The 110,379-nt window shown below is 37.7% G+C and overlaps 3 protein-coding genes and 1 long non-coding RNA gene across 7 annotated transcripts; 2 read left to right on the top strand and 2 right to left on the bottom strand.

Annotated features, from left to right (window-relative positions):
• Positions 1-2,746: 2,746 nt before the first annotated feature.
• Positions 2,747-20,204, bottom strand: LOC134542073 (RNA polymerase II-associated factor 1 homolog). Its single transcript, XM_063385982.1, has 10 exons — positions 19,978-20,204; positions 19,773-19,865; positions 18,317-18,505; positions 15,571-15,706; positions 14,165-14,308; positions 13,648-13,751; positions 13,319-13,561; positions 12,097-12,335; positions 6,596-6,817; positions 2,747-2,969 (listed from the first exon to the last, which is right to left on the bottom strand). Exons 1-10 carry the CDS (start codon positions 20,043-20,045, stop codon positions 2,860-2,862), a joined length of 1,548 nt encoding a protein of 515 aa, XP_063242052.1. The 5' UTR covers positions 20,046-20,204; the 3' UTR covers positions 2,747-2,859.
• A 271-nt stretch (positions 20,205-20,475) lies between these two features.
• Positions 20,476-29,289, top strand: LOC134542043 (ashwin-like). 2 transcript variants are annotated; one of them, XM_063385890.1, is made up of 4 exons: positions 20,476-20,620; positions 24,134-24,309; positions 27,871-28,270; positions 28,671-29,289. In XM_063385890.1, the coding sequence occupies exons 1-4, from the start codon at positions 20,510-20,512 to the stop codon at positions 28,743-28,745; spliced, it is 762 nt and encodes a 253-aa protein (XP_063241960.1). In that variant the 5' UTR covers positions 20,476-20,509; the 3' UTR covers positions 28,746-29,289. The 2 variants fall into 2 exon arrangements, with proteins under 2 accessions (XP_063241960.1, XP_063241961.1); XM_063385891.1 differs by having other exon boundaries at positions 27,874-28,270.
• Positions 29,290-35,914: 6,625 nt separating this feature from the next.
• On the bottom strand, positions 35,915-62,537 carry LOC134542449 (uncharacterized). 2 transcript variants are annotated; one of them, XR_010076800.1, is made up of 4 exons: positions 62,123-62,537; positions 42,293-48,383; positions 40,584-40,790; positions 35,915-39,376 (listed from the first exon to the last, which is right to left on the bottom strand). It is a non-coding gene; the product is annotated as an uncharacterized LOC134542449 (long non-coding RNA). The 2 variants fall into 2 exon arrangements; XR_010076799.1 differs by lacking the exon at positions 62,123-62,537 and having other exon boundaries at positions 42,293-50,189.
• A 9,689-nt stretch (positions 62,538-72,226) lies between these two features.
• LOC134542340 (ribosome production factor 2 homolog) lies at positions 72,227-98,271 on the top strand. Of its 2 annotated transcripts, XM_063386497.1 has the most exons (6): positions 72,227-72,507; positions 88,799-88,931; positions 89,026-89,185; positions 90,310-90,589; positions 97,790-97,934; positions 98,016-98,271. In XM_063386497.1, the coding sequence occupies exons 1-6, from the start codon at positions 72,485-72,487 to the stop codon at positions 98,229-98,231; spliced, it is 957 nt and encodes a 318-aa protein (XP_063242567.1). In that variant the 5' UTR covers positions 72,227-72,484; the 3' UTR covers positions 98,232-98,271. The 2 variants fall into 2 exon arrangements, with proteins under 2 accessions (XP_063242567.1, XP_063242566.1); XM_063386496.1 differs by having other exon boundaries at positions 72,378-72,507; positions 97,790-98,271.
• Positions 98,272-110,379: the final 12,108 nt, after the last annotated feature.

Genomic DNA, 110,379 nt, shown 5'->3' on the forward strand with positions numbered 1-110,379 from the left:
TAAAGATAGAGGCTGCAATGCACTCCGAAACGCCGAAATAACTTCCAATGTGACGCGGCTAGAACCCAAAGGCAAAGAAATGACCGTGAAAGTGCGCGATATTTATTTTAAAGTGTTGTTTGATAATGTTAATATTTTTAACAGTTAAAATTGCCATTCTGTAATGGTTTTATAATTTACCGTTTCATGTTTATCTCTCAACAAATAAAATAAAGGGTAATAAGTTTACAAAATAAGTATAATTGATTTATTTTTATTTGGTTTAATGCAAAAGTGTCTAGTATTTTAATAAAAGTTAATGACATTTTTTTTTTACAAACATTCGTTAACACAGATAATTTGCACAACTATAGATTGCGTTATTGTTAGGTATGTAAAGTGTATGGTTTGAATATTATACACAAATTTTTTTTCACTAGTTATGGATTTTATTAAAAAAGTTTAGTCAACAAAATTTTATATCTATTTATATGCATTTTTTACTTTCACAACTGTGTAGGCGATTTTTAAGTATGTCTGTAAGAGAAGTGTTGTACCCGTTTCTATTATAAAAAGTCTGCAAATGTATTAAATCTAAATAATATGTTATGAAACAATGTTTTGACAATTTTTTTAATTTTGAATATAATTTTTAAATTTTATGTGATAATTTTCCATTTATCACTTCATCATGCATTACAGATACCTTATGGAAAGCTTTGAATGATTCACAGATTTATTTTTTGTGCGGCGGTAACTAAAGATGATACAGAAAATTACAATCTGGCGCAGGGAATAGAAACATTGGGACCATCCCCCCCCCCCCCCCTTTTCTACTTCATGGTCATCCTCAACCACTTTACCCAAGCCATTGTAAGACCTTGTCAAAACCCCCTGCATCCCTGACCACCCGCTGATTTTACAGCTCATCCTCGCCTGCCTTGCTCCCCACTGACTTTCTCAACCTTCCTCCCACCACGTCACGTACGAAGACTACCGAAAAGGCAGAGCAGAAGTATTTTCCCTATGATGAATCCTCTTAAGCCCAAGTGCCATGATGTAAGGTTCCTGACAGGCTCCATTTGTTAGAAGATTTCAACAGAACTATTTCCTGAGCCTCCATGACACTATGAAGGTAGTATTTATGTAATAGCCTGTGCCACAATACTTCACTCAAAGCATCTTCAATAGAGATTTCGATTTCATTTATTGTGGTAATAAGTACCACTTTTATTTATATGAAAACATATTTATGTACACACACATTTTTCTGTATTTTAGATGAAAACATATCTTTTTAATCACACGTGATTAGTAATTGTGTTCCTGAAGTCACTAAAAGCTAGAAATAATTTTTGTGTATTGGGTGATAATTGAAAATAGTAGTTATTAATTAGGGGGAATTATTGTAAACTTAAAGTGCATTTCCAAATGATAACTTTTAGATTCTAGTGGAACAAATCCCATGCAAATAATACAGGACAAAATTAAATGTGTATCATTTCATGGCGTAGCATGTGTTTTCTGACACTGGTGTTTTGAAGGTGACTATCCAGATGTGTCCGTTGCACAACGAGGACAGGATATGTTTATAACATCGGGAGAGGACAAAAAAGTATGACATTTATTTTCACATTTCACTTTCAATTTTAATTGGGTAGAATGTATTTTATTTATATCTGGAGTCTGTTAATTTAATTTCAACTGGAAAATAAAATATATAAAAAGTCTACGTACGATTAGTTCCAATACCAATACCATGATGTTATAAAAAAACATGTTTGCAACATTCTGTGTACAAAAAAAAAAAAAGCATTGGTTTTGTCATAAGTAAATTTTTATGTAATCAACCATTACTGCAAGGGTTTGAAAGACAAAAAATATTATATTTATTTAGTAGATATTTAATATATAGTATGTTATTTATAGAAAAATTTCTTTACATTTGGCTGAAACAATTATTGATTAAATGAACTATTATTGTAACTATCAGGTATTCAAATAAAATTAAATCAATACTTCTTTACTATCAAATTCATAAAATATTTTAAACTACATATATTAATATTATCTTAAACCTTGGACAAAGGGATAATAAATAGTGATTGAATGTCAAAAACATTTATAACTACATTAATAGGCATGATATGAAATTTTTTGTATGCTATTCAATGCTGGAAGCATTGAATTAAAAACGTTTGAAGATTGCCGTAGCATGAAATAAGAGAAAATTTATTTAATCATTTTGGAACATTGGACAACATATGGAATGTCATGTACATTACCTAAGTCCTTAAATTGTTCCAAAAGTTTCCAAAACAAATAGGTAGTAATTAAAAATCTACCTACGCTTGTAGGCTGTGCCAAAAGGGATATTTTTTACTCTCTTGTCTCCATATTAAATGCTGCCCAAAAACATATTCGACTAACATATGGTAAACAGGTGCAAATTTAATTTATAGTTAATTTCCATTACTGAAGAGTTAAACTTTTCTTACAGGCCTGAAAAAAAAAATTATATATATATATATATTTTATATATATAGTATACGTAAACTCCATGAAATCGCCACTAAGTTTGTTCTACGGTTCTTCTAACACGCCCTACTGTAAATGAATCCTGTATGCTTAGTGTACATACATACTCTTAAAATATTTATTTGTTGTTTCTTTACCGAATGTAGAATTAATTTAGGCTGAGCTACAGCTGGAGTGTGTTCACCCACCTGGTACCTGGTTGCACCATCACTAAAAAAAACAAGGTTAATGTCATCAAAAAAAAAAATATTTTATTTAAAAAAATAGAAGAGAACACGATAAACTCAGTTTACAAAATCGCAACACGATGTAGGTACTGAAAAGTGCAAGAAGCGGGATGGCTCACTTGTCGCTGTCGCTGGCACTGCCGCTCGCGCTCGCGCTGGACGAGCTGCGGGAGCGAGACGACCGCGAGGTCCTGGAGGGAGCTCCCCCTCCGTCCTCGCTGCCCGCTGGGCACACACGTTAGTTTTACAGAAACATATTGTCGGGACAATTTTATAATTGTTCATTCTAGCACAAAAACATGCAAATCATTTTTTTTTTTACTTTTTTTAAAATACAAACAGAACCAAATAAAAAATCAATTTTGTCTTTCCTTACCGCATTATGGCTAACTTAACATTTAAGAGGGTAAGAAGTAAGAACCAATGCTTACCCTCTACTGACTGATAAGAGCAAAACATTGTACCTCCACTCTACAGAAAATAAACCTTTTGTGTAACTAAATCAACCTATCTTAAATTATGTAAATAATACGTTGGTAATACTAAAAAGGGACATTTTTGGGAAGAATATGTGTGGTTATATATTTCCAGCAATTTTTCACCCACTCCCAGGGTAGATTACGAGAATCAGGACCTTACAGCATGCCATACTCCAGGCAAAAAAAAAAAAAAACTTACTTCTGATGGGAGTAAACGTCATTGTTTTTACTATTAAAATTGTATTTAATTTAAATTTTTTTTTTTTTTTTTAACATTTTTATATTTCTGTGCAACAATATTTTCTCTTTTCACGTGACACATCATTTTAAAATGTACACGTAAAAAAAAATAACACCACGCTGGTAATTATTGATATTGGTTTTGTCAACATACTAATGCAAAAGATTGAAATTCGAAACGGAGAACATTTGCTATTTCCAGCGCACAGCAACTAGATAAAGATTTAAAGATCTCTACCTGTCACATCCAACCAGCTGACGGTGCTGAAAGACCTGCGCTCCAATCATTGCTTCTGCCAAATTCTTACCTATCTCTCAATGTAGGTAAAATAATTTTTTTCCAAGTGGGTGTGGGAAGGGAGACCACTTCCTTTGCAGTTCAAACTGTGATATTGCAAGCTTATACTACGTATATATTGGATGTAGAACTTTACAATGGGTGAAGAAATATCTTGACTAAACTTAAATTGAATAAATGAGAACATGTTTATTGAATAAAAATTGCTATTTTTTTTTTATTTTTTTTTTAGTTTGCTTGAATTTTTAACTTTTCCTTTGTTGTAGGAAACAAAACGTGTGTTGGTATGAACTAATTGGTAACTGTTTTTTGAGTAATCCAGAGTGTCTGCAAAAGTATTGTATAGAGTATCAGCAGTATCACTGGCAAAAAAAAAAGGCAGTAAAATCACCTTGATTTGAAGTGACACAGACTCTAAATTTCCGCAGAACTGATTGATTGGGCAGAAACTGACCAAAATTTGTTACATAAAGTAACAGATGATAATGACCCGTTTTACCCATTACTGGGTAAACGCCCACGATGGCCCAGGCAATGCCACGATGATGACAGCTGTAACATCCCTAAGCTTGCAGAGGAAGGCTGATTCTTCGGTGGTCTACCATTGCCTTCTACGGAATGAACGTGGAAGTGAAAGTGAAAGGGACATCACAAACATCCAGTCCTAACCCAGGGAGAAGGTTTGAAAAAACTCCCCAGGCTGGGAATCGAACCTGGGCCCCTTGGCCCACCAGCCAGACACGCCAGCCACTAGACCAAGTGGGCGGACACAAAGAATAATTACAGGAGATATACCATGGGTGTTTGGGTATAACCCAAAAAAAAAGGCCTAATCATTGCAGTGAAAGTCTAATGGCCGTTTTCACCAACGCCTCCTAAACACGCCCTCAGCAAAGGACTGCTTAAGTTTAGGCATTCCTTAAAGTCAATTCTCACGAAATTGGTTTTCACCATCGTCACATTCACTTATGTAGGGGTTGCTTAGTTAGGGACTTGCTTGCCATAGAGCGAGGGTTCGTACAGATATAAGTAGTAATAGTTTTCAGGTTGGTACTTCGAACTTGTTGTCACGTGATATACATAAGCCAATTAAATATTTTTACTAAACAGTAAACAAATATCTGAATGTTTATTAATTTCGCGGTAATTGGATGGTACGATGTTAGTGTATTTTCACGGAAAGTAGTAGCTATATGGTCGTTGCAAAGTAGTGTGAAAATGTTTGAAACAAAGAGAATGAAAACGCAAAACTTTTCTTCTGATGAGAAAATGGTGTTGAGCCTAGTTGAGAGGCATAAAAATATAATAGAAAATAAGAGGACGGATGCTGTTTCGAGCAAAGAAAAGGACGCAGCATGGGAGTATTTATTCGCTATTGTAATTTTGTCTAAGTTTAAACTAAGTTTTAATAGCAGATGAAAAAAAAAAAAAATATCAGTTTATTTCCTTTAGGACATGCAAAATTCCTTGTCATAAATGTTCTTTTAAGACTTTTCAAAAGAAAAACCTTTAATTACTTCCTTATTAAATGAGTTCTTAAATAAAAGTGGAGTATGTGAACATTCTCGAATGTATTTATAATAAAGGATTTCACATTAAGTACACCTTAAAAATGTTCCACAACTTCAGCAATAACATTTATATCAAAAATAAAATGTACATCTTCGGCTAGTTCTTCGTATTCCTCCACGGCATCCATTTTATTTTTCTTGTTTTGTGACAGTAAGTGCCACTTAAATAGTTAGGGGCCCAATTTCCACCACTTAAACTAAGGGATGCTTAAGATTACTTAAGAGTTCCTTAACTGTTGGTGAAACGATTCAATGTGCTAGGCAGCCCTTACACATGCCTTAAGCAGCCCTTAAAAGTTAGGGGACATTGGTGAAACCGGCCATAAGTTTACCAAGACCAGAAAACGCATGACAAATTCGTTTGAATGTGCAGATAATGTTCGCGGGTGTCGTCCCCCCCCCCCCCCCCAACCCAATTTACTTTGGTATCATGCATCACCAATTTGCTGCTATGGGGCAGAAAGTCAACTAGTAATATTAACATTACAAAAGTATCTTTTAGCATTTGTGCAAAAACGTGCAGAAGAAAAGGCCTGCAGGGAGAGGTCTTATTAACACCCTTAATAAAGAAGATATATCAGGAATGCTTCCAAAAGTGGAAACACAGTCGCAGCGGAGTGTTGAGTTTCAAGCAGAGTCTTTAAAAGTTCCCAATCACACCTTGAAGCGAAGGGCTGTTTATTTGTCCTTGCCAGACATGACGACATCTGCCCGTCTGTCTGGCTCACTGCTAGCTTCCGTACATGAGATGGACAACTTTTGGTGTGAACCAACATTTCACTGCACAGTAGAATTATAAATACTGTTGCATTTATGAATCAGCTAAACAGTAAATATTTTTATGAACATGTTGCTTTGAAACACTTGCATTTTTTTAAAATTATTTATTTAAATAACCAACTCTAAAGCATGTAAAATCAAATACTCACATTTGGAGAACAGCAAAGCTTTAATGTAAGCATTTTGAATTAACAAGGTTTTACTGTATCTGACCATTATTACTTGGTACAAATCCTGTATTTTATCACGGTGTGCTGAGGAAAATGCATACTATCATTCTGTTTATCATTATAATTACCGTTATTCTGAGAAATGTGGAGTTTTTTTCCCTTGTATTTGGAAGGATACAATTAAAAAACCGTACTTGAGATCTGGGAGTCTTCTCTCTATAGGGGTCTGTCTACAGAGGTGAGGTAACTCAGCTTACCATGTCCACGGCAACATCACGAGTTGGCTGCCTTGCCCGTCACACTTCTCACTCACCTTCCGAGCCACTGTCGGCCGCGCTGCTGCTGCTCCTGTCCTCCTCCTCCTCCTCCTCCTCCTCCTGCGCCTCGTCTGCTCCCGCCTTCCCCTCCCCCTCGTCCGCCGTATCCTCCTCTGCTTCCTCCACCACATCTTCCTCTGCTGCTGTCTCCTCGTCCTTGTCCACCGCCTCCTGCTCATCCTCCGCCAGCGCCCCTCCGTCCTCCGCCCGCTCGTTGTCTGTGGGACGAGCAGAACACACACTGAACACTCACCACGTGGGACAGTGGATTCCGCTTTGCAACAAGGTACAGTAGACTCCTGACAAGTGATTATCCTGGTGCGGGGTATCCAGTTTTCAGATTAACCGTTCATATTTCACTTCCATAAACCATAAAAACAAAAATAATTTTTGACTATTTATTTCTGTGCACACACAATGGCAGCGGCACTTGGGTAGCATTAAATAAAATGCAATGAATTAATAATGTAACAAATTAATAAAGTGACAAATCAAGAAACAATAATTTGGTTTGCCTCCTTAGCTATTCACTTCCTTCATTGCGTAATTATTTCCGACGATGTTCAAGTGTTCAGCAAACATTTATATTCCGCCATCCTGCATGGCAATAGTAGCTCTGCAGAGAAAAGCCAGAAGCTTTCAGGGCTAGTTTACCTTGCACCACTAGGATGCCCTATAGGCAAATGTGCTAGTAGCAAATCACAGCAGACACACATTCAGTAAACAACAGAGTCGGGAATTACGTTTACAGGTTAAATAATCTTTCTAATAATAGAAAACATCAAGTTTATGCTTTTTAAATTCTTATTAGAACTGAAAAATATCTCCTATATCAATAACATTACCAATATTATTTTGTAACTCAAAAACTTTGGTAGTGCCTACATAGGAAAAAAAAATGTTATGCCCAAGAACTATTATGTAAACAATGCAGTGCATGAAGTTTTAAATTTAATTTTAGGTTGTTTAATCTCTTAATATTATTCAAAATTTCCTTCAATGTACTTCAAATGTACGTATTATTACTGTAAATTAATTTTATCGTGAGTAGTGTATTAATTGAAATGGTAGTCAGCAAGCAACCACACTTGACTATTTGGAAAACAAATTATTTTGATTAAAATACTCTCTTATGGCAAAAATATATGTAACTAGCACTGTTTTGATTAGTGCTCTGTTTTACTAGAATGAATTAGGACGTTACTTTGAAGGAGAACTGTTACAGTGTTTTGTCTAGTTGGTCGGGATAAAAAACTTCAATAAGTTTTTTTTTACATTGCTTTAACTATATTTTTCGGTTATGCATGGAACCCTTGCTAGTCATGACCCCAGAATATCGGGAATCTACTGTATGTATTTTTATTTGATCCCTGAATCTTATCTTAAGTTTACCTATCTATACAATTTTCACTTACATAAAGTCAGACTGCATTCCTTCTTCCACGGCATTCAGTCAATTTGCTGGTTAAGTCAATCTGGATTATGCCAAGCAAGAAACAGTTTGGATGTTGCTGCAGAAATTTCCCAAGAGAATTCTTTGTTTCCCCAACCTTAGCAATAGGTTACTAGATGACTTAAGAACCTAATCTGCCATTAAAGTTTGATCACACCTTGATTACAGCACCCACTATTGCCAGATTGATGCTATCTGGCTTGCAAACTTTAACTACTGATAATTATAATACATTTAAGTATTTAATTTATTAATTTTATTATTTGTATATATTTTTAATATAGTATTGTCATTTGATAATATTATTCAGTTTTATTCTTCCTGAATGAAGAAAAAAAAAAAAAGATCAAGTCTAAACAAAACAATAAATTTTACAGGAAAAACTGTCTGTAGCAGTTGATCACTATTACGGTTCTGAAGCTTACAAAAAATGTGGAAAAATTGGAGAGTAAAAAAAAAAGGGGGGGGGGGGGGGAAATTTGTGTTTTTTCCTTTGATGTAAAAAATAGGGAAAATTTGATTTTTTTTTCATTGAGGTGAGAAACTATAGAAATTGGAAAAAAATTAAAACATGCAGTATCATTACTCTCAAAACAGAATTTATAAAAAAAAATATGGAAACAAAATTACTAGGGACCTGAAAAAATCGCGATCGCGATAAACCCGAAAAATAACGCGAATTTTGATGTTTTGAAGCTAAAATGCGATTTTCTCATTTTTTCCGTCTTTGTCACGAATTTCAACACAAAAGCATGAATGTTACGTTTCTTCTCCCCAATACCAAGAACCATCACGGTATCTTCACATGCTGGGCCGAGGGTTAGAACAGCTTAGTTGAAAAACTACACGCTTTGCCTTTAAAATGCGTTACTTGTGCCAGTTTTGGCCACTGTTATTTTTCTTTATGGCTTTTGAAATGTTTACAGAGGGCTGGAAGAGCTTAGTTGAGAAACTACACGTTTTGCGTCTAATGGCGTCTAATGTGCGTTACTTATGTCAGTTTTGACCTCTTCTTGTTTTTCTTTGTGGCTTTTGAAATGTCGGCAGAGTGCTGGGTGAGTAAGCTTGGTTGAAAAACAACACGCTTTGCGTCTAAACTGTGTTACTTATGCCTGTTTTGACGCTGTTGGTTTTACTGCCTTGGAAATGTCTCCGTGAAGCTGTAGCAAGAGGGGACAGGGGGGTGACAGGTGACGACACTTTGGACTTTCCCTGAAAAGGATTTATGATTGGGGGGAGGGAGGGAGGGAGGGAGACAGCGCTAATGGAACTCGCCACAGGATGCCTCAGCCTTCCTCCTTGCTTTGTTACTGCCGTGAAAGGCCGCCCCCTCCCCTTGTCAAACATCTATCTTTCCTCCACTGCCCCCTCCCCTTGCCTAACATCTATCTTTCCTCCGGCGCTCCACATCCTCTGTTTATATGTTAGCGCTCAGAACGTCTTTTATGCTGCAGGCGACCAAACTATTTTTTTTATAGCTGCCTGCTTGTTGTTTTAATATACCCTTGTAAACATTGCCGTTATCAACATTTCCAGGCTTAAATGTTAATTGCTCCACATAAGAAATGCCAAAAAATGTGGTTAGTGCAAGGCAACGAGCTGATGAGTTCAAAAGTGATGGTATTTATGCATCCGATGCTGTTACACTAATGTGTAAATACTGTAACTGCAGAGTTACATTTGAGAGAAAAGATTCTGTGGCAAAGCACATAAAAAGTGACAAACATGTGAATGCCAAGCAAAAATTCTCTAGTGGTCCTTCCGATAGGAAATTGCAGACATCTGTTGTTGAAAATTTCAACAGTGTCAAACGGCGAAAGATAGACATTGAAAACTTGGCACTGAAGACAACTGAGGCGTTCGCGAAAGCAAATATACCCCTGGAAAAATTGGAAGATCCAAACATAAAGTTGTGGTTGAATGAATTCATTGAAGGTGAGAAGTTTTTAAATTTACTTTATTATGTAGTTCCAGTTATAATGTGGTTATAAAATCCATAATTAGAATGATGCATTTCTTATTCAAACCTGTGTTTATTATGTAGTTCAAGAAATCATAGAATAACTTGATTTTAGTATGTCAATTAATTATATTTTAGATTGTAGTGCATAAAACATAGCTGTATATGCTATACAAAATGTATTTTATAAAAAGTATCATCTGTAAATAAAATAATTATCTGACTTTTCTTTTGGTTTTAGGTGGTGGAGATTTACCATGTGTAAAAACTCTAAGGGAGAAATATACACCTCAGTTGGCAGAACAACACTTCAACAAAGTCAAAGATGTTGCATCAGAAAATCCTTTGTATATACTATGTGATGAAACCACTGACAGCAAGGGAAGGTGTGTTTTTGTAATACTGTTTCAAGTTAATACAGCAATATTTGATACTGCAAAACTTCTAGTTGCTTCCGTTAGTTTCTTGCAGAAGGCAGACGCTACAACTTGTGCTCAGGCTATAACAGACTGTATTAGCAAGTATGGTGTTAAGTACCAGAATATCATGGGACTCGTAACTGATTCTGCCAGATACATGACCAAATGTGTCACAAGTCTGCAAGTGTTGTTTGGTGATCATGTTGCTCACATCCAGTGCTGGGCTCACAAACTCTCCCTTGTCGGAAACGTGCTTAGTAGTGAACTTACTGAAGTAAACTCTGCTGTGGTGAATGTGAAGTCTGCATTCCTAAACACCAGGAAAAGAAAGCACCTGTTCCTCAAGTACTTGGAAGAAAAAACATCACAGCCTGCTTCGCCATTTCCAGTGCCTGTCATAACTCGCTGGAATTCCTGGTTCAAGTCTGTGTTTTATCTGGCTGAGAACTTTGTTCACATAATTGCATTTTTCAGGGGGTATGAGCTTCAGGAGGTGGGTAATGCTGGTATCAGGTACTTGTCTTCATTATCTGACAAGGATGTTAACATTATTTTAGCTCAGTGTGTGTTCATCAGACATCATGCAGCTGATCTCGTGAACCTTCTGACCAAACTTGAAGGTTCAAAGTATCCAACAGGTCATACTCTGTATGGTGATGTTGAGTGTATCCGTAAAGATTTTGAGTGTGTATCAAAGGGTGTGTTTTGTTCTGCTTTTGAAAATGCTACCCGTAACTTAAATACTAGTGACCAAGCTCGTGCTAGGCACGAATGCCAAAAGGCTACAGCTTTGAGCATGGACAAAATGCAAATGTTGTTGAACAATGACCCTTCTGCGGCAGTATTTAAGGCTTTAAATAAGTGTTTCAACCCAAAGAACATCATCCTTAACAAGACAGAAGATGTTATTTCAGTAATGAAATCCATTCCTGAACTCAGTAATTTTCAGAACACTGAACTTTTCAAGGGTTACGAAGCCCTGAAAGAAGATGTGCAAGAGATTTGCAAGACTGAAAATCATGTAGATATGTTGAAAGTGCTGACTTCTCAAAGTATAAATTACCATAATTTTGCATTAGCAGCCCTCCGTGCTGTTTACAGACCGACAAACAATGTTGACAGTGAACGTTTACTTAGTCACTACAACTTAGTTGTCACAGACAGAAGGCAAAACCTGAAAGAAAGAAATGTTGAAGTGTTCACTATGCTGTCATTTGATGACTGAATTCCTGATTTATAATTTGAATATTTATGAACATTTACTTTTTTTTAAAAATAGGATAAAACAATTACTTACAAAACAAAATTTCTGTAAAGTTATTTATAAACATTAGTTTACGGGTTGACCTTTAAATACCGTCAAATAAAAATGAAAAAAATAAAAATAATAACCTCACTTTTTGTTGCGAATTTTGTAAAAAATAACACCGCTTTAAAGAAAAAATAACCTCCCTTTTTTCAGGTCTTTAATAATTACTCATCCACCCTTAATGTACTTTTAAGTGGTTTCTATAAACAGACACCTCTCGGCTATCCAAACACTTAGATATTTCTGAAGTTCTGCACACCTCGTGTGTGCCTACATGTGGTGATGAGGCCCAATCAGTACTGAGGTTAGACACCATCCATTACAACACTGAGCCATACACGGATTGTGCACTGCACCTGACTTGTCCTCCTCTTCCTGCTCGTCTGCTTCTTCTTGCTCCTCCTGCTCCTCTTGCTCTTCTTGCTCCTCCTGTTCCTCCTGCTCCTCTTCCTCGTCCTCGCCAGGTGGCTCCAGCATGCGCTCGCGGTACCGCTGCATGCGGTACTCCGTGGCATTCAGAGGGCGGTGCTTCACCACCAGGCGCGTGTTGTTGGGTGGCTGGCCCATCTTCTGCCGCCGCTTGCTGAGCCGCACCCTGCAACCAAACACCTCTGCACTCACAGCTGCCCTTGGAAAAGGTTTGGATGCTGAAGAATCTTGGTGTCGGCACTTATATGCAACATTACAACAATACAAAAAACACCCCATTCTGGTTGAGTAGGTAACTAACTCAAGTTAAACCAAAAGAATATTAGAAATCTGAGAGAATTTTTAAAATATTTGACATTTGTGTCTGAAAGAGAATTCACACATCTGACAACTTTGTATTCCTGATAATTAAATCAGTAAACTGTAATTTCCTAAAGAATAATGGATTTCAATATTTAAAAAAATTATATTGGAAACAAAGTTTTTGGGTAACTTCACCATGAGAAATAATTAAGAATGGAGAAAATGATGGGACTGAAACAATTGATTGTATTTGATGGGCAATCACATTGTGCGAAAATGTCTTAATTAAGTTTTATGTAAATAGAAACCAGATTTTTCATCGCAGTTGAGACATGAATAGCGGGAAGAAAGTAATTTCCTCAATGCAATTAAATAAAAAGTATTGCATTACATTTAATAACACATCAGAGGTACCTAAGGAAAATGTTGTTAATTGCGGGATAACGTAAATACTAAGAACACAAATAAGGGGTTTACTGTATAATCTGTTGAATCAAAAGAACAATTTACAAATTTTACAGGTTTAAGAAAATAAATTTCCCATTTTTTTTCTTTCTTTTTACACCTCTCTGTTATGTTTTTATATATATACTTTCTTTTTTTATTATACTGTATTTTGGATAAATTTTTCTTGGATGACCATGAAATGTGAAGGAAAAAAGAGTTTCATTCCAAGTGTACGTTAAAATTACATACGAAAAATATTTAATATTTATGAATAATTTGATTTTCATTCAAAGTTTGCTTGAATTAAAAATATATATAATTAGCAGAAGTCTTCAGAATACAGAATATAATTTATTTTTGCTACATTGAAAACCACGCGCAGCTGAGAAGGGCAGTCACCTGGTCTCCAGCTCATTGTAGAAGACACCATCCTGCCGCATGACCAGGAAGTAGTTCTCCTCGTAGCCCTTGGACGCCTTGTTCTTCACATTCCAGTTGTACTCGCGGGCCATCTTGTAGTCGTACTCCTCGTCGTCCACGTACGGCACCGAGTTGGTGGTGTCGAGGCGGCGCTTCTCCAGAGTGTCCTCCGTGGGCAGGAAGTAGGCCACGAACTGCTCCCCGCTCTCGTCCATCACACCCCTGCCGGCACACACCAGCGCCGGCGGTCAGCCACCGGCCCCCGCCTCTCCGCGCCCCCACACCGCACCGCACCACACCACACCCACCGGATCATTGCCTGGGACATCTCCTCTATCTGCACGGGCACGGGGCGGCCTGACGGAGCCGGGTCCGAGTCGAATATCACCTGCGCGCACGGATACTTCCACACCTGCAACACCACGGCCAACCCAGTCCTCACAACACGCTCTTCGCCTTCGTCAATGGTGAAATAACGGACAGCCGTTACCACAGTAAGACTACAAGAGAGATGGCTGCTAGGGCAGATTCAGCGGGATAATGCCGCGGTGGTTCCCCACTGCCTCCCGCCACATAGAGGTGAAGGGACAACACAACACCTAGTCTTGATACTGAACACGAAATTTTGCACTGGTGAAATATCACAGACCTGGACGGGAACAGAACCCAGGCCCTTTGGCTCACCGGCCGGATGCACTGACAAATGACCCAACAGATCAGACAAATTGGAACTAATCAACAAATATGGTAAATAAAATGTACTCAGCCAAAGTTATTAATGTTACAGTTTACAGAGAGGGAATCGTAGCAAGAGGAGGTACGTACCTTGAAGTCTGGATACACAGGCTGGATCTCTACTGGAAAAACATTCGGCTTGCTGTAGTGCTTCTCTACTGGCAGCTTTGCATCCTGGAAGGTCTTCTCAATGGCCTTAATCTGACTCTCACGGTCCATGTACAGTGTCTCCTCCTACAAAATAAAAAAACATTATCTACAAAACTGCCTGCAGGCTGGACTCCAAACACCTACCTGCTGAAACCATTGATGTTTCATTACTAAACAATGACATAAAAACAAACAAAAATCTGATTAGCTAATTTTTTCATTAATCATTTTTATGCCTACACATCAACAATATAGTTTTAATAAAATCAACCCTAATTGTTAACATAAAATGCGTAATTACATAAAACAGGTAATAATCTTTTAAACTGTAAAATTAAAACCACAGTATATTCAGGCACATCAAGACCTGGTTTATAAAAATTTTTTTGAAAGTAATTTTTTACAGCTTATGTACATATTTCATTACCAAGTTATTTTACCATAAATGATTATTATTCATAAATTAATCATCTTGTAGTTATAACCCGATAGGTTTTTGTATTTCTCTGCTAAGATCAAAATTGTTTCCAAAATCTGAGATATTCAGTCTTGCTCTGGTTTTCATTTTGCATGCAATTGCTCAACTCCAGATGCTAAACTGGCAGATAGAACAAAAAAATGTATATCAACTCTTGTCCAAAAGTTTTTAAAGCTACAGTGAAGAGTGAAAAAAGTTACAGCAAACTTTTTGAATTCAAGAATAAAAAAATAAATGCCAACATATTGAAGTCGGATTTTACTAACATTATTCATGGTGTGCACAATTTATATAGCTACAAATTATATGTACCAAAATTTAAATGTTTCAGTGGACTTGAAACTATTAGAGTTTTTAAAATTCCCTGACATCAGTAGCAATACACTATCAGTATTTTCTGAGATAAAAATAAGGCACACACTATTTTTAATTTATTTACTATTTACTCTGTACCATTCATAATTTAAGCGTAAGATATAATGTTCAACAGTTAGTCACTAGATTGCACATACTTTGAGACTGTACACAATGTCATTTTTAAACAAAAAAAATTGCCAAATTTCTACACTTTTATACAACTTCGACTAATACTATTTGTGCATTACTATTTTTGCTATGGTAGCACAGATCATATATATTAAAGGTTACATTTAAATTGAGTAAATGAGCTGCCAATTTTTAAAGCAATTTTAAGCTCCCATAATTTTTTTTTTACTGCATATGTTTATGGATAATAAACAATTTAGTTACATAAGCTATGAGGACCAAAGTAAAATTTATGTTGGTTTTTTTTTTTTTAATTACAAACTAAAATGACTTGTGTAAGATGTTCCCTCACAGCCACTGGCACTCCTGGTGCGACACTAACCTTGAGGGTCTTCTTGATGCTGTAGCCGACCTTGGCCTCCACTTTGTCCATGCTCTGGGGCTGGAAGCGTGTCTGCTCGGTGGATATGTACTCCGTCCGGCGCAGCCAGGACACGCTTCGTGCATGATGACGCGACCTGCACACAACACACACCGTCTGTGAGGAACAAACAATAATTACAAGACATTAAGGGCGGTTTCTCAAGACTTTCGGCGAGGCAGCGAACAAGCACTGCCTCGTCGGGACACAGCAGTAACCTAACTCATGGGCCGTATCCCAGAACGAGTCCATACCCAATACCAGTATAAGAGAAAAGCAACGCGAGGCTAGAAACTAGTTCCAACACATTCTAGCAGACGTTTGGCAACCATCTTTACAACTGTTACTGCAAAAATCCTATGGATAGCAGCAGCGTCACACAAATTAAATGGTGTTATTTTAACTTTCTCTTGTACTTTTTAAGTTGCAATTATTTCTTGTTATGACCATTAAAGTGTACAAAATGTATTACGGGATAATTCCGCTACCATAAAGTTTCATTTGGCACACCAATAACTTGGTACATCCCCCCGATATTCCCAAAATGGAATATATACTAGTTAATGGCACCAGAAGCGAGTCTGCCATCTGGACTAAATCAACGGAAAAGTGAGCTCTGCACATGCGCGGAATTTGGGCAACAGATAAGGTCACAAATAGGACACTAAAATCCGTTCCCCAAAAATAAGGGACGGGCCATGCACTATAATACGGTTAGGGTACAGGTGTAGCGTATTCAACCCTTATTTTGGTCTCTTGGAATACCAGTCTGAATCACCTTCACACACTTTACAAGCAAATAGTAAAAAATTTTGCTAAACACAAGGGTGTAAAAAAGACATTCAAACAAATCCGCACTAAATGAGATCACAGAAAGCTTCTTTAATCGGGCATTTCTTACTTCTGCACCGGTCAAGCTGCTCATGTTCAGGCTTCTCCAAGCGGACTTCCGTTGTTGACCTTGGCTGAAAGGTCGCATTACTGCACTCCCGGTTTTTCTAGTTTGCTCAGAGTTTGTTATAGTCAATTTTAATTTCGGTATAGTGTTTCCTGTTTTCCAGTGAGTTACATTTCACATGTCAACACTCATGATTCATACCCTCTTGTGCAAACAAGCATTAAGAAGTCTTTAAGGACCCCTGTGCATCACCACTATCACAACTATCATATGATACCCCAATAAACTAACAATGTTAAATAGTTACTGCACAAAAAATAATTTTGTTTATTAGATCAATTCTTATGGGCAAGCATTGTCCAGATTATCTCTGGTACAGATTTATAACCCAAGACTTGTGTCCATCTGAAATTTATAGCCCTGACATTTAATTTAATCACTAATTACATTTATTTTTTAAGTTCAGGGTAAGACAGTAAAACACACATTTTTATTTTAAAGTTGAGATGCTAGTTATAAAATGAGTTCAAAATGTTTCTTAGACATAAAATCATATCATGTGGCCCAAAATTCGCTAATAACTGCGCATGAACACAGCATAGTTTGCCGCCACGTCAGAAACAAAAGAACATTGAAATACCTACTCGCATTTATCCATTACTCGCACATCAGTCTTTATAAAGGAGTTTGTAAGGATTAATAGTGAAATTTAAAGACTTTTAAGGGTCCTTAATGAATTACAGACAAATTGAGAACTTTTTAAGGATATAAAGAATGTGTATGAACCCTGACAATTGGTTTAAAACTTAAAAATAAATTGATCATGGCACAGTCGTAGTCCAAACATGCCGCATTTAAGACTTTTCACAGTTAAGTGAAACAAATTCATGTGCTACAAGTACATGATGGATATAATAAATACGGCACTGAACAGGGTGTAATGGGTTAGGTTGAAAATCAGTCACTAGGTTTCACCACTCAACTCACAGTGATATGTTACAGGCAATCAACTGTTGTTTTCCTGCCAATTATAATCTTCGAGTAATATTTTAAACATCTGGAAACTATTCACAAGATTTGCAGATGGCTACTATCTTGAATTTTTCTGTCAATAGAATTTTATTTTAAAACATTCAGTACAGCCCCATCTGATTGAAAATAATAAATAACTTTAAAAAATATGGAGAAGTCTTGCACAAAAATCAGACATTTGAGATGAAAAACATTTTTATACTAATAAATATATATAAATATATATATATATATATATATATATATATATATATATATTTTAACAAGTATTAGCAATTATTAAGCTGGTGTTCACCGTTTGTAATTGTTATGTAGATATGTGATGTACACATCACCCATGAATTTATACAAAGTAGGTACTGTTTGTGTAAGTAACCTGGATTGTCTCATTATTATTTTTTTTTTTTTTGCGAAATCTCTAGCTAACCCAGTTTTTTGGCTATCCCAACTGACCAGACTAAACAAGGTTCAGCTAAGCACATAATTTCTTTCATGATGCAAGACTATCAATGACTTATTATTTTGTAAATGTATTGTAAAAATGGGGTGAAAAGAAACAGCAGGGAAAAATAGTTAAACCGTCTTTTCGAAGAATTGTCGTGTGTGATGTTTTTAATTTAAATTTTTTTTATTTTGTAAGTTATTTACAAACATTATTTTAGAGTGAATTTCACAGAATAATTAGTACTCGAAGATTGTTTGAGCGGGCTGTTGCGCGGTACGTGTATTTGGCGAGGCTAGCAGCAGAGTGCAGCGTGACGTGATAGCGACCAGCACCTCTTGGAGTCCTGCGGCGTGAGCACGTCCTCCTCCAGCAGCTTCTCGTCAGCCGGGTCCAGCGCAGCCCCCGGCTCGCACGTGTACGTGTCTCTGTTTATCAGGTCGATGGTGACCCCCATGTCGGGCTCCGTCAGCACCTCGTACCTGTAGTTGCGCTCCAGCGACGTGGGGTTGTACTGGATGAACCTGCGCATGCCGTGGCCCCCTCAGCATGATCTGCCCTGCCCGGCCCGACAGCACACGCACATTCCCAGGGCTACTACACGTCCAAGTCCTCGTACGAACAACTACATTTGGAACACAGACGTGCTCTAACTACCGAATCTGTACATAAACATGCAATGTTAAACTCAGTGTTTACAGTAAAACGGCTAAACACTAACAAAAGTTATACAATATAAATTATGGCATAAGTAGAGTGAATAAAAGCAAAATATGCTGTTTATAGGCAATAATAATCACACGCCATCTAACCATGAAAATACTAGTATTCAATTATTATTTTTTTGAGACTTCCAAAAGAGTGTTCTGTAAACAGTGACACACAAGAAATCTGTCTGATGTTCTTCTTTTATAAATTATCAACAAGACATAATTTAAATGTGTAATTTTATTTCCATCATTCAAGCTATTTGTATTGTTTCTTCTATGTCTCTAACATTATATCAGAAATAAGATAGGCCTGAAAATGCTTCCTTGAGGTACCCGAATACATATTTATTGTTTGGATGTCAGAATTGACAGTCTGAACCCAATCATTCACACTACACTGAATGGAGGCAATATGCTTCCTATCATTAGGATATTATGACTGAAGTCATTTGTTTGCATTATTTACTAGTCCCAGTTTAACAATGTCAAAACCTTTAGATAAACTAGGAAAATTCTGGTAATTGTTCCTTATTACATATCCAGTTTGTATCAAATTTTATAATTCATGTTTTCAAAATCAAATATATTTTGGTTATGATACAGTTTTGCATCACACACACATTCAACTGCATACTTATTAATATAATTTTTTTTTACATTAAAATACAATCATACATATTACACACAACAATAAATTGCTCGCAATGAAAATGTTCCTTGAAGTGTTAAACATTTTCACAAAATTCAATTTATTTTGGTAAATGTACAGCTTTTCATCACAAACAGATCCAATTCCTTACTGTACTTTTACCATTTTATGTTAAAATTTAACCAGATACATAATAAGAAACAATTATCCTTAAATTTGGATTCTTATTTTGAAAATTTTACTCAATAAATGTCAATATTACAGGTGTGTTTGTAATAACAGGTACGGCGAGTGGGGAGGGCCCGACTTGCCAGGCCTTGGGGCAGCCCCTGGATCTCTCTTACCGAATCTATTCACAGCTAGATTCTAACAAATATCATTAACAAGTATTAATAAACCACAACAAATATAAAAATGTAAAAAAAAACGTACCTAATTGAATCGAATGGATAAGTTATAAACTTAGGATCAAATGGGATATCCGGTAGCGTGTTGCAGTACTTTACCCTACACACAAGTTCGGATCTGGAAAAAAAAAATTCAAAGGAAACTGGTTATTAGTAACTTAGACCCTGAAGCAGTAAAAAATGTTATTTCAGATTACAACTATAATCACAGGTTCACAAAATATACCAACCTTCTTTCACCAGGCCTTACTGGTCGCTTGTCTTGAGCGGTTAGATTTGTTTGTATAGTCGGTGGCATGATTCAGTCTCTCACTTACTGACTGCACTAAAAATAAAGAACTTCAAACAAATATGCTGGCTTTAATTTCTCCCATTCCCTATAATAACTCTCAATCTAAACACTCAACTCCATTGACGTAAACAATCATATGAATTTTTAACCATAGTACACATAAACATAAACAAATACAGCATACGGCACTATTGAAAGAGGATAAAACACTTCAGAAAATATTCGTTCCTACAGAATATCGAAATATGTCATGTGTTTGAATATAAATAAGTATTTTTATTGTATTCATTATATTTTTATGTAGTGTCATTTTTAATTTTTATATGGCTCATAACTTTTACATATCACACTCATTTTACAAAATGTATGTATAAGTTAAAGTTAACTTTTCCTTCGATTACAATAGCTCCTCATTTATGTTTAGCCATAGGTTGAGCTTACTTTGTTTAATTTTTCTATGATGTTATTGAATGCACATGGTGGCAATGGCAGAAGAAAATGAAAAAGGATTGAATGAGATTTTTTTACTACTTCAACCACATCTGTTAAATGACTCTACTTTAATCAATATTTTAAAAGATGTGAGTTGCTTATATTATATAGTAAATATTTAAATGGTGAATATCATGAAAAACTTGTGAAGAATTTAACCTTACCAAAACTACGGAATTAAAATATTTATAAAATTGTGTGATAGCTATAAGTAATATTTTCTCACCTAGCTAACCAATACCAATGCTGCAGTTCGACTGGCGCCCAAAATAAAGCGTTTTACTGCGTTATCCGCAAAGGTTGGAATCATTGCCGTAGTTTCACCTTTCCATTTTGGTTACGTGACGTATATGTTTAATACTATTAAACCCTTGTTACAATTGTGCGTTCTGATGTGTTGTGAAGCTTCCTACGATTACTTCTGACCACGAATATATTCGGTGGATTACGTAAATACAATGAATAATGTTTGGCGGCCAGTGAGAAATACCGGGAATGGGAATAGTATATCCTAAGTCTATAACAGTCGTAATGACGTCGCCAACACGGTGGTGCCTACGTCATTACCACCCCTTACGGGTAAATGTGGGAATATGGGGGTTTCGGCAGGAAACATTCTCAAGTGTGTTTAACAAAAAAGTTTTAAAATGAATTAACTCTTGGTTATCATATTACATACCACAACCTTATCTTTTCTAGTCAAGAACACAAAACCAAATGTATTTTACAGACGTGTCATATTTTATATTTTAATCTCTAGTATATTTTACAATACTATTAGTATTTAATTCTTTATTAATCTTTGACTACAATTTAAACACTCCTGTCATTGTAAAGTATACTACAGCCCGACCTATTCTAGTATAGAGCAATACCAAAGATACTTACAGTATTTTATTATGTACTACAATCCCACTTGGTTTTGTTAATTTTGCAATATACCACTTAAATATAATTTTTTCATATTGAGCAATAATTTTAATTTCCCTAGCATAGGCCTACTAAAGTATACTATACAGTATTGTATAATAAAGCACAATACTTTTAATATATACCTTCAGTATTGTATTATGTAGGTACTACAATCTTGTTTGAATTAGTATATTATGCTATACCACTTTCATATGATTTAAAATGACTTGTGGTGGCATTAAAGGAGTGATCATTAGGATAGTAAGCAAATGATTAAAGTACAAGTGTTAATCAAGGAATTTGACAATTTAAGTCCAAGATAGGCAAATTCTCTTTAATACTTTAAAAGATAAATGTATCTTTCCCAAAGTTACTCTAAAATCTTTATTGAAAAGGAATTTTTTTTTTAATCAAAGCTTGATTTTCAGTTTAAAAAAAAGTGATCAAATTGGGCACCACCTTAAACTTCCTACTCTGAAAATTTACAAATCATAAAATGCAGTAACATGTGAAGTTAGCGTATTGCTTTTCTCTTTGGAAACACTTACTTCAATTTGAGTGTCCATTTTGTGGTTATGTATTGCTTTCACTTCTTTTCTCTAAACCTATATTTGTTCTAAAAAAAAAAAAAAAAAAAGAGGGTTCTCTCTCTTTTGTAATTCTATATTTTCCTGAAAATTTCCTATTTTGCCACGCAAACCACATTTAGTTTCCCTCCAGCAGCCATGTCCAGTTTTCACCTCTTATTGTCTATTCCAATAAAATATAGGTACCTAAATATCCTTCCACACAACTCAACAAAAAAAACAGCTTTACACTTAGTCAGACACAATTTTTGGGGATTTGCCCTTCTTTAACCCATATAAAACAGGTTCCTTGCAAATATTTTTTTTATACCCCAAATTACTTTCTTGTTATTGCACTGAAACACTCTGCTAGCAAAGTACATATTGTCAATTTGAACTGCCCATGTATTACCTTTTGAAAGGAAACTGGTTCATGTTTTCAAAAAAAAAAAATTAATTACTTACTCTGTGGTAAAGTGAAGCCCCAAAACTTTTGAATGATTACTAAACTAATGTTCTGGAAAAAAATTCTACTATATATCACTCATCTTTTTATAAAGTATAAGTAAATATGCAATTAAATTAAATTCTCCTGCACACGACCGGAACAGGCCTTTCTCCAGATTGTCCCCTTGACTGAATTCCAGGAAATTTTTACAGTGCAAACAAGTTAGAAGGCTGTCTAAAACTAGAACCTGTCTATTTTGGCATTATACCTTGCAGAAATTCCTAAGTTCCTCTTTAAAGGTGTTTTCATTAATGGGGTTTTTCTAGGGCCAACAAAAATTTAGGTATGCTTTTAGAGTCACTGGTCTGAAAATCTGGAACTGCTTATTCTTTATTGCTTATATTTTACTGAGTCCGCTAGCCCGACTTTTACCTCGGCGCTGAAAACAGAAGTTAGATACTTTACTTCTATCACCTAAGGCAGCTCGTTACCTTTTAATATGCACTGTCAATCTTGGCTAGTGTATCAAGGTCCTCCTGGTCAAGATACTGTACACCAGCAGCCTTCATATTTACCTACCATTAACCATCTTATTAAGTGTGTGTGTGTATCCCCAAGCTGTTACCCTGATAGTAACCAGTTGGTACCTAGACATATTTTACTCTGATCCTCAGCAGAGTTTCACAGCTTGTGAGTAGACGCCACAAACCGAACATCCAGCTGGGAGATTGAAAATCCTCAAACTGTAAGCACATTTCCTGTGACCCCACATTATTAACTCGTCCATGTGGTGTACTAGAGAGCAGTTAGAAGGTATTTCATCAATTCTGGAAGCAGTAAATTGTATTTCTACAACAATTAGTACCAAATCACCATTAATATTTCCTTGAACAAATTCCCTTATTTGTTTGATTGGTATTAATTACTGCTATTTTACTATTATTATCATTACCTGTATTAGGAGGGTATATTATACTATATGCGATTAACCGACCATTAATAGTAATATAAATACATTATTTTTTGATCCATCAGGAGGTGGAAGATAGCTATAGTTTTTTGCCATTTATAAATTATTAACAAGCTAAACAGGTTGTTTACAATCAAAAAATTGAAGTTGATAATAGTAAATTTTTACATTCTATTACAAACATATGTTATGAGGGATTACCTTATGTTGTAGTAAATTTTTTAAACTTGGAAATTTAATTTTGGTATTAGTCATCTACAAAAAGTCTTTTGGTGACAGAGCCTAGTTACAGTGAGTTTTAATTTTAACTCTTATGTATCAATGTGGTGGTCGTAAATTCGAAGCAACGGAGTAACTTATTTTGGCATAGCATTTTGTAGATAGCAAAGTGATTGGAGACTGTAACACACAACAGCGCAGACCAAGGGGTATTGGGAAAGGAATCAGCTGTAGTGTATAGTGAGGAATCAGCCCAACATGTGCCTAGAGTGATTTAGGGAAACCAAATAAAACCTGAATCAGGATGGCCATTCTGGGATTCTTACCCGGGTCCTCTGTGGTCCCGGTTACCACATGAGCATGGTTTCAGCAAATGTGCCTTCTAATGCCCATGTGGTGATGTAGTGAAATTGTGGTGGTGTGTGACTGTGGGAGTCAGTCGTGGTGGGGTCGGAGAGTTGTAGTGCTGCGGTAAAATGTGTTGCAGAGATGTGTGCGACGGCAGGGCCTGGCCTCACTGAGGCGCGACCAGCTCCTGGAACTGTTCTACCACGTGGCGGTACCTCTGCCCCAGCGCAAGTACCGTGACAACCGCCGGGGTCGCATCCTCACCAGGATCAGGGAGAGGCTAGAGCGGACCCGGCAGGTGGACTCCAGCCCCAGGTACTGTTGTATGTTCATGGAACAGCCTTTATCAGGGTTGGGAAAAAGCCACTATTTTTAAATAAAGTCCAGGCCAGTGGTCAAAACTGGTTTTAACTGGTCAAAATTGGTTTTAACCGGTCAAAATTGGCCAAAACCGAACCTTTTATTTTTATGCAATTTTTTTTTTATCTTTGAGGGTGTGTTGTATGCAGAATCTATAATGGTTATTAGTCAGCACTAACCTTTTATACACAAAATTACAAAATCATTCCCTAAAAGTTACTTTTCTTAAACAGAAAAACTTAAAAACTGTTATAAGTAAAATACAATTTGATTATTTCAATGATTTTCTTCAAAACATTTCCTGGCATTTTCTTCACTAATAGCATTCTCTGACTCTTAAGTTTCCTTTATTTTACAGAGCTAGTGCTAATGCTGTTTGTCTCGCTGTCAACAAGTTAGATAACCTATAAATTTAGTAATCTTGTGTAATACTGTTACAATTGATACATTAAGAAAGAAACTTCTATGTGAATAAGAATATAATGAATTCTGTTAAGGGTACTCTAAAACCTGATGGTATTGGGGGAAGGAAAAAGACAGTATTTGGTCATTTTTTGAGTGTGTAACATTAGAAGACAATGGGAAAAAGTTACTAAAACAGAAGTGCAAGAACTGTGCATGTCTTGTTAGCTCAAAAGCTCTCAGAATGAAGAATCATTGATTGACTTGCTATGGAAAATGTACTACTACTAGTTTTGAAAGTCAAGATGATGAATCTGAGTTTGAAAGAATGTGCAACAATGATACTTCCATGAACTCTGGGATGGACTTGGACTTAGACTCAGGTGCAAGTAAGAGTAAAAAATTAAAAAAAGATAACTCTACAACACAGACATCCCTAACCACAAGAACAACACCAACACACAAATATCAGCTACAGATAACCAATTTCACAGTAAAAACGACACCTACCATGAAAAGCGCACTTGATGAGTCTGTAGCTCGCTTTTTTTATGCCTGCAATATACCATTCAGTGTTGTAGAAAATCCTGCCTTTGTAGAGTTGACACAAAAGCTACGTCCAGGTTATGCTCCATCAAACCGAAAAAAAGAAAAAGCAGGAACTCTTCTTGATTCCACATATGATGACTTAAATAAAATCACTGCCAAATATTATCTGGTAAGACTGTTACATTAATGCATGTTGGATGGAGTAATATGTATACACAATGACCCCATTATTGCAAATGTTGTCTCTACAGTCAGTACAGTAAAGTCAGTACTACTCTACAGTTGTATCTGTTGATGCTGGTAAAAACTCTAAAACCAGCTGCCTGCGCCTAGCAAAATATGCAATTGAAGAAGCAGAAAAGAAGTACGGGTGTAAAGTAGCTAGTTTTGTTTCTGATAATGAAGCAAAAATGAAACTAAAGAGGACAGATCTTGAAACTGAATTTAAAGATGATTGTTTCATTTCATATGGTTGTATGTCACACTACTTAAATCTGGCGGGTGAGGAAATATTCAAAAAAGTCAATCAACTTGTGAAACACATCATAGAGGTGCAAAAATACTTCAGAAATCACCATCGTCCAGCTGCTTGGTTGAAAGATGGTGAAAATTCATGCAAGCCCCAGCTTCCAGGTGAAACTCGCTGGAACAAGCCAACTGGCTTGCTTGGAAAGATATGTTAGAAACAGACCATGCATGTTAAGTATTGTTGAAGATCACGAGAATGAAATTGATGAGAACATCACAAGCATTGTCAACAACTTGGCAATCTACAAAGAGGCACGGTCATTGATCTCCCTACTCAAGCCAGTTGCCACAGCTTTGGATAAATGTCAAGCTGAAGAGTGCAGTATTTTAGTTGGATTAGTAGTTTTCTTAACACTCTGCAACGACCCAGCTTTGAAACCTTATAAAGAGATCTTGCAAAGTGCTTCAAAGAAGCAGTAACTCCGGCCCACTACTTAGCACACCTCATGCATCCAAAGCGTGAAGATTTGCCTCAACTAACTTCAGTACAAGAGGAAGAAGCCAGGATATTTGCTTCATCGTTTGACCCAGGTTTCATTGATCATATTATTTCTTTCGAAGCTGAAGCTGAACCTTACCCAAAGTCCTTTTTTACTCAGAGTGCAAGATCAATGAATCCAGCAGTATGGTGGAAATCATTAAGTAAAAATAAAAACCTTGATGATAAATTCCCCTCCTTCATATCCCACCTCTATGAATGCCCAACCAGCTCTGCTTCGATTGAGAGAGTTTTTTCAAACTTTTTTTTTTTCAAAACAAGTTACGAAACAGATTGGGTCTGACAACCGCTAGCGAGTTGATATTGTGTTTCAAAGGACTGACTCAACTCCACAAAAGCAAAAACACTGTGAATGATGAAGCATTTGATATTGTTTGGTAGAGATGGATACTTTTAAGCTTATTTTCTGTTTGTAGGAAAACATCATATACCAAGGAACATTAGATTCATCCACCTTTAATCTTTATGTTTATGGTGTTATTTTTTCTTAAATAATGTAGTATATTTCTTTCATAGTTGTAAAACAGAACAGTGCAATTGCCAATTAATATTTTGTTAATTTTTGTAACTCATAGTGTATGTATAACATTAACACACTATGAAGTGAAGTGGCCTAATTGTGTTGATAATCTTTTGTTGTGTCTTGGTTCCTACTGTTTTTTTTGCAAAGAAAGCAAAAACTTTGTGAACAATCTATTCATGTTTTCGCGAAAATAAAGGGAATTTTTGATATCCTTCTGAATGTATTTTATAACTAATTTTTAATGTGTACTCCAATTTTCATGTTTTACAGTTTATTTATTCTAAGCATCCTGCATATGGTTACATTTTATGTAGTAGTTGATGTAGGAATGTAAGGTATGTTGAAAAGTTCTTAGGTGTAGGAGATTGGGAGTTCACAAGAAGTAAATGCTAACCAAAGTGGTCAAAACTGAATAAAGTCCAGGACGGCCAAAATTGGAAGAAAAAAAAACACCTTTTAGCCGACCGGTGGTCAAAACCTTGCCAACCTTGGCCTTCACTACAACAATCAGAGGTTGAGAGAGTGGGATATACGCTGACACGTAATGAATACGTGCATTCCCACCATATATATGTTTGGTTCACTGTGAAACATTTTGGAAGGTGTGCATTCACCTCTAATGTCAAGTTATTAGATTTTCATGTCATGCTGTTTGTAGTTAATTTTCATTCCAGATATATTCTATATAGTATACTGTTGTTTGTGAAAATGCAGGTAAATACCCATGATCAAAATTTTTGCATATTCTACTACATCATGATCACTTATTAGAAGTTAATTTTCTGTTTTACAGCCAGTTAAATCATTCAACTTTGCATCTATAGTCCTATTTGCAACATATATATTTCTAGCATGTAGAATCATCAGAAACAAAAAAACAAAATTAGTTTGACGTTTTAAACCAAGCTTTAATAAAAATGAAACCATTGATTTTGTTGGTGTCATATTGAAGTGGTTTCTTCTTCTTCGTCTTCCACAAACATATAGGTATGTGATTTGTTTCCCATGTGTGCAGCAGCACAGTGCAGATCGGCTTCCGGGAAGGGTCGTCGTCTTGTCGAAGCCCCGCGACCGCAGCCGCGGAGAGACTAAAGCCTCCCCCGAGTGGCGCTAGCCTTGAGCGAAGGAAAATAAGACTGAGCACCGATTCGTCAGGTGGCCAGAGCAAGCGCCTCAAGACACAGAATTGGTTGCAAACTAACGGAGATAGCCTAGACCGGGTTATCATCAAGAACAGGACGAAGGAGAAAGGGGCGGATGCGAAGCCGACGAGCTCTTGCGGCCTGACTGAGAAGATGGCGGAGGTGCAGCTGACGAGTTCTGGAGCACCAGATGAGACAGAGGTTCCGAAGAAGATCAAGCTGAAGAGGACCTTCAGCAACAGCAGCAGTAGTGGCGTCATCAGCAGCTCCCAGGTGAGTCATGATGCTACCTGGGATATTCACCCGGAAGGGAGGGGGTGCTGAGAAACTGGCTTTGCAGCAACAACATTATTTATTCGTACTGTTGTGAGGGAGAAACTGTATGAAGTGACGCTGTGTTGCTTGTGTGACCCATTCCTCCTGAATACAAGCTGGACATTCTTGTGAGAATGATGTAAGTTGAATAATTATGTTTTCATTATAGCTTAAGTTATCACACACTTTGTTTATTCAACATTAGCTGTTTTCAAAATGTTATAATTGTCATTTGAGAATAATATACAAGTGTAAATGAGAATTTGGTTCTGCAATCAGGAATTGAATAAGTTTTAATATGTGTAGTATTGTAGCTTGTTTTTAGCAAGTTTACCATTGGCTTGTGATCCTGTTTCAGGTGTCAAGCACAAGTGTGGATACTGAGAAAGAGGTTAGTAGGAAGAAGTTGAAAAGAAAGATAACGTGGCCGTAACGGGGCGTGCCGACTTATGGACTCCAAACACGCCTCTGTAAACTGGCTGCGAATAGTTGCTCGTACTGGTCTCGAAGCAGAAATGACAACAGCTTTGCCGTACAAAGTGAGTTCCTGCAATGCATACTGCGATGTTACGAGTGTCAGCTCTTCAGAGCTCTGTCATAGTTGTTGCTTACGGTTTTCCGTTGACCTCGTCCAAAATTTGGTTTTGACTGCTTGATATATTATTTTTAATGATTGTTTTCATCAAAAATGTATTTACATTAACAATATTGAAAGAAAAATTTTTTCTCTAGTAGAGTGTACCAGATCAAATGTTTTATTAGTCTGCAACATTAGTGAAATGAGCAAATGAAAATATCATTATTCAGAAAATTTATCACTGTTTAGTTGCAATTACATAGTTTTATATTAAAATACTATCGCACTCCGGACCACCTCAGCTAGAAATTAATTGGACCATGAATAAATATGTAAGTTCCAAAAGAAATTTTACCGCCAACAGTTGGATATTTGAATAAGTCTCTCGGACACAAACTGATATTAACTGTGTTTTATTTTGCTTTACCAAAAATTCACATTAGCACAATGGCCACCAATTTCTGACCACTGGAACAAATACAAATATGTTTTAAAGTTACAAACAAGACAGACATAACCACTTCACAGACTCCAACACAAACGTGTCAACTGTTCGCAAGTACTTAAGGATGAATATTAACAGACAGTTCATAATTGTGCATCGTGGTTACACATGAACTCAAGGTACAAACTAAAGGACTCAGTCCTTGGAACAAAGATGTTCACCTGACCCTTGTTATGGGCTAATGCTGATGACTGTGGTCAAAAAATTCAAGTTAAAAGTTTGAAACAATACAAAGGTTAATTATAACAGGTAGAGCCCAGACCACAGCCATGACAGGCTTTTCTTCGTGAGCCTCTGTCTTATATCCCCCATACGCCAATGTTGCACGGAAATTGTTTCACACATCCTGCTAGGGAGCTAGGGTATGATTCATTATCTAAAACTATAACAGATTCCTCTGGAGTGTTTGGTGAAAGTTGTTCAGCAAACCACTTTTCTGACCCATCTGCGGTCATGTGGTGTCTTTCCATACCTTTTCCACACTGAGCCCCACATTGACCCACAACTCATCTGTATAAATATAACTGGCTTTCCGAAATCCCTTAACCTTTTTACTTCTCTCAAGTAGAAATGCCATATAATCATGTCACCACATCTATAAATGCTGTTCTTGTTTCCCCTTTTTAAATACTTGAACTTGTTGCCATGAAGGAATCTATGCAGAGTGGTATGAGAGAAATCTGGCAGTTATTCATCACTAATCACTTGCTAGGATAACATTTAAACCAGGGGTGCCCACAAGGGGGGGGGTAACGACGCAGACTGCGTCATTAAAATTTCAGGGGGGGGGGGGGGGTTAAAAGACGAGAAAAATGTATATATTATTTACATAATTATAGCTTCTAATGTGAAAATACGTTTCTGGTGCTTTGATAATTGAAAGGGATCTTGTAAATCAAATTGAAAACCCCGCACTTTCCTCAACAAAAGCAGTTTGTCATCTGTCGGTTCAGGATGGAAATATTACCTGATATGACCAAAATTATTATTAGAAAATCAGTTTTAATTAATGCAAAATGTGATAAAATATAATACTAAAAAGTATAATATTATAAAATCATTGAGTGAATCATTGAGAAAATGGCATAAAAAAAATTTGGGGGGGGGGGGGGGTTGTGCATCATTAGGTTATGGGGGGGGGGGGGTGGGCACCTCTGTTTAAACAAACCGTAAACTATTCTGAACAATGCCTTTGTAACTTTGTTTACCAGAATTTTTCTGCTTAGCTTTCGTTTTTGGTTTTATTTTACCGGGCACACTTAGGGTACCATGCCCCTGCAGTTCTGTCCTAAAGGCGTAAATGGTTCGTTCGGAACAGCTATTTACTTTGGAAGCTTCCTTATTTGCATTGTTCTCACTCAATTTTTTGAGCAATACTCCTATACTTTCAACATAAGCTTGCACTCTAACCCTTGTAGCCTACCAATGTAGTTTCTTTTCATCCATAGTTTATATTTATGTAATTTACATAAATGCAGAAAATAAAATCACTCACGGGAATAAATAATCCATTCCAAATTGTAAGTATAACAAGTCACCTGACACAATGCATTGCTTGGTCACGAGTAACTGCACTAACTGGCAGGCTGGTTTTTAGAAGTGCCTTTCAAAGGAAATAGATGACTGAGGAAGCCATTACCTTTGAATTTACTCTCAGGACAAAACCTCACTTCTCAAAACACACGCCATGTTTCCTCTTACGGCAACAGTTTGGGAGTGAGCCTCTATTGTAGCGCGCTCTTGCACTGATAAGACACATCTTCACAGCTATAGACACAAGAACTGTAGGAGCAATTGAGATGGTTTTGCTTTTAAAAACAAAATCCATTCATTGTAAACATCTTTCATGCTTTTGACCTTCATCTAACTTTAATAACAAAATACTTTGCTGCTGCTGATCAACTTTTGGATGTGTCAGAATAGAATACATATTTAGGTTAATTTTGTTTCGTATGATACAGTTTTAAATACTTCAAAACAATTCCAAGTAAAGAAGTTATGTTTTTTTTATTATTTCAGCCCCTTAAAATGTTATCAGTATGTGAAATATATTCTGGCTGATGCATATTTCGATGCTCTACAATATGCAAACAGGCTTTATTCAAAAAATAAAAATTTATATTTGTATGATGTATGGCATCAGCGAACACAGAAATAAGAACAATGCTTATGGCAGTCTGCATGTATTAGAAAAAGAAAGAAAGCACCCATTTATTTCCACACTGCAATCTAACAGTGGGATGCCCTATAGCAGTTATCACTATTATTATAAATTCAATTATATGCTATGCTCAAACAGAGCTAAAATTTTTGATATTAAATTATATAAAAATATTTGTTGACAAAAACTGTTGAAACCAAGATGGTGTCTTTGAGTTAAGTCTCCTTAGAATTAAAAATTTAATATTATCAGATGATGTTTTCGATGGAGTACAACCAGAAAATTTATTTCCACAATTCTCATGCCAAATTTTCGTATAAAATTTTTTTTTTTCAGATACTTTTAAAAAAAATTTCATTACATTATAAAGGTGTGTCTAAAACTGTTGTGCTCTTTGGCGTGTATCTGGCAACAGAGGATGCCGAAACAAGGACCACCCTAATGGCAGAAATCGTGCATTGGAAAGAGAGTAAAGTAAATGTCTACTGTATTAAAGTGCACTCTAAAAACTAAGGATGAGACACACTATATGCAGTACATGATGCAAAATAGTTTTGGTATGACTTTTCACACATTTTAAAACCCCTCAGATCCCTTTCTGGTACTTTTCGCTTACAAATGCACTAGTCACTAGTAAATGTAGCTTGTTACAACAGACATGTTGATATCATATTAGTGACCCAAGCAGGCTTGATAAGCTCTGTTTGCTGAGTTTAGTTCATGGCTCTGCATGACTCTTCTAGCTGTCAAGGCATCGTCCTAGTAAGATTTTTGAGGCAAGCGCGCAAGCCGACACATGTCTGAGGTGCCTAGTAGGCGGAGCCGAAATGCAGCAGCTGCGAGCAGGGTGAGGGGAGGAAAACGTTGCGCAGGAGAAGATGCGCGTAGAATCGTTCTACTGGCTGCGTTCATCGAGGCTGTTCATGTACAATGGATTTCTAAACCGACCAGCCTCCAGCGCAAGAGCGCACGGCGCCTCGCATACACTTTCATTCCGAATTCGTTGTTTATATATGTACTAAAATACTTGAAAACACTTTTTAAAAATATGTAACTGATTTTTTTTTTTTTTTCCTATTTTAATATTTCTTGCATGTTAGAAAAATTGCGATAGAAAATTTAAGCATTCGTGGGGCTTTTCATCTCGTCGACAGTGAGGTTATTACAGAGATTACAACTCGGTTCGATTGTAGAAACTAGGAGAGGAGCCAGCTATTGTATTTGTCTTTGTTAAGGAACACTTGCATCATTCGCCTGGAGTGATTTCGGAAAACCGTGGAAAATCGAAATCAGGATGCTCAGAGCCGGGGATCGAACTCAACCATTTGTGTTAGCTTGAATAAGAAGTTGGCTAAAAAGCTAAGTAGGTGCTCCAATAATTAATGTGTGTGTGTGTGTGTGTGTGTGTGCGTGCGTGTGTATATATATAAATGAACTCCTATTTCACCTGGTCATGCTATAACTTGAGAACGGCTTTACCGATTTCATTCATTTTTTTTTTTTTTTTTAATGTTTTCCTAATACTTCGTAGAAGATTCTTACATTAAAAAAAAATCAAGAAAAGAAAACTTAACGACCACCTTTATTATAAACAGTGAGTTGTGTCCATTTCTCTATGCAACTTCATATCCTTCTCTTTGCGAAACCCATCCGTTAAGTTAAGCTTGCGGCTGCTAACGACCCAAAGGCACTAATAACAGTTTCGTTTAGAAATTTGTCAATAGATGGCGTTGCCTTTAATTTGTAACGCACTTTTGTTTGGTGCATCACGTCTTCCCTATGGGTTACCTGATGCCTTCCCACAAAATGAAGTTGAAGATTGGCATCCTGGTTTTGCTGTTGCGTAGCCTTGATGCGCCGAGACTGTGAAATCAATGGGACTTTAAAATCAACATTTCCCGTTTTTCAAGTTTATGTCTTACAGACTTGAAACTTGGTATTTATGTTCCTTATATTATGATGTGTTTAGCCTGGACAACACCGGGTACGTCAGCTTTGATTTTGCGTATTGTTAATTAATTATGGTTTTCATAAAGAATAAAACTTATGCCTTCATAGTAACAAGTATATGTGGAATTAATGTATTAATATTGCTTTGTCCATGTAATATTTTATACTGAGTCAAGTATTTTATTCTCTATGTTTCATCTCCGGAAGCATTGAACCAACATACTTGAAATTTGGTACGTGTATTCCTTTTGCTAAGTGACTACCCGCTAAGAACAGATCTTACGAAAATCAGCTCCCAAAGGAAGGTTGCGGGGGCGTTAAAAATCAAAATTCCTTTTTTTTCTTTCAAGTATCTATGTGCCCTACATAATTGAAACTCGCAGGGATGTTCCTTATATTACAAAGACATCAACCAGAAACGTGGTTTTCCAAAAAAGGGATTGTGGCGGCTTAATATATATTCTTTCTTTCTTATACAAATCTACCGTTTTACTCCGATCTCGATGATATTTTGACACTTGACATTTGAAAAACGAGGAAGGTCAATGTCTACGTGAGATTTCGGAAAAACATCCCCATCCTCCATTCCCACACCCCTTAATGCCAAATTTCAGTACATAATATGTACTGTCTCATGAGATTTTGAAAATAATTATCCCCATCGCCCTACAAGAAGTCTCTTCACGATGTGTTTAGCCTGGGCAACGCTGGGCACTTCAGTTGCAAATATAAATATTTCATCAGGTAGGACCTGGAGTTTAACTGTACACTGTGTGTAATAATTTCATATCACTTCTCATTTTACTAATGTGAGTAGTAAATTAGGCCTGTTAACTAACACATTGTTGTTTATTACATATGACCGTCTGTTTCCGTCGAGACTTCGATGCATAAGTACCGATCACATTAATGTAGGCTACTTGCACACTGAGTGATCATTGGTTCTTTTCCCACTCCTATGTAGTTTCTCAGTAAACTTACCGGGAGAAAGTTGAAATCACATTAATAGAACTCGTTCGGCGCACAAATGTATGGCCTCCGTAACTGTTTCTATTTATGTCAAATTTTTTGTTGTCCAAATCGGCAGCTATAAAAAATACAAACAAATAAGCTGAATGAATAAAAGCAGTGATTCAAGTGGTTTTAGAGAGGAAATAGAAAAAAAAATGTAAAAAGAGCAGAACATAATCATCTTCTGTCAAGTCTTCAGGAGGAAATAATTTACTCTAGATAGTATTGCGCCAGAATCAGTGGTGCAAAATTTGGGCGCTACAAACAGTTTCCCTATTTTCTATATCGCATAGGCCGTACTAAAAATGTTCCCCGCAATTTTTTTTTTTTTTTTTTTTTTTTTTTTTCAGGAAAAAAGTTGTCAGGGTATTTTGAGTCTGTGTGTGTATCAAATTTCATCAAATTTGGTACACATACTAGTTAGGTCACCTGATCTCTATGTACTTAATTCAAATTAAGTTAATATATTCCGAAATGACGGCCAATTCTAAATTTTTTCTGCTGCAGTACCAAATTACAGAAACCATTTTTTCAGCATGTCATAAAACTTGTACCACACATAGTTATTAGTAAAGTGTCTTGATTAGTATACATTTTGATCATTTCGAGTTTATTATTTTAAAATGTTATTTGAACATGGTATCTTAGGAGCTATTTCCCCAAATTTCATCTAACACGGTACACATGTAGACTATTAGTTAGTAATAAACCTACCTAGCCTTTTTTGTAGTTTGTTTATACCATAAATAAAATAATAAATATTCAACTAATCTAGATAATCTGACTATGTTTCTAAGTCCACAATACCCAATTAAAGGCCACTTGACTATTAATTACCTGTAGTTTATTGTATTTTTTGAAGTGACTTTCAAAACCCTATTTTTGGAAAAAAAATATTGTAAAACTTTTTTTTGTAACAGCTTTATTTATGTTTAAGATATGAATAATCACAACAACACAGTCTGCAATAAAATGGAACGAAAAACACATCGTTGAGTTGTATTTTGGTCAGTATTCTGTTTTTGGAGCAATGATTGTACTTACTTGATGCTTTGTTTTAAAAGATACGTACTTGTATACTAAGTTACGTACAAACAATCTGTACACAAATGAATGTTTAGTGATATAAATATTCCAAGCAAAGAAGTGCAATATTTTGTTTTAATTTTATATGCTTTTGAGGATCATATACAAAAATATCTTAATATTAATTACATGTATTAAATTAGCGTCCGTTTCATTTTAAACGTAGGTTATTAACAAGATTTTTAATTGAAACTGTGTAATATTATAAATATCAAAAAGGAGCTGAGAAAAAAAAAATGGCTTGCGAACACTAGTCTCAGGAAATTGAGGCAAATTAAAAAAAATAGTACTTATTTTAAAATAATATGCAAATTAACTCTCTGCACTGTTTATTTCCAATGAACATACCCACAAAAAGAAAGCAGCTTTACAAATATATGCACAAGTAGAAAATTTGAATCACTAGTCTGCTAACAAAGCAGTATTTACATTTGTTTACAAACCTTTGATTTGTAATGTGCTCAGGAAAAGAATAAACATTTAAGATATGAAGGTGAAGGACACACAAGTAAAGGTGTGGATCCATACGTACAGAACCTTACAAATTAGAACATGTATTTCAATACCCATAATTTCAAATAAAAACACAGTTCTTCCAACATCTAAATCTTGCCATCAGATGGACCTACTGATTAAAAACATTTACAAAACTTATTTTAAAAATATGCTGATTGTACATCGAAATCAAAATTACAGTCTTGGTTGCCTGCGTTAAAGAAATTATGTTTAAACGGACAGGTTTTTTTTGTCAGTATGTATACATAAAATCTAATTTTCGTTGGCACATTCACGTTAACTTCACAGCGCCGTTATATTTAATCTCACACGCACACACACACACACACATATATATATATATATATATATGGCCACACGCACACAGACACAGACACACCAAAATCTGTATCAACATTAACTGTTAGTATGTGTCGTATATCAATATAAAATATAATTACACTAAAATAAATGCAGATCAATGTTTTATAAATTGTACATGGGTTCTTACAAATATGAAGAAATGAGCATCGGGAGCATGTGCAAATTGTAGTTTGTTGTCATACTGAGCAAATTTTTATTTTTAGGGTTACCTATTAGTACTTTCATAGTAATCACTAAAATTGTAATTGCCGGCAAGCATTGACAATATGTCTTTAAAAATGTTTTATTTAAATATGAGTTTTACTGGTATTGTGATGATCAGAACTGGTTATTGATTTATTCCTTCCGATTTTTAGCATTTTGTGCCTCTGTTATGTATGCTGGTTCCCTTATCGACATATTCTGCGAATGTCTTGGGTAAATGATTTCAGGAGGTAAGCAGTGGTTGAAGAAAGTGACAAGTTTAGTAAGCATTTTGTTTTTCCAGAACTCTTTGTCTCTCTGTATATTCAGAGTTACCATACCTTGCGGAGTCCACACAACAAAAAGGCAAATTTGTCTATGTGAAATATGTAGGAGACTTTGTACTTGATACATATAGTTATGGGATGATTTTAGTTGAAGAGTAACATTATTTATTTCTAAAAAATTAATCTTCTTTTCTTTAACAGCATCCATTGGTAGCATTTAGTTTAGCCGATGAGGGACACTTGACTTCAAGTATTTCGTCGTCGCCTATTAGGCCATCAGGTGATGCCCCTAAAAATGGAAACTCTTCGTCAACAATAAGGCCACATCGCCTTACCACAATTCCAGGATTTTCACTTTCAAATTGAGCAATTGCTACCGGTTCTTTTTCAGTGCCCCAGCATGTGCTTGAATTTCCTTTGAAGACCTGATGCCTTATTTCTTTAACAACGTCGGTACAAGACGTTGCTGCTTTCATTTTTCATATCCTCCCGAACATGGATGATGTCAACCGTTTACTACGTTCAACTTTTCATTCATGACAAGAGCTTTGCTCTCTTGTTCTTTTCTCTATGTTTTCTTTCTTTTTGGGTTTCATTGTCTGTAAACAAATTTCCTTGGCGTTCTCAAACTCAGGTTGAGTCATATCAGGTATGAGCACAGCAGCTTGTAGCCCATAATCGCTGTCTGCACTGCTTTATTTCGATTTTCTTTTTTCTTTCTGTTTGGGAAGCTCAAACAACGTATTTTTTGGTATCCTGCTCTATTTTTGCATCTGTCAATGAAATTCTTTGTGTGGATTCCAGGACTCTTCTTGAGAGCAGATTTGTGAATAACTCGGTACAACTCTCCGCTGGAATTCACAGATACTGCTGCTGCTTCACATCGTGTTTTGTAAGAATTGGCTAAGGCAAAATTTATACGTTTTCCTCCATTAAACTGTGCTACAACCGAATTGAAGTTTTCTGCTACATTGTTGTCGACATCCAAAATAAGACTAGTAGCGTTTTTTGCCACTCTCTGAATGTGTGTCATCAACTCTTGCATCAATCCTGTTCTTTTCATCTCATCTACCAGGTTTACTTCCCCATGTTTTGGTGACCCATCACAGAAGTATTTCCTTTCTCTGCACTTGGAATGATCCCCGAGAACATGATATGGACTATTTAGAATATCCTTTCTCAGTTCTTCAACAGACAAATGAGGATCATTCTCACTCTGTTTTTTTCTAAACTTAATGGCACAAATTACAGCTGCCCTTAATTGTACAATTCAACTTTGGAGAGCTGAACATAGCTCATTATTCAAAATTTTTGTGTTGCTACATGTATCTCGAACTTTGATTACATAGTTCCTACAAATGTGGTTGCGGCATTCTATTTTCCCTACTTGTCTCATTGGCCCATAAGGCATAGCATCAACTAATTTTGCGTGCACACTACTATCGCCATCTGCGATCAAACGACTGTAAATGATACCATACATGCTTAAGTTTTGGGAAAATCCTTCTACAATCACATCTTGCTCCATTGACGTGGATGTTCCTGATCAGTTCTTCACACATTTGTGTTCTGGAATAATACTTGTACCTTTAGCTGAAGAACGTTCACATACAGTGCATTATTTATTCCTTACACCGATGAACAAAATCTTTTTCTTCTTGAAGCCGACGATACAGCACAAGAAAAGAAAACACTAAAGTTATAGAATTAAGATACGAACTATATTAAATCACTATTTATATTGAGCTGTAAGTATTGTCTATAAACTTGTTACATGACTAAAGTAATATAATTACAACTTACCACAATTGCTAGTGAATTATATTTGCTTTTGTAAGATCGCTTAGACCAAGCTGCGTCTGCAACAACGGCTATCATTGGACGACCTTCCTCATCAATGTTGCCAGCTAGTATAGCGATCTCTGCTTCTTCTTGCGCCGCTTCATCCATAAGCTCCCACGCTTATTTCTGAATAGTATCAGAAATACGGTCATGGTTTGACTTCCAAGTATGTTGTGAAATACAGGGCATGTTTAATGCACCACATAACTCTTCGAATTGTTAGTAGCCTCCTCCAACAGATATTGTCCCTGACACTGCAGCTGCATTGACACTCATCATTCCTGTCTTTTCTTCAGTGCATTCAGTTCGTAAAGTTTTATTAATGCTACAAAATTTACATCTGAAAGTGGTGACACTACTGAACCCAAAACGTCGTTCACTGATTACATCCATGTCACTGAATGTACAATCAAATGGTTCGTGTCGGCTAATTGATTTTATTCTGTCAATAACATACTGAATATCAACTATTCTTCTACCTTCTAATTTGATATCTGTAGCTGTTGGTAAGTCGTGTTCTGTATTTTCACTCACGTAAGCATTGCATTGGGAGTCACTTAAATTTTGTTCTGCGTTTGAAGATCTGAAATAATTATACAGACAAATAAGTTATCAAAATAATAAGTTACTTGACTGCTATGCTAATTGGCATGAGTCTGCTTGCTTTCTGTAATTGGAGTCATTTTATAAGTTGAAGATTACAATCGCTATTAAATCACATCTACGATACTTTTTACGTAAATACACCACATTTCATAAGAAATGGTTTATTCCGTATCGTGTCATTTAATGTAAAAAAAAAACACAATCCCTCCAACAATTGCAACACTATGAGTGATTTAAGGCCTACATAAACATTAGGCAACATTTAATTATTTTTTTTTCAAAACAAATACTATTGGTTTATTGTTCCATAACCATTTGACAGAATTATGCCATTCATTAAGGCAAAAATTCAAACAAATTGCAAAGTAATTACTTTCCTTAACTGTATTAAAATTACTGTATCAATAATTTAGTGGGAAGATTATACGTAACAATTGTATGTAGGCGCCCCTATTTATGTGTGTGTGTGTGTGTGTGTGTGTGTGTGTGTGCGCGCGCGAGTGTGTGTGGATGTATGTGTAGTGAAATATCTTATCTTGAACATATATTTTTTGAGGCAAAATGGGCTTTACATCTCACAGACTGCGACCAGGAGGCCATAAGAACTGGTGACACAAAACTTAACACAATGATAGGAAATGAGTAGTGTTGTCATCACCTTTGCTAAAGAACCATCCTACAAAACATTCATTCACCTAGAGGAATTTGGAAACCAAAATCGAGATGGCCGGAGTCCGGGATCGAACCCAAGTCCTACCGAATGCAAGACTAACTTCTTATTGTCACGTCACCTTCGCCCGATATTTTCAAACTGTTACTAACCATAACAACCATAAAAAACTAATATAATAATGTTTGCATTACTATTACTTATGTTTCCATTGAATCAGTTTGTGTTGGAGTCCCCCTTACCGAATCCTTCTGACTCATTATGCAGCTATTGTGTCTGTTCATTGATTTTTGTATTGTGGTTGATGAACTCATATTTAGTGCATCAGCATCAAAATCCATTGGTGAGACGTTCTCAACCGTTGACTGAACACCACAGTTACATTCATCTTCTAAATACCTAGTAAAGTATATAACAAATGACAAACATATTTTTAAAATGCCTCAGATACCATGACTCCCACTTTTAGTGACCGGTTTAACTATCTGAACCTAAAAAAATACCAGACACTTACGTTTCATCATCTGATAAACAGTTGCCAGCATCTTTTTCGGGATTTCTTAAGAGACTGTCAACGTATGTCCGATAAGCCTCCCATGTATTGACTTCATCCTGTCTTGGACTGGAAGAAGTCTCTTTGCTTTCTGGAGAAAGTGGACTTAACTCTGCAATAGTGTACGTCATCTCTTGGCTTTCCCGTGATTCACCTTTTTTTCCATGTCTGGAAAAGGACCAAAAATACGTATTTAGTGACAGTTTGAATTCAATTACGTGCAGCTAGAGAACGACATTACTCATGCACTAGTGATGTGAATTTTACTTATAAGTGCTGAAGTACATTCACATTAGTGGAATGCTAATTCTTTTTCCTCTCTCGAACCTTCTGACATTGCAGTACGTCGTAACGCAGGGAAAGGCAGAATCAGCATAGTTTGGCTGCCTGACATAAGTTTAGGCTGCGATGATAAGACACATCCAGCTTAGGAGTCTTCGAGTGTGGCCCTGTTTTAACAGAGGCCCCAACTGCACTCTAACGTAGCTTAATTTATTAGTGTGTATGCTTATTTATTCCAGTGACGCTGCCGATCAAATTCACGAAAGACTGGAACTTTTGAATCAACTATCATAAATAATTAAATTACTATCGCATGTGTTGATTGATTAATTGGGTAACTGAGACAAATGATTTTCAAGTATTTATATAGCTGGAGTCCAACAGAGTAAAATTAGTAACTAAATTATACAATAACTATTTGCATGTCAAAGAAGTGAGTGTCAGGAAGTCTCAAACCTTAAATTTCTCATACAAATTTAATTTATTCCTGCCTAGTAATTTTTCAATATAATATCTTTCATTATTTGCTTTCAAAATTAAATTAATTTCCATGTACGTTTTATTTCTCTCATGATGTGGTATTTTGTTTTTGCTGTCTAGTTATTTTTCTAAGCCTTGTAAGATTACAGCTAATTCCGGTAAATGTGACACTTTTGTACTGAGGTGATATTTCTCTGGCCATAATTTCATGAACACTGCTACTTTCCCCTAGCCCTCACATTTGCTCATACAAATACTAATAAGCTAAAATATGTTGTGTTTACCGCCACTGTTGTGACACGAACATCAAACTCCGTAATATTACCGCTGTGAACTTTAACTACTTGGGTGATACATAATATATTCAGTACTTATACATTAAATAATGGTGCCATTGTTGACAAAACTATTTCTGTAATATTTGTACAAATCCACGTAACATCATAATTTACACTAAAGTTTGTGAATTTTACACTTACCATTTGAAAGTTATGACACAGCTTACTGAAAAACAAAGTTATGCTCATGAAAATTGTTTAGTAGGTTTATATGGAATGAATAATTATGCTAAGTTACACAAACTGCATTAATGAGATGGTTCTAGTGACTCCTTCAAAAATATGTACGAGTTTCGCTACATCAAATTCACAAAGCATTTGAAATTAAAAACTTAAGCAAGCTTTTTATTAATGATGTTTTTATCCTGATATACTTAGTGCTTGCTTAATTTAAAGTTTCGAAATAATTTGTCTGTTTAGCTACTCATACAGATCTATTTCAAGCGTATTTAGTATAGTTACAAATAAAACTAAATACTTTGTAAGTATAGTTGCTATAAATTTTAAATTTTAGATATAATGGAATATATTTAATTTTTGATTTCCACTGCATTAAATCATTGTGCTTACCGGTTTCTAGCAGAATCCAGAAGGGCAGCCGGAGCTTGTCTTTTCCTTCTCCTGGCACCGAGTAGCATTCGCTTCTTTTTCCCATAGCGCCAGCCTTTGCTTGTAGAAAACATAGTGCAACGAACTCAATTAACACACCAAAGCACATCAACACCCATACTTTAAACACTGGCTGGGGTTTCCTGCCTCTTTCACCAAAACCTGTTTCCCGCCAACTTCGTTGCCTTCCCGCACCCCCGCTGGGCCAACCCCTCCCCCTCGGTGGAGATTCCTGCCGAGCCCCCTCCCTTCTATCCCCTCCACTCTCAGACCTCAGTGTTGTCGCCTTCAGAAGCAGAAGCAGCACCGTCCGACCTTGCGTAGAAGTGAGGTTTGCCGGAATCATGGCTTAGCTTAGAGCAGGCCTCAAAAAACCCAAAGTGACAACTATGCAATTTTATTTGATATTTGTGTTGTCGAAGTATGTATCTATGTTCGTGTAGTCTCCAAAACCTAATAAATTTATAGGATATAGTTCAAAAATTGTGTTTTTTTTGCTAATGTTATGATGATTGAACTGTGAATTACTAAACTAAATTACAATTTTTACGAACACAGATGCCTATAGAAACATCAATACATCTTTCTTGTGAATTATTTTTTCGAAATTACCCTGACAACTTTTCTCATATAAGCAGGACATGCTTTACCATAGCCGTCAGTTTATTGTCTCTATTTCTTATTAGGACGGCCCCTTAAGCTGTGGAAATGGGCCTGCAGATTATAGGAGAGTGTATTGTGCAGCTGCATGCTGAAATATGTAAGAAAACTGTCAACACCATTTACTATTGTTTCTACAGAAGTTTTTTTTTTTTGTAATATAGATTATTTTTACATATTGTAATCATCTCATGTGCAATTTTATACATGTTTAAACATTAAAATGATAAAATAAGTGATCAAATTTATTAAATTAACAAATTTATAGATTTGAGTCATTATCTACCTTACCTATTTTGGTTTTGTAATATATAGATCTGGTGTTTGCCAATAGCACAATATTTGTGACTTGTTAGATTTATTTTAGGATACGTCAAAATTCTAAACCAACCATTTTCTGAGTGGGGTTTTTACATAGTACTATTTGTAACACATTTTGTGACAGCTAATATTTTGGTATCAATTTATAGCTTAGCCAACTACTAGTCACAATTATTGTTGGCTGATATTTCTTAATCTGCCTACTACTGGTGTAGTAACATTTTATTTAGTTGGTTTTTATTGTTTGTATGGAAAAAGCACTTCTGTTTGCTAAACTCAATTGTGGCCACTGGTTCACCTTGCCATACAACACTGAGTACCAGGGCAATCGAGAGATAGTAGGGCCTAAGGACAAAAATTTTTTATCAGTATGGTACAAGTCTTAACCTTACCTTTTCTTCTGTTTCGTCTTCTTTTTCAAATAACATGAGTGTCACTGTGAGCAGACCCCCTCCTTCCTCTTCCTCCTCCTCCTTCTCCTCCTCTTCTTCCTCCTCCTTCTCCTTCTCCTCTTCCTCTTCCTCATATTCCTATATTCTTCCTCCTCCTTCTTCTTCTTCTCCTCCTCCTTCTCCTCCTCCTCCTCTTCTTCCTCCGCCTTCTCCCTCCTCCTTCTCCCTCCTCCTCTTCTTTCTCCTCCTCCTTCTCCTCCTATTCTTCCTCATCTTCCTACTCTTCTTCCTCCTCCTTCTCCTCTTCCTCCTCTTCCTCCTCCTCCTCCTTTTCCTCCTCTTCCTCCTCTTCCTCCTCCTCCAGAAAAAAACCCTCTCTCTGCCCATCACAGAGCAATGAAAATTAGTTTAACTTGTTGACAAGAGGTTTAGTATAAAATCATCATCCAAATTGTATTTTATTATATTTATTAGTCTCATTTTTTTACATGTGCCAAAGTTTTAAGGTGCTAACAGCTTGGTCTTACATAACCACAATGGGGTAATTTATTTTATAAATAAAAAATAAAATTAAATAGAATAATCTCATGATAATTAATTTAAAAACAAACTTTCTAAGCACTTGGGAAATACAACAAATATAAACACGGGTGAATACTGTCTTAGAAGATGCTCTTTGCTTCCATGACATTTCGCCATTGATGCGCGAGACTACTAAATTAAGAAAGAAAAACCTACTTTTTTTGTTCAGTAAGGCTCATATATCCTGGTCTAATTTCTTACTGGAAAAAATGAATTAGTTATATATAAAAAAATTGCTAAGAACAAAAAAAAATATTTACAAAAAACATTTTTAAATTACAGTGAAGCATTAGAACTTAAAAATGTTGTAAGTTAATTGTATGTTTAAAACACATACTTACTTATGCATGGGAAAAATCACATCCACTATCAATTTCAAGGTAATTTCATATATATATATATATATATTTTTTTTAATACTTCAAAACAGATCTTTTGTAAGCAGAGTATGAAGTTTGTTGCTTTATTGTTGTTATAATTTTTATATAAATTATTTTTATGTAATGACAACATTGTGATTTTTCTGTAAGTTTCCTACTTCAACAGTTTAATCACGACCTCGGCTTAAGAACCAGAAAATCACAACAGTGTTAAGCAAGTAGCAAGAAAAGAAGACCAGTCATCTACTCTATGTACTATAACAATCAAAGAACGTGTTAAGTAGTTGTCATGATTACGCTGAACGAGTTTGATTGATACGAGTGAATTCAGTGGCACTAGCGGTAATAGCACTAGTGGTAATAGCTCCGAGCTCTGAACTGAGGGCAGAATACCTGTCTGTAGGCCACCAGGCACACCACAATTTAAAAAAATCTTGATGTCGACAGTTGTTTAGTTGTCAATCAAATTCACCCTGCATCTGATGTGATGCCTTATAGTTATAATTTTTTTACACACACACAAACACGTACACAAACCTATTTACAAGTTAGACAATAACATGGCTGTCTCCACATGAAAAGTTCTCGCTGAAGAACACAGTATAATACAAATATTTTAATAATAATAATTAAATGTTGATAACTAAGCAATCTTAGCCTACTAACACACCATCTTAAGTCGTAGTGTTACTCAAACGTTTGAGACAAAATGTCAGTTTCAGAGCCCTTAGCAACCCGTCTGTCTCCTGCAGTCACCAAGCCAGTACTGATGCTCTAAGCTGCCAACCTTACCTGCTCCCGTTCTAAGACTGTATGCTGACATTAATAGTTGAGCATCACATCAAAGTTACTCAAGACTAAGGCACACCTGTTAAAGGAATAATATTCACACAAACTTAAATACATAACATCTTACTTGCCAAAAACATGACATAATTGCTAAATTCCTAATAACTAAATACACTGAGTCAGGGCAGGTACTGTTTGCTTCTTTTGCTCGAACGAAACACGAGCTGGTCGGTGACATACCATAATAATAGTCTCGAAATATAATGAGGGCAATGAAGTTGCACCTCAATTGCCCCTTCCCAAAGGCCATTATGGAATTCGACCACCCTACCTACAACACACTTCACTGACCATCTCTCGTTGCACATCAAAGTACTGACCCTCTCCTTCATCCCAATCACCTCATAACCCAATTCACATTCGCTGTTTGTGGGTCGATGAGGACCTCAACATTCGGACCCTCTGGAAGCACTCGGTGATGAGGGATTTACGTGGCAAGGTTGAGCCAGACTTCACGCAGGTCGTCTATGCTAAGGTGTGTCATGCCTCCGGTTGTCTCCCTTATTTTCACAGCTCCAGAAGAATTACTACCTTCAGATCTGTCTGCAACAGAGAATCATGAGGAGTGTTATCAGGGTGAATGGGCCCATTATCTAGCACGCTGGTGCTGCATCTTGGGACCAGCGAGCATGAGACCCACGAAGTAGTCCTTTAGCCTCTCCGGTGGATGCCATTTGTGGCTTGGTCTCACCAATCCAGGGTTCAGAACCCTATTGATTTCCCCAACCCCTAGCTTTGGGTCTTAATTGTATTAGGGGCTGATCTTCCACCGTCAAATTACTTGGTTGCATCTCATCTCATTCAGTGGTAGCTCAGTGATTAATGCACTTCTACACAACAGTGACATGCAGGTGTGCTTCTCCTACATCTGGATCAGTGGGGGGGTTCCTCATTGTCTGTCCCACTGTGTCTTGTTTACAATTAATCAACACAAAATTATTTTTGTGAACTTTGGCAACACTGCACAATTAAGGAATAACAATTTTTCTGCACCTTGCTTTGTGCATGTGTGACTGACTCGCTACTTTGTAACTCATCCTTAGCCATCAGGAGCTGCATGCTGTGCCGGTAGCGTAAAGCACGCCATGCTGGCGGTGATGAGTAATGGTATCCAGGTATCCTGAGGAACTATTTCAGAGGCTCTGGTAGTGTCATGGGGCTATACCCGAGAACATCATGAGGGAAATGATTCTTGGTCGTAATTACTGACTTGATAACTCGTTGGGTGGAGGTCTTTGCAATGTACTCAAATCTCAGTACAGAGAACATGATGCACCCGATTCAAAACTGAGAAGTAAGCAGTTAGCATCATTGCTAACTAACATCCAGATGTTCGCAGCTGAAGCGTTTTTGACTATCAAGAGTGTATGCACTCGAGTAGCGAGGCCGACGGACCTCTCTTCTCTTTGCCTCCAATGTGACGCGTCACTAACGCACCCACACACACACATGGTTGCCGGTAAACAAAGGAGTTGGAAGGGGATGTCTCTCTCTGTCCCAATGTTACATAACACCAGGATGGAGACTTGCCACCTGCCAGTGGGTGGGAAAGGGTGGGAGTTTGGCAGTTAAGAAGGTCGCTGCGTGATCAGGTCATGTTATTGCATTGTGTAATCTTGTGTTGTTGTGATGGTATTACACTGTGCTGAGGTTGTGTTGTATGGCTCTCATTATGGCACCCAATTCCATGTGTCTCTTATTTCCACCGCGCTTAGGAGCAGCATGCCTTGATGCTGGTCATCAGACCCCAGCGAGATAGCAGCACGCTGCACCTGTCGTCTGGGGCACCGGGCAGTCTCCTAGCTCATGTCACGTATCGATCCTGTGTTCCAGAAAGTCCGGAACCAAAAATTCACGCCTTTGGACCTGGAAGGGAGGGATCGGAATAATATGGGTTATTTGGATATAAAGGAAACTAATAATGGAAAAGTGGAATTAGGGATCAAGTAATGAATTAAGGAAAAAGCTGTGTACCGCTAGGAAGTGGAAATTTTGAGGGATGGGTACTTAATGATATGGCAACAAAGGGCTTTCTGTGGCGGACACATGCATGAAATTGGAACAAGTCCAGAATGCTGGCACTCTGGAACACTTTACACAACACGGCACACAATTATCTGGCTGTAGGCCACTAAGCACGTCATAATTAATACAAGATTGCAGTTGTTTGTCACACAAATACATCCTGTGCCTGATGCAGTGGCCCATAGCTCTAAATATAAATTTACACTCAAATATATACATCTACATCGATGTCCACATGAACAAGTTCTCGCTGAATCATGGAATAAATTACAAATCTGTGTAACAACAACTGAACGAGCTCACTCACACACCATCAGGTGTCAAGGTTACTCAAGCGTTCGAGATGGCAAGCGAGTCGCGGACTCGGAGAGACGTGTCCTTCTCGTCTGGTCGCCAAGACCATACCGACTCCAAGGGATAACCCAATTAAGTTTTATTAATTACTAATATTTACAAAACTAATAAATAATTGTACTTAAAAAAATGTCTGATCACGAATCACACTTAAAAATGTTTATTCGCAAGTCACTCAATGTCTGTCAAGTACCACAGTTCGCACTCCTCTCTGGAGCTAAGCTCGACAGTGATTCACCCCTTACCTTGTGCCTGTCCTCAGACACACAGCCTGGCGCCACTCAGTCGCACTCTGACGGTCCCGTCCTTGTCGCGCCGCTCTCGAGGGAGGGTCTCTTACCCTCTTCGCCGATGTTGCACATACTTTATCTCGCAGAGCTCTCCAAACTCTTGGAACTCCTGCGGAGGCCGGCGTCGTCGCTTATATAACCGTGGCATCCTTCTCGAAGCGGCTGTGACATCTCCCGTCATTCCGGGCCAACTCGACGCCTGAAACACCCAGAACAGGAACACTTATTCACACCACTCCTCACGGTGGCCTCTGTAAACCCGGGATTCCCAGCCGCTAAAGGTGACAATAGCCCGTGGCGGGACGGTGCGCGGGCAGCAGAGGGGGGTGGGTAACGAGGACCTTTGTAATCCGACCAGGCACACGTGGCATGCCTTATGTCAATGGACAGCGCGTGACATCAGTGGCCATGCGGGGTCGCCAGCGAGTTCCGAACCTGGCGCACATTGCGGTCCTGTCTGCGTTCATAACAGCACTTACCTGTTGGGTTTTAAAATATTGTTTGCAGGGAGTCACTTTTTTTTTTTTAAGTCAATAGTCTACAATTGTACGTAGGCTGTGTTGACACTCAAGTTACAGCATGTTTAACTGCCTTGCAGGGTAATTGCTGATTTTTTGTTTGAATGCCTGAGGTGCAGTTTGGGGTGGCGTATGTTTCGCAGGGTTGACTGTCTTGCACGCGAAATACACTGGGCACGTAATACACCAACATATTGAAAGGGTGCTGTATCTGATATGAGACTGAGAAACTACTTAATTATGTTGCCTTGGAGATAACAGATTTGTTGTGAGGTTAATATCTTTTCACTTGTAGTTGTTTTATGATCACTTATCAGTACTTAATTACTTTATTTGATATTGATAGCTTTCTCCCATAAATTGTCTCTGTCTTTACTTTTATATTTTTAGGTGTTAAGTCTGACACTTTTTTTTTTAAAGTTTCATATCATTGTTATTTAATTTTTTTTTCTTTTAATAAATAACAGGTTAATGAATTTTTATGTGCCATTAGGTTGTTTGACTAGTTGTGTGTATGTATGTATTTCATAATTGTGAAATGTGGTAAGAAGTACTAAATTATTGGTATCAGTCATAAGGAAGACTGCCTATTGTGTATGTTTCTGTGAGATTATGTGTGCTGACTTTGGTCACAGGATATCTTCCTGTAAGATGTGTTGCTGGATGTGATAGCACAGTGATGGGCAGGATATAGGTATAGTTGACTTGTTTATATCCTCCGTCATATGGTATTATTATGTATTTTTATTTGAATGTGCCAATAAATCATCATTCTGCAAGGGTGTCTTTCTTTGTTCGTTAATACACTGGCATTTTTCCTGACAATTTTATTTGTAAGTGAAAAACATTTTTGGTATTTGTTTTCCATATCATTATACATAGAACCTTAATTTCTTCAACTAAGTGGTACCTGCCTTATCATTGTTAAGTCCAGAATTAACGTGGCTGTAAGAAAGTCAAACAGCATAAGAGTTATTCACAATATTAATGCAGTGTAGAATCCATTGTTTTGGTGCCTGAGCATGCACACTCACAACCAAGGTTGTCGGGTTTCCTCAGTACTCTGCTTCCAGATGCGTAAGAATCACAGTGTAACCATTTTAGTTAGGCTCATTCTCAGTGCCACAACAACCACCACCACATTTCTTACCAGTGAATAATTTGCCACATTTCTTGCCATGTGGAACTCTGGCGATTTTCAAGTTCACTGCCAAATCCCGGCATTAGTTGTAAACTGCAGTGCATGTACAAGTGCTTAGGCAGCAATAACTGTGAGTGCAATGAAAATTACCTCTTTTTTATTCCAGTACCCAGGGTGTGTTCTTACCGGGTCACTGCCACTGCCTTAGAAAGCTGACACATGGTTGCATAACTCCCTGGGGGTTGAACCCATTCTATCTCGTGCTCGTCGTGAGTTAGCGCACTGCTCATAACTCGTCTTGTGCTAGCTCCTTCAATCGCAGCAGCATTCTTTTTTTTAATCAACTTTTTTCAACACCACCTCATCCCACCCCCAACCCACCCACACCCCCTTCCCTCTTTAAATTCCTAAAAAATCTATCAAACTCTATCATATCCACCAACAAAAGGTAATAATTTGAAAGCAAAGAGTAAGTGAGCAAAGTGGTTTGTATCCCTCCCTCTTCCCCCCCTCTACATTGTCATTCCCGAAATGAAATTCTGTGTACGCTCCTGGTTATAAGTTCTACTTAATAAACACTAAATGAAGCTTCTTTTTTTTCTTGCAGAAACAAATTTTATTGCAATGTCAGTGTAAAAAAAGTGCATAGTTGATTAAAAATAGATATATTGGCAGAGTAGGTGACATAACGACAGAGGAAACTTTTGTGCAAATAAGTTCACTTTCATGATTACCACTTGAAAAAATTTTACTAAAACTTGTAAATTCCTCTGTTTAATTATTTAACAATCACATTATTAAACTTAATATAACTTTTTTTAGTCATTTAAAATTTAATACGTGTGTGAAAAATATTTGGATGTGATCAAATACAATGCCAGTACCACAAATCTTTAATATCTCCTATTATGTTTGTCAGATCCCTTAAGGACTCTGCCTACCCGGGCACACATACGGTGTGCAGAGCTTCAGGAAAATCAACGCGATTTGAAAACTATTCAAGATATCCAAGTAGAGTCTGCTTACGAAAATCATTTAAGAGTTTGTTGAGGGCCGAAAAGTACTTTTGATTTCGGAATAAGTTTTTAAACTGTATTTTTAGAAGAATTAAAATGGCTAAAACGCATGTTTTCAGAGTAATCTTTAAGTGTAAAACAACCAGTACAGATTCTTGAAAGCACTTAAGGGAATTGTATTACACCTTTATCTTGATTTCTCCACAACATAATGTTATGGTCACTGCTCAAATTTCAAAGCTATCCTGTGACTGCGAGAAGACTGCACGCCAGTTCAGAGCCTTGCGCTTAGAGGCTATACCGCGCTAGAAATACCAGTGAGCGTCGCTCTTATCATCCCACCTCACTAAACACTTACACCCCTGACAAGGCGGGCCCCTTAAGGCCCTGTCAAACTAAACTTTTGCATCCAACGCATTCCAATAAAGTAGTCCAATGCTAGAGAGATGAGTGAAAACATCACTAATGCCGGCATGTTTTACAATTTGGGTTGTTTGAGTTTACATCAAATATTTTCTACATAGGAGAGGTTCTAAAAAATGTTGTGATTTTTAATGGACTCATGCAATCTGAATCGTGCTCAGAAAAAATGGAACAGACTCGTGTTTCAATCTCACAAATTTATAAAAAGGTGTGACACATAGGAGAATTTAAAGGTGATAAAGGTTAAATAATTAAAATAATGTTTAAATGAGTTTCATAGGTTAAGTATGTTATCTAGAAAACTTTTAAAAATCACAGAAAACTTTTATAATTGTGTAATGAGTAACGTGATTTGAATTTACAATCTTTTACAAGTTGTCATGGGCCTGTTTCCTGGCAGTGCGGGAATGAGAAAGATGTCGCTCAGGGGCAGTGGATGATACTGAAGCCTGCCACCAGCTACATGGAAGCAGCCTCCACAGGGAGGCAGGATATGGATTGTTCGGTCCCTGTGGCCCACTGAGCACATGACCATGTCAGGAGAGACGATGGTGACTGGAAGCTGGTAGGTGCTGCTAGCTGGTCTTCGGGTCTGGTCCCATGGACACACTCCTACTTCAGCCAGGACACTCACATTCAAGTATCCAGGATAAATAAAAAGGAAAAAAAAACACAGGAAAACAGTACTCACGGTTCTGTTGTATGAGAAGATGTAAATTGTGGCATGCAGGCTAGGATCGCGCTTCCTACGATGACACACATGCATTTTAACTTGGCCCTTACCTCCAGTTCCTTAACAGAAAGAATTACGAACTAATGGTGTGAACAATCAGTAAAAACAGAAAAGAAACAAAGATGTCAGGAAGACAGTAGCCTGGGCTGCTGGTCTGGAGACATGGACTCAAGTACGCCACAGCGCGCACTAAATTACAATATTAATACGGCCAGTCTGTCTCAATAGCCTAGAAAAAAGACATAACAGACACCATAAACTCCATCCATCTTCTTTTTTACTGTTTTTAAAGAAAATAGGAAAAATAATAAAAACTGAAGTCTGACCTCAGCAGTGTTGCCAGCAGGTGCGTTCCGCAAGTGCCGTGTACTGCGGGTAGTATAGACAGTGCTGGGACCCAGACTTTAATTAACGGCCAAGTATGGGGTACAGTGTCAAAAACGTGTGTGCGTATAAAATGTGTGTTTACTTGTATATATAACTTAGGTACCTAATACATTTATTTTTTTCTTTTAGTGTACTAAAATATATCAAAATGAATGCTATACACAAACATGTGACTCTTAGACTGCAACCTTCAATTTGACAAATGAAGACTGCGAGATGTGTACCCGGTGGCATTGGGGTAACCTTGTTTCTTCTCGGTTTTTTTGTAATCCTATTAATATTGTATATTATACTCATTCAATGTCTCTATGCATTCCCATGTTCAGTTTGTAAGTTTTGTCACACTAAGATTTTCTAGAGGCATATGACCTCCAGTAACTACTGGTTTAATTCTGTGTGTCAAGTTATAGCCTATCAAAGTAAGATGGCACGTGTCACACGGCCTAGGGGACACGTTATTGTAACGCACTTAAGGTTTTGTTCTGACGCTCCATGTACCTGCATTCATGATGCGATTGCACTCTTGTAATATTGTAATTTGTAATGTGTGAATGTGGTTTTACATAGACCATACCAGGTTCATAAAATATTGTTCAAAATTCTTAATGATAAACCGTTTTGCTAATTATAGTCTTTGTACCTGCCACTTTTTTTATATCTTGTATGTCCCATGATCAAAAAAAATTGTAAATGTGTTTTGTTATGATAAACTGTTGCTCCAATTATATATGCAGATTTGCAGATTCAAACTTCTCTGTATCAAAGTAAAAAATTTTGGGTCCCTCTGTCGTGTTTGCCATCAAATACTTGTATTTCACTTTTTTAAATGTGCAGTGTTGTAGCCTACTAAGTTTCTTGAATACCCAGGATGCTTGAGAATGAAATAAAACACCATTGTTTCACAATAGTAAAAAGAAAGAACAAATTGTTAATCTTCGATGCCATGTTTGTTCCAACAATTTTTTTTTGCATATAAATCGTTCATTTTACAAAGTATATTCTAGGATAGTTTTACTACTATATAATCTCATTTGGCACACTACTCTAAATGTGTCTAAATACATACATCGATGTTAACTTTTATATATATATGTATATATGTATGCGTGAGAGCGCGCACACACACGGGTTCACAATTTTGACGACTTTCTAGTTCATTAGGTACAGCAAAAAAGTGAATGCGCATTGAACCATTGGAGAAGTTTGGAAAATGTATTCCAGGATAGTTTCTACTAAAAAAATTTACTTTGGCACTCCAGTACGATTTGATTAATACATCCCCAATATTCAAGATAGTTTATATATACAGGTCTATGTTGCCACATGTGGGTTCGCCATCTTAATGACATAGGCTCGTGACTATAGCAGTTCTGCGTGTAAGAGTATTGGACTTTCAACCTGTGAAATATCCATTGTGTAATGTGCCCTTATTTCATTGCATTTTATGTGCATACTAATATATCACCCTCAACGCGCCGAAAGAAGTATAACTTCTAAAGTGATGGCGATGATAATTCCGATCTAGAGGGAATGTCACAGGTTAGTTCAACTGTGATTCATTTACATGTGATGCTTTTGGTTCTCATCTTATTCTGCTATCCCTGAGAAATCAATAGTACTATCTTTTTAAACTAAATTCTAGTTAGGTTTTCAAAAGGTAAAAATATTTACTGCTTTCCATAAATTTAATACCTTCTCGTATGCTCATTATTTTTTAAAAGAATTCTATGTAAATTTTGTGTCTGAGTTTTATAATTTTATTTTCAACAAAAGAACACATGAATTTGCTCATTACCGAGGTTAGATGTTTACTCATCACTGGTGATTACTGAAAGATTCTCTCACTTTATTTTTAATTTTGAGTAAGTGTTGTAGCAAAATGGAACTAGCTTAGTCCAATAACAAACTTTAAGAGGTGACAAATATTAAAAAATATTTGAGGTTTTCTGCCCAAATTATTTGATAAAGACAATTGTAATTTTTTTTATATCAATGTATCTCAAACTTTGTTGGCAAATGTATTTGGAGATAATATTTGACAATGTGACAGAGCCTCAAATCAATGAGACCTCCAAGATTATAGTGGGTTGCTAAACACTTGGGGACCCTCTGGTGCTCGCTTTAAAATAAAGTTTCATTTTAAGGTTTCAATTTTTGGTGTTTTGCAAAACAAAATACTTAACTGTGACACGGGTCTGTCTCCTGCAGTATGCTGGTGTGTGGTGGACGTCTCTCGAGAGTGTTTAATGTTGTTTCTAAGCGCCAGCTCTCTCAGCAAGTGGGAGGTGAGTTGTAGGCCGTCCGGCCCATGTGGCTTACCAAGGGACGACACCCATGCTGGAGAAAACTGTAATACATCCTAGCTTGAACCCTCAGAATCACTTGTTGCAGGCATATGGAAATGCTCATAGCTAGGCTAGACACACACTGGACACTTGCTGGGACAGAATAACGGTCAGGGTTAACCAGTACTCATACACCATGTTGAAGTCACGTCCAGTTTTAATGCAACGTCCACATGTACTCACAAGTACAACTACACAGTACTCCACACATTCCTCAGTAAAACATAAATTTGTATATTTACGATGGTACTTGCTCGCAGCCCGGAACATGCTGGCCAGCACGAGTCTGTGCGGGATGTTACTAGAAACACCAGAGTTGGCCGGTCCCATATAATGTTGCTTGTTGGTGTGCCTAACAAAAAGAGGAGTAACTCAGAAAGTGCACTGCAAGATCTCGATGTAGCCCCAGTTATAACAACAGACAAAAGTTTTAAGAAGAATTTGGATGACTGGATTCAAATATCAGTTGATGCAAGATATAGTTTGGGAGCTCCATGAGACAGCATCTGACCTCGCCGGTGTGTTACGCTGCTGAACTACCAGACTGCTCGCAAGGACGACAAACGCACCCCTTCCGCTCCGCTAGACGGGAAGTAGCTTCAACAATTACACTTATTTAGATATTAGATGCTGGTAGTCTGTTTCTAGATTGCAGTCAAAGTTATATTATTGATATACAACACTTGTGGCAGCTGTATTTTAACAGTGGTTGATGACACATAGCCCAGGGCTGTATATGTCACATGCCTTCCCACCCCATTGGCCAAGCCCTGCTCAAGACTGGGTAGCAGGATCGGGGTGCCCCCTTACACGGAGGCCGTAGCCTATACATCTGTCTGCATGCTACATCCAGTTGTTGCTCCTGTGTACTGAAGAGGCTAGGGGCTGGGAACATGTTGAACATGTATAGTCTCACCTGTAGTGTCAAGCACACATCGTCCTCTGGATCATTTGTCACATCTGGTTGATGCATTCCTGTGTCTCCCATGGTGTTGTGGGAGTACCTGTCAGGCAAGTAACCACATCCTGAACTGGATCGGGCTTCTTGGGCTGGGAGTCACGCCTAACATGTTTTGTATGGTGTGCGGTGTCACGGGCGGTTCCTCTCCTCCGAGTTGTCGCTCCTTCAGTGCTAGTTCCTCCGGAATCACCGTGAATTAGATGTATCTATGAATTTTACGCTGCCCTTGGCCAACCATCCGAACTATGTACATGCTGCGATTCAGCTTATGCCGTATGACATGTAGTCCCATCCATAGTGGGCCCAGCACTATGCAGTAGTTTCGCTATGCATTAATGATGAGGGAGGGGGGGGGGGGGGGGGTTGTTCGCACGAACACATGCTCACCAGCAGGTGGCCAGGTTGTTTGAGGCATAATTTGTTGTTCAAACTACTGCTGGTCGCAGGCAGAAGCCATCTCTGCATCGCACCTTCTCCACTTTTCTTCCAGATCCGTCACACCATGCACCATCCACTCGACAGGCAGGTTGTGACTTTGGGCCAACTGTGCCAGGGTCATGCCGATGGCTGCATTTATCTGTCTGGAGATGCAAAAGAAGGCTTCGGCTAGCTTTTCTTCCCTTTTTGTGTTATTATTTTGGAGTATGAGATGCATTTGGACCTTCAGTTTGTCATCTGCAAGGCTGTCCCATGGGTGAACTTAGGAAAGTTTTTGCCCGATGAGTTCTCAATGAGAGTTCCTGGTCACGTGTCGAGAGACGGAAATTACGAAATGAAGAACAAAAGATACAGAAAGACGTTTTAATGCAGAAAATACACTTTACATGGTCCTACTGCAGCATTCAAACCTGTTGTGTTTCGGTGCTGGAGCATGGCCCTGCATACTTATAGAACATTAGTGTTACAGTTAGGAATCGGGCCTCAAAATTAGCAGTTTTAAGTGTCGCAGAGTGGAGGTCCGCGAGAGATGGTATGTGATTACAGATTAATTGAAACAAGTTTGTAACATAGTACACGAGCACTTTTACAGGGGAAAGCACTTTAGAATGACAAAATACACACCACTTAACATACAAAATGCTAGAAGAGCATTTGGACCGAGTCCCAAAGAAGGTGCACGGGCAACGGATGTCTGCTACGTTCGTTTAAATATGGATTAATACGGTGACGATGATGAATAGGATACGAAGCGTATCGATGGTTAAGCATGGTCGAAGGCCCCACATTCGCATTCCTCACGTGGTGATGCAGCCTACAGCAAAAGTTCCACGAAATAATTAATTGAATTACATTATGTTAGGAAAGCGTCTTCACGTTTCGTCGTGGACGGCCTAGTGCAGGCGAAAGTCAACGGTTCACAAATACAGCTTCCTGCACTGGGTCGTCGACTACTAGAGTAGTGAAACTAAAATACGCGAATATGCAGTTGCGAAAGAAAAGGTATATTTAAAGCTGCACCGAGGTGAGGCCGGCCATGCGGCCGATGAAAGGGGATTAGGATGCACGTACAATATTGCAACTCAGACGAACAAAGTGGTACCTCGTGTCACGCACGCAGACGCAAAATGCCACTGACAGCCGGCCAAGCGATGACTGACGTGCATCCTGAAGCTGCTGCGCAGGATGTAGCATTTCCCGCGCGAAGCACGCAAAGCGCGGAAACTTTTAGGACCGAGTTTTGTGGCCTAATTGCACACTGAATAAACTTTGATTACTTTATAATACACGTGATAAGATTATTATTAATAATTAATAATTTAAAATAATATAACAAAGTTTGGGAGCTACATGTAGCGTATTGATATCCACCTAGCACGCCGGAGAAACGCATGGACACAGGCGCATAGGCGAATATCTATATATCGACCTCGGGGTCGTTGTTCTCGCTGTTTAGCGTTGCACCAGACTGCTCCGTGGTGCAGCTTTGTAACAGCTTGTTTGAGAAACAATAGCATAAGCATGTTTCATAGTCTCTGAACGTATATTAAGTTAACGAATAAGACACTATTTGCTAAGACAAATGCAGACATGTCTCAAGCAATTGCTTGTTCAGGTCGCAGTGTAGAAAATGGCTGATTCTCGTGACCGTCGTATTTTTAAACTCATATAAATCCTGTATGAAGTGCTGAAACAATTTTATTTTAAATGAGGTTAGTGTTTGTTTGTGTCTGAAGGTTATATTTTCAAATTCCAAACAAACTCGTTCATTTACAATGGAGTGGAAGACAAACAGTTTAATGTACGGTGATAATGTAAATATCTCCATCAGAAAAATTAAACCTACTGTCGTGACGCACAAAATCCATTTTAAAACTGTACAACTACTAAAGGTCTCAATGCTTGTGGCGCCAGATTAATATGTGCAGCAACTAGCTTAACTGTTGTTGCTATTTATTATACTTGTCTTGTATTGACACATAGATTTATATATATGCATTTATGCTTGTGTGTAGGGATACAGTTGATAATAGGTATATTATAATATTTACAAAACACAATGGTAATTTTAATCATTTATTAATGGAAGAATTATCTCAGGTTTTTAGCAAAAGGAAAAATATTATTTCTTTCAAAATTTTAATAATTTTTGGCACTGCAGAACACATATTGACGCCACTCTCGCTGCCTGTTTAAGTTTTTTGAGTAATTGAGGAGTGTTTGTGGGAAACGGTATAAGTGCCAAATAGTAAGTTTCTCAGGAAATGAAAAAAAACGTGTCAAAAGTAATTTTATATACCAAATGCTGCAGTACATATATTTTCGGGATTATTCCTGTGACAAAAACTATTACAAAAAAATTTAAACATGTTAAGCAAATGACAAATGAAAAAACAAGCGAAAGTTTTTTTTATAATAATTGTCAAAATTCTGTAGTTTATGTATTTCCAAGATCATTCCTGTGGAAAATAATAACGGAAAAAAAATTAATCACGTTACAATATTATGATGCCTACATTATTATGGTGTATTCTCACTTTTTGAAAGAAAAAAAAAGCATATGATTTACTGTAAAAAGTGTCATATCACTGACAGATTTTTCTGTAAAAGGAATGGCACTTCACATCCATAAAATCGAGCATTGATAGAAGGTCTTTCTTTTTTTCAGCACTTATGTGATTTGATGGCTTGCATCCAGGAAGTTTCTTCAAAGTTTTCACTTGTTGCAGGTTATGCGACTTCTTGAATACCGAACACTCACTCCATTCTTCAAGTTCATTGAAGCTTTTCTTGACCAGAATATAAGTGTGGTTGTCAACACAAACTCTTATCCAAGATAGTTTAGGCAGCTGGAGTTTGGTTGTATTGAGAAACCGATCCACAACCATGTCAAAATCAAAAAAGTCCTCTTCTTTCATAGCGAGGACTGTGAAGGGATTGGTAACCCTAGCAGACCTGACAACTTCTTGCACTTCTTCAGGAACCATGGGTGTACATTTTCTTTTTCGTTTTTCTATCACCCCAAAATCCCTATCACAAGGCATATAGCTGTGGCCTGAAACGAGGTATTTGATATCTATTGATTTAAAATATCCTTTTGCAACTAGGTATAAAACAGCCATAAGTAACATCCTGTTCTTATTCTGAGCGACGCAGTTATCGTACCATAGCTCTATTTTATTCTTTGCTGTGATTTCACCTTTCAACACTTTAAAAAAACATGATGCAATTTCGTTGCCTCCACGACCTGCTATTGCCTCGTGCCACATACACATGTAACTTTTATTGTTATCACCTAAGTGTACACAAAGGTTGTAGTTAGAAAGCTGCCTCGAGTAAAACATGTTACTATGCGTAAGAGTGGGACAGAAAATAACCTGCTGGAGGTCCATTGATAAGCAGCATACATCACTTGCAGGGAGCTGTGATTCATTCATGCACTTAGTTAGCAACCCAAGGGCCTTCTGGGCCTTCTTTTGGTGCACGGTCAGCTGTGTTCGTATGGAGAATTGTCCAGTTTGTGTTTCATTGGCCTTGATTTTAGATTGCAGCATATCACATACTCTGCACGTGTCCGTTTTTGGCAATCCAAAATATAGATTTGGGAAATATTTGCGAAATACGGGCTGGTAAAATCTATATTCTACTTTGGATTCAGGGTGTGTATCTTTGAATGCAATATGCATTCTGTGAAAATTTAAGTCACTACTCAGATATTCCCTACCACTTTTTTTTCCTTCCATAGTGGCTTTCTTGGCGTGGAAATGATTGTATGTGTTCCTGCACAAGATTCCAGTCTTCATCTGTGTACTTTTGTTTGTGTTTGTGTGATGACGGTCTTTTACCTCTGCTATCGGAATATGCTACATGACCTAGCTTTTTTTTATCGTTGAGTGTCTGAAGTCTTCGGTTGGTGAGAGAGAAAATGTCTTTAAATGTTTTAGCACATACCTGCACAAGGCCTGTTTTCGTGGGAACAGTGTATGTCATGGTGCACTGCCGCTTGCTATCAGCCGGATCTTTATATTTTCCGTGTCGCCTTCGTTGAACGGGAATGACATCTATATGGTTCATCAGATACGTGCCTTGTTTTTCATCGGAGAGCTTGTACATTTCTAGGAATAAAAATTCCTTCCATTCCTTCGTCAGTTCACGGCATTTGTATTTACACTTGCAGCTTGCCTAAAACGAAACAACAATAGTTTGTTTTCTCACATGAAAACTTAGGTTTACAAACATTTTGAAATAAAATCAAGTTTGCCACAATCATGTTTTACATTTTGAACAACTTCTGAAAATGCATGTTGGTTTATGATTGCTAGTGTTGTAGACAGAAACATGTTTAGAGCATGTAATTTTAGGTTATGAATGCAATACATACCTCAGCTGCAGCTGGCATCTTTGCAGGTTTTTCCTTTTCTTTTGAAGTTGTGTAAGGCTTCCCATGGGTCCTCAATTCTTTATTTTCCGCCACTTTCTTTCTAACAGACTTTAATACCGAACTGTTATCCATTTCTTACAAGCATGCATCCAAACATGCCATGAAACGAAACACAATATGGCTACTTACATCAGATGGCACTTGTATCATTCTCCATGACAACAGCTGTGGAGCTACACCACGCGCATTCTATCGACGCTTGTTTGAACTGAATATGTATGATTAGCACTTATACATCTTCCTATGGTATTAGTAACAGGACATACAATTATTTCAATGATAAACCTCAAAATGTTACTTTTTGGCACTTATACCGTTTCCCACAAACACTCCTCAATTATAAATCTGAAAATGATCTCAGGGGGCAAAAACGGGGTTTCGGCCCCGTGGCTGCAGGCAGGAGGGCGTCGCGGTTTGAAAACTACCCGGGCTGTTTAGGCCACCCAGGACGCCTTGGAAATAAACAGTAAACTGATTGAAAAGACACTGCACTTTATTAAGACCATTACACCTGCTTGTCCAACGCTTGGCCGCGTCTGTTGTCTGAACGTCGCTGCACGAGTGATTCTATATGTTGACGATGCGCGCGAACAGGATTATCGCGGAGCTGATAGACTGCAACGATTTATGCAGGGAATGACATTCAAATGTAACACAGCACTATAATTAAATGTTCGTAAAGGTATTTGCAATCTAACCTACTACAAGATGCGAATGCTTCGAAATGTACGTAAGCCCGGCTAGATGAGAACATACATGAGACACAGTTACTTATTATAGTTCCACAAAGTTATTACTCGGTTAGATTGCAAGACGTAAATTACACAGTCAAATAAGCTAAATTGTAAACACGTAGATTAGAGAGTTAGTACATGACACACGAGGCTTGCTAGGAGCTCTTGACGAATAATGATTCGCTGGCTTCAAAGCCTGGAAACTGCGTATGACTCGAGTCCGCTGTCCGAATGCTCAGGATGTGAAAATTATGTAGTACCGTCAGTTGGGGTAATATTGGCCCTTTGAGGGTAGTGATGGGTCGTTCGTTAACGATTCGTTCAAAAAGAACGAATCTTTGAGAGAACGAAATCTTGCGATTCGTTCGCGATGTAAAGAACCGGCTCTTTGAGAGCCGGTACCTTGAAAGATTCGGTAGAACGAAAATGCGGAGAGAACGAGAGAACCAACCGGCTCTTTGAGAGCCGGTACCTTGAAAGATTCGGAAGAACGAAAACGCGGAGAGAACGAGAGAACGAGATGAGAGAACCGGCCACGCGCCCGGTCTGATTCGTTCGTGAAATGATTCATGACGTCAGGAGTCTGAAGAATTAGTAATCACAGCGTGAGCATGTTCATAAGAGCAAACGATAACTGATCAAATAAAATAGGGTAACATGAAAAGTATCTATACCTGAAAATGTCAACTGTTAAGTAGTGGTTTAAAATTGCGTTTTCACATTCACATACACAAATTTGGGGGGGGGAAAAAACATGAATTAAAAATAACAGGGAAAGTAACTACAAATGTTCACACTTACCATTTAGGTGTTAATTAATGTACCTACTTCATTTTTCTCTCTTCATACTGAATCGCAGTAGTAGTATTCAATTTTTGTCTTTTTTTTTCTAAATGTGTTGGTCTACATGTAAACACTTTACTCTCTCTAGAGTGTAAATAGCCTGTATATTAATATTTGTAACTTAAAAAGTAATACAATATAAATAATCTTGTTTCATATACGCAACTGTGATTCACTGGCTACGAAAAGCAATGTTCAAGTACTAGCTATAATAGTGCGATTACAAATTAAAGTTAAGAAAGATCACTTTCGTACCTAACATTCTTAGATTTAATGCTCCCGTATTATATAGAATCACTGCATGAAGCATTTGCAGCGATCAACAGTCAATAATTTTATAACAGTCAGTATACAACTAGACGTTTGAAATTTCATTTACCCATGCAGAGTAGATAAAGATAACCACCCACGCGATCCAGCCTCCTCTTGTTATCGGGTCACGCGATAACGAGGGGAGGCTGGAAGCAAACACGTAGCCAATACTCTAAAGGATGAACGAGTTACGACACCTGATAAAAGAGCCAGATCCTATTCACAGAAAAGAACGAAATGACCGAGATGAACGAATCGTTCTGAACGAATCTTTCACGGAACTGATCCGAAAGTACCGGTTCGGTCAAAAGAACCGTTCTGCCCATCACTATTTGAGGGTAACTTTGGCCTAAGACAAAATCAACGTTAAATAGAGGTGGGTCGAAAAGTATCAACCTGATACTTTGTCACTGATACGCGCCTGTATCAGGAACGGCAAACGAGTACACTTGAAAAGTATCAGAGACTTTAGTATCAGTTCAGAATTCAGCTGGAACAACACCACGGCCAATGAATACAGTACCCGATCGCAGATGACGGTCACTTGGGCGGAGCTTGTGAAAGGGGAGGGAGCAGGAACGACGAATAAGGGATAAAGAAGGGAAAGAATGTAGGGGAGGAAGCGCAGGGGAAGGCGTTGAAGCCTTGAAGGAGAGGCGCAAAGCGATATTGTTACAAGCAGGGCTGCCACTCATGGGTTTTTCCACCCAGATCTGGGTTTTTCCAATGGTGTTTGGGTTTCTGGGTTTTTAAATAATGAATTCCAACAATTCTAGGTTTTTTATAATTTTAATTATTTTTATACCTAAAACAATAATAAAGGTAGTAGCTACTGTATCTGTTGCAATATCTGTTTGATAAATGCAAACAAGTATATGTGTTTCACACACAAAAATACATATAAACACAAAACTAGTTTTCAAGAAGCTAAGTCGAATATTAAATTAGACACATTCTTCAAAGAGGCTTGCAGAACACAAAACCAATGCAACAATTAACCTTCAAACCAATCTTGTAGAATCAGACTCTGAATAAAGACTAACATACATGATGCAGTTTTATAAAAACAATTACCGGTTTAAAGGATGCAGTGATGGTGTTTGTTTTGTCATGTATATATTTGTAGGTTTTTTTATGATATGTACTGGTCCAAGAATTACTTATACAGCCATTTTGCTGCAGTGTAATTTTCTTGTATTGGTTGTATTTAACCGTTTTCAGTCTTGTAAGGTAATTAATTGTTTTATATTAAAACCAGTTATGTTTATATTTTTGAATTAGTACGCAAACATTTTCAACGATAGCATTTTAGACGCATCTGGGTTTTTTACCCATGTGTCTGGGTTTTTTTGTAAGTTATCTAGGTTTTTCATGAATATCAGAGTGGCAGCCCTGGTTACAAGTCGTTTTGTTTATTCTCCTACTTCAAAGTACGCTCAGTGCGCAGTGCGTGCACCGTCTCGTTCAATAATAAAACTAATGAAAATTTAATATTAAAAAGTACATTAATACAAGATATAATATTTATATTTGTGCACCTAACAGCTATGAAAATGCAAATAAATTCTCAGTTGACACTAATAACAGATGTAATCAACATATGTACTTTCTTTTTTCGAAAACAATTAGTAACTAGTGTTTTTATACATTAAAAATGCAAGATTTTATCAAAAATAAAAAATAAAAAACAGATAGGTACATTAGTGAGCATACTATATCAATGTTTACTTTTCAAATGTTTCTTCAGATTAGTCGATGATTTATAACTCAGTTTTTGTTTACACAAATTACTTAGCAAACTCATTATTTTCCGTGAAAAAATTCCACACAAATGAAGTCTTTTTCGTGCACTTATCAATTCCTTATTTCACTATAATGATACTAACTACAAAGCATGACAGCCCGCAACATGGTGATACACGGCCAGGACGAACTGCAGTGAATGTTGAACTGATTGATACTGGTTGTATCAGGCGGTCATGAGAGTATCAGAGGTAGAGAATTACCGGGCGTGATAAATAATGTATCAGATTCTCCTTCCGGTCGCACGGTCTGCGTACGCGGAGCTCTGTTGCCTCCTGGGACCGTCTGATACAGAAGTATCAGAGCCTTGTACCTAGGTACATTACTGTATCAGTATCAGGTTGGGACTGATACCGAGGATTGCTGTCCCAACCCACCTCTTACGTTAAACCATATTACAACTCTTCAAAATATTTATTAGATGTCCGCGGTCTCATAAGGAGTCGCTAGCAGATAGGTGCAAGAGAATGAGAGAGAGATGGAGGGATAGAAGAGTCGCTAGCTGATGAAAGGAAAATGAGGAATTCTACCACTTTTAACTGAGGTATTATTTATTCTCTCAGATTGACTGGGTTAGAGGAAAGCTATCTAGACTTGTTAGCCTGCATAATTTAGACAAGTTTCTTCTAGAACCATTTGTGTTAAAGTCTTACATATTTCTATCTCTTTTGCATGATGATGATCTTTTGCACTTTACAATATTATTTCCACATCTACAAAACATACTTCCAATATACACTTAATAATCTACCTAAATATTTACAATAATAACATATATAAAATAACTATGATACATTGTCTCTTTATATTTACACTGCCATCTGGTGACGAGTGGTAGCACTATCAAGGCCATGGCTGGAGTGTTGCGCCGCGGACAGGATTGTGACCCGGGTTTTTTGTTTAATAAAGAGGAGGTACGACGTCAGTGTTATACGAGTGTCAAATTAAATTCACGTAATTAATATTTCAATATTTAAGTTTCTCAGTGCCTTTCTTGAAGTTAGGCCACAAAATAAATTCCTTATGGGCGTGATACGTGTTTCGTATTGAGTTGGAGTAACAAACACAGTCATATATTACTCACGTATTTATGCACTCCTAGAATCTTTATCCTTTTGGATAAAAACCTATTTATATACAATGACATCTAAACAATCCGTTTCGTTCATCCTTTTGTGCGGATGCCTATTTCTAAATAGCTATTCTTCAAGATAGTTTTCGACGGAGTCAGATACGTGTTCATTCATTGATAGGTCATTACATTCCCTATTAAAACCTTCTTAATTTAAGTAGTTTAACAATGCGTGCCACATTTAAAAAACGGCTCCTGATTGGCCGAGAACTAATCATAGTTACAAATCTTTAAAATGAAATACATCAATTCCGCGCGCAACAATAGCGCGGAACACAAAATCTTATGTTACATTTAATATAAAGACATTTAGTTATAAAATTTCACATTAATAAACAAGGTGTCAAATTAGCAATTTAACGTTACAAGTTCAATTGTACCTATAGGGGTCCTTGCAATTGCTAGTTCTCAAAATATGTTTCTTTCAGTCATAGAGCTTCAATTACTTAGATATACATTAACAAATCCAAAGAGTTTTCAAATGTTAAAAATACATGCAGGACGAAGCAAAATAAATTAAAATAAATTATTAACTTAATCTGGGCTGTAAAAGTACCCAGTCGCAGTACAAAATAATAAAAAATATATGGCACTAAACTAGTGATCATACATAATCGCCCTAACAAATTCCTTGGAGCTTTGGTAATGTAAAGGTTAGAGAGTTGGAATTCGGACAAAGAAGTAAAGGCAAAACTGAAGCTGCGGTTCATAACTCGTCACTGACAGAACCTTTTTTTTATTATAGGTTATTGAATACAAATGTAGCTTTACGAAAATTTGTATTAATAATTATTTTATTATATTGTCATCATCCGAGGTCTCGAGGAAGCGAAACAATTTTATGGGGTTACAAAAGTTTCCAAATAATACCTGCTCATGTACACTGTTGTTACATGGTAAGCATAATTCTTCTCTCAGAGAATTACCTGTTGCTTGTTGTGTTAGCTGGAACACTGGGGTGGATACCACCACATACTTCAGGTAGTTCTTCACCACCCACATTATTAACATTTGTCGCCATTAACATGCACTGTGGAGCAGAATTGCGAATGCAGTCGTCATCCTAATCAATATAAACATCTTTCTTTTGGTTTTTCGTAAGACAAAGCATCCGCCCAAGGCTGCATTCTGTTGTCAATTGCCTGGTGATGACGTAAAATTCTTACATGCAGGCTGCGCGAAGGGTGTGTTCCGACAGCGTGATCCGGTAATGACGGTGTGAGGACTAGGCTTGATCGCCACAAGATGTACGACGTAAAATGTCCCTCGCCCATCCCCTCAACAATAAGGGGAAGCGATCTGTACCCCACAGCATGGTCGCACCCCAAGCACTGGCAGCACTCAGCAGGAAGGACCCAGGGGCGCCTGGGTTGGCCACAGCTGGTGGGTGCAAGCTCTGCCCTCAGGTCCTGCAGTGTGAGCTCAAGGGTGGTTTCACCATCTTCGGCCCCCATTGGTGTGGATAGCTGGAAGTTTGTCATGCTGGACGTTGACGTGTCCCGGCAACAGCGTCCAGTGCTGGAGTGGTGTGAGGTGGGGGTGAAAGACCCCCTGGGCGTAGTGCGCTCACACATCGCCGAACAGCTCCTGCAGGCGAGTAGTGCCCAATGCTGAGAGGGGCTATGGAGGGGAGGGGTTAGGTAAGGCACGAGGAAGGGGTATCAGTCGGAGCCCTAGAGCGAGCTCCCGAAGGCGCTCCAAGGGGGGTAGAGATGTAGGAATCCTAGAGCAGGCTTCCAAGGGCCGCTCCAGGGGAAGGGAGTCTAAAGCGAGTGCCCGAAGGCCGCTCCAGAGGGAGGAGGGAAGAGATTCTAGAGCGAGCTCCCAAAGGCCGCTCAAGAGGAAGGAAGATAGTGAGGGGGAGGGGAGGGGAGAGGAGAGAGCAGAAAGCAATAAGCCAAATTCCAAATTCTTGCTTTATTTCCCCCAGATTTCTCTGGGGTAGAATTTATACCTAGCTTAAATACTTCTCCACACAATGGTTACTGATACAAGCGATACACATTATACAACAGGTCATCAGTTGTCCCCCCAGTAACCCGCAATCAAGAACACTATTTAGTTATTACGAACACATAACACTGACAAGCATCTTACATGGTACATTAATTATAAAACATATACGCACTGTAATAAATGTGAATAATGCTTGATGCCATTTAGGTTTGGATTGCGGTACCACTCGTCGCCTATACCCCAAGGCTTGCGTAGAGAAGCATGTTGGATACTGCTTTTTTTGCGAGGCAGCCATGTTGGTTTCAGAGGGAGGAGCATGTAGCACTCTTACCAGGACGCCGAGGCCAAAGCAGGACATGACAACGTTGTCTTCAGCTTATAGGGTCACCTCTCGCGCTCTGTGATACTGGGCTGAGGTGTGAGTGCCATGTTGTCAATGGATTGAGGTTTGTAGGGGTGTCTCGCCCCCTTTGGCCCACTTGGGGTCTTGAACGTATCAGGACATTGCATTCCGTTACATAGTCCCACAGTCGCGTCGGGCAGCAGCATTTTTTCTTGGCCTACCGGTAACCTCCTCGTTTGGCTCGTCCATTCGGACACGGAAGACAGTTACTTTTTAAAGTTTTCTTTCACCACATTGTTTACAACATAAAGGCTCTTTCGTAACATTCCTAATTAGTTGCAAACAATAGTTCTGAATCAAAAAAAAAATTGTTTTTATGTAGGAAATATTGTTCGTTCTAATAATAAAATAAAGTTAACATGTTTTATAATTAGATAGAATGTTTAACCTGTTAATATAAATTTTAGTTCTTTGTCAACGTCATTCATGACAGCCAATGCAGCAATAATCAGTTATTAATTAAAGCCTCAGGATAATATGTCATCAGTAATTTTTGTTCTTGGAATCACAGTTTCAAGTGTAGTTTAAATTTAATTTATATATATATATATATATATATATATATATATATATAATTGAAATTAAACTACACTTTAATACCTATGATGTATTTTTCTGTAAGTGTCACTTAACCAAAATACACGGCAAGGTAAAATTATACTGATCTAAAATTACTGTTCAGGCAATTATAATCACTTATCTGAAATGAGCTCCAAATTAATTTAGTTGTATTTACCGAAATATTCCAATTGAATTGACGCCGACCGCCAATGCTCCTCTATGTCACATAGACCGCTATGCCTCATCAACGTCTCGCAAAAGCGTGTGCACCGAACGCGCTCGTGCGCACAGCAAAGTGTAGTTCGTGCGACGAGGCGAACGCCATGCAACGAGTGCTGCGCCGGCGGAAGGATCCGGCCGGGTGTGGCATATCCCTCCGCCGCACTACAACAAATTAATTTATGTATATTTTTCCACAGGTTTTTATTAAACATTATTTTTCATCAATTAATATTTCAGTCCTTGCAAAATCATGTTTCACTGTGCGATTTGTCCCGAACCTGGCCGGTTCAGTTTCCCGCGAAATTCACACGTTTCCGCAGGAGGGCTGGCGGGGGAGGTGGGTCGCACGCGGTGACACCAGCAGTGTCCTAGAGGAGCTCCAACAGGCCGGCAGCCTGCGCGCAACGCGGAACCATCAACCTTTGCTTTCACCGACATGTAGTTTTCAATAGTGTAATTTCTTCTTAAACTTTTACGTACAGTTCCGCGGTCGTTCTCAATCTACCATGAGGTATTTCACTTAATTAAATCAGTGCTCCAAGATGAGTGTTCTACTTAATACGTAAGTACTGTGGGGAGTCTACGAGAGTTTGCGTCGGCGCTTCACGCCTAACTTAGCTTACCAGCTACTTAGTTTTGGCCCACACGGGGCAGCCAGAAGGCGACACGTGCCACCTAATGTACTTACGAATCAGTCCCTGGGACTCATCTAGGTATTACGTAGAGTCGCCGGAGACACAGGCCTACGTGCCACTAGCCCAGTTTATTAGTGTTATGTAGTAGTGAACTGTGTGCTGGTCAAAGTGTAATCTGTCATGTTAGAATTTAGGTATCACCGTGGCACGGTGTCGTACCACCAAATGTACTAACGAATCAGTCCCTGGTACACATCTAGGTATCACGTAGAGTCACCGGAAACACAGGCCTACATGCCACTAGCCCAGTTTATTAAGTGTTAGGTAATAGTGAAGTGTATTGTTCGTCAAGATATCGTTCGACATGTCAGAGGGTAATTTTGTAACTGTCGCATCCCGTGTACAAGTCCACCCCTCACGCACATTAAAATCGTGAGCCGCCACTGAGGAAGTGAGCTGCGCGTGTGACTAGTCGCGTCGGGAAAACCGTTACGGCCAGAACGGGCAGCAACCTGTATAGGGCTGTGCCATAATAAATTCGCCAAATATCTTCCAGAAACTTTGTGTTATTCTTCAGGCGTCCCGAGTGGCCATAACAGCTCGGGGGGCCCTACTACGTTAACCCCTACCTCTAGCCACAAGGCCGAACCCTCCCTGAGTTCTCGAACCCAAGCAAAAATCTTGTAAAAATCATAGGAGGCAGCGGGGATGGCGTCTGAATAATACAATATTAAAGGGAAAAAATTTAAGATAAATAATTAAATGTTAAGCAAATTACAACTAATTAATTAATTTTATCCAAGATTAATTAATGCTTTATATTTAAATAATTTGAGAATTTAGAAAACATTTCAATTTCCAAACAGTAATTATTAGCCTCGGTAAACAAAAATAGCTCATTTAAAATAGCACTAAGTCTAATTAAACAAAAATTTGTCAGGACTTCTGAGGGAAAATGCTAAGTTTATCAGGAATAGTTGTGCAATGTATTGACGTCGTCCGACCGACGACCATCCCTAAGCCCGACCTGCACCCGCCAGTATACTCTCCCGCTAACGGAACGCACCCCTGGCCGTGGCCCACCCGAGTCGAGCGAGCCACCGAGCCGAACGGCCAAACCAGACATTATTATTATAAAGCACACTAAATCCGAGTGGACTAGAGACGAACCACACCCATTCCGCCTCAAACAATTAATTACGAATTTTGCGACCTTAAAGTCTCTTCCAGAAGCAGTCATTTAGTTTTTAACGTAATGAGGTCAAGCTTGGCGCGGCAGGGGCCGACGCGCCACCGGACGCCATGCCAGTTCCGCAGTTCTACTCGACTCGCGGACCGGGACGGACCTACGTCCCACGGAGAGACCACAACCATTGTCTTCATCGCAAGTAACGTCCGGTAAATATAGTCATTTAGCATAAACCAAACCTTTTTCTATTCACCTCTCCGTGCGTGCCCGGTCTGTTTTTTACGGTTCAGGACCTAATCCAACCGCGTAAACGTAAAGACGCCCCGCACCACACCTGGTGCGCAGGGTCGTTCTTCAGCATACGGCACGGGCCGTCTCCCGCAAACCACAGAACTTTCTTAAGGCCACGCGCCTTCGCGCGGACCACAAACCCGCAAGGGAAACTTCGCCAAGTTTAGTGGCGGTGCGTGTACCACCCAGTGGGCACGGCACCCGCGTAGAAACAATCGCTTACGGGACTGGCCGACTCCAGTCACCCACAAACTCTGTGTGCCACGTCAATTGTGCGCGCCTAATTTTCATTAAGTGTACTTTGTCAACGTAACTTAGCGCCACGTCATCTGTGCGCGCCTAATTTTCATTAAGTGTACTTTGTCAACGTAACTTTGCGCCATGTCATCTGTGCGCGCCTAACTTTCATTAAGTGTACTTTGTCAACGTAACTTTGCGCCACGTCATCTGTGCGCGCCTAATTTTCATTAAGTGTACTTTGTTAATGTAACTTTGCGCCACGTCATCTGTGCGCGCCTCTCTTGCATCAAGTGTACTTGGCCTGCATACTGTTACCCGAGAAACCAGTGCCACGAAACATTGAACATGTACCGGCCTGCACCCAGCAACGGACAAGTAGCCCTCAGGGGCATGTCTGTACTCAGTAATTGTATGGTGTGACGTCAATCCCTTGAATAAAGGCACGTCGCTACTACGGCAATCCCACGCATTCTTCTTTAACGTAAATTCCCAGGCAAGACCGCCGACGGTTCTAGCGGACCACGCTGGGGCAACGAACCACGAACCCTCATGGTTAGACACCGAGCTAGCCTGGCGCCCTCCCGGAACATAAAACGTTAGTCAGACCAGCCACCCCGCTAGAACTCGCGCCCGGACTCGAACACGAGACCGCGGACGACGGCAGTATGAAGTTAATCAAAGTTAAATTTAAATTACGAATTATACAAACTTTAACAGAAATCAATGATAATATGTAGAATTTAGGATACAACTAACCTATTTCGCAATATTAATATATTACTAACTAAACACACACACATGCCTAAGCAACAACACATCATCACCATACCTACAATTGTAGAAATATCCAGTTAATACAAAATCTTCAAAATATTAATTTCTGTAGTCTTTCATAGCAGTAAACTGTAGCTGATGAACTTGAAGAATGATGATTCAGTCCTGTAGTAGAATTCGTTAGAATTATTTTAAAAACAGCGAATCTTCATCTAGCTAATCGTCTATTTATGTTTTTTATAAATGTCAAATTTACATTCTTCAATCTTGCTCCGTATATATATATCCCTTTAAATTCGGTGAAGGACTTGAATTAATAAATATATTATCACTTTAAAAATGACAGTCTTTTTCAGCCTTCTAAATTCAATATTTGTTTCAAAACTCAATGTTTTTAATAAAAACTTTCTTTTATTTGTCCCTGCCCTTGTTTTAAAACTAACATTTAATTACAAAGAGTATTTTACATACAAGTTTACACAGTGATTTTATGCACATTCATAGAGTAATGCCCGTAATTTAAAACAAAAAGAATATAACTGGTATTATAAAAAAAATATACTACTTAAAATGTCTATTATTAACATTCAATACAATTTTATTATAGTTGATTTATTTATTTATTTATTTGGAGAAAATTAATTATAAACCAAACATGCAAATTGTATTACATTCACGGTGCAGCATCAAAAACTTTCCTTGTTGTCAATTTAATAAATTTGTCTGAATCTTTGGTTTAATGAAATGTTTTCTTATGTGGTTTTTTTTAGAGTAGAGGTTAAGTTTTAATTATATCAGCGTTATGCCTGTGCTGCAGAGAATTGTGTAAGTTAATTTATTTTAGAATTCGTGAATGCATTTTGTTTAAATTTAAGCCAATGAAGTATGCTAGGTTCACTACTCTTTCCTTAATTATACTCGTGCTGTACACGTGTAGTATGGTCCTTTCATTGGTACGTTAAATATTTCATTTAAAAAACGAATTTCACAATTTAGAAGTTGAATGCTGATTAGGAATTTATATATGATTTAATCCAACTGTCCTAAAGATACTAACTTAATATTTGCTGCAAGTAGTTAAGTCACATAAGTCTTCATCTTTAGAAAATGCACCTTAAGCCCGGGCTAAATTCGCAATAGCACACAAACAGCACAGACGCAAAGAAGTTCAACATACACTGTTAGATATGAGCTGCCACATTGGCAAATATCATGCGCACAGAAAAATAGCACAGGATCGGCGCACAGAAAGTTCATTAACTTTTAACTTTTAGGTTATTTTCTGTGCGTGACCCTGGTGGTAGCCAATCAGAAAACAGTTTAAGTACTATTCTAGTGGGCTTATAAAAGAACAAATAAACAGTTATATGTATTTTTGAATGCTCATTGTGTTTTGTATGTAAACTTTGAAGTATTTAAAATATTTCTGGGTTTAACAAAAACCGTACCACAATAACAACACACGAATCTAAACAAACATAACATAAACAAATGTAACTTATGCAAACTTCAGTGATCAAAATTTATAACGAAAGTTACACATTTAAAAAAACTTTTTTGAATGCGTCAGGTATTCTTTTGTGTTGTGTTATGCGTGAATGTAGCATCAAGCTCTGTGCCATCTCTGTGTGTGTGTGTGCTATCTGTGTGCTGTTTGCGTGCTATTGCGATTGTAGCCCGGCCTTTAGCGATGATGTTTGTCTGTATAACGAATTTCGTGGCAATACTCAGACAGAGAGGCATTTAAAAATGGACAGAAAAAAACGAAAACATGGTTTTTATCTACTACACACGTCCCTAAATTTACTCTGAAGGGATGGTTTCATTCCTATTAGTTAGTGAAAGTATAAAATTTGTTATATCTTACATTACAATACCTGTGCTTTTACATTCATAGCTTACCCGCAAAAAATAGGAGAATGTGTTATCCATATACTTGAGACGTTCCTGAACAAACCCAGTAAGGAAGGTTTCTTAATTCTTAGTGGTTTGTGAAAAAGTAACAGTTTACAACTTACATTACAATACGTATGTATTTACGTAATTGCCGAAATTCCCATTGGTGTTTTTTAATTTTAGTTTATTTTTTGTTTAGAGAACTTTAGTTAATGTAGGTGTTGTAATAATTAAATTTGTTTAAATAACGACTATTAATATTGTAAAGAATATTTAATTCCTCTACTTAATGTTTATTGATTTATTAGAATAAGTAATTGTATTAGGTACGAAAAGTTTGTTTTATTACATTTCATTTAAAGTACATTCTATCTTGAGGCACGTTGTGATGGACGTGTCTAATGGGAGGCAAAAATTTTAATAGAATTATTAATGTTGTTCATTTCCTGTGAGGAACAAGTGCTGTGCACTGAAGTAGCTGACACATTGAGTTTTGCAGTCTTTCCAAGGAATTCTTTGATTACAGCTGTCGTAAATTCTGTGTTTTATATGGCGTGTGTTTCATGTATCCCAGTTTATCCCTGGATCCTGTTGGCTTGATCGTGTGGTACCATATGATGCTTGCTGTTTTAGTTCAGTACGTCAGAAGATCCTAATGGCATGATCATGTTGGCTTGATCCTGTAGTAGCTGTAGGTTGAAAAAAATCCTTTTTATTTGACTTAATGATCATAATTCATTAGGTATATGACAATATATTTTTTTGTACAACATCTTCCAACCTAAAACAGCAAGCGTGCGTGCGTGGTGTGTGAATGTGTGTGTGCTTGCGTGGTGTGTGTGTCTATATATATATGTGTGTGTGTATATTAGTGTATTGAAAATATCTCCTATATTGTAGACATACGCATAATCCTTGGAAAGCGTGTTACACTTGGTTTTGATTTTTGTGGCAGATTTTTATCAATTTTTGAACATTATTACAGTTCGTTATATACAAAAATAAAAAGATGTTAAGCGCCAATTGTAGTTTTTGTTTTATTTTTCAAAGTAGAATGCTGCACTGATAAATTCAATCACTTTCAAAACTACATTTTTTTTTTTTGAGAAGCCAACGAACGTGCCCTCCTGGTGCAGCGATCGACAGACGACTGACGAGATCATGTCACTGTGTCCTTCACGCAGGGAGGGCAGTCAAATGACCTCGCCAACCAATCACACACACGCTTCATTCACACTACAAATCACAAGCCAATCAGAATACGTGACATACATTGAAAACAGTTTTCTATACACAGAGCCAGGGACTTTACATTCCTGTTCTCTCTCCCACACCGTGAGACAGCAGTTATCACTTAGTTCCCACGACCAGTGGGGAATCCCATCTTTTGTCTCTCTCTTACTGGGGAATCACTGTTTCGTTCTCACTCGCACGTACAGGCCTCTTATGCCTCTCTCTTTTTACACATCATCCCAGACACAGTCCCTTGTTCTAGAACTATTATGCAACACGTTAATGAAAATTAAAAACAGCAATCATTATACAAATTTCTTTACATAATTAAACTTATTTGAAAAACCTGAAAAAGTAGGCCAAACAGGCAAAAATCCAGTACGACTTATTTGTGAACAATAACATAAAAAATAGTAATGAATTAAAATGTCTGTTAAAATATAAAGTACATTCTTAAAACATACAGCAAGTGCAAATATCAACCCTAAAATACATAAAAACGGTAAAATATTCTTAGCAAGACTTTTTAAGAAATGTTTACATGCATGAAAACAGTTTAAAAGAAAAATATTTAGCTGGGAGGGCAGGGGTCTTACAACATTACAACATGTATACTTACTTAGGTTTTTTGTGCAAGATAACTCAAAAATTCTTCCCAATGAGTGAGTGTTGAAGTTATATAGGCTATTTGGTTTGGTTATTGTTTGAGCACCAATTAACCTAGTTATTTGTTATGAAACAATGGTGTTTGTCACCATACCTCCAATTAACCCAATCGGAGGACATTGTAGGGTCATTCCATACCAAATCAACCAAAAAAAAAAATATTTTTGACACCCATCGTCTCAGATTTTGACGAAACTTGGCATGGTTGTTCAATTTATCTCTCTATCTCTAGTGGTTTAGATTTTACAGCCCCTTAAAGTTTATGGATTATTGGCATTTTAATCATCTGGCCGCCGTTAACTAGATGTGTTGTCCGATGAAAAAAAATTGATATTTTTTTTATTTACTAACCATTTTGTCTGAAAAAAATTTTATGTTTGGATCAATGTAGCAGGAATAATATAAAAAATGAACAAAACTACTAAGTGTTTATTTGGAACCATAAAAAAATCTCAAAGTGTAATTTTTATGATTATCGAAACAAAATGTAGAGTTTTACGGAAAATGGTAAATCTCATAAAGGGAAAAGAATAATCATGAAATCTCTGTGTTATTTTTGTTCTAAAAGATTTATTCTACCACATTAAACAGTAAGATTCGTGGTTTTTTTTACTCCTTTGATAATTTTTTTCACTTCAAAACACAAAAATTAGTTAATTATTTAATTTTGATTAAAAAGCTGCTTTGCCCGCTATTTGCCTGCCTGTGTTTCTGAATTATATACAGATGATTAAAATACCACATTTTTCTTTTGGTATCCCACACACTTTTTCATAAAATAAATTATCTTACTTGCTGCTTCCTGTTTCCCACATTGTCAAAGCCCTGCATTCGTGCCATGACACCATCCTGTTCCTTTTCCACTCGCAAATACATAAACTACTGCCAGTGTAGTTTACCTATTTTTTTGTGTTTGTGCCTGGTTGCGGACTTCACACACCCCTTCCCCCGTCTTCTGTGCTCACCCTCTTCCAGATCCAGATGCAAGATCTTCCCAGGAGATAAGCCATAAGGCCAGCAACTGATACAATCCGTGCATAGAGAGAGAACAAGGCGGGCTGTGTGTGACCTTCTGCATGTCCGAACATGCCTTCCCATCACAGCAGCATTATTTAATATACAGGGTGTCTACTGACCCTGGAAAACCTGGAAATATCAGGGAATTTTGGTATCAGGGAAATATCAGGGAATTTTTTTAAAAATCAGGGAATTTTTTTAAAAATCAGGGAATTTTTGTTTGGTAGGTTGTAGTTGGCAATATACGTTTTTTGTTTATTGATCAGCTTGCATTGACGTGGCATCATGTGTATCCCCTCCCATTTTTATTTTTGAATGGCAAATAACGAACAGTTCCCACGTCAAAATTCTTTTATTTACCATCGGATTCGGAAGTGGCATCAAATCACGTGATACAATCTGGTTCAAGATGGTCTGTTATCCTGCTGTGCTTCCCACGTTCAGATTATACTGATAAGTGCATTTAATTTTAAGTATTTATGGATGCCCTCAACGTAAACTGGACATTTTTGTTTCTCATTGGAGACAAAATTACAAATTTTGTAAATATATCCATAATGACCAACAAACATATGTTACCCTTTTTTGATCGTGTTAGGGGTCCATAAATGTCAATATGTATGGTATGCCAAGGGGCAACTGGCGGGTCTGCCGCATACAAGCCCACATTAGCATTACGTGGTGGTTTTGATACTTGACAATCTATGCAAGAACGTACGAATTTACGGACGTCATCTCGTAAATCCGGCCAAAATAGATATTTACAAATACGTTGATATGTTTTCTCAATGCCCAAATGACAACCTATGACCGACGAGTGAAAGTATGTAAGAACCATGGGACGTAAAACGCTAGGCACAACTGCTCGTCGTAATTTACCATTTATTCCTGTATAGTACAGTATACCTTGCTCTACAATGTACGGAATTGGTTTCTTTAACTTCAACTCTTTTACAATATCACAACACGATAGGTCTTGTTGTTGACATTGTTTTATATTAAAATAGGATTCTGGAATAAATTTGAAGGCCAGTGCGTGTTCTGTTTGTAATTGATTGTCAATGTCGTTCTGTTCAAACTCATCCGGGTTGTACATGCGGGAGAGTGAGTCAGCTATCAAATTTTCCTTACCGGGCACGTGATGTATAACAAATCTAAAACGTGAAAGACGTAAAATCCACCTACCTAATTTTCCCAGCTGGTGTGGATGATTAAATAACCAGCTCAATGCTTGGTTATCTGTGTACAGATCAAATTCACGTGAATCTAAATAGCTCTCAAATTTTTCTACGGCAAACAAACAGGCAAGGGCCTCCTTTTCGTATACACCCAGTCGGCGTTCGGATTCATATAGGCAACGACTAGCATACGCTATAGGGCGGATTGTTTTTCCTTCTTTGTGTCCGAGTACGGCGCCCAGGGCCAAACTAGACGCATCAACCTGTACAGCAAATCTGTCTTCAAAATTAGGAAGAATAAGAATTGGGGGTGTGGTCATTGCTCTCTTTAAGTTTTGAAAAGCCTTTTCCTGATCTGGCCCCCAATTAAAAACTACATCCTTTTTACGAAGTACGTTCAGGGGGGCGCATTTTGTAGCAAAATCTTCAATAAAACGTGAATAATATCCTATCATGCCCAGAAATCGCTGTACCCCTTTTAGATTAATAGGTCGAGGAAATTGAACAACTGCAGCTATTTTTTCTGGATCAATTGTAAGTCGCCCCTGAAAATACATATCACAGACACTTTTGGTGAAGATTCACCATCGTTGCTAGAAATTGGTAGCTGTGGGCTTCATACGGTCCATGGTGCTTTCAAAACTGGAATTTCTGTTACACAATGGGACGTTTTTAGTTTTTTGAGGCACAGTTACTATTTGTTTAAGCACATATCTGCAAGGAGGGAAGATTACATTAGAATAACTGGATCAGAGCTTTTTCCCAAGAAATTTTGTGCAATCAGATGGAATACTGCAGTACTGAGCGTGCCATGAAAACGTTACCCCACCTAAAGAAATTTGTTAGTGAAGTTTCTATTTCATCTCTCTCTTTCAGTGTAGTTAAATGTGCTCTTGAAGATAATCTTCTAAAAGTAAAATTGAAATTCTTCCATTTTTTGGCATCAGAGCTGGAATTGTTTCTCACAATGTTCCAAAGTGAAGCACCCATGGCACCTTTTCTCTATGATTCACTGGTTTTATTAGCTTTGGCAGGAAAATTTTGAAACCAGAAGTACTGAAGAGCTTTAGGGAGAAACGCAGTGTATCTCGATTGGATGTAGATAACCAGGAAAATCTATTGACTGCTAACAATATCAAGTTGGGTTATGCAGTACGCCATGCCATCAAGAAAGAGAAAGTACCAGAAAAGTCTGTCCTGTTACAGAAAAATGATAGGACTTGTCTAAAGGTTATGGTAAAAAAACTTCAAGACAAAAGTCCCCTGAAGTACAATCTTACCAAGGGAATTTCCTGCTTATGTCCGTCTGTGGCTTTAAATTCGGGTGTGAGGAAACAGCATGTGAAGTACAGTTTAGAATATTGTCTTCAAAACAGGTGGCTATCAGGACAAGAAGCTGATAACATTGAGTGATCATATCAGTTGGTATGTTCCTTGCAAGATTCTGCAGCACTGTTGTCGTCTTTTTCTCGAGAAGACTTGATCACTTGTGGATGCTCATTCTTAAGGCATATACAGTAGCTTCCAAAACAGGCCTTCTAAAGTTTGTGAGGATGGTGTTGGTACTTTCCCATGGAAATGCATCATTGGAAAGAGGATTTTCAGTGAATTCTAATCAGCTGACTGAAAACTTGCAGGAAGAAATACTGATCGCACAAAGACAGATGAATGACTTTGTTCAACATTCTGGAGGTGTAGAGCAGTATGTAAGAAATGCTAGTTGTAGGCGTAAGGAAGCCCTGCAAACAAAACAAAAAGAAAAGGAAGCTACAGACAAGAAGAAGGCAGAAAAAAGAAGAGTAGAAGAGGAGATCAAGGCATTGCGGTTGAAGAAGGCTCGAATGTTGGATTTGGCTCGTTCTGAAGTAAGTGCAATAGACGCAAAAGTTGAGTCACTGCGAAATTGATGGGAGCTTCCTTTTACTAATTTTTTTTGCAAAAGGAAGTGTGTGAAATATTTGTAGCAGCATGTTTTATTTGCCATCAATTGAGTCACTTTGGCCACGTTTGGAAGAAGGTAATTTTTTTACTAATTTAAGTAAGTTGAAATACTTTTAAACCCGTCAATGTAATATCATGCAATTTTTTTCAGTTTCTTGGAATGTCGTAATTGTGTTAAAGAAAACCTGGAAAAATTCAGTTTTAGACCTGGAAAACCTGGAAAAATCAGGGAATTTAATTTACTAGATCTGGTAGACACCCTGAATATAGCTTCCATGTCAGTCCGTCACAGGCAGTTGCCATGAAAGAAGTAAGATTGGTGCTTATACATAACAGTCAATTAAGCATTTCAGTAAATGAGTGTTATTGATAGTATTTATGTGTTTTTATTAAACTAAGTGAGTACCAAAGTGCATTGTTGTTATGTTTTGTTGAACAATGGAGAAAAAGTGCAGTGTTGGAGAAACTACTGAAAGTAATTGCCATCTGTTACACTATGTCAAGGACAAGTCTATACAAGGTATTGAAAAACTTTCTGAAGAAAGATTTGAATCTTTTTACATTATGATGTGAATCCAACAAGTTAACAACTGTTTGCCTTCACCATAAAAGTGTGTTGGTATTGAAAAACTTTCTGAAGAAGATTTGAATCTTTTGACATTATGATGTGAATCCAACAAGTTAACAACTGTTTGCCTTCACCATAAAAGTGTGTTTTTAAAGAAGTATGAATTTTTACAAAAGGTGAGTTGTGATCCTTTCAAAAGACATAAAACTGTTATTAAAAAAGTTTTTTGTGTTTTAACTGTACAACAGAGTAGAATCATCTTATCAAAAGGGTACAAGGTTAAACCTGGTCAGAAACTTTGTGCCTTTTGCAGGAATAAACTTTTAAAAGATAAAGAAGCTGACAAGGTTGAAAGTAATGATGAGCATGAGAATGGACAAACAAAGGATATAGGACTAACATTTAGAGATGAACTAAACCAACTTCAAAAAATTACTGTAATTGACGAGCTAAATTCTTCCTTTCATGAAATTGGATGTTCACCAATGAAATTACATGCACTTGGTCATCATAGCAAATCAAGTTATGCTAAAGAAAAGCTACAAAAAGTTCATGAAAAAGTAAAATCAAAAATTAAACTGTTCTTGAAGTTGATCTACCAGAAGAAAAATACTTGTTGGAAAAAAGTATGTTGCAGAACAGTGAAGACATGGATAAACTAGTGAACACTATTAAAAAGGAAATTATAGGTGCATCAAGAAAAAAACACATTCAAATGTTGACAATACCAGCTTCTCTGTTGTGGTCAAGAAAAAAATAAAAGAAACTTTTAACACATCTGATTATTCTGTTCGTAAGGCTCAACATGTGTTGAAAGACAAGGTTTTTTTTAGGCGAACCAGACCCTAAGCAAGGGAAACAGCTAAGCCTTGAAACTATTGATTTAGTGAAACAATTTTATCAGGGTGATGAACATTGTAGAATTCTGCCAGGGATGAAGGATGTCGTGAGTATAGGAAAAAAGGTTTATGAGGGAAAGCGTTTGATTTTGTGTAATCTTTCTGAGCTATACTCAAGTTTTAAATGAGAGCATCCTCATTTGAAAATGGGTTTTTCAAAATTCTGTTTCTTGAGACATAAATGGTGCATTTTAGCTGCTTCTAGTGGCACACACTTAGTATGCTTGTGCACAATACACCAGAATGTTATTTTATTGATTCATAAGCCGGTATAGAGGAAGATTACAAAGAACTGATATTGCTCATGATTTGTGAAGGAGCAACAAGAGATTGTATGTTAAGGCATTGTGACAAATGTTCATCAAAAGATAACCTTGTCCATTTTTTACAGACAAAGTTTGAAGAATATGACAATGAAGACGTTATTGAGTTCAGTCAGTGGGTTTCCACAGATCGAACTGAAATGATAAGGTGTTCCAGCTCTGTTGTTGAATTTATAGAAATATTAGTTGTAAAACTCAACAAATTAATACCTACCTCATTCTTACATTGCCGAAACACAAGCATCTACTTTTAAAATTTTAAAAGAAACAGCTCTTTCCAATGTAGCTGTAATTTCAATGGACTTCAGTGAAAATTATGCTTTCACGATACAAGAGGAAGCCCAAGGTTACCACTGGACCTCAGATTCATGCACTATTCATCCTGTAATCATTCCCTGCAAGGATGCAACTGGCAAAAAGCTTGTTCTACCTTTTTGCATCATATCTGATGACCTCAAACATGATGTAAGTATGGTGTACGAAATCCAAAAAACTATGACTGCCTTTTTGAAAGAGAACCACCCACACATTAAAGAGATTCATTACTTTAGTGATGGGTGTGCAGCACAATATAAAAATAAATACAACTTCGTAAACTGTGTCTACATGAGAGAGATTTTTTACTGAGAGTTCAGTGGTCATTTTTTGCGACCAGCAATGGCAAAACGAAATGCGACAGAATATTGAGGCTCGAAGAATTAGCAAGGATGAAAAAGCAGCTATTATTTTTAATTTATTTAGCATTCAGCAAAACTATCTCGTGAAATTAGAAGATTTGTACCCTGGATGTTTTATTGCTTGTGTTTATGACAGCTTCTGGTACTTTGGCATGGTGAATGAGATAAATGCTGAACAAAAAGATGTCACGGTATAGTTTCTTCATCCCCGCTGACCATCACCATCCTTTTTTTGGCCCAAGAAAGAAGATACATGTGCTGTGCCCATTCCTCATATTATTGCTATGGTGGAACCGCCAAAAACGATGACTGGAAGAACCTATCAGTTTTCACAAGAATATATGACAAATATCCAATCAAAATTTGACAATCTAGAAGAATTTTGAAGTACAATGACCTAACAGTGTTACAACCGCAAGAACTGTAAGCCTTAAGAACATAGGAGTATTGCATGTGTAAGTAAACACACTAATGTTTTATGTAGTGTAAATTAATAATTATATTTAAATTGAACTGCAATCTCATTACTGAGGTCAGTTCTGTTCGTATTTGTGAGTGTAAAGAGAACAGGTTAATTTCATGGCAGGAATGCAGGATTTGACAGCATGGGAAACAGGAAGCAGCAAGTAAGGTAATTAATTTTATAAAAAGGTGTGTGGGATACCAAAAGGAAAATATGGTATTTTAATCATCTGTATATAATTCAGAAACAGGCCGGCAAATAGCGGGCAAAGCAGCTTTTTAATCAAAATTAAATAATTAACTCATTTTTGTGTTTTGAAGTGAAAAAAATTATCAAAGGAGTAAAAAAACTACGAATCTTACTGTATAATGTGGTAGAACATATCTTTTAGAACAAAAACAAACAGAGATTTCATGATTATTCTTTTCCCTTTATGAGATTTACCATTTTCCGTAAAACTCTACATTTTGTTTCGATAATCATAAAAATTACACTTTGAGATTTTTTTATGGTTCCAAATAAACACTTAGTAGTTTTGTTCATTTTTTATATTATTCCTGCTACATTGATCCAAACATAAAGATTTTTCAGACAAAATGGTCAGTAAATAAAAAAAATATGAATTTTTTTCCATCGGACAACACATCTAGTTAACGGCGGCCAGATGATTAAAATGCCAATAATCCATAAACTTTGAGGGACTGTAAAATCCAAACCATTCGAAATAGAGCAAAACAAATTGGTATGGTTACTTACATCAATGAATAGATCAACCATGCCAAGTTTCGTCAAAATCTGAGACGGTGGGTGTCATGGTGTGGTTGAACTGACATGGAATGACCCTGTAGGTAATTTTTTTGGGATTAAAACTTTTTGTAATAAAAATTAAAAATATGTTTTGATATATTTGTCAGCTCTCCTACTGTTAAATATTTAAGGTAAGTGCACCGGTAGTTGTCATGCTAAGAAAAATTTTACAATAAAAAATTGCTTACCTAACCTTGTTGGTGTATTACAGCTAGTTATGTGTTTGACTTTAACCTCAAACTTTCAAAACAATAATATTAAACACTTTTAGATAAAAACCAATTATTATAGAAGATCTCTAATTTAAAAAAAAGTGGGTAAATATGTAGAGTCGCGGTATATGCGAAAAAAAATGCTAAAAATCCAAAAATTCTTTTATTCTATGCTCTTTCACTTCCTCTTTTCAAATCAACCGGCGGAGATAAGAAATTCCAAATATTTTAGGAGATATCAAATTTTTTTAATTTTCATCACAATACCTGGGTATTCATGCGGCGATCACCATTGTTTCTGGTTTACGAGTATCTATTATGTTTCTTATTGGACAATTTTGTCACGTGACAGTTCCGTGATTGGCCAGTATTCAAATGAACCAATACGTGATTATTTATTTATTTATTTATTTATTTATTTATTAATGTTCCGTCTGAGGTATTGCGACGTAGGTGAACGACTACATCATTTCCTTCTAATGGCAAAGGAAATGTACCCGCCTCCAACTTAAGTGGGTTTTTAACGTTTCTAATTTTAAAGTCTTATTTTTTATTTGGATATTGTTGCGCAAGTAATAAGTAACAAAAAAAATTACGTGAGTTGTTAATGTTCATCATTTGTCGGGGTTTGTTAGGTCAGGCCAGTTACATTATAAATACTTTAAAACTAAAGAACCATTGAAATTAAATCATATTATTTTTAATGTACGCTTAGTTTGAAAGTATTCATAATGTAACTGACCTGACCTAATCGACCATTTTATTTCCTACTGTTCATCCTTTGTCCCGGTTTGTTTGGTCAGGTCAGTTACATTATAAATATTTTAAAACTAAACAGTCATTAAAATTAATTAACATAATTTTTTATGTCCGCTTAGTTTGAAAGTATTAATAATGTAACTGACCTGACCTAATCGACCATTTGATTTATTACGCATTCACGAACACACAGCAAAATAACAAACATGGCGGCGTTCCAATGGTTGTACAGGTGTTGTATTGCAAAATTAAAAAATTCGATATCTCCTAAAGTATTTGGAATTTCTTATCTCCGCCGATTTTAATGAAAAGAGGAAGTGAAAGAGCATATAATAAAAGTAATTTCCGATTTTTAGAATTTTTTTTTCTCGCAAATACCGCTACTCTACATGTTCAAAATTTAAAAATTCGATATCTCCTAAAGTATTTGGAATTTATCTCCGCCGGTTGATTTGAAAAGAGGAAGTGAAAGAGCATAGAATAAATTCATTTTCGGATTTTTAGCATTTTTTTTCGCATATACCGCTACTCTACATATTTACCAAAAAGTGTTATTTTGTGCCAGTAGGTAGTTGTCATTCGTGGTATCAGCACTTATGGATAGCCATCATGGATTCGTAATTATAATTTCAAACCATTTTAGTTCTAAATTTTATTTCAAAGGATTATTCAAACTTTTGAAGTTAATTTTACAATTTTTTTTATATTATAACAATATAAAATATGTAAACAATTAATTAAAATTATAAAACAATAAACTTACCTATATATTGATACCGTCACAATAAATAAAGCTGCAACAAAGATACATTGTGGCAACTCTTGCATAGGTCATTGTCAAATATAAACATGCCAATATTAATAAATCTAATATATAACACATGTGAAACACTAGAAAAATGAGAAAAACATTAAACACACCAAACTTTTTTACGATAAATAAACATTCATGATAACTGATAATTTATGCTTAAATTTATTAAAAAATCCACAATGGATAGTTAATAACATTTAAACAATTATTTATTCTGCTTAAAAAAAATACAATTATGCATGGAAATTAATTCAACATAGTTACTCTTCTACAATAAGTAACTATAAGTTTTCTGAACTTTAATTTTCATTAACATCAACATGTCCATTAAAATTGTAGTTGACCCTGGCTCCTTGCTGGCTCATAAATGGAGGTGGTAGAATGCCTTTTATTTGTGATCTATTTACATAAGAAACGTCGTTTTCTTTCGCCACAAACACCTTTTTACCATCATCCTGAGCTCGCATGCCCATTACTTTAACTTCTTCCCCTTCAGTGTCTTGGACAATGCAGACAAATCTGTATTTCGTAGCGCCCTTTTTTCCACCTTTAAATGTCACAAGTACAAACAATCCAGGTCGCAAATTTTCATCAGTCACCTCTTCCAACTCCACACTATCTTCTTCATACTGCTCAACCCATTCATCTGAAGATTCCACAGTAACAAATTCTTCCTCCGATGATGTTGATGAAACTGAAGAATTTTCATCCACCTTCCTCTTTTTGGCTTTCTGTTTTTCTTTCTCCAGCCTCTTCCTCAATCTTTTTGCTTCTGCAAGTCCATTTTGGTCTTCTCTTTCTTGGAAAAATAATCTTGCCAGGCACTCGAACTAGCAATAGAGGGAATTTTCTCTTTCGGTGCACGTTTCTTTAACTTGGGCTTCTGAGAAGGCCAAAACAATGCTCGCTTGAAAGGAGAGGCAATAGACTTTTCTGTGGGCACAGCAGAAAGACCTTTCGATGTTGATGGAATGGGATCAGGATCAAATGATGAAACATTGCTCTCAATGACTGTGCCCACTTCATCAACAACAGTTGGAGGAGTAGATGATCTTTCAGGAATTATTTCTTGAATTAGTAGGGTGTGTGGTTCCTCATATTGAGCAGTAGAGCTGATTTCGACATTATCACAAGATTTCACATGTCTCCAATATTCAAACATTGTCATGTCCTTTACATCTCCCTGCCATACGTTTCCAGATTCCTTGAAAAGCTGCAATTTCTCTCTCCCAAGAAATTTTTACAAATGCTCAACAATCTCAGAACTACAAACATTACTCTCTGGAGTCTTGGGTGTAGATAAGAAAACTGTTGGTGTGCATGGGATACTGAAGGGTCTAGAAATGAACTTGTCCTCATCCACTTCTGAAGGATTCCATGGGAAAATTCCACTCTTCTTAAATGAGTGATGTAAAATTTCTGGAGTTACAGCTTTCTCAATCGCAGGATCCAGCAGTTTGGCAAAGTCTTTCTTCTTTAGTGTGGGTTCTTCCTTGTTCGCCACACGCTGCAGTCACCACTCATGAACTACCTTTTTCCATCCACTTTTAAGTGGCTTGAAAACTCCTACATCCATTGGTTGCAGTATGTGGGTGGAATTAGGTAATAATTCCACTAAAACTATCCCATGTTCTTTGCAAAATGTGCAGCTAGTCAGTGTGAGGTGTGATGAATGGCCATCGATGAACAGTATTGCTGGTAAAGTTATCTCCTTCTTCACCAACCATGGGTAAAATATGTTCGTCAAAAATTCGTAAAAAACTTCACCGGTCATCCAACCATTTGGTGACTTTCCCACTCCCCACTCACAAGGTATTCCTGCCACAATATCTTGTGGCAGTCTTTCATATTTCAAGCACAGCAGTGGTGGGCAAAGTTTACCAGCTGCATTCCCAGTCAATAATACTGTAACACATTCCTTTTCATCAGAATTGACTTGTTGAAAAATGTTTGTCTCCTTTTTTGGCCAGTACTTTGTTCCCCTTAGGGTTGAGGAAAAATGCTGACTCGTCTCCATTAAAAACTCTTCTTGTATCAGAGAGAACATCTTTGAGTTTGTTTTCCTACAAATATTTAAACACTTCCTCACACCATGCTGAAATCTGTTTCTGCGAGACAGCAGCCCTACTAGAAGTCAAGTTCTGGGCAGTTCTCAGTATTAAGGCTGGGTTCCTTTTAAGAAGAGACGCGCACCATTTCCTACCTGGTCGCCCATCTTTAAAAGGAAAATGCCTCTTCAACTCTTTTCGAGCTGCTGCACACTTTTCTGCAAATCCTCCATGGTAATTGGGAATCCTGCTTTACAGAGAGAAAGGGCCCAATCAACTAGCATGCTCTCTTCCTCCTTCTTGAACCAAGACCCGGGTCCCATTTTTCGCCCAATAGGTGTCTTCCCTTTTACTTTGTCGGAAAGAGTGTTCCTTGGAACACCATGTCTTTCCGAAGCTTGTTTTATGGACATCCCGTCCTTCACAGCCTGCAAAGCTTCTTCCATCTGGCGGGGCTCATATTTCAATATGCCTCCTCGTAGCATGGCACTGCAACACAGATTTTTAGTGTTAATTTACAGATTTCATACAAACCAAAAAAAATGCTTAGGCTTAAATACTATATTTAAATTATATAACATCGGTGAGGCAAAATTAACTAACAAGGGTAAGTTTTGAAGCAGTCATAATTATGATTATTGAATGCTTTATAACAATAATATGTGTCAAATTTAATGTTCTAGTATTCGTCATTGTTCTGTACCATTGTTCGTCACAGGTGACGACTACTGGTCCTTATGACTGTTTGGAAGTTTTACAAGCACAGTAAACTTAACATAATGTAATACACATTTTAGCAGTTGCTGATTTTCAATTTTAAAAATAACTGGCATGTACCATTGTTCGTCAGGTATGACGATAACTGGTGATTTATAAGTATTAAGTGATCCAGTGCTCGTCAGCCCCCTTTCATTGTATTGTTGAATATAATCTTAAGACTTAATGTACTAGAAATCATGCTAAACACTTCGCAGAAGCAAACAAACACAAACATTGCACTGAAAGGAACAGGAACACAATTTATTAAAAAAACTAATTTCTTACCTTCTTAACAAAAACCAGCAGCAGTATATCTCGCTTCTTAGAGTATCCTACACGACTTCTTAGATACGGGAATCCCCTATCTGCAATTGTGTGCGTTCAGAAATCTTCTTGTAGAAAAAAATAAACGACTCTTGCTCTGAACTTTAATATGTTCGACACACGAGATTTTACATTCTTGCACTTGTTATGAATTTTTATTTTATAAGTGACGACTACTGGTGCGATGATGACTTCAGGTACACTTACCTTATATTAAGAAATATTTCAACAGTATTGCATGATTAAGGAAAAACTAGATTTATTTAATGAATTACCTTATCTTACCATGCATAATGTTAGAGAATGTAACTATTTTTCCATCCTCTTCATTTGTATGTGTTTCTTGGTCAGAGGTGAGGTTATGTAAAACCAGTTCTGGTATACATCATCAGCCATGGGTTTTTTTTTTTTTTTTTTTTTTTTTCGTTTCTTCAAATGTGTACCACACATAAGTATATACCTCACAGACATTCGCTTGTTTTCTCGAGGGTAGTAAGTTCTTGGACCTTATAGGTTGTGTGATTCTTTTCAGAAAGCCGACCACCCACAAGGGTAAGAAGGTTCTCCTCAGCAGAGAGCCCAAACTCATAGAGGAGATTAAAAAAACTTTATTTATACCGGGGCCCAAAACCAGCAGCACAGTGAGCAGTTGCATGAAGGACTTGGTGAGTTGCCGCTAGGTATTCACACTGGGTGAAGAAGGGGAGTCTGTTCATGCACGAGGCAACTGCCTTAATCTTTTTTCCTTCTTCATTGCAGTATGATTTGAAGAAGCCAGATGCCAAGATGCTAAGCAAAAGAAATAATATTTTGCCATTTGAAAACCCAGTGCCGCTGGAGGGATTTTCCAAGAAACATCTTTCGTCTCTCTTTGTGTTTGGATCGCACAGTAAGAAAAGACCCCACAATTTAGTCCTTGGTGAGTTGGATTGTAAAAATGTACTGAAATAATTTTATTTTGTGTAAACCATGTTGTTTACATAGGTTCTACAGTGTATGTAACTGGTTTTTATAAATAATCCTTATTGTATTATCAAATGTTAGGTTTTAGTATTTATTGTATTTGTTATATATTTTTCTCTTTGATTTGTAATGTATAGAATTTTCTTCATTGTTTGAGAAAAAGGAAGATTAGATATATTTTTGGACCTAGTACAGTGGTTCATAACACAATGCTTAAAATGTTTTGGCTCATAGTTAGGCTACCTATAGAGTATAATTATAACAAATATTCAGAAATAAGTTGACTTTGGTATAAGGTTTTTGTTGGACTCCAATTTTGAGTTTGGAGTCAGTTTAGAAGACTACAGCATTATTTTAAAGATGGTTAATGCACTTTATACCCATAGTCATGAGATATTGGCCTTAGCTCCAGGTTTGTTACTGTTCCAAGATCCTAGCATTGATTTAATGAATCCCAGAGTTGTAGCAATACTAGTTTACTTCGGACCATAAAATTACAAAGCTAATATTCTGGCAGTACTTATCTTAAAACAGGTTGCAAGGGGGAGTTCATATGGGATGAATGTGCATAATCATACAACTGTGATGAACTGATTAGTTCTAGGCCTACTAACTGATCACTGGGTTGTAAATGTCTTAAATGTTCTATATGATAGCCTATTTCCAAATGTTGCTTGATTTATTAATAATTATTGTTGCAGAATAAAATAAAAAAAAGTATTTTGCCTCATGCCTTCACAGAAAAAACATGATTTTGAAGCTACAATAAATTCACAATCTAGAGGAAGGGGCAGTCTCCCAGGACGCATGTACACCACCAACTACTGGACATGGTTGAGCTGGTGAGGCGTTACCTGTAGCTGGGACTGTGTAGGAGGGGTGAAGCTGTCTTGCAGGACGCATGTACAACCTCTAACCACCGGACATTGTTGATCTGGGGGTTGAGTGTTACTTATAGCTGGGGCTGTATACAAGGGGAAATGCTGTCTTGCAGGATGCATTTATGACCACTAACTACTGGACGTGGTGGAACATTACTTGTAGCTTGAACTGTGGAGGAGGTGTGATGCTGTCTTGCAGGACGCATGTACGACTACCAACTACTGGACATGGTGGAGCTGGGGGTGAAGCGTTACCAGGGCCTGCAGCACTTCAAAAATGAGAAGGTGGCAGTGGGTCTGAAGCCATGTCTGCTGTTTGTGGGAGAGCTGTTCCAGCATGCCCCCACCCACCTCCGCCTCAGGAGCCTGCTGACAGACATGTTCCACCGCGAGGCGGTGCCCGCAGTCCGCTTGCAAGGTCTGGAACACGTCCTGTTGTTCACTGCCGATGAGGACTGCATCCACCTGCGCAGCTACAGGTATTCCCGTGCCACAGGCATTCCAAACCAACCAGACTCAGCTTTCTCTGTTCTGTGTTCAATGTTGTGTGTGATGTAGCTGTCAAATTTGCTTTATATATTGCATATTAACTTCACATGTATCAATCTCCATTTTGTACACCAAGTTTAAGAAATTATCACCCATACATGATAATGAGATATACTTTATATTTGCATTTTGAAAGAAACCTGTTTAGAACTTTGAGAGACTGTTACAAATTTAAGAAATAACATATGTTCCATACTAGATAATAATAGTAGTTTTGTTGCAAGTGAGGGCATGTAAGAATTTTTGTTTCAGAACTATTTCTTGCCAGTGTTAAGCTGGAATCACAATGCCCCGACGGGTCCGACACGACAGGCCCGACAAACTGTCGTGCAGCATCTCAGCACGACAGATTTAAAAGCGTAGGTACCACGACAAAATTAACAAGACGATTTTCAATTTGGCCTTCGGCAAATCGTGCCAAGCTAAATACTTCAATTAAAATTAGTGATGGGCCGAGACTCGAAAATTCGAGTCGAGTCGAGCGAGTAGCATCAGCTTGGCTCGGCTCGGCATTCGAGTTTATTTTACTCGACGGGGCGAAACTCAAAAGGAAATTCGGGTAAAACTCGATGATAAAATATAATAAAATTGAATTACAATAAATTGTTAATATCTCCTTACGTGACTTCGGCCGACACTAAAAATTACGTACGTAAGACCGAAACACGTACTTACAAACAATGACGACAATCGGCAATATTATTTATATTTTAGTTTTACATATTGCCAACTTAACAGGTGTGACCACATAGCAAAGAAGACGAACACATTTTTAATAAACAAAACACGAATGAAATTTTATAATCATAATATCGGCAGAAATATTACTTTTTTTTTAGTAAATCCGTGTTACAATCGACGCAACGTTACAATAATAAATTAACGGTAGCGTTATATTTGTGCGCATGTTTGCGACTGATACGCCACCAATCACGAAATGGCATTTAAAAAAACTTTGCTCCACTAATTTTAGGAAGTATAGGTTGGCGAACATGAATTTTTTTTCTGTGTTTGTTTACACTATTACGTTTGGCGAGATTGCGTTTTGTATAATTGTTTGCTATCCAAGTTAAGTGTCAAGTTAAAATTAATTATGAAGTATAAAGTATTTTATAAAGTGTAACTATTCAATACAAATACAAAAGCATGTATTGGTTGGAGGTGCCAGCTTGCGATTGGCCGGCAACGTAACGGCGTTAGTGTTGTAGCAATAATCTTTAAATGGATTATATTTGTTATGTGAACGTTTATTGTAATGTTGCGCCAATTGTAGCACGGCCTTACACTTCCCATAAGTGAAAGTTTTCAAAAATGTTCTAATGATTGTGTGAAACTTACCCTAACCTTCGCGCCAACAAGCCTAAATTATATTCAATGTTTTTTATTGACTCTTGAATGCTACAGGCCGCAGCTAACTCGTTCGGTTCAAAATAAGGTAAATATGTAGTTGAGCGGTATTTGCGGGGAAAAAAATGTTAAAAATCTGAAAATACTTTTATTATATGCTCTTTAAATTCCTCTTTTCATAAAAGCCGGCGGATATAAGAAATTCCAAATACTTGAGGAGATATTGAATTGTTTAATTTTCACAGTTGGGCGATATGTATGTATTTTTTTCATTTAGTCATCTGTGATACAAAGTAAGGTTAAGTTGATTCGTAAAACAAAGAGTAGTTTATTATAGTTACAAGGAAACAAGATAAAGATATGTCAGTGAGGGACAGAAAAATACTCTTGATGTTAGCTGTGCGAAGAATTAAAAAGAAAGGAAATGTTAAAAGATGGTGGGTAAGGCAAATTTTTGCTGAAAGACATATTTTTGGAGACGAAATTTCACTTTTCAGCAAAAAGATTTACCAAGTAGGTAAATATTTTAAATTTAGTTCTGTACTGTTTCCTTTCCGTTGCTGTTTTCTTTTCTGTCGGGCAGCCCGACACGTCGAAATTAGAAATAGAATCTATTCCTTGCGGGCCGTCGGGGTGCGTATTTTGTCGGGCTGACGTCACTGCGAACTTGTATTTCATTGGCTATTGAATTTGTCGGGCCTGTCGTGTCGGGGCCGTCGGAGCATTGTGATTCCAGCATTAGTGTATATTAGAATGTTAAAGAATCAGATGAGCAGATTACCGTGTTTTCTTGCATAATCGTCGCACATAGGGATGGGGCGAATCCTGATTTCCTCGAATCCGAATCCTAACTCGAATCCTCGACTGGAATTGCCGAATCTCGAACCCAAACCCGAATCTTTTAACAGATGATGTCCACATATCTAATGTAAGTGAGATGTATTCTGCTTGCACTAAAAGTCCCTTGACTTTATCACATGTAGTTTGGTACATTTCTGGTATAAGTGTATATAAAGACAAAAAAATTTTCTTGAGAAATTTCAGTTTTAGTACAGATTAGCGGTTAAGATTTTTTCTATAAATAACTAGAGGTCTGCGAGCCTAAGAATTTTACTTTGAGCCGAGCTCGAGCTTTTGTGGTACAGTTACACTTTTGGGAAATTATTTTTTATCTTAAACTTAATATCATGTTTGAATAAAGTATTAAAATGAAGTGGGCTTATTAATTTTGGGTAACTATTTACAGAGTGTGTTTACATTTTGCACTGCTAGAAAAAAAATAACATTTTTTTTTCATTGAATCTTACCTGTTTCCATTGGTTCATTAGTAACTGATATCATCCAACTAACATAACCAAGTATATGTTTGTGTAAATGTAACATATCTTTGGAAAAATTTCACCCTTGTCAATTTTTCTGGAGTCCTTACTGAGCTTCAACAAACTTAGCACCAAAAATCATGTTGTTTGAAAAGTACATTCACATTGTTTCAACATTTCCACTTTTCAGCACAATAATTCTGAGAGAGATTGTCACAGAGTATTAAATTCTGTTCTTTAATCTATCATTCAGAACAATAATTTGTTCTGCACGTTCAGGAGTTAAATTAGCACTACGATTGGAGATAGTGTTTCCAGCAAAAGAGAAGCGTCTCTCGCTGGCAACCTGCTTGGCTGGAATGCTTTAGTAAAATTGCTTAACCTCAAAATTAGTGTCATAAATATCTGTAACTGGTCATTAAAGTTTAATCAATTGAAAGTAATAAAAATAAAAACATTTTACTTCATTCAATTTACACTTGCAAAAAAAACATACACACAATAAACCTACATGGAAATTAAAGTCTTTTCAATATCCTGAAGTCTGAAATATGTTTACTCATGTCATTAAATGTAGAGCTGTATTGATCAAGCCGATTTTGCCAATATTTAGTTGAATCGGCATTTCTGCCTACTTCCGATACAGTACGCTCGTTAATTTTCGGCCGATATTACTGAAAAACGAAAGAGACTGCCATAACCTAAAAATCCACGAGTACCATTTTCACTTTTCGTAGTAGTACTGCATTCTTTCAGATCGCATTATTTCTTAGCAACATGTGCCAACCGTACATATCAAAGTTTAACATCCTTTTTTTTTTTCAACAATGTTTTTAATTTAATATGTCATAAATAAATAATACATTACTATCACGGTAAATATACATCTCAGTTGTTACGGTAACTATAGTGCAAATATGGTAGCTATCATGCTTCTGTAGTAATTATGGTATTCTACAAAGAATCTTGTTCTTTTTATGGTAATTATCTTAAAATAACTATTGGGTTTGTACTGTAATTATGGTACATCATCCATATTTCTTCGTATGTTGTTGTTCATTTGTCTTTTCTTCATATTTACGTGTGCTATTATTTGAGACAAGAAGTTTCAGAAAAAATTTTTTTGGACATTATATCACACATTTAATGGCGTAAATGACGAGACCTCTGGCAATTTAAACGCTTTATACGGAAAAACCTACCATGCGGGACCTCGTAAGCGAGTTTTACTGTATTTTTTTCCCGTAAATAGTAAAAACCGAATCCTTTGACGAATCCTATATCAGACCCGCCGAACCTTCGAATCCCTAGGATTCGGCGGATTCGGCGGATATTGGATTCGGTCGCCCCATCCCTAGTCGCACATTTTATTCTAAAATCAAGTTTGAAAAGTAGGGGTGCGACGATTATGCGGAAAAAAAAGTTCTTAGGTAATGTTATTCATAAAAACAAAATCCGTTCATGGAAAGTATGTTTTTTTTTTTTTTTTTTAAAAAAAAGTTGGAGTATACAAGAACACGCCAAACAATTTATATTAATAATTAAATTAGGGCCATGCATATTTCGCGAAAAGATTCCGAGACTAGTTAAGGCCCGTCTACAATAGCAATGTCCTAAACTGTGTCCGAAGGACACTCGTCGCTGATTGGTCCACGTGACCCTCTGACGTCATGCGTCAAGTGGGCGAAGGTCCGAACCTCAGAACACTCACGATATTTGAATTTCTGGTTCCCGGTTAAAAACGTGGTGTTTGTTTTTGTTATTGAAGGAAATGGAAGTTGTTGTAAGTCAAGAAGAACCACTTTGCCTTACTGAATAAATATATAATATTGAACTCCCACAACTTTCATAAGTTCAATCTCAAACTACAAAGCATCAAAACAATAAACAAAAACATTTGGTTTGGCACATTTACTGCGCTCTGGTGACAACTTTAGAAATCAATACATTTGGACATCGGACATCACAATTGTGGACAGGGCAGTTTTCCGTGTGACAATGTGACGTCACTCACATTCGGATAAAGACACGGACCACGCACAGGTTCGGACTATTGTAGACTGGCTCTTATAAGTTAAAACACTGTAACACCATCTGTGTTTCGTGATTGGGTGAATTTCTTTCAGGTTCATGTCGATTGATACAACACCAATCAGTGCGAAAGCAAACGCGTCCTGATTGGCTCAGTCAAAAGAGGCAACGACTTCTTTCGCAGACGACCGCCAATCAAAAGGAAGAAACCGCTGGTGCGGGTATACCTTGTTGCAGTCTAATAGACGTTTAGATTTATTCGCGAAAAATGCCTGCCCCTATTAATAATTCATTAAACAAAAACCTTTCTTCGACTTATATAGAAGAACAAAACTGTAACGCGAACGCAAGCCACTTGAATCTGTGACATGAACTAACGTGTAACTATTGCCGTAGTACACATTTACCACGAAAGAATGCGGGCCATCAAATGTAGTTAACTTAGCTCTCGACAGAGAGAGCGCGTTGCATCCAATCAGCGAGATATCAATATTCAACTACATGCGCACACTCTATACGGGAAGCAACATAACCAAACACGAATGATGTCAACTAGCGCTGACTACATTTTCATAAGCGGTACACCACGGTGACGCAGACGATCAGATAAAGGAAATAACTTTTGAAAATGTCTTTAAACGAAAATTTACGCGTCGGACAACATCGTATTTCCGTTAATTAAATAAGTAAGTGGTAATTTCCGAATAAATATTAGATATAATTATAGGCACTGGAAAATCGTAAAAACGATATAGGCATGAATAAAAGCGACAAAAGGGTTTACCCACGAATAAACGCTACAATCCCGTTTTTATAAGTAATGATTAAATTTTCAAGTAATATTAAAATTTCCAGTAAATTTTAGGTTTATCTAATATTTTTAAATAAACCATTTCTTATTATTAACGGCCTAACCTCATACAATAAAGAACATTCTTTATTTTATGCATCTTCTTACCGTGTTTGAAGATTACCTAATAAACGGTGACGATGGCGAGCCATGTAAACAATCAACACAATCTATGAATCTTGTAAATAGCACGAAACACAATTTAAATACGCCTAGGCTCGTGCGGAAACTTTGTTAACGGCAAATGTAATGTACAACACAAACAAATGTAAACGATTAAAGAGAGACGTTTATTTACGTGCATGAATATTTTCACGGGAAAGAAAGTGAAAACATTGAAGCGGCCATGTTTGCCAACGTGTGTGTGCGTGCGTGATATTAACACAAGCAATCAAATTATTTACTATTAAATGACAACAACTAAAATATAGAAATGCAATAATTTAAGTTTACAACACACACAGCTTATATTTGGCAACTTAAAAAAAATAATAACGAAAATCTACTTTAGCACTTTAACGGGAAAAAAAGATGTCAGCAATGTAGCTCTATGCTTTTGTCGCTCATTTGTTGAACGTACCAAGTGTTTTCCTAATTTCCTAATCCGAAAAACAAACGGAAATCTGTGAAAAATATTGCTCTGCTATTCACAATATAATTAAGGTTATTAAAGTCGGTTTTCCGTATCACGTTCGAGTGCAATGCAGTTAGAACTATAATTTTTTTTTTTACCATTATGGGACGGACAAAATCTGTTACTGTGCATTCACGTGCCCCTGCAGAGCAATACAAGTCGCCAGGGTGTCCACAGTTAGTACTTTCGTGGTTTCGTACTAGATCTAGTACTTTTATATCTTTTTTAGGTTTCTAGTACATTTACGCTCAGATCTAGTACACTTTTCTTTAATATAATAATATTATAGTAACTCCAATAGGTTTTATTATTAAGCATAATAATTTTAAAAAAAAAAACTATGGAATGTATGTGTGTGTGGTGTGATATTTAAGTTCGAGCATTGCAATGTCATAATAACTTCCTAAATTGTTAAAAACCATAACAAATTATAACTTAGTACTTTTTTTTCAAATCTAGTACTTTTTTCTCGCCTAAGTTGGTACGAAATATTTTTTCCTTGTGGACACCCTGCTAGTCGCACCATTTCTATGTTAGTGACACTAACGTACTTATGTGCAAAGCTTCCAACATCTGCATAAACTGGGAGAATCTTTTCAAAACCGTTTTGAAAATATGGAATAATCGAAGAATGACTAATAGAGTCATGTAAGAATTTTCTAGTCTATTAAAATTAAAGCTATATAAATGCTATATGGCAAAATATAAATGCTACGAACAGCCATTATAAACGCTATTTTCCAGTGCCTCTAGATATAATACATCATTTTATTCGGAAAATATACCTACACAAAGCGCTCTGCATTTAATAGCGGGACCAAAAACATGATGCGACGTTTACACCAGAAGTTTTTTTATCCCAATTTTGACAGCCAAAAATATAGGTGCGACGATTATGCCATAAAAGAGGGTATTAACCATATTTTAACAGGTTTAAATATTTTTCCAGAATACTCTTGAAGAAGTCAGGATGCAGGACACCAAGAATTGAGTTAGATGAAATTGGTCCTTCAATTGATTTCACACTGAGGAGGACTAAGTTGGCTTCAGATGACTTGTTCAAATTGGCCTGCAAGTCCCCCAAGGAATTGAAGGTGGGTTATCGTGCATTATTCATGTTTATAGCTGTTATTTGCAGTATGTACAGTGGCTCTCATCCTTTTTGTTGTCTACAGACCAAGAAAGTTAAGAATGTATCGAGAGACAAATTTGGCACGAAGCACGCCCAGATACACATCCCACGACAGAACATAGGCACCCTCCAGACCAGGAAGATGAAGGGGCTGAAGAAAACTGCATCGGAGAAGAAGGCGCACAAACGCCAGGCACAAGAGAGAGCAAACCAGGATAGCAGTTCTCCTCCCAAGAAGCCACGAAAAACAACTTCGTAGTTCAATTTTCTCAACATTAAATAACATCTTATAATTTCTACCCAAGTGTTCTTATTATGTTGTGCTTGCTGGTAAAAGCAAGTGAAATAATGCTGAAGTGTCAGCATGACTATATCCACTCTGAGCTGTGCAAGTGATCCACAAACAGTACTCAAAGCAGCTGAGTTGGGATAACATAGGTGCAGTTTCAGTACTGAAGGAGGAGGTAACCATCAAGTGCATGTGAGCTTACCCCTGAGCTAGGGGTACAAGATCATGCGGTGGATTAAGGGGGCTGCTCAGAAAATTTTTTTTCTGTTTTTCCTTATGAAATTTATTCATCCTACGCAGAGAATCTCGTGTACCAAATTTGAAATTTATTAAGCATATGATTTTTAGATAAATGGCTATCAAAGATTGATTTTTTTCAATCTTGGATCCTACAAAAAATGATTACGAAACAAGATAAAATTTGGTATAACTGAAGTATGTTTAGTAATCTATTGGAGGAATTAGTTGAAATTGCTCATAAATTGATACGAAAAAAGTGTGCAGGCATGTAATTACATCATTTTTCATTGCACTGTAAAAACTCCATGGCTAAATCTCTATCAAAATGGGAATATGCATGAAGTGCGTTCAGATTTCATTTTATTATTTAAGTTTCAAGATGTTGGATTGTAATAAAATTACAGCAGATTTGTAGTATCCAAGCAGTGCATGTATTTCTTGCGCCTGGCATTCTGAGAATATATCGGACGCAGCCCACAGCACTGTAGGTGCCACAGTGTCTGGGCTATCGCGTCTGCAGCCAGTGCGGCTCGACACGGCCCAGTCCCCTGGGGCGCGCTGTTGCCGCGCTGCCGGCAGGTATACGAGCCCAGCCTGTTGCCCCCACCCCCACATTCCAGGGTAGTTTCGCTGACCCACGTATTCCTCGCGGTTTACAGGTTCGTGAACCACTGTACATAGTCGAAACACAAATGTGTCAGCGTGAAAAGAAAGACAATTCAAAATAATGAAATGGTACAATACCTAACAAAGTTATTAAAATGGTGCATCCCATTTCAAGTCATAATTTTAAAGTAACAGTAATAAAGTTTTTAAACGTGTCGATTTTTAATGGCTTAACTTTCATAAACTGAAAAGTAAATATATTGCATAATGTTTGCATAGTTAACTGCCAAAGTAACATGGTTTACGATTTCGGGCAGTACAAATAAAAAGAATGAAATGTATTACTGAACTGAAACTTTTGATGTATGCATAAAGGCAATGCTACTAGTTACTTTATTGGGGCTGTATGGTTTTAATTTCTTTCATAACCAGATAATTAATTTTATTTAGCTGTCAAAATCCTCAAAAATTAAATAATTTTGACAGGCTGAAAATAGTTATCTATAAAAAGATTTCTCAACTAAATTAAAACCATATCATGAAATAGCCAATATAATTGCATTTAAACTGTAATGTTTCAGTTCCGTTATCAATTTAAATTCTACTTATTTTTACTGACCAAAATCATTAAAAATTTACTTTTAGGAGCTAATTATGCAAAAAATTACTTAATACTGCTACCGCAAAGGGGGTTGAAGTGTCCGTCGAATCATAGGGCGCCACCACATGTATAATGGGCATGTGGACCCGGCTACTCTGTTCTCATGGCCGTGACGTAGCCCGTGTGTGGCGAGGCCTGTTTCCCCCTGTATCACTCAAAACCTCCGAGAACAATGACAGGTGCATGAAGCTCCTTCCTCTCGCAGCGCTCGCGACTCACCGACCGTTCGTCCTCGCTCTGCAACTCTCTCACATTGGCAGGCGCGGGCCGACCATGGAGGTAATAGTCTGTGGAGTGGAACTCTGGAGTCAAACATGAAGCACCCAGCAGACGATGTTGAAAGACAAGGATAGAGCTAGTGGTGTCAAAAACGCGAATGCTTACATTGTTTTGAATGGGATCATTTTAATTTTTCGCTGAATACACGTGATGGTGAAAGCTTGTGCAGCTTTTGGTTGCACTAATAGATTCGGCAGTTGTGGTGGATTAACTTTCCACAGGTAAGAAACTGTTATTTTCTTTTTGTAAATGTTTAATGTGCATTCATACAGCGAGAGCTAAATTTGGCTTTTCAATTTTCCTAACCTAATTTTAAATGCTGGTGGACGACGTAAATAGTATTGTAAATAGTAAATGTATATGTAAGATATTATATTCATGAACATGTAAATTGAATGTGCTTTGAAGGGCCGTTACTTGAAATATGGCGAGTAAACGGAGCGCACACGTACGATGCAAGGCAGATGCACCTAAACTTAATATTTTACATAAATTTTATTCTGTTGAATACAAGCTTCTTATTGTTTTGTCTACCAATTGATAATGTAGTAAAAGTTCCATAATAACGTATCCAAGTTAATATCTTGGTCCTGATGGCATGATCCTGTAATATCTAACTGCAATATCTCGGAAACCAGTAGAAATTTAGAAACACCGTTTTCAGGGTAGGTAGAGGAACGTCATTAGTGTTTAAAAAATGTATTATCAGAATTTTTTTATTGTATTTACGGAAAAGCCGCGACCCAAGAATTTTACCCTTTGTTAATTGTCACTTGTCAAGTGTTTATATATAATCAAATAGGTAACTTATATTGTGAAATATAACTTTGCTGATGAGTCCTATACTACTTGTACCATATTTGTGTAAAAGTGTAGACTCCTGGAAAACAAAGAATTGAATTGAATTCAGTGGCTTCATAAATTAAACATTTGGACTAGGTAAGTTGATTAGCAAAAAAAAAAATGTGTACATGAACAATGTTAATTATGCATAAAATCATGTTGGCCTACCCTAGGCACTTTCAACTGTTGATTGAAATTAGATTTTAAGGAATATTAAAGCAACGTGTTATTTTTATTCACAATGCACAAATCTTGAGAAGTATCTACATGTAAACAGCAACACACACTGTGACTTACTCGACACTTTCGCAATCTTTGTACAATTTTCTCATTAACTGTTTTTAAAAAAATGTTTTATTCAACTACAGTTTGCAGCATAGCATTTCGTGGAATCCAAAAACTCGTTTGAATTGAACATTCGTTAATTGTAATCTAAAGTATAGTATAGATTTCATAACACTTCGCATCAGTCGTCGCAGTACATCAATAATAATATTCACAGTAAAAAACAATATCAAGACAATGTTACAAACTAAGTATTATAGTTGCTCATTGTATTAAACAAACATGCAGAATCGTAAATACTTGAATGTGGTATTGGCAGTTCGTACTTTCAGTCTGTAATTAATCGTTCCTAATTAAGCACTTATAATAATGTTGAAATGTGAAAGCTATGATAGCCCTCCTGCGTGGTTCTTTATTACTAATAATATAAAGAGAATAGTTTCATATTTAATTTTTTGCACGCACATTTTCTAAAGCGTCATACAAATTACATTGCTGTCTGCTATTCTTTTGACACCTGCAATAGGGCGGTACATGTAAACAATCGTCATGCGCATGCGCAGTCCGAAGATTTTATTTCGGGTACAGGCTTCATTGATTACCCTTGAAAAGTATACCTGCTTCCACTCCATAGACTATTAAATCCATGGGGCCGACAGGCGCGCACGCGCACACACACTTTGGCGGGCGGTCGTTGAGGGTGGTTGTGGAAGGAGGGTCTCTCAGCATGTAATGGGAGGAGTGGTGGCACATCGGACTCAGAAGGGCGCAGCTCGGGACGATGGCAATACAGTGATTTTTCACTTTGTGAATATAAACACACTAAAAATTCTGAAGCTTGTCAAATTTTAACATAAATCTATAATTATGACCTGAACAGTAACTCATCCACTTCGTTGTAGTTCAAATGCTTGCCTTTGCACGTAAAAAATATTTCTGATCTGCTATGATTTATAGATTTAGGCCAAACAAACAAAATTTTATTTATTACTAGCTGCCCCGACAGACTTTGTTCTGTCAAAATTATTGGCCTGTTACAGTCTAATAGAAAAAATAAATAAATATAATGTATTTCAGAGTGAACACTTTATTTATTTAATGTCTGAACAATAGACTATTACATACAAAAAGAAGTTTTCTGTTTCATACACGGCTAGACTTTAGTAATAATGAGATGATATTTTCATTGTAATGTTTTATGGGACAATATTTTCTGTTTGATTACTTGGCACGTGAAAAAATTAAGCTGAAGGTTTTCCAACGCGGGAGCAGGCAACATACAACTGTCCATGAGAGAAGCATGGGTTTTCAAGATTAATGCCACAAACACTCAACTACTGACCTTGGGAAAGCGAAAGCAAGCTGCACCAGAAATTGCAGTCATTTCAATTCAAATGGTACGTCAGTTGGTACCGTTGGGATGCGAGGTATCAACACATCTTCTCCCTTATTTTTACCTGTCGCTGCGAAGGGGGGTCACAACTGAAAACGGAGAAAACAGCGAGGGGTCTTTACATTAATACCCACGGCAGTGGCAGGCTGGTGCTGAAAAAGCGAATGATATACAACAAAATATATTAATTGTAGACATGCATATATAAGACAATTACAAGAAAATTAGCAACAATTACACGTTCCTCGTGCATTCCTGTGGGATATACAAGACAATCATTCATACAATGTTAAAACATTGTGGAGATAAAGTGGGCCAGGTGGCGAAGCGTTAGAAGTAGCACAAATAATATGGGCCGCTAGGCTGAAAGCAACAGCAAGAAAGAAATTATAATTACGACGCGGCTTGACAAGAAGTGTCCAATGCCATCGTGGCGTGCCCATATACAACCACAGAACATTTACGCAATACTACAGGCAGTACTCGGTGTGAGCAAAAGAAACTAAAGCAAATAACTAAATTCAAGCAATGACATGAAGGGTCCAAGATGGCTTACAAACATTACAAATCATGGCAAAAATACAAGGGTGAAAGCACGGCCACAACGCGCAGGCAAGAATAATAGAACAACTAAATACAGAAGCTAGGTTTCACAGCCGAGTACATTCCACAACGCGACACCAGCCCAGAGTGACAGCCTTCGAGTCAGACGACCGAGAGACTGCGACGAAGAAGCTAGGTACCGGGTATATATAGGCCGGGAACAACACTCGTCAGAGCGTGCTGGTAGCGTGGCGGGGAAGGGAGGAAGTGTCCCTGCCCGGAGAGCCAGAAGATCCAAACGACGAAGAAAGTTCATGACATTGAAATCGGAGACTGGTGTCAGCATCAAACAGCAAGCTTCAGGATTGCCGCGGCGATCAACGAGATGGCTTCGGACGTAGTCACACGCTACGCAGGTCTTCAGAACAGCGGTAGATGACAGCCAGTGGTTGATACGGAGTACGGAGTAAAAAGTCCAGATATGCGGAGCAGGGCGGTCTTGCGAGTCGCAACCACCCAGGCATGGGAGTGGACTCCAGCAGGGAGCACCAAGTCTCAGTGCCTTAGAAGGCTGACGAAGGGGTCAGCTACGATGTCCAGGACCCGTCAAGCAAGGGCTACGGGCAGCCATTGACTCACGGCGGTGCGGGAAGCACTCAGCCGGAATCAACATGGTCGCTCTCCAAGACCCATAAGCGGCGAGACAGCACTGAGCCTCCACACGACGAGGAAGCCGCCAGGCAAGCTCATGGTAGCACGATGGGCTCTCATAGGCAGGTACCACCAGTAGGGAGGAGGCGACGAACGGAAGGTCCCACGGAGACGTCTCTCGGTGAGGTGAAGCTGAAGATCGCTGGCGGAAGTCTGACAGCAAGCAAGGGTAACAGTGAAAAAGGATGGTGCACCAAACTAAAAAAAAGAAAAGGAGCCGCAACACCACGCACAAATCCAACAAAAGACAAGCTGCAAATATGTAATATTTCAAACACACGTTCCTAGGAACACAAATACATAAAAGGCCAATAGGCTAATCTCATAATAATACAATACTGCAAAAAGGCTTACAACAAACCCATAAAAACAGGGGCGTAGGAACTGGGGGGGGGGGGGGATAGGCGGGACGTGTCCCCCTGAACTTTTTGGGTGGAGGGGACTGTCTCCCCCAACTTTCTAGACGGTGATATTTTTATTTTATAATATTATTCTGCCCACCTTGATTTGTAATTTCTTCACTCATCAAATTTTATCTTAAGGAAACAATAATAATTTTAACATTGATGTATCCAATGGTTAGTAAGAGGGGAATGGGTTTACATGACATCAAAATCATTATTTGTCCCCCCCCCCTCCCCTCACCACTTTATGAACACAGCTACGCCAATGCATAAAAAACTATTTAACGAAAGGTTTCACCGGGGTTACATGAGCTTTTCGAAATTTAAACTTGCGCCTACAGCAACTTAACAAAAGGGTATTGGCACCCAAAAACTTGTCGACACAATAAGGTCCCTCATGAGGAAGTAACTTCACATTTAATTGATCAGCCAACTTAGGCAATTTAAACGCTCTGCAAAGGACTAAATCCCCAATCTTAAAACCATGAGGTGCTCTAGCCTTATTATAATTGTCAGAAACGGCCTTACGGGCCTTATGAATGTTACAGGAAACCGTGTCGAGTACACGTTCCAATGCCTGGGCGTCCAGGCTGGTGCCGAGGGACGGCAAGACCGACTGGTTCAGTAAAGGAATAGTAAGCTCACGGCCTAGGAACGGGATCGAGGGTGGAAAACCAGTAGCTGAATGAAGAGCCGAATTAAGTCCGACATTAATATACTCCATATCTGAATCCCAAAGAGTCTGATCAGACTGGTAGAAGGAAATCAGGATGCTTTTGAGAACCTTATTTTGCCGCTCTACCATGTTGCCCTGTGGAAAATAAGCTGAACTATAAATAGGCTTAACGGCCCATTCAAAAAGAAAATTCTTATAGATAGTAGACTGAAAATATGGGGCATTGTCAGAAACAATCATACATGGAGGACCAAACAATTTGAAAACCTGTTCCTTAAGCGCCTTAACGATAGTGGCAGCCTTCATGTTTCTAATAGGTAATAATATAACAAATTTTGTAAAAAATATCCAAAACAACAAGCAAACATATGTTACCCTTCTTAGAACGTGTCAGAGGACCAAAAATATCAATATGTAAGACATGCTAGGGTGCTACAGGAGGATCAGCAGCACACAAACCCAACTTAGAATTATGCGGCGGCTTAGAAATCTGGCAGTCGAGACAAGATCGAACAAAGCTCCGAACATCAGCATGAAGCTCGGGCCAAAACAGGTGCGCTGAAATTCTGCGAAAAGTTATATCTATTCCTAGATGACCACCTAGGAGATATGCATGAAAATAGGTTAACACCATAGGCCTTAAGACAGCTGGAACAACAGCCTTTCGGGCTCTGCCAGATGTTCCTGTAAAATACAACATGCCACTCTCCTCAACATAGGGAACAGTCTTCTTATCATGAAGATCTCTAAGTACCTACTGGCAGAGAGGATCCTGAGCCTGACATTCCTTGATATCAAAGTAGGATTCAGGAAAAAATTTAAAAGCAGTGATAAATTTAGTAGCATCAGAAGAGCCGGGTTCCAAAGGGTCGAATTCATCGGTGCAAAACATGCGAGAGAGAGAGAGAGAGAGAGAGTCAGCTATAACATGTCATTATCTTTACCTGGAATATGATGGATGACAAACAGAAATCGTGATAACCTCAAAATCCAACGACCCAGCTTACCTAGCTGATGAGGATAATTAAAGAGCCAACTAAGGACTCGGTTATCGGTAAATTAATCAAACTCCCGAGCATCGAGATAACTTTCTAATTTTTCTAAGCCGAACAGGCAAGCCAAGGCCTCCTTCTCATAGACACCTAATCGCTGCTCAGACTCCGATAGCGAGCGACTAGCATAGGCAATGGGCCTAATCTGGCATTCCTCAAGGTGTCCTAGGACGGCTCCAAGCACATTGTGCGAGGCATCAACCTTAACGGCAAGTCGTTTACTAAAATCGGGTAGTATGAGCACTGGGGGTGAAGTCATACAAGACTTCAGCGCCTGAAAAGATTCCTCTTGTTCGGGGCCCCGCTCTAAAACTGAATCCTTCTTACGTAAGATATTTAAGGGAGCAGATAAGGAAGCAAAATATTAATGAACATGGAAAAATAACCTAACATACCCAAGAAGCGCTGAACTCCCTTTAAATTTACAGGCCTAGGAAACTGGATTATAGGGGCTATCTTGTCAGGATCCATAAGGAGGGTACCTTGTGAAATAACATAACCCAAGAATTTAACAGATGTTTTTCCTAATGTAACCTTCTTTGGGTTAACAGTGAGATTAGCACCTCGTAAACAAGAAAGGACTTCAGTCAGGTGAGTAATGTGATCCTCAAAGATGTTACTATAAACAATGATGTCATCGTCATAATCAAACACATAATCATACTTAAGATCAGATAGAACATGATCCATGATCCGGCTCATAGCCTGACTGCCAAAACTAACACCCATAGGCACACGATTAAATTCAAAATGTCCAAAAGGAGTTTAAAATGTGGAATATTTGCGGCAACTAGGATCTAAAAGGCACTGGTGAAAACTTTGATTCAAGTCAATAACCGAAAAATATCTAGCCTTACCTAGATGCTGAAGGGCAGACTCAACAGTGGGGAGCGGATAAACATTGTCTTTAGCAATTTGATGGTTCAAAGGAATGTAATTATGTACCATACACCAGCTCGCACCATCTTTTTTACGCACTAAAAAAGTAGGAGTGCAAAAATCAGATGTAGAAGGAGAAATTACACCAGCGGCTAAGAGCTTAACCACGATGTCACGCATGGCCTGAAGTTTAGGGGGAGAGACCTTGAGATATTTAGCGTGGACAAGAACTTCATCCTTTAAATATAATTTATAGGGCAAAATGTCACAACATCCTAATTTAGAGGTGATAACATCGGAAAAGGTGTGAATTAGGTCGGCGATAGCCTGCCCTTGAGCAATGCTATCAGCATCGCGACACTCAAAAATAACAGAATTACTAGTCTGCGATCGTAAGGGAACTTTCACAGAAGGAGCAAAGTCAAACCGGAGCTCACGCTGGCCTACATTCAGGACGCAGCGAGTCTTACTCAAAAAATATAAACCCAAAATAAAATTCGGTGAAAGACCAGGAACAACAATAAACTTCCAATTCCAGGAAAAATGCTTAGTCTCAAAGTGAATAACCACGAACGTATTTGCGCGAAGGCACTCGCCATTCACAACGCAAATATTAATTTGGTTTTCAGAAAATACACGAAAAAATTTAGGAAATGTTTAATTTAAGGTCTGGAGAAATTTCTCACTAATAGCCGAGCATGTAGCACCGGTATCAACAAGAGCCGAAAATAAATGCTTGTGAATACACACGGGCAAGAAATTCAGAAAAACAGAGTTAGAGGCTTTCCTATAGAAGCGACAGATACGACCTCTTTTCCGTCCTGTCAATGGCCGTTTCCCGGACAATTACTCCGGTAATGACCAAATCCTTTACAAGAAAAACATCTACGTGCGTTAACAACAATGCGTGCCTGATCACAGTCCTCAGTCACATGTCCAAACACGCAACAGTTTGAGCAACCAGCGCGAGTGTATGTTGGAAGATCCTGTACTTGCTGCGCAGAAGTGGCAACAGCACCGCCAGTCAAACGCCGACGCGGTTGGGTAGTGTCAGTAGGCGGGGCAGACGGGCGGCCACCGGGAGGAATTACACTAGCCGCGCCGCCGGCGGGGAAGCGCGCACGCGACCCGCTGTCAAATCTACGTGAAGGTGAATGCCGCGCACATAAGTTGTCATGAAGGCTAGGCACAAAGGAGGAATGCTGATGACTGTTATTTTCCTGCGTGCGTAAAACACGAGCGTCAGCATCGTGTGCATCACTGCCGCGAAAGTCTGAGGTAACCTGTAAGCTGTGAAATCCCCTGTCTCGAACACGTGACACGGACGTAGAACTAGGGGGAGGCGAGAACTCAGCCTCGTATTTAGACACCGCTAATAACCGCGCCTCTACCTCACTACCCCAAGCACGCAAAGCATCAAAGGTGGTAGGTGGAGCTAACATACCACAGTGGGTGAGCACATGGGGTGCAAAGTTGCCTAAAATAAGCTGTACTAACTCAGGCTCAGCCATGTCAATTTCCAAAACATCGGCATAGGAAACAACCTCATCAATGTAATGAGTGACTGACTCATTAGGACGCTGAAACCTGAAAATCAAATCGCGCTTACACGCGTCCATGACGTGCGGCGGACACACAGCACGAAGTACCGACATCTTAAAAGTAAGAAAATCTACCTTCTGTATGATAGCCTCTGTTAACCTAGACACATACACGCCAGTACACTTACTAAGCAGATCCTTCATAAAGGCGCCAGCTGACACCAAATTCAATTTAGCGAGGCGCTCAGCCTGTAAAAAAAAAATCTAGAATAGGCCTAGGCTCACTACCACTCAACACAGGAAGGGATTTGAGAACAGAGAAAAAAAACTTTTTGAGATAAGGAATTATCGGGAGCCGGACTTACTTCCAGTGTGACTTGCGCCGTCGGAACACCAGACGAGACGTCACTGACCTCGCGTATAAATTGAACGAGCCGGGCCCACATGTCAGCTACAGTGTTGCTCGCTGCGGCAGGCAGCTTGTTCTCCTCGAGATACCGTATCAGCTCGTCGCGGTGAAGCCGGTAGATCCAACTGACTCCCGAGCCGCTCATGGTCATGTAAGAAAACAAGCAAAACACACAGCAAAACCACTGCCGAAGCAGAGTAGCGCAGAAGTTGGAGCCGCAAAGGGGGGTCACAACTGAAAATGGAGAAAACAGCGAGGGGTCTTTACATTAATACCCACGGCAGTGGCGAGCTGGTGCTGAAAAAACGAATGATATACAACAAAACATATTTATTTGTAGACATGCATATATAAGACGATTACAAACAAATTATAAACAATTATACGTTCCTCGTGCATTCCCACGGGATATACAAGACAATCATTCATACAATGTTAAAACAATGTGGAGATAAAGTGGGCCAGGTGGCGAAGCATTAGAAGTAGCCCAAATAATATGGGCCGCTAGGCTGAAAGCAACAGCAAGAAAGAAATTATAATTACGACGCGGCTTGACAAGAAGTGTCCAATGCCATCGTGGCGTACCCATATACAACCGCAGAACATTTACGCAATACTACAGGCAGTTCTCGGCGTGAGCAAAAGAAACTAAAGCAAATAACTAAATCCAAGCAATGACATGAAGGGTCCAAGATGGCTTACAAACATTACAAATCATGGCAAAAATACAAGGGTGAAAGCACGGCCACAACGCGCAGGCAAGAATAATAGAACATACTAAATACAGACGCTAAGTTTCACAGACGAGTACATACCACAACGCGACACCAGCCCAGAGTGACAGCCTTCGAGTTAGACGACCGAGAGACTGCGACGAAGAAGCTAGGTACCGGGTATATTTAGGCCGGGAACAACACTCGTCAGAGCGCGCTAGTGGCGCGTTGCGGAAGGAAATAGGGGGGGGGGGGGGTAAGAAGGGGAAGTTCGTGATGAAGGGGAAAGGAGGGAAAGGAATGTTTTGCAGTGCCCACACTGTTTTTTAGCCTTCAGAATGGTTGCTTCGATTACATTGTTCAGTAATTTTTTCACTGCTAGCTGTGTGCCGTTACAAAGACGCGGTTTGTTGATATTTCGCAACATTATGACCACCGATCCTACTTTTAACTTTAAGATTATGAGCGGCAATCCTGGACAATCCAGTGAGTTCAAAATTCTGGTGGATAGTTGACAACATAATCTTGCTTATTTGCACAATCAACTGATTTGTATGTCCTTAATTCACTGACAATTTCATTTTGAATTTTGTATTTAATTTTCATCTGTGTGTTTGGCAGCTTATATTGCTCGTTCTCTCAACCAAAAATTATCTCTGTAATTTTGAACGATGTTTGGGAACATCTTATGAATTAGTTCGGATTTTTATTCAGTAAACTGACAAAAATTAACAGGAAATGTAATGCAGCCAGTCAAAAAACATCTACAGGGATTTTGCCAATGTCAATGAGTTGTTTTGAAATTATTTCTCCATATAGATCATTTTGCAATTCGACACGCATATTCTTGCTTAAATTTAGTATCTTAACATTTTCCACAAAA

This window comes from Bacillus rossius, assembly GCF_032445375.1.
Source record: "Bacillus rossius redtenbacheri isolate Brsri chromosome 4 unlocalized genomic scaffold, Brsri_v3 Brsri_v3_scf4_2, whole genome shotgun sequence".
Taxonomy (NCBI): domain Eukaryota; kingdom Metazoa; phylum Arthropoda; class Insecta; order Phasmatodea; family Bacillidae; genus Bacillus; species Bacillus rossius.

Coding starts and splice junctions, on each gene's coding strand:
- LOC134542073 (XM_063385982.1), bottom strand. CDS start 20,045: ATGCCACCGACTATACAAACAAATCTAACCGCTCAAGACAAGCGACCA. Junction 13,562..13,647: donor ATGTCCCAGGCAATGATCCG/GTGGGTGTGGTG, acceptor GTGTGCCGGCAG/GGGTGTGATGGACGAGAGCG. Junction 6,818..12,096: donor GGAAGAGGAGGACAAGTCAG/GTGCAGTGCACA, acceptor CTCGTCCCACAG/ACAACGAGCGGGCGGAGGAC.
- LOC134542043 (XM_063385890.1), top strand. CDS start 20,510: ATGCACATGGTGGCAATGGCAGAAGAAAATGAAAAAGGATTGAATGAG. Junction 20,621..24,133: donor TAATCAATATTTTAAAAGAT/GTGAGTTGCTTA, acceptor AATGTGTTGCAG/AGATGTGTGCGACGGCAGGG. Junction 28,271..28,670: donor GCGTCATCAGCAGCTCCCAG/GTGAGTCATGAT, acceptor ATCCTGTTTCAG/GTGTCAAGCACAAGTGTGGA.
- LOC134542340 (XM_063386496.1), top strand. CDS start 72,485: ATGCCTGTGCTGCAGAGAATTGT. Junction 72,508..88,798: donor CCTGTGCTGCAGAGAATTGT/GTAAGTTAATTT, acceptor GATTCTTTTCAG/AAAGCCGACCACCCACAAGG. Junction 90,590..97,789: donor ATCCACCTGCGCAGCTACAG/GTATTCCCGTGC, acceptor ATATTTTTCCAG/AATACTCTTGAAGAAGTCAG.